This window comes from Gopherus flavomarginatus, chromosome 8, assembly GCF_025201925.1.
Source record: "Gopherus flavomarginatus isolate rGopFla2 chromosome 8, rGopFla2.mat.asm, whole genome shotgun sequence".
Classification (NCBI taxonomy): Eukaryota; Metazoa; Chordata; order Testudines; family Testudinidae; genus Gopherus; species Gopherus flavomarginatus.
Genome location: NC_066624.1, coordinates 103269230 through 103377537, shown reverse-complemented (window position 1 = coordinate 103377537; position 108308 = coordinate 103269230). Strand labels below are relative to the sequence as shown.

The following is a 108308-nucleotide window of genomic DNA, read 5'->3' as shown; positions in this document are numbered from 1 at the left end:
TCGGGTCCTAAAAGACCCCTCTTTACAGGGCAATATGTTGTCTCAGGACAAGAGGAATCATAAGGACAATTAATGTAGCACTTAATGTGGCACTTTAGTAACACACATCTCTCTGTTAAATCATGAATTACGGCCCTCAGGGTTTCAGATTTGTATCATTTAACTGAATTTCTTGCTGTAACTAATCCCCAATTTTATAAACTCTAGAACATTACAGTGGGTTCACTGTAGACAAATAATAAATACACATAAGGGTCGTTATGTTCTAGTAACTACAACTGAGTGGAAGCACTCACATCTGAGCAAAGGGACATATGAATTCTGCTGGCTTCCTCTAAAATGTTCAATAGAAATAAGACTAGCCATATTTCCCCATTCAAATCTTAGTATTTCTTTGTATTTTCATGAAGTGTTTTACTACGATATATTACCCGTGTGTTTAACTAACTGTAGGAATCAAATGATTACAAAATTGTCTTAAGACCAAATAAAAGCCTTGGCTGTACAATTCTCAATTTACTGCTATCCATGCCTTCTATAATATAATTGATTGCACATTTTTAATGTATTACAATTTGCTAAATGAATCCAACCACTCAATACTTTATAAATAAATTGTACTTTGTACAGGCTGTATTTATGAAGTTATACTCTAATATCAACTGACAGCACATTTATATTACATCTGGTATTGCACTTCCTTTGAGTGGCACCTACACACACACGTCTGTCTGCGTGCATGCATGCGAATAAACCCATCCGCCTCAAACTTCCGGACTTTTGGAATTCACTTCAAATGCTGCGAATTTAACAAGTTTAAAACACGGGAGTAAATGTCATCCACAGAATCCTGGGTTTAGCAACTTATTGTCAAAAATATTTAAGAGTTTATAAAAAAAGTGTTTCAGAATCCCAAGTTCTGCCTGCAGCTGTGCATAAGGACAATCTAAAAACCTCTGGTAGTCTTGATACTTGCGAAACTGGTGCCCAACAATTAGATTTTTCTCTCACATTCTCATACAGAGCACATGAAAAAGCCAGAGCGCGTGTGCAAGAGCATGCATGCTATAAAATGTTTGTTTGGCAGCTCTATACGCTGTGAGTTTCCAAAGTATTTGCTGTAAGTAGCTGGTGATCATTTTGAAAATCCAAATTTATTTCTCATGTGTTGGTTATAGGAATTAAGCAGCTACTTTCAAAGGAGCAGGAAAGAACAAAAAGAGAGAAAAGGTGGACCCAGAGGCTGAGAGTTTAACCATACATTCCTTGAACAGCCAGCATATCACTTAGGTCATGTCTACACTTACTGGTAGATCCACAATGCTGCAATTGATGCAGCAGTGCTGATTTAGTGGGTCTGGTGAAGACCCACTAAGTTGATGGCAGAGCGCTCTCCCATTGATTCCTGTATTCCAGCTCCCTGAGAAGAGCAAGGTATGTCGCGGGAGGGCATCTCCCATCAACACAGCGTGGTGTAGACACTGCAATAAGTCGACCTAAGCTATGTCACTTCAGTTACGTTATTCACGTAACTAAAGTAGCGTAACATGGGTCAACTTACCATGGTATTATAGACCAGCCCAAAGTAATGTTAAGAATATTGCCTGAGATTCTTTGAAGAGACTTTGGCCAAGTTCACCTCTGGCACAAGTGGGTATATCTCCCACTGATTTCAGTGGTACTTGTATACTCTTTCACCAGGGTTGAATTTGGTCCTGTGAGTATAGCTGAACATCAGTCACATGATGGACAATGAGAGTCTTGGACAGAGAGAACTAGATTGCAAAATTAAGTGAGTGAATATGGGACAAATCATGTAAATAAAGAATATATATTAATAGTTCCTATTATATAAATAGCCTTTATAAAAATAATCTTTCAATAACTTTAATAACTAACCCTTCGCTAGGCTCTGGAAAACGTGTGAAAAAAATCTATTGTGTTCAAGTTAGATTAAATCAAACCCCAAAGTGAACATTATAATGTTTTGTTGCACTGAACCCTATCTTGTCCATTCAAATTCTAAGCCAGTCATTTGGGATGGTGGGGACCAGAGTTTCTTTGAAGCTACAAATTTCATCTCTACAAATATTGTCCAGGACAATACCATACATAGTAGGCTTATTTCCTACTACTTTCAAAATAGCGCAGATGACAAACCCAGAAGTCAAAGGTTCAATTAAAACCAATATATATTATGCCTCTGACTAAATTTAAAAGAAACTGTTCCCTTACTTTAATCTTTTAAATCTTTGAGCTGAAAATGCCTTCAATTTCAACACTATACCTACTATCTTAATAACCATGAAAACACTGTTTTCTTCCTTTTCAACTCTTTGAAACCCTACATAATCTTTAAAGTGATACTAGACCTATTGTAATATGCGATGGACTATTTCTGATGATAGCATGATTTTCCTTTCCCCAAACTATCCAAATTAAAAGCAAATAAACCCCCTGCCAATCTTCCAAGTTTACCTTTTTGGGTTTAAGGCATAATATGAAATTGCAGATCACACGAAAGCTTAATTTTGAAGTGTACAGTTTTAGTGCTATCCGAACCCACCCCCCCCCCCTTTTATTCCTGAACATCTGGATATTTCATCTCTGCTCCTGCTGTAAATTCTAATGCCGTCTGTGGTTTGTGCAATTCCTATGCAACCAGTCTTTGCTGCTGACAAGTATTAACAGTGCAGTGTAGCACCCATAAGTGGGTTATCAGTTTTTTTTGAATTCTTCACTTTCATTTCAGTTCAAGGCATGCTGCTTTATTGTGTGGAAGATCCAGTCCATTTTCGTTGTCCAGCCACCATGATGAGCGTCATTCATCTGTTTCATGAAATATTCTAGAGCTTCTTGTTCACTTTTGTCCAGTGCAAGTGTCTTTCGAATGTATGCAATATCATCAAAGGACTGTAATTCTGGCATTCCTGAGCCAAGCATCATGGAAAAGAGATTTATGAAGAGATTGGCATGCTGCCGAATTGCTAAGTAAGCCTTATAACACATCTCCTGAAACCTTGAAAAGAGAGACAAGAGTTGGTTGGTTCAAGATAGGTGCTACTGGATCCACAACAACTTTCATTTTTTGGAGGCAACAGAAGGTGAGGCGCAGGTGGGCCATTATAAAAGTTTGAGAGGCCAACTGAGGTGTTTTTTTTTTTTTTTTAATGTAAATGCCACAATAGCACTGGAAATATTTCTTCATTGTATCATCTTCCTAAATGTCCTCCACTTAGGGAAAGTTTACCCTACTGGTTAAGTCGATCTAACTTACATTGCTCAGGGGTGTGAAAAAGCACCTCCGCCCCAGAAACGCAAGTTTTGCGCTGTTCACACCAATGCTATGCCGACAGGAGAGTCGCTGTAGTGGTTCATCTATATCAATGCAGCTGCACCGACATAGTGCTGTAGTGTAGATTTGCCCTTAGATTAGGTTAATTTTCAAGTGATTTTTCAGTGACTAATTGATACCAGGTAAACTGAAGACAGGCCTTCGCTTCTAAATCCCTATTTTAGGTTCATAAGCTTTCTCAAAAGATGAATTATTTAGGGACGTTTAAGGAAATCTACTGAGCCATTTGAGTTACGCAAGTCTAAGAAGAATACTTATTTTAAGCATTAAAATAAAATTGCTCGTCACCAGTAAAATTTACCAAGGACAGTTGTAGTTCTAAACACTTGAGTAAAATTACATTTTTAAATCAAGTAATCTTAAGTGGTTATGTATGTATCTGATCCAGCAAAGTCAGTGGGAATTGTGGATCAGCACCTTGAAGGATCAGGCCCACAGGACTTGAATGCTGAGAACCATAAAAGATCTATCCTTGGGTGGACAATTGGAAAGAGATGTGTGTCCCACAACTGAATTAATGTAAAATTGAATGCCTGCATTATGTTTCTTAGGTACATTAAGCTCTACATGTACCTATACAGGGTCTTATAGCAAATAGCTTGATTCAGGTAATAAGCCAAAGTATTAAAGATCATTTGTTCTTTATTATAGCTAAAAGATATTTTGCTACAAGATATACCCAAATATATACAAAAACTGATTAAATATTTTCATTTATGTGAAATAATTGCTCAATTGAAAAACGGCTTACCTTTCAAATTCCCTTGTTTTGGTACATTCTTGGGCTCCTTTACTAATCACTATTAAGAAATCTTGCGTTAAGACAAATGGCACACGCTCTCGTTTGTAACCAAATTTTTTCTTCTTGTGATCCAGGAAGTGTCCAAAATCAATGTGAAACAGCTTTAAAGAGGGAGAAAATGATTACACATTTTAAAATTTTTCTTATTTAAACAGCTTTCATAGTAACATCAGTTCATCTAGTTTTTGCGTGGATTTTGTGATCCAGAACACCAATATGCCATACAATTAGTGTCTATACATCAGACAAATGGAAGATGACACATTACATAAGTGAATATTTTTAGACAGAGGTTTTTGAAAAATAGTATCTTACTTGTCCGTCATCTTTCACCATGATGTTACTGTTGTGACGATCACCAATTCCCAATATGAAGGTAGCAACACAATAGCCAGCGCAAGAGCGTGTAAACAAATCAATAGCTGCATCATACCTGTTTAAAACAAACACTGGAGGCATTATTCTTCTGAAGTTCTAACACCACAGCAGTGCAGAAATAAGCTAGTATACACTATCTTCATTACATGCATGTTAACAAAGCCATGCAATTCAAGACTACTTGGATTTTATCATTGAACTGAATCAAAAAGCTAGGTAGAGATTCAACATTCTTGGAATACAACACTGCCTGTAGTAAGATAAAAAAAAAAATAAACTTACCATTATAGCAACTTTTTTAAAGACAGAGAAAAGAAATTTTCACTCTAAGCTACCAGTGCAAATTCAGATTTAAACTATATATTTGTGCAAGTGTATATCTTAAATTGCCAAAACTGCTGTATTGTCACAGTATCTCACAACGCCTTAACCTCAAGAGGAGAACTATGGATAGCAAAAATACCAGGTGTAGAGTAGCGCTGTATGACTGAGTTTCCCACTTCAAGAAGGGGGGTATGAAATATTTCTATTTTGGGGCCTCCATCAAAAAAACAAAAAACAAACAGGTAAATTAAAAAGGAGAATAAGTAAATGAAAAGTAAAACCTCACATTTCTCCTTTGTTTTTGTCCTTGAGCCACTGATGTAATGTGTGGCTGTTGAACTGCAATGCGCCCTTTAGACCACCTTTACACTGAATCTGCATAATTGTGTGAGAGCTTCTCACCACCTCAATAAGTCCCACACAATCACCAATAGACAAACAGCCATAAGGCAACATCCTGGAAGGAAAAAAAATATTTTTTATAAAGAGCAAGTTTTCAGACAGTATCTATGTATGTATGTTCCGGTTAGTAACCTTAATCAGATCAATACCATCTATTATTGGATTTACTTCATAGGGTTCTGCTGAAAATACATTTGAAAACCTTACAGCTTTATTATCAGAAGTGTTGAGAAAAAAGTGTGCAAGAATGTTAAGAGTTCAATAATATGCGTGACTCTGCGGCCACTACATCTGGCAATTTATTTCCTAGTTTTATACTGGGAAAAGATTTAAGCTGAAAATTACTAATGGTTTCCCCAATACCTCTGAATATTATCAATAATCATTAATGGAACTTTCAGAATGTAGGTGGATTTATCAAGACAGATTTCTGTACAGATCTTCAGACTTTAATACTAAGGGCAGGACAGTCTTCAGACTTTCAGAAAACGAACATTCAGCACAACCTGAGTGCTACCAGAAACGCATAATACGGAATAATGCGTAAGTAAAGCCTATTTTAAGAAACCCCACACATGCAATTTTAAAAATACATTTCAAGAGCTATTATCTGACATTATAAAATTGTAATGCAAACCCATGAACCGCAGCAATGCTGGTCTTAAGCTAGTCTTACTGATGGCCATTCCCTGGAACTGGACTGAGGCCACCAAAATAAATTTTCACATAAGGCACTGAACAGTTTACAGACCCCAATATTTTGGATATCTTGAAGCTATAAAAGTTACAGCATAACATACAGAAACATGCTCACAAATCATTTTAAGTATTAAAATTGTTTTTCATGAAAAAGGAAGGGAACCATCCATAGTAAATAAGTTAATCAGAAAACATTAAGAATGCCACTTGAGAATACTCTGTTGCTTACCGAAGATCAAGACCCTGATTTTGCCAGATGTTTTCCATAATTCGAATGATCTGAAGTGTCAGCATATCCTGACGTAAATCTGAAATATTCAAGTACATACAGATGTTGTGGATTTTATAAGATCAGAACAAAAGCTTTTTGTAACATGCCATTTTATTTAGTTTTTTCCAATATATTTTAGACTGGGACAGTAGGCTGTGTATTTCACTAAAGTTATGTTCTCTAAAATGTATCATCATTATGCAAAAGTTAAAAGCAACCTTTAACGTTTAAGAATTAATGTAAAAGAGTTGGGGTAGTGTCAAGATCGATTATTAAGATACAACTTTAAAATCTGTCTGGATTAATGAGATAGATATCAAACATGGCTTTACAAATTGGAGCAAATATTCAAAAGCATTTTAAAATTTGAATAGTATTACAGTTAAATAATACTGTGGTAAGCGTACGAAAATATTAGACAAATCAGTTTCAATGCTACAGAAAGCAGAGTGCATACATGAGTGATGTTCTAAGAGGAAAAAACAGTTCAAAATATTGTTATAAGAGAGAATGAGTGTTTGAAAAATAAGAGCCTAGGAGCACAGCTACAAAAATACTGTGCATGTGTTTCTGTTCATTTTTTACATGCCTATTTCTTTAGAAACTCTAATTAGCAAAGCGAAACAAGGTATGTTTATTTCTTGAACATGTATTCTACAAATTTAGAAAAAATTTTAATGTCAACAGGCAAGGTATGAGAAGAGAAGTTAATGTATAAACACACAACTCTGGAATATGTTAATCAGGATACGTATGTATTTTGTGCCCTTACCATCTCCATTTTTAAAGATGATCTCATTGTTTTGAAACAGCAGTTCAGACATAATATCTGGGTTTTCCCAGTTCAACCACAGTGGCCTTTTTGCAGAGGACATAATCCTGCACTCCTCAAGCCTACAAAAAGATAAGATTTCTTCTAAATAAGTGTATTGTTGACATTAGTGAATGGTATTTTTGTAATATTCCTGCTCTCTTCACCTTTCCTTCCCCCAACACTTATGGCTGATATGACACTGATGGGCCAAGATGGACAGTTAACAACCAATTTTCATTCATGAGCCTTAAAACTTAAAGCAAAAAGTGCACTAGCTTGTGCTGCCTGAGAAGGGAACTGGCTGTGTATAATCTTCAGCAGCATCACTTCTGGCCAAATAATAAGGTTCCTCACAAAAATTGAAGCATTATTCTGTGGTCATTTAAAGTTGTTTTATTGATGATACTGGCTTAAGGTTAAAAAAAAAGTATCCACTATACAATTTTCTTAGTACAGTTGCAAATTTTAAAATTTTTCCAAGATGCACTCATTTCAGAAAAATGGTCTACTTAAACATTTTGATAAATTCCAAAATTGAAGAACATACCTGAGATTTCCCAGCTGATGAGCAGGGTTAAGAGGAGAAATAAAGCCTTGTAAAGCATCCATGAAATCTGGCCGCCTCATTTGTTCAACAAGAAACTTCATCTGTACCTGAAGGGTAAAAACATTTAATTTGAGAGCTTTTTGATTATATGAGACAGATGTACATACATGCTGGGTTTTAATTTTGATTTAAGCTGTAATTTTGTGTAATGCAAGTATTAAAAAAAACAAAACAAACAATCCTACATTAGCCACATATCACCAGAACTGAAGCATTATTTTTATATTACCTGAAAATAGTTGTATGACATAACTTCTATTTAAATGACCTACTCAACTGGCCAACAACAATGGGTACAGTAAAAATATCTCCAACACCTGGTAAGGAATTTTATTATTTACTGGAGTAAACAATACCACTCTGTTTTAACTAACAAATAAAGACCCAATTATTATTAAACTACTTTTAAACATTCTTAATTCTTGTATTCTGATAACAGTAATACCTTTTGTGTCTCATCCTTCTTCTCCTGCTTGAGAATATCTGTGAGGTTTATCAGTTTCTCCATAGCCTCCACCTGCCTGCTCAAATGTTTTAGGTACATCCCACATGCTCGACAGTAGGACTCCAAAAGTAAACCAAATCTCTGGCTTACATTTTTATTGTGCATTTCAGACCTATCAAAAGAAGATTTTCAGTTAAAAAGAAAAACATTTATAAGTATTACTGTTTAGGGCTGATGCTGTCCCTGTGCCCTCTCTCTCAGTGGGCACCATTTCCAAGGGACAGGCCTGCAGTTGCACTTCTCAGAATGGAATTCCACAATTCAGCCCACTTTTGACTGAACAGACCAGGCAATAGCGCCTCTTGCTTACTCCCCATATTACCTCAGCAGGTCCAACTGGTTTTGGTTTCTGCTGTAGACCCCACTCTGGGAGCTGTGATCCCCTGGTAAACACAGGGACAGAACAGCTTGTTCTAAACAGTATGATTTATCCATCCAGAGGACCATCACAAGCAAAGAGAAAATGTTTAAAAACAATAAAAGCATACAGCTTTGCCCAAACATAGCATTTACCTCATGCAACTAGGTAGGCCTAATTTAGCCTTGACTCCCTTCCTGTTTTCCCAGGGACTGAGTTACTGCCTGCTTCTCTGCATACCCTCTATCCCTATGACTCAGAAGCTCAGCTTTTCAACTATATTCAATCTCTCTGTTTGAAAGTTCCTGTGTAGAAACTCTAAGGATGTCAAGTGGAGCTCTTACACTCCCCTGCAATGGGGCCTGTCAAGCCAATTCAGCATTAGTGGAGATAAACCTCCAAGGAATTATCCGCTCCACTGTCCATCTGAGAACTGTCTATTGGGATTGTCTACACTCAATCATTAACTTTTGGTTCCTAGAGAAGTTAGTTAACTATGGCTGATTTAACGTAGTTACTCTTTCGCCAGCAGTACAGTAACTCAAAACCCACATGATGTGCATATGTATATAAAAAATATTCATAAAATACATATAATTCCTACATTCTTCAACAGGCAATTTTAAAAGGCTTTGGCATATAAAAGTAATTTGAAATATCTTAAATTTAGAAAGCAAGCAATGGATATGAGCTAATTATCTACAGTGGCTATCTTCATGTGGAATTTGCTGATAATCACCTGGTACATACCCAGTTACTAACTCCTCAGCAATCTTAATTTAAATTTCAACATCACCACCTATTTTTTTAAAACTTTTCATTATACTTTCAGCAGTGATTTAAGTAGAAAGACAAAGTGGAACAATGATCATGACATAGCATCATAGGACTGGAAGGGACCTTGAGAGTCATCTAGTCCAGTCCTCTACACTCATGGCAGGACTAAGTATGATATAATGCAACAAAGATCTTACCATAGGAACAGAATAAGTATACAGTAAAGCCAGAGTGGCTGCTTCAGGAAATATTAACTAGAGGACAGGAAAGATTGAAAGAAATAGAAGAGAGGCTAAAGGAGAAAGACCAGTGAAGAATGGTGCTCTTAAAGGGGAGCATACTTTCTTAGTGATACTAAATGCAATGAGGTCCTGAACAAATAAATAATAATTAAAAGTTATTGATCTTTGAATAACCTTCCACTGAGAACAGTAGGAGATCTATTGTGGATTGAGGGAGTATGGGGCCCTAAATTTATACCCTTAGCCCAGCAGAGAAGGAATTCAGTTCTCTTCAGTGACTGAGGCCATGTCTACATCTAAAATTTTGCAGCGCTGGTTGTTACAGCTGTATTAGTACAGCTGTATAGGGCCAACGCTGCAGAGTGGCCACACTTACAGCAACCAGCGCTGCAAGTGGTGTTAGATGTGGCCACACTGCAGCGCTGTTGGGCGGCTTCAAGGGGTTTTGGGGAAGGCGAGAGCAAACCGGGGAAGGAGACCAGCTTCGCCGCGGTTTGCTCTCGCGTTCCGCGAACCACCCTGCAAACCACAGGGAAGGAGACCTGCTTGCTCGGGGGTTCGGCGAACGCGAGAGCAAACCGGGGAAGGAGACCAGCTTCGCCGCGGTTTGCTCTCGCGTTCCCCGAGCAAGCAGGTCTCCTTCCCTGCGGTTTGCAGGGTGGTTCGCGGAACGCGAGAGCAAACCGCGGCGAAGCTGGTCTCCTTCCCCGGTTTGCTCTCGCGTTCGCCGAACCCCCGAGCAAGCAGGTCTCCTTCCCTGCGGTTTGCAGGGTGGTTCGCGGAACGCGAGAGCAAACCGCGGCGAAGCTGGTCTCCTTCCCCGGTTTGCTCTCGCCTTCCCGGAACCACCCAGCAAACCTCAGGGAAGGAGACCTGCTTGCTCGGGGTTCGGGGAACGAGAGAGCAAACCGCGGCGAAGCTGGTCTCCTTCCCCGGTTTGCTCTCGCCTTCCCGGAACCACCCAGCAAACCTCAGGGAAGGAGACCTGCTTGCTCGGGGTTCGGGGAACGAGAGAGCAAACCGGGAAAGGAGACCAGCTTGATTACCAGAGGCTTCCTCAGGTATGCTGGGATACCTGCTTATTCCACGGAGGTCAAGAAAAGCGCTGGTAAGTGACTATACTTGATTACCAGCGCTGGATCACCAGCGCTGGATCCTCTACACCCGAGACAAAACGGGAGTACGGCCAGCGCTGCAAACAGGGAGTTGCAGCGCTGGTGGTGCCCTGCAGATGTGTACACCTCCTAAGTTGCAGCGCTGTAACTCCCTCACCAGCGCTGCAACTTTCTGATGTAGACAAGCCCTGTGCATGACATTCCTACCTTAGATACAATGCTGGCTGCTGCTACTACTACTACTACTACTACTACTACAACAACAACAAAAAAAAGGTAGTTTATCATCTTCTGTATCTTTCCAAACTTCGACACCTAAACTGACTACAGATTTGAGAACTAATTTTATTTGGGGAATAATGCTGCTTATATTGAGAACAAAACACAAAAAAAACAAAAAAAAAGTTATAGTAGGTAATAGCTTAAGAAAAAAAAAAGGACATTTTAGTCTGACATTTCATACCTCTAACTACTGTGATATAACTTGGTGGAAACTCACCATTACCCAAAAAACTTCCCAAACAAACTTACTTTAAGTGCCAAAAGAAAAAGTGTCCTATCCTTTGATTGGTCAGTGCCTTCTTGAGTAAAAATCTCACCAGCAGATTATCCAAATATTGCTCATATTTCAGAACCTATTTATGGGCAAGAAGAAATGAGAATTTGGAACTGTAGCTTTCATTTTACAAATATTCCCATGGATAATATACATCCAGACACATACTACATAAAAGAAGAGCCACATTCTGGAAAAGGATTTTATAACTCAAGAATGTCTGGCCCTCATATTTTAGAGTTTGTAAACGTTAGCAGGTATTGTTCCAACCCTGACTAACAGTACACACACTGGATAAGGTCCAAACTTACCACCTATATGACATTTCCTTTATTGTTAACTTAACTGACACCTACCAAATTTTAGCCTCATTTTGCTAAGGTTTCTATAATTGCCTCTTCAGGGAACCTGCCCAGTTCATGCTACAGAAAGACAAATGGTCTGGCTGCCAATGTGAATCAGCAGAACAGCTCTGTATCTCCTTACAGGGTCCTAACATCTCATATCCTATTTACAGTAAAATAAACCAGGTTTGATCTTTCAAGGTTGCAACTACTGTATTTATTATCTATTCCCCAGAATCACTAGGGAATTACCGTTTGTCAAGATTTCTTCTCTTTCTTCTTGCTACATCAGATTTAAGAAGCAACAATTAAAAACAATTGTCAAGAAATATACATAACCTCTAATTTAACAGAACAAACTAGGGTACCTGTACTAGCTGGATTAAGTACTGAGACAGTTTATCATCTGTCAAATACTTCTCCAGACAGCGAACTGCGAACGCTCGCACCATTGGGTCAGGGTAATTACAGTCCAAAAGCTCCATTGCCTGTTCTGGCTTGATTGGAGGCCAGTCTTTTACCAAGCAGTACATCTGTGTGGAACAAAAACAACCACCCAACATAATCCAGACATTTTAAGCAGTTGCATGGACAAAACAATAATTGTGAAAGACTCATGTAAGACCAGTGATCCTTTTCCTATTTAAAAATTGAATTTACTCTTTGCTCTCACAAACGACTAATGATGTAAACTACAACCTGCTAAACATTTTATCCATTATTAAAAAAAGCTATAGTAAGAATTACAACCTCAGATCATTCCATGGTCAGTAATGTCAACCCAGTGTAACTCACTAGTCAGAAATATAGCAGGGATTGAACCGGGGACCTCTAGAGGTAAAAGCATAAGTCTCTTGAACTAAACAGTTAGGTTCTGGAGCCATTAGCTGTAACAGACCCATATCATCTGTGGATCAGGCATAGAGGGGGACAGAACACACACCAACCAATGGGTTGCACGAGCAGGACATATTCTAACGATTGCTCACTGTCATGCAAGTTGAAGGAAAATAGTTTTTAAAAATCAAAATATTGTGATTAAAATGATGTCTTTTAGCAAAGTTTCTTGAATGCAGTATATTACCTGGGCTACTTCATCTCTAGAGTTCCATTTAACAGACAAAAGTAGTTTTGGTAGAATTTCTGGGGTATTTACACAATAGTGTCTGTAAAAGAGAAAAAAATTTAACTTGCATATACAAACTAGAAGTAAACAGTAAGTAGATTTACTTTGATCACAGCAGACTATGGCCCTCGATGCCAAAATATTATCTATCTTTATGCCTGCAGAGTCCCCCTGAAGTCAGCAAGGCTCTGCATGGCACAGGTATCTGTCCAGGCATGTAAGTCTGCAGAACTGAGGCACTTAATGATTACTTCTATCACCAGCTTTCCTCCATAGACAAATAAAACTAATATATGCTTTCCTAAAATGCTAACCACAGCAAGGCGGAACACGTGAACAAGTCAGAATTCAAGTCAATTGTGTGTTTTATGAAGTTACAGAATTCCAGAACCCCATCTTTATGATTCTTTATACCTGTGGCTCCAAAGGAAGTCCTTCTCTTGCTCAGTAATTTCAGACAGAGGGTCTCGTGTACAAATTGCACGGAGTTGCTCTTTGTCACTTTCTCTTAATTCATTATCTCTAGCTAGCCTGTTACTCTGTAAAAGAAAATGGTACATTATCCTTCCACACACTTTTTTCTGCTCTCATGCAAGCTACATATGTGATGTATATAAAGTAGCATCATTTCTACTCTATTATTAAAAATCTGTTGGTTGTTTCTTTCAATTCGAGTGAAGCTCTGTATTATATATTTTAAAAAGATGAAATAGTGCTAGCTTTACAGTGTTTTGATTTTTGTAACTGACTACAACCACGGGCAGGGATATCATTCCAAAGAAATTAGTTGGATGGGGGAACAACAGCAGTTGGCACACTACCATCAAATGAGATTCTAGCTAGAGCCCCATAAACAACAAGATGAAAGCAACAACTCCATCCCCATTTATCAAACTATTCAGGAAATCTGCTGCAAGGGGCAGAGAAAAAGCCAAGACTAGAGAAGCAGAATGTGGGGGAAAAAATAGTTGAATATGAGGTCTGAGACGAAGTGTGGAACATGTCCAGGAATCTTTGAAAATCAGCAGGAGAGTTTCAAATTGATTTCCAATGTGACTGTAAAGCCAGCGTTCGTTAATGCTGAACAGATTCCCCAAAGGGGTAGGGACACTCAAAGTAACTCCCAGGGGAGCTGGGTGTATCCAGCGATTGAGTTCATTTAGTGTTATTTCATGTGCTCAGAGCCTGTTACATAGATCCATTTTATAGATACAAAATAAAATAAACCAGCTTGGTCACTCATGACTCCTTGGCCCCTTCTTTCTTTCTCCCATAATTTAGTAAATTTTAGTCTATGATTGGTGTAAAACTTCTTCGTTTTACATCAAAATGCCAGGGTGATGCAGCTTCTGATATTTTGTTTGTGTGGAATGGTTTGCAGTGTAAAAAGACAGAATTCCTAAGGGGTTTCAGTGATGTAGAGCCACAATTCACAGAGCATAGTGAAATTTTTCATCTTAAACTTGTTTCCACCAAAACCCACAGATTTGACTGTGTTAAATTTGCTGAATTGTTTCAGATAAAAAAACCATCCAAAAAATTTAACCTATGTTTTATTACAACATTTTAAAAATGAAAGATTTCGGACTGATTGATTTTTGGATTCAAAACAACTGATTACATAAACCTCAATGAAGTTTAACAGAAAAAGCAAGCCATTTTTTTTTATTTTGAACTTTGTCTAAAAAAGTTTTGGGTCAACTCAAAATTCCTCCCATTTTTTTGGTACAACCAGCAAACGGAAAAATCACTTATTCATCCAGCTCTATTTCTAAGTGCTATCATTTTTGCCATTTATTTGTTGGAAGCTGAAATGCTCCAGAAACATCTAATTTTATTCAGCTGCACACATCTTTAAATCTTTCACATTTTGAGATCTTCAGGATGCATAGTTGTTATAAAATATGTAAAAGGAAAAGCCTCTTTGCCCTGTGAACCATGCATTAAAAACTAAATTTTGTCAAAAGTTCCCATTTTGTTGACAGAAACTCTCTTTCAGAGCTCGATTACTGGGTAACATCATTGTGGAACTACCTAGAACATCTTGGTATGAAGATTTCTGTAAGTGTGGCTGGTTCTCATTTGAGAAACAAGCCAAACTAGAATCATCCAGAGACAGACTGACATATTGTTTTGTCTTTTAAAGAGTATTATGCCTTAAAATGTACATAAAATATTTTAATGTAGAAGGAGCTGACAGATTATAGCCTACTGCTACCTACTGCCTGTTTAAAAAAAGGTACATAATAGATACTTAAGACTGGAAGTACTATGCTTTGCCTTCAGTTTTAGTTATGTCATTTTTTTGTTTACTGTATTATTATAGTTACTCACACAAGGCATGGATCATGGTGTTATATGGGGACATTTAAAAATGGCTTAAATTAAGTCATGAGCATTTCCAAAGGGAATGAACATACCACACTCCCTTGCAGCACATATCTACTGAAAATCCCTCCTTGACTTTTTCCCACCCATCTCCCACCCGATTAGTAATCCAGCCACTGTAGCCTGTGCACTTTAATGCAAGCAGCTTCTGAGGCAAGTGAATTGGAGTCAGATATGGGAAGAGGTAAATTCCTTAGAACTACCACCAGTGGAAATGGTTTTTTTTAAAAAGAACATGTAATAGATAAAGCACAATAATGTCTATTCCAAACGTCTCGGAGACATCAAAAACTGGGATATATATACTTGATGTTATGGCAAGAGACGCTATGAAAAAACAAAAACAAAAAAACCTAAGGCAAGAGAGAATTACGGGAAGTAAGTTAGTGGATAAAGGATTCATGCCATGAGTGGGGAAGCTATATATTCCATCAGATAAAAAAAGTCACACATTCATGTACTATTTATAAAATATGATTAAAAACTTTTTAAAAGCATGCATTTATCTAGCTTCTAGTAGAGGCTCATCGAAAGTAGAACAAAGCCAACTTAAAAATAAGGAAACAGAACTAGCATGCAATGCTACTGTCTAGAGTTAAAGCATCAACTAAAAGACAAACCACACTTCTGAAACTCCTTTTATAGCTGCAGCTGTTATAAACAATGAAGATTACTGTAACAAAGTGATTACAGAAAAATGATTTTTCAGTTTGTTTCTTTAGTTCGCTCTTTTTCCTACACAAGTTATTCAGTTTTCCTTCTTGTTTGTGTGGGTATTTGTTGAAAAGCAATCAGGCAAAGAAAAAAGAAAATTTGTTTGTATACTATACACATTAGTAAGTGGATTTTAGCGGATCAAGGGTAGCACTGGAAACTCATTTTTCAAAACTGACTAGATTTCAGGTTGACAGTTCCCCCTGTAAATTCAATGTAACAAAAAAGTTTCAGAAAGTGACTAGGAATCAGGAAGTTCAGTTCAAATCTAGATTTGCTTTTAATTCACTATAAATTTGGAAAAATCCCTACATTTTCTTGACTTTCACTTAATACCACTGTAAAATAAGATTATATAAAACTACACCTCTACCTCGATGTAACGCCACTCGATATAACACGAATTCGGATATAACACGTCGGGGGGGTGGGGCTGTGCACTCTGGTGGATCAAAGTAAGTTCAATATAACAGTTTCACCTATAACGCGGTAAGATTTTTTGGCTCCCAAGAACAGGTTATATCAAGGTAGAGGTGTATTTGCACATGTTGGATCATAAGACAAAATGTACCTGTATATTAGGTCAGAAAGTTCATGGTTTAGGTCAAGCCCAGTGGGAAAAGGCATTTATCCTGTTGAGGCCAACATCAAAAACTTGAAATTCTATGAAGTGTGGGACAGTAGATAATATATACATTTAATATTTGAGAAAGCTTCTGAAATATTTGACGTAACAATGGATCTATAAATGCTCCATTATAACAGTATCTATGCCTGATCTTAAATATTTCTACTAATTTATTGGTTAAAAGTGCAATGTAGTGCATTTCAAAATTAAACAAAAACACGTCTATTGTTTTGTATGTTAACAGAAGATGTTTTATAGACCACCATTATGGTAACTTGGCCTGGTGATTTCCACAGCATCTGGGACTAAACTTATTTAAAATTTTTGACAAGTATATTGGTGACTGGTAAACTCTAAGCCTGTGTTGGATCTTGAATGTGTAGCATGCATTGTCTTGTCCAAAGTTTTATTTTCACGTTACTTGGTGTTATTACTATTATACAGCCATAAACACACGCGGTACTTTACAGAACACACAGCTCCTGCCTCAAAGAGCTTACAAGATAAAAACAGGTAAGACAATAAAAGGAACAACAGGTATGATGTGGAAATATCAATAGTGATGAAACAAATTTAGGAAGACTTTATGAAATATGTTTTAAAGAGGGATGAGAAGGAGCAGCAAGAGGATACTTGGCAGACACGAAGGAGATTATTAGAGTTTTAGTAGGTAGCAATGTTAAGAAAAACAAAAAGAGAGAGAGTATGAGTAGCACTATGCAATACTGAATTGACATGGAAATGGATGCTAATACACCTTTCTCCACCTCTAACTGCTATGATCTCGCTCCTGAGTATTATAGGGATGAGCAAGCTGGTTCAGTAGGAAGTAAACCCACCTAACCTTGGAAAAACAAACCCTGAATATTTCTGAAGTTCAAAAAATATCACATCTTTGTTGTGCCTTTAAAAACTATTAGAATTTATACCTCTCTGCACTTTCTAGTTTCAGCTAAGGATAGAAGAAACAGTACTGAGGTGGCTATATTTGAGCCTTAAAGAAACCAGAAAGCCTCTAAAAAATTAAAAAGCATCTGTTCTTTCAAGATTTATAGTCAATCAAGAAGATACAAATATGTATCAGATATGCACCTCCAACTTCTAGATTCTCACACGACCATCCTGCAAGTCTGCCTCATTCCTACTTTAAAGCAGCTTCTGCAGTTGAGGTGAATTGGACTAGTAATTAATGAGCAGATTTGTGTCCATCTGTGATAATCAGAGGACCCCGCTACTAATCTGTCCCATAGATGGGAGAAAACTACAGCATTCTGGAATTACAACTCTCACCTATTGCATACTATTACTTTGACGTTGAAGAAAGAGAAATGGGGACAGTTAGGAGAGTGCTTTGTAATTTTTAAAGGTATCACAGTCATGGGCTCAAAGTAAGAACCTAGACAGGTTTCAGCTACTATAGAGATGAATATTTTAGAAACTACTAATTTACAAACCCTCACTATAGTCACTACTGACCTCTCCCTTGCCAATGCTAAGGACCATACACATTCTCTTCATGCTTTGCTACCTTTAATACTGTTGACCACCCAGCTGTCAAAACTATCTTCATCTTATGTGGACTTACAGCCCTTTCTTTCCTGGTTCTTCACCTGCATGTAATCTCCTTCAGTGTTGCCTTTGATTTATCATCACACTTCTTCAACTTTGTTGAGGTTTTTCAGAATCTGCCTCAGTCCCCCTTTTCTTTTCCTGTGCAACTTCTTACATAAGGATGATCTCTTATCACCTCTATGCCAGTGACTCTCAGATCTACCCCTCATCTATCAAGGACTGCATTTCTTCAGTATCTTCTGCTTCCTCAATCCTAGGCTGTCAAACGTGTAAACTCAGTCTTTTCTTCTTCACCCTTCCCCAGTTTCAGACAACTCCACTATCCCTTGGGTACTCACTCAAGCTCATAACTTTGGTATTATCTTAAAGTTGTCCCTCTCCTTCTCCTTTCACATGCAGGCCCTTATCAAACCTTGTCACATCTCTTCCTATGTTACCACCAAAATCGGTCTCTTGTTCCCACTGCTATGCCTTTTTGTTCATAAAGTAACATCAGTCATGTTACCTTAATTTTCTGTCAACTTTGTCCCTCCTTTCCCTTTTGCATTCCTCTTTCTGATCACAATTTAAAGTAGGAGGCTCTTCAAGGAAGGGACTGTGCCTTTATTTCTTTGTATACTTATTTCCTTCACACTTTTGATCATGTAAGTTACAAAAGTGATAATGATAGCCAATATTGTAGTTAGGTAACTAAATTCACATTTAGGCACCTAATAAAATGAACTGACTCAGAGGTACTGAGCACCCACTGCTCCAATCAGATTCAAAACTTCTCAACCTCTCTGAAAATCAGGCCACTTAGGGTCAGATCATGCCTAGCACTAACAAAGGAACTGGAGTGGGGTGGGGAGGAGAAATCGATCTAAGTTACGCAACTTCAGCTACAAGTAGACGTACTTAGATCGACTTACCGTGGTGTCTTCACTACGGTGAGTCGACCGCTGCCGCTCCCCCGTCGACTCTGCCTGCGCCTCTCGCCGAGCTGGAGTACAGGAGTCGACGGGAGAGTGCTCGGGGATCGATTTATCGCGTCTAGACTAGACGCGATAAAAATCGATCCCTGCTGGATCGATCGCTGCCCACCGATCCGGCCGGTAGTGAAGACATACCCTCAGCTTCAGTGACACCTGATCAAGGTGGAATGATTTAAATCAAGGCAATTTAAATAATCAATTTTAAACAGCTTTTCCATTTCTACTTCAACTGTTTTCTAAAGAAAGATGCATTCTCATCGGTTGATATAACCATTAAAATATGCTGATTTACAACTAAATAGAACTAGATTTGGTACAATATAACAGTTACTTAAGCAATTATATATAGCTTAATATTTTCAGATTCTTATTAATTGTACGTTTAGCATGTTAGAAAATGGTGAATGATATATTGCCTATTTACTAGATAATTAATTTTTTGCTCATGATTTGTGTCGAGCTGTATTAAGATAGCAACTAGAATTTAATTAAAACAGCATATGCAATTTTTATTATACAAAACAAGCCCTTAATACTGTACATGACCTACTGTGCCATATTCATAAAGCTTGATCTCAAAAGTTAAAGATTTTTTCCCCCATTTTCATTCTTCATAAAAAAGCAGCCTTTAACTCAGTTTTTGGTAGAGGCTCATGGATTCAGCATATTTATTTCTCATTTAAAATGTTTTAAGAGATAATAAGTTTAGGATTTAACATTTTGTATTACATTCAGATTTCATTTTAAAGAGTTATTTTTAAAAAACAATTTAAATAAAATGTAAAGTATCTACTAAAAATTATGTTTTAGTTTTTCAAAAGAAATCATCGATTTCTGTTCACTCTGCACCTGATGGTCCCACGGGCAGTGTGCCTATATTACCCTTTCCCCTCTTATTCAGGACTGCATCTTAAAGACACAATTTATTCCTTATTTATCTGCAAAATATGACACCCAAGTCTGAATTCTGTGTGCTTCTTTTAAAGAAGTAAAGTGCACATAACTCTAGGCACCTACGTTTGAAGCTTTGGCCAATAATGGTAATAGAAGGAGCCTGCAATATGTAGACAACACAGAGCCCTACTTATCATTCATCATACATGGCCATGCCACTACCACTAGGGCTGCCCAGTGCCTGGATAAGATCAGCTCAAAGACAAAACAGCTGGTTGAAGCTGAACTCAAGCAAGACCGAGGTTGCGCTCGTGGGCAGAGGAAAGCATTTTGAAGAGTTTGCAGACACAGTGCAGTCCATGCTGACCAACATTTTCAAATTAATTTCAGGGAGATTTGTGGAGGCAGCCAGGCCAAATTTGATGGAGTGGCATTGCGACCTGGCTCTTGGGATGGCAGCGCCACTCATGTTTGGCCCAGCCAGAACAAAACAGATGTACAAAATAAAATAGTCTGAATGGTTTGGAAAAGCACTTGGCATCAGTCTTCTAAGGTCATACCATATACTCATGGCCCAACTGGATTCTGAAGTAAACTGGACCTAAACTACCATTTTTAGGTTTCAGTGCCAACAGTCTTTTGACATGACTGAGTTTACATCTAAGAGCTACTGTTGCAGGAAGAAAACACTGAATTGGTTTTCATTCACATTTTTGAGGTTTTCAACTTAATCATCAGGGCTAGAAATATAATTTAATTAAAAAAAACAAGGAAGCTCAGCATTTGAAGCAAGAGATAGATTTGGTGGTAAATTTCAAGGCCACTGAATCACAGAATGCATGGGACTCAGTTCAAGACACTGTATCTCTGACTGCTAATAAAGTTAACTTTTGGCAGTTTGGTAGAACATAAAACTTAGAGATCAACATTGCCAAAGAAGTTACGAGCATATTACAGACTATAAAAAAGATTTTTCAAAGATAAAACCTATATACAACAGGAAAGAAATTGTGGGAGGGCGCAGAGATAGGGAAAAATTAGAAGAAATAGTGCCACTGATGGAGAAGCTAACCCTATTACATTTTTTTCAAAATTAACGTAATGTTCTGACATCCAGACAAATTGTTTATATAAGCTGGAAAAAAGTCCAGAACTGTTTGCACGGTAAGACACAGTTATATCCTTAAAAGATTTTGGTTGATCAGTGAAGCATCAATATGTTTTACTGCATGAGACAGAACCTGTTTGCCATTTTTTGTCTGGTATTTATCAAAAAAAAATTTGGCTTCATGTATTTTGATATAAAACATATTTCCCCCCACAAATAAAGCACTTCAAAATGTGCAAATATTTTGAAGTTTTAGTAACTAATCCTGGAAAGTAAATTCCCCTTACCAGCCCCGCATGGCTGTAGTTAAACCCTAGTTCTCGAGATATAGTCCAATTGGCATGTTCTTCAATCACTGTCATGTCTGGAAACTTTACAGGGCTGCTAAACCAATCAAATTCCAGCTCTAAACATGGAGTTTCCTGAGGAAAAAAGAATTTTCATGATTGTTCTGAAACAAATTATAAATTAGAAATCACTATAATCTGAACAAGTAGACGTGTTACACTAAGGCTGAAATGAGAATATAAGCATCAATTTACCTTATTTGGATTTGACCCAGTAACGCCAATAGGATTTAGCAGATCTTCCAGCCCATGAGGCACAGGCCACAGATTCAAAGCCATTTTCCCAGACACAAGAGTGTCTGTATAATCAAACATGTTTATATTTCCCCAAGCCAATGGGCAGTGTTCCTTAAAAAGATCAAATGATCATTAATAAATGAGAGTGAAGAGTGATCAAGTTATAGTACAATATTGGATTTCAAGGAATAACGAGAGGAGGAAAAATTTTTAAAAAACTGAACTATGGAATCACACAATCATAAAATAGATCAAAACACTATTTGTATTGTAGTGCATTGACACTATGGGAAGTCAGAAATAATATAATTTATCAAAATGAAAGCCAGCATAGTTAACAGCCACTATTTTTCCTACATTTTTGACTTGCTTGTTTGTTATATCTTGATTTCTAAGTTTTCTAACCAAGAAAAACAACAAACACATGCTCATGAAAGTCATATGTATGCATGCTGAATCAGACATTTCTCAATACTTTTTTCAGGTAATCTTGTCTGGATATCAGGTGTCAGCTGGATTCAGGAAAATAGTGTAGTAGAACCTTGCTATTAAGAATAAATAATGTATTACCGTAATTAATTTTTTAAGTTAGCAAAAAGAGCAAAGCAAACAATTAAAAGGCAAGAACTACATTGCAAGTTGTACTCTGTTCATTTTGACAAATCTAGTTTTAATTATTTGTGATAATACTTAATTTACACAATATATTACAGAACATATTACAAGATTTGTTATGGGACATCATTACAACACTATGTCTCTGCTATTAAACCCTTACTGTCAAATGTGGAGAGACAGTGTGTGAGAAAGTATGGATTATCAAATATGTAGGTTAGCAGAGAGCAAATTATGACAGTTGTAGCATATTTCCCTGTGAGACTTCAAACCACTGTTTTGTCAGCTGCTGTGACAATCATTTCAAAGAACACAATCTAAACAGTTAAGCTGCCTACCAGGATTTTTTTCCTCAAGTAAGTCTTTCAAGGATTTTAAACTGCAAAGTCTTATACACTCACAAACTAACATATAAAAATGGATGGTATATCAGAACACACCCACACACATACTTAAGACCAAACTTTTTGAGCCTGGATGCTTAAAGTTAGGATCCAAAACCTACATTTTAGGCACCCTCAGAAAAGTTTGCCTTTTTTTTTTTTTTTGTTTCAAATTGCTTAGCAACCTCAACTCCCATTTAAGTCAAAAGGAGATACAAGCGCTCAGCACCTTCTCTCTCTCTCACACACACACTCCCTCTACCTGTATTTTTTAGGCACCTAAGAATGGCTTGAGGAACCTAACTTTAGGCACCCACGTTTGAAAATTTTGGCCTAACCCCTTCTGTTCAACAATACAGACCACAATTAGTGCTGCATGGATAATACACAACAAATATATCAGGTAACAAAAAAAATTAATTTGCAGTCAATAAAGAGAAGTTTCTATACATCTTAGGTAATATTTTAATCAAATAAAAATTCAAGAAAATAAAAGATTTTGGTAAGACCAACTTCTATTGAAGTGTTGGCCAACTGTTCTTCCCAAACTTGGCTGCCTGGAGTTTTATCTTACAACACTTTAGAGCTATTAAAATTATTAAATATTTTACCTCCTTAGCCCCCTTTCTTCCCTTAACAGAGCAGATGGAAAGGCAAAGCCGAGCAGCCCGTGGGAGATCAGGAATGTACATGTCATATGACAGCCATTCATTCCATCTGTGAGATTTTAAAAGTAAAATAAAAACCAGGGTAAAACAGATAAAACTCAGTACACTTTAGTTAGTAAATAGCCACAACTTGATATGGAAAAATCAGAATTTGGTCCTCCTCCAAGGATATTAAATATATACTTCTACTCTAGAAGAGCATCATCATCAAAATGGCTCTGACTAAACAGATCAGCCTCCTGCATGTATTCAGTCACGTCTACTGCTTTTAGTCACCAAAGTCCTTACTGCTTTTTACTCTGGTTCGCCCTGCAGAACCAATGTCGCTCAGAGAAAGTGAGCTGGATTTTATTCCTTCTTGGGCATCTCATCAGTAGAATTGTTTACCAAATTTAATCAACACTTGTGCAGACTCCCCGACTGTAATTGTCAATGTAGGCCTAGTCTGAAGACATTGGTTTGCATGGTTATTATTGAGGATTTAATTTGGCCTACACAATCTCTAACTATTCATGAAGATGCATACGAAGTAAAGAAGTTGGCCGGACTCTCAGAGTCCAGTTTGAGTCACAAGAGCTAGTTAGAAGAAAATGTGTTTCTACTTGTAAACTCAGTATTGGGATCATTTGGAAACAAAAAATGCCATATTTATAGTTACATTACAATATATAGTCACCACTTTTAAGCACTTTAGTAGGCTTAAGTCGAGCAAAAAAATCTAAGCACCATAGAACATGATATAACTAATATGTAAGGCTGCGGGTTTGTCATGGAGGTCGCGGATTCCGTGACTTTCTGTGACCTCTGTGACTTCTGCAGTGGCCAGCGCACCTGGCTCAGGGGCAGCTCAGGCAGCCCCTGTACTACTGCTAGGTCAGTCTTGGACCCCTGCGCCCCCGCCAGCAGCAGTTTGGGTGTGTGGGGGGGCAGGCGGCTGAGGCATGGGATGGGGTGAGGCGGGCTCTGGGTGGCGCTTGCCTGGGGGGCCCTTTGGAACTAGCGACATCACCCTTGCTCTGCTGCTAGGCAGAGGCGTGGCCAGGCAGCTCTGCATGCTGCTTCTGCCCAGAGCACTGGCTTTACAGCTCCCATTGGCCAAGAACCACAGCCAAGGGGAGCTGTGGGGACAGCGCCTGGCCATGCCTCTGCCAAGCAGCTGAGCAAGGGGGGTGTCACCATTTCTAGGGAGCCCCCCAGATAAACGCCACCCAGAGCCTGCCTCACCCTGTCCTGTACCCCCTCCCACACCTAAACTCTGCTGTTGCTCGGGGGGAGGGGAGGGAGGCATGGAACCAGGTAGGGAGCCTGCTGGGCCTGCCAACCCCCACGCCCCAACACTAGCAGGGGATCCCAGCCTGTGCGCCACCATCTATGTCCCACCAGCACCAGCAGGGGTCCTGCCCCCCTGCAACAGCCAGGCTGCCCTTCCCCAGCACCTGCAGGGCCGCCAGGGACCCCCCCGCCCCGCAAATTTTATTCACTGGTATTTTTAGTGAAAGTATGGACAGGTCACAGGCCATGAATTTTTGTTTACTGCCCATGACTTACTTGTGACTTTTACTGAAAATACCCATGACTAAAACGTAGCCATATTAATATGTAAATAGACGCTCTCTGAAGAAACCCACTCCCCTCCCAAGTTGTAAAGGAAGTATTGTCACAGACAAGTGGAAGAAAAAAAAAATTCAATTCTGAGGATATAAATGCTAAGAGGAAATAAATGAATGAAAAACTGTCATACATCATTTACATTTAGTAAAAACCAGTGTCTCATCACTCTTCTCCCTGCTGTACACTTCCTTTTCCCGGGTATGATAAAATACTGTGTTTTCTTCTCAAGGTTAAGTTTCGCTACAAATTTGGTATTTATAGATTCATAGACTCTAGGACTGGAAGGGACCTCGAGAGGTCATCGAGTCCAGTCCCCTGCCCTCATGGCAGGACCAAATACTGTCTAGACCATCCCTAATAGACATTTATCTAACCTACTCTTAAATATCTCCAGAGATGGAGATTCCACAACCTCCCTAGGCAATTTTATTCCAGTGTTTAACTACCCTGACAGTTAGGAACTTTTTCCTAATGTCCAACCTAAATCTCCCTTGCTGCAGTTTAAGCGCATTGCTTCTTGTTCTGTCATTAGAGGCTAAGGTGAACAAGTTTTCTCCCTCCTCCTGATGACACCGTTTTAGATACCTGAAAACTGCTATCATGTCCCCTCTCAGTCTTCTCTTTTCCAAACTAAATAAACCCAATTGTTTCAGCCTTCCTTCATAGGTCATGTTCTCAAGACCTTTAATCATTCCTGTTGCTCTTCTCTGGACTCTCTCCAATTTTTCCACATCTTATTTGTATTTACTAAATGTCAACAAGCTACAGCAGTGGTTTTCAACCTGTGGTCTGTGGATCCTTGGGAGTCTGTAGACTATGTCTAAGATTTCCAAAGGGGTCAGCCTCTCCATTTGAAATTTTTTAACGGTCCGCAAATGAAAAAAGGTTGAATATCACTGATCTACAGCAATACTTCCTTTACAACAGTGTAATAACAAGAATAATTTCCTAGCGAGCTAATGGATACTTTCCAAATATTTGCATAGCTATATTAATTATGATTCTGCTGAATTGTACACTAGTAAACTGCACAGGAAACAATTAACACTGGAGAAGAATAGCTGAATTTAGTACAGGATGTCTGTTAGCCAATGAAAGTCAGAGAAGCCTGAAGAACAGTGAGTGCAACCTGTTTCAATTACTGCACTGTAACTAATAAAATCAGGCTGTAAAGACTGTTATAATTACAAACGAGAGAAAAGGTTTCTTCAAATACTTCATTTTACAGAGCAGCGGGATTGAAATTTTGCTGTCTTCCATAAGTGACAGTAGGGGTTTCATCTCAATAGCTCCCCAGCATTACACACTCTGTACATGAAGGAAATTTCTGGAGTTCGATCACTTTTTAACCTCCATATAAATAATAAAACGGGAACATACTCTACTCTCTGCTACAAACACTAATTCTGGGGTTACTCCACTAAAGTTAATGGAGTTACTTCAGATTTACACTTGGGTGTCAAAGAGCAGAGTTTGGCTCTACAGAACTACCAAGTATTATCATTATTATTGTTGTTATAGACTTCTTAAAACATGTTGAATATATCAACTGATATGTTTGGCTATTGCCCTACAAAAGCAAAGATGCATAATTATATTTTCTTTGTTGGGTTGCCAAGTTGGATTTCCTCTGTTCGAAACGGGCATCAGCTTTTAAAAATTGACTATGCTCATGGAAGAACTGAAAAGCTAACACAAAATGCTAAAATGCAGCATTTTCAAAGCAAACATTAAGTTCTTAAAAGTTGCAAGTGTACCAGTAGTGCTCCCTTAGTCCTACATAGACCTTACTCTTTGGATTTCTGCTTAAAAGGAGACTGATATTATTTAAGAACATAAGAACGGCCATACTGGATCAGACTAAAGGTCCATCTAGCCCAGTATCCTGTCTTCTGACAGTGGCCAATGCCAGGTGCCCCAGAGAGAATGAATAGAACCAGTAATAATCAAGTGATCCATCTCGTTGCCCATTCCCAGCTTCTGGCAAAGAGAGGCTAGGGATACCATCCTTGCCCATCCTAGCTAATAGCCATTGATAGACCTATCCTCCATGAATTTATTTAGTTCTTTTTTGAACCTTATTATAGTCTTGGCCTTCACAACATCCTCTGGCAAGGAGTTCTGCAGCTTGACTGTGCGTTGGGTGAAAAAATACTTTTGTGTTTGTTTTAAACCTCCTGCCTATTAATTTCATTTGGTGGCCCCTAGTTCTTGTGTTACCTGTATTATTGTAGCACCTTGAAGCCTGAAGTCATGGCTCAGGAACCCACTGTGCTGCTAAGTGGAAGGACAGTTCCTTCCACAAACAGCTTGTAATCTAAGTGTAAAACCAAGAGACAAAACAAATGGATACAGATAGATGGGGGAATATAAGGACACAATGACACAACAATGGTCAGAATGACAGGCTGTGGCCTCTGTGCACCAGTGGCCTAGTTTTTGTCCAGTTTTTTGGAGCCATCACAGAAAAGGAGAGAGTTGGAAGGAGGATATTGATGTAGCTTTGCAGCTATTTACTCAGAACTCCTCTAATGTGTAAGGGTCAGCATGGGAGAAAGCACGAAGGTGTTTGAAAACTTAACAGTTAGAGGATGGATGCTGTCATCATTGACCAGTCAGAGGCAAGAATCAACATCTTGGTAGTGAATGAGAGATGATAGGTAGTGCAGGCTGCAAGGGGCTCTGAAAGGGAAGATGAGTTACAGGTTTGATGCAAGAGAGAAGGGGGAAGTCAGTGGAAAGCCATAAAGAAAGGGGTGACATGGTTAAAGCAACAGGCTTTTGCAGCAGCATTCTGAACGGTAAGACTGAATTTACCAAGGCCAGAGAAAAGGCTATTGCAGTATTTGAGACACGCATTGATGAAAGGCTGGACAAGAGTTTTAGTTGTGTGAATAGATGGGCAAGGTTATATCTTGGGGTTGTCATGTAGAAAGAATCAACAAGACATTGATGTAGGTTGGATGTGAGGATCTAGAGAGAGGTCCGAGTCAAAGATGACACCAGATTATGTGTATGAGCAACACACAGGCAAGTGGGGTTGTCCACAGGAAAAAGAAAAGAGGCAGCTGGGAGGCCTTCAAGGGGAAGATAAAGAGCTCTCTTGTAGCCATGTTGCACCTGAGCTGACTGCAAGACAGCCAAAAGGCTATTTCAGAGAGAAATGCTAAGATATTAGTTTGGACAGAAGGAGACAGGAGTAGAAAGGTAGATCTGTGAGGTGGCCCATAGAGTTGAATTTGTGTTTGTGGAGGAGATTACCCAGAGAAAGAGGTGCAGAGGGAGAAGAGAAGGGGAGCAAAGACAGAGCCTTGCAGAATTCCCCACAAAATTGGGAGACAGCATGATGAAGATCCTCCAAAGGACACGCTGAAGGAGCAATGAGAGAGTTAGGAGGAGAACTAGGAGAGGGAGAAAACAGTTATGGAAGCTAAGGGAGGATAAGATTTCAAGAAGAAGAGAATGGTCAACTATCAGGTCAACGAGGATAAGGATGGAGTACTAGTTCTGAGATATAGCTAAGAAGAGACCATTGGCAAGAGCAGTTTCAGTTGAGAGCAAGAGACAGAAGCTGGACTGCAGAGGGTCTACGATGGAACTAGAAAGGAGGAACTCCAGACAGCAATTGTAAACAATCTGTTCAATAACCTTAGAAATAAAAGGCAAAAGGGAGATAAGGTGGTAGTTGAGATGTAATTAAATTGGAGAAGTAGAGTTGTTCAGCTAGGAAGATGGCAGAACTTAGAGAGGAAAGAACAAATCTGTAGTGAAGGAAGGTCAGCCTCGTCACAGAATTTCTGCTAGAGATGCTCCATGGCATGGGAGCAGGAACAGAGGAAGCAGCTATTGAGAGTGAGCCAGGACTAGGGAGATGGTAGGGCGGACCTTGCAATGGGAAAGAGGAGCAAAAGGGTAAGGATGGAGGAGAGGAGAAACAGAGAATCAACCACCACAACCATAGAAGAGAGGGCTGAAAGCAGACAAGTTGTTAGCATTGGATTGAAAATAAGAATGTCAGAATGTCCATCCCAGGACATACCAAGGGTCCATCTAGGCCAGTATTCTGTTTTACAACAGTAGCTGGTGCCAGATGCTTCAGCGGGAGTGAACAGAACAGGGCAATTGTTGAGTGATCCATCCCCTGCCATCCAGTCCCAGCTCCTGGAAGCCAGAGGCTTAGGGACACTCAGAGCATGGGATTGCATCCCTGATCATCTTGGCCAATGGCCACTGATGGACCTATCCTCCATGAACTTATCTAGTTCTTTTTTGAACTTAGTTTGGCCTTCATAACATCTTCTGGCAACAAGTTCCAAAGGTTGACTGTGCGTTGTGTGAAATGCTTCCTTTTCTTTGTTTTAAACTTGCTGCTTTCAATTTTATCCTGTGACCCCCTGGTTCTTGTGTTACACGAAGGGACAAACAACACCCCCTTACTCATTTCCTCCACACCATTCATGATTTTATAGACTTCTAGTCTATCCCCATTCGGTCGTCTCTTTTTCCAAGCTGAACAGTTCCAGTCCTTTTCTCTCTCCTCATATGGAAGCTGTTTCATACCCCTAATCACTTTTATTGCCCTTCTCTGTACCCTTTTCATTTCTAATATATCTTTTTTTGAGATGGGGCAACCAAAACTGAACGCAGTATTCAAAGTATGGGCATACCATGGCTTTATATAGTGTCATTATGATATTTTCTGTCTTATTATCTAACCCTTTCCTAATGGTTCCTAACATTGTTAGCTTTAACTGCAGCTGCACATTAAGCAGATATTTGCAGAAAACTATCCACAATGACACCAAGATCTCTTTCTTGAGTGATAACTAATTTAGACCCCATCAGTTTGTATATAGAGTTGGGATTATATTTTCCAGCGTGTATTACTTTGCATTTATCAACACTAAATATCATCTGCGATTTTGCTGCCCAGTTACCCAGTTTTGTGAAATCCTTTTCTAATTCTTCAACGTCTGCTTTGGACCTAGCTATCTTGAGTAATTTTGTACTTTTCTACTTCACGGTTTACTCCTTTCTCCAGATCATTTATGAATATGTTGAACATCATTGGTCCCTGTATAAACTCTTGAGGGACACCACTATTTACTCTCTCCATTGTGAAAACTGACCCCTTGTCTTCTTTTTACCAGTTACTGATCCATGAGAGAAACTTTCTTCTTATCCCATGACTGTTTACTGTGCTTAAGACCCTTTCGTGAGGGACCTTGTCAAAGGCTTTCTGAAAGTCCAAGTACACTATATGCACTGGATCACCCTTGCTCAGATGCTTGTTGACCCCCTCAAAATAATTCTAATAGATTCTTTCCATTCAAAACACGGAAAGGTCAAGTGACAGGGGGAGTGTGCCAATAACCGATATTGGAAAAGACCAAGTGATGGTCTGAGAGGGGGAACTCAGCAACAGAGAGATCAGAGCTTGGTGAATTTCCACCTCAATAGCTCTTTTGGTGAATGGGAGAGTTGAACCAAGGCTAACAAGATCATCCATTTTCCTATTAACAATATGCAGGTCACATTAGATTTTTTTTTTTTTTAAAACCATTTGTATTGTTTACTCAGCATGGATAAAGAAACTAGACCAGTCTGTTTATAGTCAATTCACTTTCTGGTCCTCATGAACCCAGTATAGTGCTGCTATGTTTGGTTTCTTGTCTTGGGTGGATGAAGCTCCCCTGCAAGAGGCTAATGCAAAAGGGATACGGATGCAGATTCTGGAATGCAAATGAGCTATATCAAGTGATCTAATCCTCCACCAAGAGAAAAGGGTGGCCCGTCATGAAGCTTATGATGAGTTAAACTTCAGAGGCAGCGGCTGTCAGTATAAGCCACCTTCATTTCCATCCACATGATCTTCTTAGGGATGGAAAAACAAAAGTGTGCCCAGCCTCTCACAGAGTAGGGAGCTAAAGTAGAGCATGGTTGAAAAGATTCCCTTTAAGTGGATTCATCTGCAGTCACTACAGAACTACACAACTCAGAACCCCTGATACAGCCGCAATCCCTGTTGTTGGCTGCTAGGGATATGGAGGGACAACTTTTTCTGAAAGTTCCTTTCCCTGAAATTACAATACAGGGGGAAAATGGCTACCTTGGAGCTTTGGAGAAGCGGCAGTGGCTGAAGACAATGGAAAAACTTTTTTAATGAATATGAATGTTCTGGACTAACACCTTTCATCATTCTTTCCCTAAAGAGACTTCCTTCCCAAACATCGATACACTCACTATATTAACACTGCAGATAAACTGAACAGCAGCAATTGAGAGAGAGAAATTATTTTTCAATAGCCATATATTATATAATTAACAGGCCTAACAGAATATCTATTCATTCTCTTGGAGAGCAGTACTGTTTGCAAACACAATTTAAGTACCAACTAAAACTCTTCTAAAGACATGCAAGGTCAATCAGACAGAAAATGTGAATTTGGAATTATTTTTGAAAACACTCTGGGTCTGATCCAGACAGATACTGAGGCCCCACAAATATCATTAGAGCCAGAGAGCGAGTATTGAAGAAATTGCAAAGTACTTTTTAGAGATTAAGACCTTTTGTTTTAAATTCACTGGCATACATTTGTACCACGCACATTTTGTATTTACATCACCACTATTTGAAATTCCACATTTCGTTTTTAGACACAAATGAAAATAGTTTAATCTATTTAGGTTTTCAAATCAATTAATTTCTATTCTAGTGAATTGCTCTCTGATCTTCTCTTTGCCTAGTAGCTCTTCTTTACATGGGCCACACTGTATGTCAATTCTACCTTTTCCTTATTTTTATTTATACACTTTTCTCTTCTCACTTACAAAACTCTTTTCTCTAACAGTATCTATTCCTATATTTTGTAAAGCTCTTTCTATTCCCTGTCCTGCCATATTTCAGGGGCATCCTAATTCCAGACTTCCAGTTGCCCTGAAGCCCTAACACCATTTCCCCCTCCCTAGTGGCTTGTGTTGGGTTGGTGGCCATCGATTAATCACAATCCAACATGTTGATAGTGAAAAAAGTTTCCACTTAAAGCAGGGATCTCAAACTCAAACCACCACGAGGGCCACATGAGGACTAGTACGTTGGCGCAAGGGCCACAACACTGAAACCTTTTCATACGACGATACAGAAGTATAGTAAAACATGAAATATACCATATATATTATATATATAAAATTACACACACACACACTATATCCTATGCTATTAAAAGTCAATTTATTAACTTTAAAAACTAATGCAAAAAGGGTTTTAATAAAATATAAACACCTGTAACTATTCCTTATGTGGTCAATAACACTGACGATGATCTACACTAACAGTCAATCAACATAGCTGTAATGGCAGAAACTTTTTATATTAACTATTCTTACAAAATACATTGCCACTTTTTACAAACATTCTTCCCAACTACTCACAGCACAGAATCATACATGCTGAACTTCATACCTCAGACTGTTCATCTAGTCCATGAGGCCCGCCCCTGCCCTGCCTCTTCCCACCCGTTCCCCACCCCATTCCAACCCCCTTCCCCAAAGTCCCTGCCCCTATTCCAACCCCTTCCCCAAATCTCTGCCCCGGCCCTGCCTCTTCTCCCCCTCCTCCCGAGCATGCCGCATCCCTGCTCCTAACCCCTCTCCCCTGGAAAGTCCTAAGTACCACCAAACAGCTGTGAAGTAGGCAGAGGAGCGGGGACGCAGCGCACTCAGGAGGGAAGGATGAGGGAGGTGGGGGGTGAGGGGATCTTGGCTGCTGGTGGAGTGGGTGCCTATGGTAGGCCACAGGACATAACTTCGCGGGCCACATTGTGTTTGAGACTCCTGGCAAAAGTGTAGTTTTATTTTGAGAAAAGCGATTCTATTAAACTGCATTGTGAGGTTCCCTGTTTATTATGCCTCACTCACTGAAAAACAATTGCCCAAACAGATTGTTTGTATTATGATATTGCCTAGGAACCCCAGTCATGTACCCAGATTCTAGTTGGAGATCAACAGAACAAAGTGGTAGAAAACAATGTGTTAAGCAGCCAGCTCTGCAAACACACCTTGGGATCTGAAAGTCAAGCTATGTTTGTCTTTTTGTCATAGTGATAGATTCTGCAGGGCAAACACTTGTGTAACCCTCTGAAAAGAACTGCTGCATGTTACAAACAGAATTTGAACTTGCAATTGGAGCTTTGCTAACAAGTCACAAGCCAGAACAGAATCCAGCTCAATTTCCAGTAGCTATGCTGGTTCTGTATTGTAAAACAAAAAGCGGAAATGGTGCAAATTTTTGGGTCACAGACAAAACTGAATACACGTAGAGAACAGACCTGTTGAGTAAAAGGTTGCTGCTTTTACATAACATTTTACAAGACAAAATGAAGATCTGCAAAGCCTAATCCAATTAAACAAATTTGTAAATGGAAATGAGTGATCAATTTAAAAGGAAAACTCCAGTGATTTCTTAGACAGCTATACACATGCTAAATAAGAACGTTTTTCATTTATGATAAATGATTTTCAGTACCTCCTTTTAGAAAATAAGGCTGCTTTCTCCCTCGGTGGGGCCTACTATCTTAATGATACTCCCCAGCCAAGGACCCTGCTTGATGGTAAAAAGTGGTACTGACAGAATCTATTTCTGCTTTAGAAAACTTTGGAAATCAGATTTCCCTGAATTGTTACAGTAACATTATTTACCTGGGATTGGAACAAGGTACCCTTTGAGTATTCACATTGTCACATAATGGTTCTCCTCCATGGTAGATACCAGTTCGGACATAGATCTGAAAATAACGTGTTTAAGCATTAGCACCTGAATTTATTTGAATACTAGACCCTAGTCTGAACAAAGGTTTTACTGTAAATACCAACACTGTTAGATGCTGATTAAAACCATGTGTCACACTTTAATTTCTATCAATTTGAGAAAAAGCTATATGGCATAAATGAGTTCACATACTGTAAAGTACTCCTACTGTGCTTCTGGAAGAAAATTTTAGTTTACTATCTCTGCATCACCATTTCAAAGTTAGTTATGACTACATTTCAAATAATAACTTTAAGTAGTAACATAACTGGAATTTATCCTTGATTACCAGGGCAAGCCATGGGGATGGAAGGATAAACTGGGCAACTTCCAAGCACACAAAAGAGCTAGAGTGGTAACAGTTTATGCTGAATACAATTATCCCCCTTGTTTTTTCTCTTTCAAGTAAGGGTAGTAAACTCGTCCACAGAACTGTTCAAACTTGTCCCAGTTCTTACAGTAATGGCTCTTAAAGCATAGAATTTGTTGTTTTAAGATACACAAGAAACATCCTTACTTAGTTTTTCCTGCTTCTCCCCAGGTTTATTTTAGATAAATCACCAAATTAAGACCTGATACTACAAATTACTAAGCATTCAACTCAGAACCTCAATGCTTTGGGTTTCACAGACTAAGCTACAGTAGTATGTAAAAAGGGAAAATTTTAGAAGTTTTATGATGCTTCTTATTAAATGACTAAGACCAAAATTCTCAGATTTGGGTGTCTAAAACAAGTGGCCTAATTTTCTAATATGTCATGTAATTCCTAGTACCCACTGAAATCAATGTCAGCTGAGGGTGCTAAAAAACTCTGAAAAATCAGGTAATGTATTAGGATACCTAAAGGAAGATTTAGGTATTTCAGGCAGCTAAGTTTGAAAGCATAGGCCTGAATTTAAAGGTGGCATTGAGAGCAGCGTGTGTGCACACCACTTTCAACTTCCGGAAGATACTTTCAGTTTTGTTTTGTTTCTTAAAGAGGCGTTTATGTGGACTTTTCAAATACATTGCAGCTTAACCATGATTTTTTCCTTATTTGATAGTCTACCACAGGGGTGGGTAAACTTTATGGCCCGAGGCCACATCTGGGAATAGAAATTGTATGGCGGACCATGTTGGCTTTGCGAACAGGGGCTGCTAACAGGGAAGTTTCGCAAGGGAGTTCTCCAGGTGAAGGAGGAGCAACTACAGCACCCTTGCGGTAAGTGGCTGTCTGTAGTGTGTGTTTGTGTTTGAGGTTACTTGCTGTGTGCTGTGTGTGTGTTTGTCTGTTTGTTTGGTTGTTTGAAGAACTGTGTGCTGTGGCTGGCAGTTGGAAGCTGTGAGCTTCAAAGTAGGGTTTGAAAGCTAGAAGCCTCTGTTAATTGGCAGAGCCTTAGTCAGTGCGCGGAACTATCAAGAAGGCCAGGGCTTTATAAAGCAGTGTGCAAGCAACCAGGGAGCTTTGTGACCAGGGGCTGCTAACAGGGAGTTTCGCAAGGGAGTTTGGAAGGGGAGTGGGAAGGGGGCAAGGTTCACTTGCTGTTCTTTAAAACCTGTAAACTAAACTACATTCAAAACTTCTTGATTTAAACAAAGCCCTTTCATTAACTAGGTAGCTGCAGGAGACAATGCAGGCAGAAGCCCAGCAGCGGGGGTGGGGGGGGTGGGGGGGGAGGAAGAAGTGTCCAAATTATTGTGCTGAGTGCAGCATGTATGATTACCTGCCCTGTGGGCAGGTGGCATGTGTGTCCATTTGGTGCAAGGAGCTCCTAGCCCTCAGAGACCACGTACGGGCTTTGAAGGCCAGGGTAGCAGAGCTGGAAGAGCTAAGGGAGGCAGAGAGGTATGCTGATGAGGCTTTCCAGGACACTGTAGAATTGTCCCACCTCCGGTCAGACAGCCCCTGCCTGCACTGTTGAGGAGGATGAAAGGCCCAGGGAAGCAGACAGTCAATGAGAGGAGAGGGAAACCTTTCCATAGTTTGGACCCTCCTTCCAGATGGTGTTAGGTTATCCTCTCGCACTGAGGTTACCTCTCCGGGTGAGGGAACTCCAGGCACCAGGAAAAGGCAGGTGTTAGTAATGGGAGATTTGATCATTAGAAACATAGATAGTTGGGTGTGTGATGACTGAGAGAACCGTATGGTGACTTGCCTGCCTGGTGCAAAGGTTGCGGATCTCGTAGCATCTGGATAGACTTATGTGTAGTGCTGGAGAGGAGCTGGTGGTCGTGGTACATGTAGGTACCAATGACAAAAGGAAAGGTAGGATAGACGTCCCGGAGGCCAAATTTAGGCTGCTAGGGAAGAGACTGAAATCCAGGACCTCTATGGTGGCATTCTCAGAAATGCTCCCAGTTCCACAAGCAGGGCCAGATAGGCAGGCAGAGCTTCAGAGTCTCAATGTGTGGATGAGATGATGGTATAGAGAGGAGGGGTTCAGATTCTTTAGGCACTGGGGAAACTTTTGGGATGGGGGGGAGCCTATACAGGAGAGATGGGCTCCACCTAAACCAAAGTGGAGCCAGACTGCTGGCACTTAACATTAAAAAGGTTGCAGAGCAGTTCTTAAACTAGGAGACGGCGGAAAGCCGACTGCCGCAGAGGAGCATGTGAATCAGACAGAGACTTCTCTTACAGGAGAGTCTATTAATAGAGAGTCTCTGGGTTGAAGTCAGGAGCAGAGGATGGAAGAGGATAATGTAAGGGCCAGATCAGATGAAAAACAATCAATAAAGAATCGGACACATCGGAAAAGGGCAGACAAACAAACAGTGACAAGTGTTTTACACAAATGCTAGAAGTCTAAATAATAAGATGAGTGAACTAGAGTGCCTTGTGATAAAGGAGGATATTGATATAATAGACATCACAGGAGCCTGGTGGACTGAGGACAAATCAATGGTACACAATCGTTCCGAGGTACAAATATATCGGAAGGACAGAACAGGTCGTGCAGGGGTGGGAGTGGCACTATATGTGAAAGAAAATGTAGAATCAAACGAAGTAAAAATCTTAAGTGAATCCACATGTTCCACAGAATCTCGATGGATAGTAATTTCATACTCTATTACGAATATAACATTAGGGACCACCTGACCAGGACAGTGACAGTGATAGTGATGATGAAATGCTAAGGGAAAATAGAGAGGCTATCAAAATTAAGAACTCAATAATAGTGGGAGATTTCAATTATCCTCATATTGACTGGGAACATGTCACCTCAGGACGAAATGCAGAGACAAAATTTCTCGATACTTTAAATGACTGCTTCTTGGAGCAGCTGGTACGGGAACCCACAAAGGGAGAGACAACTCTCGATTTAGTCCTGAGTGGAGCGCGGGAGCTGGTCCAAGAGGTAACTATAACAGGACCACTTGCAAAACAGTGACCATAATATAACAACAACAACATTTAACATCCCTGTAGTGGGAAGAACATCTCAACAGCCCAACACTGTGGCATTTAATTTCAAAAAGGGGAACTATGCAAAAATGAGGGGGTTAGTTAAACAGAAACTAAAAAGGTACAGTGACTAAAGTGAAATCCCTGCAAGCTGCATGGACACTTTTTAAAGACACTATAATATAGGCCCAACTTAAATGTATACCCCAAATTAAGAAACACAGTAAAACAGCCACCGTGGCTTAACAACCACGTAAAAGAAGCAGTGAGAGATAAAAAGGCATCTTTAAAAAAGTGGAAGTCAAATCCTAGTGAGGTAAATAGAAAGAAGCATGAACACTGCAAAATTAAGTGTAAAAATGTAATAAGATAAGCCAAAGAGGAGTTTGAAGAATTCAAAAGGTAATAAAATGTTTTTTAAGTACATCAGAAGCAGGAAGCCTGCTAAACAACCAGTGGGACCCCTGGATGATCGAGATACAAAAAGGAGCGCTTAAAGACGATAAAGTCATTGCGGAGAAACTAAATGGATTCTATGTTTCAGTCTTCACAGCTGAGAATGTTAGAGAAATTCCCAAATGTGACCCGGCTTTTCTTTTGTAGGTGACAAATCTGAGGAACTGTCACAGATTGAAGTGTCACTAGAGGTGGTTTTGGAATTAACTGATAAACTCAATATTAACAAGTCACTGGGACTAGATGGCATTCACCCAAGAGTTCTGAAAGAACTCAAATGTGAAGTTGCGGAACTATTAACTATGGTTTGTAACCTGTCCTTTAAATCGGCTTCTGTATCCAATGACTGGAAGATAGCTAATGTTACGCCAATATTAAAAACGGACTCTAGAGGTATCCTGGCAATTACAGACCGATAAGTCTAACGTCAGTACCAGGCAAATTAGTTGAAACAATAGTAAAGAAAAAAATTGTCAGACACATAGAAGAACAAAGTGTTGGGCAAAGGTCAACATGGTTTCTGTAAAGGGAAATCGTGTCTTACTAACCTATTAGAGTTCTTTGAAGGTGGACAAGGGGGATCCAGTGGACATAGTGTACTTAGATTTCCAGAAAGCCTTTGACAAGGTCCCTCACCAAAGGCTCTTATGTAAATTAAATTGTCATGGGATAAAAGGGAAGGTCCTTTCATGGACTGAGAAATAGCTGAAAGATAGGGAATAAAGAGTAGGAATAAATGATAAATTCCCAGAATGGAGAAGGGTAACCAGTGGTGCTCCCCAAGGGTCAGTCCTAGGACCAATCCTATTCAACTTATTCATAAATGATCTGGAGAAAGGGGTAAAAATTGAGGTGGCAAAGTTTGCAGATGATACTAAACTGCTCAAGATAGTTAAGACCAAAGCATACTGTGAAGAACTTCAGAAAGATCTCACAAAACTAAGTGATTGGGCAACAAAATGGCAAATGAAATTTAATGTGGATAAATGTAAAGTAATTCACATTGGAAAAAATAACTCCAACTATACATACAATATGATGGAGGCTAATTTAGCTACAATAAATCAGGAAAAAGATCTTGGAGTCATCATGGATAGTTCTCTGAAGATGTTCACGCAGTGTGCAGAGGCAGTCAAAAAAGCAAACAGGATGTTAGGAATCACTAAAGAGGGGATAGAGAATAAGACGGAGAATATATTATTGCCCTTATATAAAATCGATGATACACCCACATCTTGAATACGGATGTGGTCTCCTCATCTCGAAAAAGATGTACTGGCACTAGAAAAGGTTCAGAGAAGGGCAACTAAAATGATCAGGGGTTTGGAACAGGTCCCATATGAGGAGAGATTAAAGAGGCTAGGACTTTTCAGTTTGGAAAAGAGGAGACTAAGAGAGGATATGATAGAGGTATATAAAATCATGAGTGATGTGGAGAAAGTAGGTAAGGAAAAGTTATTTACTTATTGCCATATTACAAGAACTAGGGGCCACCAAATGAAATTAATGGGCAGCTGGTTTAAAACAAAATAAAAGGAAGTTCTTCTTCACACAGCGCACAGTCAACTTGTGGAACTCCTTGCCTGAGGAGGTTGTGAAGGCTAGGACTATAACAGCGTTTAGAAGAGAACTGGATAAATTCATGGAGGTTAAGTCCATTAATGACTATTAGCCAGGATGGGTAAGGAACGGTGTCCCTAGCCTTTGTTTGTCAGAGTTTGGAGATGGATAGCAGGAGAGAGATCACTTGATCATTACCTGTTAGGTTCACTCCCTCTGGGGCACCTAGCATTAGCCACTGTCAGTAAACAGGATACTGGGCTAGATGGACCTTTGGTCTGACCCAGTATGGCCATTCTTATGTTCTTATGAATGCTCACAAAATTGGGGTTGGGGTACGGGAGTAGATGAGGGCTCTGTTTGGGGGTGTGGGCTCTGGGGTGGGGCCAGAAAAGAGAATTTCAGGGTGCGGGGACTCTGGCTGGGGCTGCAGGCTCCAGGGTGGGGAGTTTTAGGGTTCAAGAGGGTGCTCCAGGCTGGGATTGAGAGGTTCAGAGGGCAGGAGGGGGATTAGGGCTGGGGTAGGGGCATGGGGAAGAGGCTCAGGGGTGCAGGCTCCAGGCGATACTTACCTCAAGTGGCTCCCAGCAGCAGCAGCAGGTCCCTCCTATGGCTCCTATGCTGAGGTGCAGCCAGGTGGCTCTGCATGCTGTCCCATCCGCAGGTACCACCCCTGCAGCTCCCATTGGAGCACTGGAGGGCGCCACTGGACCGTGTAGGAGCCGAAGGGAGTCATGCCTCTGCTTCTGGGAGCAGGAGCTCAAGGGCCGGCTTAGAACAGCCTGTAGTTTGCCCAGCCCTGATCTATCATGTACTTTTAGTTAGAAAATTTGCTTTGAAAATATAAAAACTTTGCTAGTTGTCTGTATGCTCTGTACGCGCCAAGGTCCTCTCCAATACTCACTGGTCAGTGGGAGTCCTTCCACTGACTTAAGTGTGAATTAGGCCCCTAATTAACACTAGTAGCTGGTATCAACATATACTGTTGACGAATTGATTCCCTAATTTGGTTAGAGAGGCCTATTGAACTGAGAGTGGCTCAGTGTTTTTATTCTGATTCTAGGCAATAATTTAACATCCATGCATTCAGAATTTCACTTACCTTGTCAATGTCTCGAATGTTTACATTTACATAGGTGGCACAAAGAATTCTTATCCTGAGAGCACTGTTTATGACCCAGAGAGATTTGGCTGAAGCTTCGCCATTCATGTATGGTGTAGCTGTGGAGATCCGCCTGGAATAAGATGGCATTGTAAAGGTATCCAGTGGCAGCTGGGTATAAAGGCTTTCCTTAGCCATCAGCATCAAGTTGGGCATTCGGCCAAGCATTATACAACTTCTTATGTACTGCAATAGTTGGAAGAAAAAAAAGGGGAGGAAAAAAAGACTGATTTGCTGTATTTTCTTTGTAATCAACACTTAAAAATATTAAAGGAAAGCGCATATAAAATCCAGAAGGCTAAGAAAATTACATTTAATAAGCTCTTGTAGCAGTTATCTTTATAACATCCTTTACATCGGTGTTGTAACTGAAAACAATGTTTTTAACTAGCTTATTGCACATGACCAAGCAGGCAGCATGATATACATATTTTAAGGAAAAAAATAATAATGTCTGCAGCAGTAGGACATCCTATCTGAATTCCATGTTTCCAGCTAGCAGTAAAGAGCTGGAGGTGTCGTGTTACAATAATGGTACAGTCTCTAAAGAGAAAGCAACACAACTCAGGTCAGTCTCAGTCACCAGGTCTATTGAGTAACACTGATGTCTGCTCCAGAGGGAGCAGCTCACCCACTCTTCCATCCAGTGGTTCCCTGTCAAAGTGATAGCTATTACTTAAGACAAAAAACAACAAGGCTGGGAGAAAAAGAGAGAAACCTAGGGACAAAAGAAAAATTAAGAACGACTTACCTATAATTTCTGCAGTGGAGGGATTCTCCATATTGTTATTTCAATAACCACAAAGCAAATAGGAGTTAGAATATCTATTTCTAAATAAAAATGTCATTTACAGTAGTAAAGTCCATTTTGTAATTTAGCATTCTCTCTCAGAAATTTAGGGGTGTGTTTCCAAAAGTGCTCAGCATTGGCCTTTACTTAATCAGAAAAAATTCCCACTGACTTCAATGGGAGCCTGGATTGGCCAAAGCTGAGCACTTCCACTGCATTTTTATTTATATGGCAATTAACTGTACACAGTAAAGTCAATTGCACAAAAATTTGAGTTAGTTGGCTAATATGAATTTTCATTTTCTGACTTCTGAATTAGTTCAAGAAATGAAACTTAAGTCACTCACAGAATCTTAATACATTATTCCCTTACTGCCCTCCCAATTTTAATTCTTCTAGTGTATTTTTAAATAAATCCATTAATTTACAACAAGTAACTCACCTTATACTGGCTCAGAGGATATTTTTCTAGCAAGTATTCATCACAGCCGCACACTTTTAAAATATACTTGCCCTGGTATTCTAAAACGCAGAGTTTTAGTTGTTCAGATGACAGCAACATACTTCGTGTTTTTTTCCTGATTGCTTCAGCAATAACTTGCTCAGGAACACAGTCATGGTTGATTTTTAAGGTATATTTCTGCTTGTCATTGTTCGGGGACACTATTACCCATATCACCACTATTATTTGCCCTGGAATAATGTGAAATAACATCAGATTCTATTATTGCCTATAAATAGTCTTCTAAAGAAACTGGTCAGACTCAGAATTGCTTGTCATAATCCTTACTGAAAGAACATGCAGGCACAATTCACAGCCCAAAGTGCAGAGAACCTTCTGCAAAAGTGCTCAGAGGACTGTACTTACACTGATTTCTGAAAAAGCCATTCTGGTCTTACTGTCCAACCACATGTACATTCAAACGGTCATTTAACTACAGAACTATTTCTAAACAACTAGTATTTATTCAGCCAATCTTATTCCACTGACAATATGACTATTCTGTAATTAAGGACTAAAAAGATAGTTTATGTTTCCAGGATCATTTAATTCTATATGTTCTAAATATTATTAGAGACACTTCTGAACTCAGACAAAAATGCTAATAGCAGCTGGCAAATCAGTCCACCCTAGTCCACCCTGTCACATAATCACTGAAACAGTTGCATTAATCAGTGCAATAACTGGATAACTCAAGCTGTAAAAGTTTTCCTAGTTCAGTGTTCTATATTCTATGTGCTTGATCAAATGTGGCATTTCTTTTGAGTTCAACTCCTACTAAACAGGTTATCCTGACTGAAGACAAAAGTGTGTAACCAAGTTGTAAGATGTTGCTACAGTGTATTAAATATACTACATAAATAATGATTCATCTGTTTGCCATCATAAATTGTACTAACTGAAATTTTTGTTAATAGAAATAAGTACCATTAAGTCATAGCAAACATTTGTTTTACCTTTATCTAGTTTACTGTATATGTGCTTGGGCAGTTCAGGTGAAGATTCAACATTTGGCGGACAGACATACAGTGCTCTACTATGGGGTGCATTCACATCTCGAAGATCCACTGCTTCTTTACATACATTAAGAATATTTCTTCTGAAGTCCTGTACTTCTGGATCCTTAACCATATCAAATTCACAGACAGGCATGCCAATGGCAAAACCTAAGATATTGAAAAAATATTTAAAGTCAGTGACTAATAAATATATCGTAGTACATTTTTCATAGAAATACTATTTTTCTATTGCTGACAGAACAAACATCTTGTATTTAAGCAGCTTATAAAAGCAATTCAAAATATTTGTTCACATTTTATATTAGCCACTAGTCCTCCATTCCTGCAGCTATGCTGTACAATGAAATCATCCTTATACTGTAAGAGTGTACCTGGTAAATCTGGCAGCACTGCACCAGATGAAAGCACATGAAAGGGTTAGAACAGCATATGCTCACTGAAGTAACCTGGGGAGTTTCTGGGTCACCATTGGATACCTCCCCCTGCCCTCATCACAACCAACATCCTCGACAGGAACAGGACTAACGAGACTTGTCTACACCACAAAGTTGCAGCGCTGGTGAGGGGGTTACAGCGCTGCAACTTAGGAGGTGTACACATCTGCAGGGCATTACCAGCGCTGCAACTCCCTGTTTGCAGCGCTGGCCGTACACCCGGTCGAACCTCGGGTGTAGAGGATCCAGCGCTGGTGATCCAGCGCTGGTCATCAGGTGTAGACACTCACCAGCGTTTTTCTTGACCTCCGTGGAATAAGCAGGTATCCCAGCATACCTGAGGAAGCCTCTCTGGTAATCAAGCAGGTCTCCTTCCCCGCGGTTTGCTCTCGCGTTCCCCGAACCCCCCCGCAAGCAGGTCTCCTTCCCCGCGGTGTGCTCTCGCGTTCCCCCAACCCCCCCGCAAGCAGGTCTCCTTCCCCGCGGTGTGCTCTCGCGTTCCCTGAACCCCCCTGCAAGCAGGTCTCCTTCCCCGCGGTTTGCAGGGGGGTTCGGGGAACGCGAGAGCAAACCGCGGGGAAGCAGGTCTCCTTCCCCGCGGTGTGCTCTCGCGTTCCCCGAACGCCCCCCGCAAGCAGGTCTCCTTCCCCGCGGTGTGCTCTCGCGTTCCCCGAACCCCCCTGCAAACCGCGGGGAAGGAGACCTGCTTGCGGGGGGGGTTCGAGGAACGCGAGAGCAAACCGCGGGGAAGGAGACCTGCTTGCGGGGGGGTTCGGGGAACACCGGAGCAAACCGCGGGGAAGGAGACCTGCTTGCCCGCGGTTTGCTCTCGCGTTCCCCAAACCCCCCTGCAAGCAGGTCTCCTTCCCCGCGGTTTGCTCTCGCGTTCCCCGAACCCCCCTGCAAGCTGCCCAACAGCGCTGCAGTGTGGCCACATCTAACACCACTTGCAGCGCTGGTTGCTGTAAGTGTGGCCACTCTGCAGCGCTGGCCCTATACAGCTGTACTGATACAGCTGTAATAACCAGCGCTGCAAAATTGTAGATGTAGACATACCCTTCCTCTGAAATCAGTTAATGAAGCTCCTTAAATTAGGCGGAGGAGTTGCTGTTACAGGACTCTCCCCAAACCTTGACTGGGTTTCACACAAAGTGTTCAGAGCCCTCATCAGCTTCCTTCTATACTTCCAGATCTACTTTACTGCACGTCAACTTTTCAATATTCTAGAATAGCTACAAGATTTAAGCTTTGACTGTCACATTAGGCACTTAACTTAGCTCTGGAAGATTCAGCACGGGACCAATCCTGCACATTCTTACTCAAGCACATAGTCCCATTTACCTCAGCTGGACTATCCACAGAAGTAAATGTTTATAGGATGGAACCCTCCGATTCTGAGCGTCACTTCAGAAACATGCTATGGGGATCGAGGAGGCATGCAAAGTTGTATCAGCATCCCCATTCCCGCCTCCTGCTGAGGCCACAGTTGCTTGTGAGGGGTTATTCGGCCACTCCCATCCGAGAGGCTGGGGGGAGGGAGGAGTAGGGGTGGGGGAGAGGGTGTCTTCACTGACGGCTAGCCGAGGGCAGGTATTGAGCCTGGTTTGCTTCAGACTCAGCTTTGGCCCAGGCTGCCACCCGAGGAGCAGTGCTGACAATGCGGTCAGTAGGAGCTCCAGCCTGACCCAATGCCCCCACAGGCGCAGGGGAGACACCACAGTGCTAGTTGGTGAGGAGCTATGGCAAGTCTGGGCAGAGGGCCAAACCAACTGCCCCCCACCTCATAGCAAATGATGCCTCTGCTCAGATTGTACTGATAAGTGATTAATAGCATCTATTCAGGACTACTACTGTATTTTTCAACTTTCCTGAACTTGGAAAACAGTCTATAGGGGTTCTCAAACTGGAGGTTATTATGTGGAGGTCGTAAGCTGTCAGTTTCTATCCCCAAACCCCACTTTGCCTCCAGCATTTATAATAGTGTTAAATATAAAGAAAGTGTTTTTAATTTATGGGCGGGGGTCACACTCAGGGGCTCACATTGTGAAAGGGGTCACTAATACAAAAATTTGACAACCACTGGTCTATATTAACCACCTAGTTTATCTTAAGTAACATTTTGGAGCACCCTGGGGGAAAAAAATAAGTTCTCTCACTTGAGATGTCCCTATTACAATGAATTTAAGATGCATCTGTTAGAGGCTTTAAGATTGGCTCATAAAACTTATTTTTAGCATGAATATTTACTGTAGTGCCACATTCAAGTGAGCAGTAAAATTGCAAACTCAATGTAAAAAGTGAAGATTTTTATCACTATGTTTTATCTACAAGATTTTATTTTACAAAATATAGTTATCTAGTTTTTCAGACAGATACACTGGAACATCATAAGAAGAAAGCATTTATACAAAACTGGTTTGCTATAGTGATTATTCCAAACAGTTCTTAGTCAATCAAATCGACCAAGTAGTGAGAAAATTCACAGAACATTATAAAAGAAAAGAAGGGGTGAGCCAACTAGTTTGGTTATAATTGTAAAACACATTGGTGATCAGTGCAGGATAGATAAATACAAAAGCATACTACCATAATTTGCATTATTAAATCAAACATTTCCACCCAGGTTTGAAAAAGTTCTGCCCCCTTCTCTCCCCATCTCATTCTCTCTGTGAAGACTTCTTTTCTAAGCATGCTTTAACAAAAAACAAAAAACCAACAACCCAAGACTATTTAAAATAATTATTTAAATATTTTTAAACAACTGACTTAAATCACATTGAGGCTATGTAAAACCAAGTAGACACTCCGTGTTAACACATTATATTACCATTTATAATGAACTAGCTTATTTGAATTTTACAAAATTGCTATATATAGGCAAAAGAAAAAATATCAAAAATTAAGGCTCTGATCTTGTAAACATGTAAGCAGGTACATAACTATGCTCACAGGAATAGTGTCACTAACTTCAACAGGATTACTCATTTGCTAAAAGCTAAGTGCATGCATAAGTGTTTGTGGCACTGGGGGCTAAAATTGTATTTTATTAAAAACAGTCATTTCAAAACAAAAACTGCTTCAGTGTTAAAGAAAATTATTTCAATACATTAAACAAAGTTATTGCAAACTTTATTTAAAACAAACACACACACACACAAAAATCACTCAAGTCAAAATTTTCAGAAGCGGGAACCTAAAAGTTAGGCTCTTAAGACACACAGTATGGATGTTAATGAAATCCTGGACTTGTCTTTTTCATTTTAAGTGTGAAACTTCTTAGCAGAAAAAAAAACCTCTACTAATCTGAAATTCCACTAACATGCAGGAAACTAATTAAAGAAACAAGTAGAAAATATCCACTTTAGCCATATAAGAATATAAAATAGGGAGAGAAAAAATTAGCAACATATAAATAAAAAAAATCTGATTTGAATGAGAAAATATTACTTGATATTTTAAAATCATGATTTTTTATCCACTGTCTTGTTTCCTCCACTTTCCCCTTCCTTCCACACCCACAAACTCACTCTACCTACTCATACTCACCCCTTTATACACCTTTCAAGCCCTAACAGCCAGCAAACTAAACAAACAGCACCAAAGATATGAAGCCAGAGACAATGCTTTGTTGAGAACCCAAGGCCCTCTCACCCACTTTGAACAATCTGCTAGGAAAGAGCAGAGTAGACTTAGACCAGATCACAACTACTTGCCACATTAGTATTTTTCCCCAGTGACTGCATCAGAATTTAAGTGCTTCAGAATTTATTTTTTTTTAAATCTCTAATCAGTCTCTAATCTTTAAGAACTCAAAAGTAGTTACAATGAGTTTAATTTTATAATGCTATTACATGTGGGCAGAACCTGGGAAAATTACCATTTACTCTTTCCCCCAGACTCACTTTAGGATGAAGCGGAAGGTTCTGGATTCCTAACAGGGTGCTGTCCACAGACCCTACACCCAGGGACTCATCTTTTGTAACCATCAGCTATCAAGTGCCTAAACTGTGAATTCCCCAAACACACTGGATGGAAGCATTCTTTCTTGGCACTGCACCCTGATTCTCCTAACTGCTGCAAAAATAGCGATTGTCTGCATTGATCAACCCTTTCCCAGCCTCCATTTGGGGTCCTCCTCCCTAGTGTACACCTCCAGTGCCTACCTCTGTGCTGCCACCTAGAAAAAAGTCATAAGCAACAATGTGAAATCAACCAGATTCTTGGTCAGCTTCACTGTTGCTTACAGGGTTCCCTATTAATCTGCTGCATATTGGGAATGCTTTGAGTAGCCTACAGCAGAGATTCTCAAACTGGGGGTCGGGACCCCTCAGAGGGTCGCGAGGTTATTCCGGGGGGGGGGGTCGTCACAAGCTGTCAGCCTCTACCCAAAACCCCGCTTTGCCTCCAGCATTTATAATGGTGTTAAATATATAGAAGTGTTTTTAATTTATAAAGGTGGGGGGGGGCGCATTCAGAAGCTTGCTATGTGAAAGGGGTCAGCAGTACAGAAGTTGAGAACCACTGGCCTACAGGCTTGTTTACACAGAAAAGCGGTACTGTTTTACCTATTCCGAAATACAAAGTACAACCCTAACATCCGTTAGCTCTTCAATCATTACTGTTTCACTGAAGATCTCAAATTGTTTCTGACTGTAAGGTAATAAATCAAATGCAATCAGTATCCAGTTACAGTGTGCTCTTCCTTGGCATTCAGCACAAGGATGTCACTGCTCACGCTTGGGACCATATGGCAAAATTACCATGGAAAGCAAAAGAAAGGAACCATGATGAAATTTTCCAAAGCAACTAAATCTGTGTCTACACACAAAAGTTGTATTGCTTTCACTTACTGAGCGTGATAAAACAGTACAATCCCACAGGTGCATCAGAGTTATATTGGTATGGCTTATACCCATACAGGAAGGTGAAGAAACCATTCTGATACAAGGGACATTGATAACTGTGTCCACGCTAGGGATTGTACTGATATAACTATTTCACTTAAAAATATTAACATCCCAACAAAGATAATTATACCAGTACAAAAACTGCATATTAACCAGGCAAAAACAAAGACATTGCATCTGACTGACTTATACTTGGTTCATGGCTGGAAATTTATCTTCTAGCCTTAACGGCAACCTACTTTTCCTTTTAAACAAAAGTTTTGAGTCTGCAAAAGTTGATGACTTCTTAGGGACAACTTCACATTCAACATAGTTAGTAGATTTTTCAAGCCCCTTCTCCACCCCACAGTAGGAAATATCTGTTTCATATTTTGACACTTTGGGTACGCCTACACTACCTGCTGGATTGGCGGGTAGCGTTCGATGCATTGGGGATCATCTCGTCTGGACGCGATAAATCAATCCGCGAATCGACGCCCGTACTCCACCTCAGCAGGAGGAGGAAGCGGAGTCGACGGGGGAGCTGCAGCAGTCAACTCGTTGCCATGAGTACGGCCAGGTAAGTCGAACTAAGATATTTCTACTTCAGCTACACGAATAGCATAGCTGAAGTTGCGTATCTTAGTTCAACGCCCCCTGCTACTCGCTCTCCAAAATGAGAATTGCAGCAGTTAAAATCCCAACTTTTTATTTGCACAACACAATAAAGGAGTGCTGGTTATATTGTGATCGCTGTCTTTGCTATATAGCTCATAACACCACCCTTAATCTCTGTTAGACAGCTGCAGTTTTTGCAAGATGGCAGCAAATTGCAATCGATGAGAATCCCATGCTTATTTCAACTCCTCTTTCAGTATTTTGAAGAGGACAAACTGATTAAGTTAGTTAACTAGGTAAATCAGGAAGCTTTAAAACACAGAACATCTTACCAATTTCCCGATTAAGAATCTTTTCTTCTCTGTTGCCTACTGGTTCAATTACTTTTAAAAAAGGCTGAAAGAGCCGCAGGTCGCAAAGTCGTCGTGTTTCATCAAAAAATTCTTCCCTTTCTGCTTCTTGTGTAACACTTACGAAAATGTAAGAAGATTCATCTTGAAGGAGCTGATAAAGAGGGTATTTTCTTGCTTCTTTAAAGAGTTCATGCTTGATAGTCAGTAGTGTGGCCTCACGGAGGCATTCTAGAGTCACTATCATTCCATTAGGTAGAAGACATTCTACAAGGATCCTTGGTGGCATCAAATGGATGCCCCATAGTTCACCAGATGATGGTCTTGGAGGCATCTTCTTAATCTTTTGGTAAACTTACAACAGAAACCAGTTTAAGCATAGATTCGTACAGGAGAGACCTAAATAAATGTAAAACATTAAAACATATTAGAATGAAAAATATAAACCTCACAAATTAGAACTGATAGAGCAGCTTTATATAGACTCTTATATAACCCCAACTGACACAGTATCTGAGCACTTCTGACATGAAATTGGGGCAGGACATACAAATTACTGCATTTTACCAAGGAGGGTGGGGGGGGGTGGCAAACCCAAAGTCTTATGTCAAAGGAAGTTCTGGGGAAAATCCACATTTTTAATATGGATTAAATCCCTCAAATGGTAAAATTACTAGCAACACAGATGTTATTCATACTTGTTGCAAACTTATAACAGTATGCATATAGTGATTTGCAAAAAAAATAAAGTGGATTAATTTTTCCATTAAAAATGATTTGCACACTTATGCTTGAAACACAATTAAACAATTCTCTTCATTCCCTACTACATTACCCCCAATAATTAAAACACTCACCTGTAAGTTATAAATAGCTTAACCTCACAGATGACTATGCTTTACAGTTTCAATTTGTATAAAAATAGTAAACTTGGAAGATATGCAGTTGTGCTAAGTAATCACTTCCAGGTCTACACACTGAATCTGTACAGTAATTTGCTACTGAAACATTTCCCAAATTCTCATCAGTGGTCTTGCCAACCCACATACACATTTATCCATCTCCAATCACTGACGCACAAGGCTTTGAAGTTCTTCTATCTAAAAGGTAAAAGCTAGGTTTTGTCTTCTGCTAGGGAAAGACTAATTTGAAAGATAGGAGCTCCTATGTCCACATGCAACACTCAATTAAGTCAACAGTCCCCATCCCAAATGTTCTGAAGGTAATGAGCTGGGATACCTGTCAGGGTACTGTCCCTCCATTGTGCTTGGTGTCAGTCATTAATTAATGTGTCTGATAACCCCTCCATCTTAAATTCCCCATGGTTACCTTAAGGGAGAATGTACGTTCGTTCTCTTTCTACTCAGACCTCCTCTCTTCCACCTCAAAGCCTCCTGGCTGCTGTGAGAGTTGGTTAGAAAGTTTCTGCTATCCTATATCTCTCTCAGCTTTCCAGCTGCTGCAAGGAGCACATTTCCACTATTCTGCCCCCTTTTTTGTGTGTGTTGAAAACTGCCACTGTTCAGTTTTCTCAAGAAGCAGCAGACTGAAAGTGACAATTCTTTTCAGTTTCACTGCAGTCCACAAAATTCTGAAATAGCAATATGATTGTGATCAGCCTTCTCTGCTGCAGCTTTGGAAATTCTACAAATAGCAACATAGCCATGGAACTCTCCATTGCAGTTTTAGTAAAATGCTACACTGATTTACACTCTATTCATGTTTAGAAGGTTCTTTATCTCTACAAAGGCTAGTTTTTCTTTTGTTTTTTGTATTTTTTTTTAAAAACAACTTAGATTCTGCAGACATTAAAAAAAATTCTCTATTTGACCCATAGGAAGGCAATGTAGATTTGGATATTTTAAGTTCTACGTGGGTACACTCAGACCTATTAACTGCTCAACTAGATCATAAATAAGATTTTAATTTGAGATTTAAATTAAAACCATCTTCTGTATATGGTGTTAATAACAAATGAGCAGGAATGAAACTCTGAAATTATATAACTGTTCAATCTGAGTATTTCAAAGGTCTAAAGTAGGTAAAATGGGGATTCTTACAGATGGGGGAAATAAGGTGCACATAGTTAAACAACTTGCCAAAGATATCAAAACAGGTCTTTGGCGGAGAGAGACCCCATGACTCAGTCAGTCCTTTGCTCTACTGACTATATAGCATCTATATTTTCTTTATTGTTTACATTAGCATCCCTATTCCACCGATTATTAAAACAAAACTAAATGAGGCAAGAAAAGGAAAATAACCCACAATTGTTTCTATTACTATGTTAATAAACCCATGTATTAATATACAATTACTGTAAATCTATTCATTAGCAGAAATAAAATTTTATATATTTCTTCATACACGACACAACTGCATTTATTATATCCATGTCTCCCTCTCTCCCATTCTTCAATGTCAAAAGCCATTTTATAGAATGTATTTCTGTCTCTTACGACAAGAGATGATGCAGCAATTCTGATGTCCCAAAAGGATGGCGGAAAAATATATTATCAGAAAACTGTCAAGAAAAAAAAAAGTTGTACTTATTAACAGAAGGATACAAGCCAATCGTTTCTGGAAGAGTTTGTCATACAACCAATGAAGAAATGACAGGCTGGCAATATTTTCCCCTTCACTGTTTTTGTTCCTAGTCAACCAAGACAAGAACAAGACTCCAGTCTACACTACCAAAATTATGGTTGTCTAACAAATTTATAGTTAAATCATATTACAAAAAGTGTTGTGTTTTTTTTTTTATTTTTATTACCACCAGTATGGTCAGGAGAGAGAGATACAGGGGAATCATGTTACAAACCTAGGTATCTACCAGTGTTAAAATTTAGGTCTCATGTTCAGAACATGTTTTCTGTCCACATATACAAAACAAGTAATAAACATGACTGTGTCCAAATCAGCCTAAGCTCCATGGTTAGGCCTGTTAAGTTTTGTAGTGCAGACTGTGGCCTAGTTCTGTAACATTAGGCTGCTGAAAAGGGTATGCATTTTTTAAAAAACTATTTAATTTTAGATTACAATATTAAACAATTCAGCAAGTCTTAGCAGACCCAAAATAATTTTTCAAAATAAAAAAGCAAATGATGTTTATGAAGTAAAATCTTAAAATAGTCCATGTGCTTGTTTTCTAAAAGAGCGTGTTGGCTGCAAGAAGGCCAATGGGCAAGTCACTATTTTAGAACAATCACACTAAAACAGCGGCGTATGTTTCCTCTTCTGGCAGAACAAGGGCTAGGAGCGTATGCTGGAACTGTGCACACATTAATTCTATATGCACATTCACTCCACATGTGCATGTAAGGATACCATCGTGGTTTGTATTTGGAAAGTAAAAGGATTTCTTTTTACATTTTCAAAGTATAATTAGTGTTTTTGTCTTGTTTTGAGAAAATTGGAAGGCTGCCTGGAATAAAGTGAATCAATATTCTTCATAAACAGCTTAAGGGATATTACTGTAAAATTATTTTGGAATAGATATTACATAGACACAAATAAGGGCAGGGATGAGCACTTCCAAATCATGGTTACAATCACCCCTCCAGGCCACTAGAATTTTGAGACACCACAAGTAGCCAGCCAGACCAAACTCACAGCCCCCTCATTGACCAAACTACCAACTCTGTGGGCTGGTTACAGTGTCTTCCTGAACCACCATGTAATTGCATTCTCCTTTCCCAACCCCACAAACCACCTGTTGCAATTATTGCTAATGCACGACTATATTTTAGATTCTGCCAAAAAGTATTAAAGTACTTTGAGTATGCAGGTAACATATTTAATGTCTATCTTTATTCCTCTGCATATGGAGTAGTTAAAGGAGGAAGAAAAAAAAAAAAAAAAAAAAAAAAAGCTTTGCAGACCACTTTCCTATTTGGTTTGGCACATACATTTTTCCAGTACTAAGAGCTATGCTGTCTGAAGACAGAGTATTTGTCTAAATCAGTCATCTGTATCACCCACTTTCTGGTGAACGAGAAAAGACCATAAAGAAGGCCCAAGATAAAGAGCGAAGCATTCTAGCTTTTGCTGTCATATAGCAGAACCTCAGAATTACAAACTGACTGGTCAACTATACATCTCATTTGGAACTGGAAGTACGTAATCAGGCATCAGTAGAGACCAAAAAAAAGCATATACAATACAGTATTGTATTAAATGCAAACTACTAAAAAGTAAAGAGAAAGTTTAAAAAAAGATTTGATGAGGTAAGGAAGCTTTCTGTGCTTGTTTCATTTACATTAAGATGGTTAAAAGCAGCATTTTTCTTCTGCATAGTAAAATTTCAAAGCTGTATTAAGTTACTGTTCAGCAGTAAACTTTTGAAAGGAAAAATCATAGTGCTTTGTTCAGAGTTCTGAACATTTCAGAGTTTCTGAGGAACTTCCATTTCCAAGGTGTTCACGACTCTGAGGTTCTACTGTATAAAACTAACCCTGTTCTGGATAGATAAGGTAGTCTCATTTTCTCATGGCATTGCAATGAGGACAGAATTAAGGTAGTTTGAATACCTTAACCGAACTTCCATTCAATAAAATGTTTCATTATAAGGAAAGCTGGATGAAATTTTTCAACTGAAACTTTTTTGGAGTGAAAATTGCAGATTTGGCAACACCAAAACATGTTAATTCCTGTCAATTTTGCTGAACTGTTTTTGTTGGGGGAGGGTTTTTTTTTGGGCCAGGGGAGGAAAGACACCTAACCTCCCACCCGCCTAAACATTTCATTCAGATATTTTTGATTTCTATTCTGAACAACCTTTCATTTAGAAATGTACTTCAGTCTTCTTGTAAAAAGTAAGCATTAAAAAATGCTCAACATCTAAATGAAACATTTTATTTGACCAGAAAAAATATTTTTTTGAGTTTTCAGAATTGTCAGCAAATAGAAAAATCAGGTATTTGCCTGGCTTTAGTCATAAACTGCTGTATACAATTAGTCAAGGCTACTGGGCACATTTTTGTCATGAACATTCATCTGAGGCCTTTACAAAGTTTAATGTTATTTCTTCCTCAACCACTTCTTTCCTGAAAGTAAGAATTCCTGTAGCAACCCACTCCAACTGTCATCATCCAGGAGAAGTGATCATCTGATCAGAAGAATCCATACACACACCCCCCCCCCAAGCAATGGGGAACAAGATCAATAATGGAGCTAGAGAAACGTTGTCCAATTAACCATTGAGGTGGGGAGGGATAGCTCAGGGGTTTGAGCATTGGCCTGCTAAACCCAGGGTTGTGAGTTCAATCCTTCAGGCAGCCATTTAGCAATCTGGGGCAAAAATCTGTCTGAGAATTGGTCCTGCTTTGAGCAGGGTGTTGGACTAAATGACCTCTTGAGGTCCCTTCCAACCCTGATATTCTATGATTCTATGATTGTTTCATCAGAAAATCCTGATTTGATGAAGAAAGATGTTTTGGTGAACCTAATACAGATTTGACCTAACTTTTGTCAATGGAAACATGCCAGAGGGCCTGTGTTCCAGGATCCACAGCACCACGGTGCAGAACCTGCTGGGGCTCTTACTGCTAGGCTCTCCACTATGCAGCAGTGCTACCAGCCTCCCTGCCACAGAGCTAGGAGCCTAAAACTCAGAGCCCGGGCTCCTGCTGAGGCTCTGGGGCAGCCCTGCTACGTAAGGGCTTCTAGGCTCCTTGCTTCTAGGTATAAGCTTGAACAACCCAGGTGCCCTGGCTCCAGCTGCAGTTTGGCTCTCAGATCTGTAGCAGGAACCCTGGAAATCCTGAGAATCCCAGCTCAAACCAGGGCTCTCAGACTCTCCGTTATGGAGTTGAGAATCTGAATCCTCGGACCAGTTCCCAGGGTCTGCTGCACCAGAGACCACTATCTATTAATCCGTGTTTTGACTGTGCCACCAAGACAAAATGGTTCTAAAGAATGGATGCAGCCTTAATCCCAGAGATAAACACGCTCTTCCATGAATCTGCCTGAGGGAGCAGCACACTTGTTCTCAATGGCATATTTCCTTTTGCAGACACAGCAGATCCACAGATTCAGCCCACCCTACATCAAGATTACTCGTGAAAATTCTCTTCTCTGCATGATCTGTAGTATAAAGTTGTTAGTGTTGGTAATCAAGGAATATCATTACTGTTAGCAGTTATATTAACTGGAATTTTTTCAACTCTGGATGTTATCAAAGTAGCGGACTCTTTATTGGCAGGAACTAAACTTGCATCTAGAATCAACATATTAGCCTCTCCCCAAAAGCAGGCTGAAGACCCACTGACAAGCTGGGGGGTGGGGGATGAGGGGGGCGGGAAGGGAAGAGAACTGTATCCTCCCTAACAGCCTTCCTTTATCTTGAGGGTTGCTTGTCATCAGCGCGAAAAAAAGCTCCACTCCTGTGCAGGCTTTGCAATGATGAAGTTCTACAATGTTCACTATTATTCACTGATCAGCAAACTACCTTATAGGTACAAAAGTTCAGCTAACATCCTTCCTTTAAGTTTTTCTCTCTTGCAAAAGGAAACAAGCAGTAGGAACTAACCAAGAAAGACAAAAGCAGCTCCATTTATTAACTGTTGATGTACTGAACCACTAAATTAAACAAATGGTATTTCTGTTTGTATGATCATAATGTATACACCTTAATAATTATAAATAAAACTGAATAAATCTGCATCATCACTGAAAAATAAGTTTCCTAATCCTCTGCAATTCAGTGCATAAACTGTAATCACTCATTTCACTTCCATTAGCTTATCCTTACGACTGATTGAGCCATTCAATAAACATGCTACATTTTATTTACAAATATTCAAAGTCAGTTAGCTTCTCTTATTGCAAGAAAAAAATCTCATTAAATTGCTTTGACACACAGGATATATAAGCTTCTTGTAACCATTATTCTGTTTCATATGCATCCCACTAGGACTTTTGTACACATTTGATTAATCTTCTCAGTTAGAAATTCACTTCACAATCCACACAAAAAAACCTCCTAGATTCATAACTGATTGACCCCTCACACTCCACATGAAACAAACTCCAAAAACGTATACACTGTTCTCAGGCTTAAACCACAATATTGACTTTATTTCTCATTATCCCACTCTCAGCACCAACTGATTTTTTCCAACATAAGATTGTTATTGACTTCAATCGATTCCCCAAAAGCAAAATTTTCTGGGAGGCACAGGAGTCGCTTTCCCAGGAGAAAAATATTTCTCTCTCTCTCCAGAATGTAAAGCTTTTATCCACTGATGCCAGTATGTCAGCCTAGAAATTTCAAACTCCATAGACTAGAGAACAAAATAGCAACAGACATATTGGAGCATAAGCTTTTGTGGGTGAATACCCACTTTGTCAGACGCATGTGGACCGAAGTGGGTATTCACCCACGAAAGCTTATGCTCCAATACATCTGTTGGTCTATAACAGTGTTTCCCAACCTTTCTGTAGCCAGTAGCACATTCATGTTTTCAGAAGAATGTGGCAGGCGCCAACAATTTTTCAAGGCTTATTTTGTATTTGTACATTAAATAATATGAAAATTAAATATTACATAATATATGAATCCAGAGAGAAGCCCTGAGGACAGAGAACACTGGAGCCCACAGCACTCTGTCCCTGCCAGGCGCAAGGCCACAGCTTCTCTCCCCTGCTGGGCACTAGGCGAGCACGCCTAAATGCCTCAGCAGGCACCATGGCGCCCGCGGGCACCGCGTTGGGGACCACTGGTCTATAAGGTGCCACAGGACTTTGTTGCTATTTACTGATCCAGACTAACATGGCTACTCCTCTGATACTAGAGAACAAAATGTTGTCTTCCCTCTTAAAGGTACATCAGTCACTCCAAAACCCAGCACACGGAAAGTTGGCAGGGTTAACAGTGTGTTTGCTTTCGCTGCTGTCCAAATCTGCTGCGTGGTGACAGTAAAACTGCCTTCAGTCTAGATATTTTCAGTGACACTTGTTTGTTCTTCTGGCCTGCTTTCAGGCATTTTTCTAGAATACAGCTACAGACCAAGAATCTAATACAAAGACTTGAAATTGTCCTGTGCTATAACATTGCTGATGTTAAAAAAAAAATTGTTGCACTGTATGTAAAGAGCTTCCTTGTGTCTTTGTATTTTTCTATTCTATTTCATCCATTTAACAAATTATGCAAACAGAGTTTTCACATGCATTCTTGTATGGCTGCAAACAGCATAGTAAAAGGAAAGGGTTAGGAGAGAATATAGCCCTTTTTGAAACATTGTATTGCTAAGGTTTTTGTTTAATTTTACAAAATGCCCCCTTATCCGCACTACAAAATGTACCCATTGCTGACAATTGCTCTAGTTGAACCAACTGTGTTTAAATCAGTTTCTGAAACAGTGGTCTCAGCACTTGTTTAGCTGCACCCATTACCGGTGATGGGTAAATTTTGTAATTTAGACAAGGCTTTAGAGAGCTCTCTCTCCAGGATGAGATCATAAGTGAATATTATAACAATTATCACTAAAACCCAAACAGCACTAGGATCAGACCCAGTGTAAGACACTACATAATTAAATAGCTGTATTTAAACCCATTTTGTGAATAGGATATGATAGAACCATGTTCTAAAATTCATATTATAAATTCTAAAGCAGCATTGTTGTAAAGTGTTTTCTTCAGAGAGGCCTGGCCACAAAAATAGCCCTGTAGCAGGTGGTAAAAATGGTTACGTCCATGTAGTCTAGTCCTGCTCTGAGCAGCATCTGAATAAAAACAGAACACAAAACACACAAACCCCAAGCATCCCAATATTGATATCAGTGGTAAAACTGCAACAATGGAGAATTACAAGTCCCTTTTTTGCCAATCTATATGTAGCCTCGCTGTCAAAGCACAAGACAAGTCAGATAAACTGAAGACATGTTTAAACTGAAGACATGTTTAAACAGAGACTAAACGCTGGTCCTCAATTCTGCCTCAAGTCCAGTGTACCTGGAGCCTGAAACTATGAAAAAAGGTACAAAAACACACAGTAAGGTATGGAAGTCTGTAGCTCTAGGGCAGTGCAGTCTGCTCAAGTGTTTTGGGGTTGTTGTTTTTTAACGGCACTTACATTTTTGTCACTATGCACTCACTGTTTCAGGGACAGAAGGAGGAGGATCCTGGGAAAGAGGCACTTGGAATTTTAGATGACCTCACTACCACTTCTGTAACCGTGCTTCTCCTTAAAGGCCCCTAAGGAGTAAGAACATGGAGAAGGTGGGAACTATTGTTCTTTTTCCACGGACATTTTCTTCCAGTTTACAATTTTGCTCTCTTTTCCACCATGCTGTGTGCATGCGTAATACAACGGTGAGAATTCCAGTGATGCAGTGTTTCTCAACTAGTAGCCTCTTCAGATGAGATAGAATGTGTTGGGGTTTTTTTTGGCTTTTAAGCAGGGACATACTTAAACGCTAAAATTGCATTTTGAGGCCTCAGAATGCCAGTGTGCCTTCCTTCCTTGAACTTCCACATATCTGCTAAATCCTACTATTCCAGTCAGGAATTCTGGCCTCTATATGGAAAAAGTTTCCCCATGCACAGTTCAAGAGCCCTGCTCCATAGTGGGTTTACGTTGGCTGAAGGTGCTCTGCTACACCTACAAACATGTTGTGAAGTGGGGTGAGCAAACACTGGAGTTTTTTCAAGCTGTTAAGGCAGGTCTGTGGTGCTGAAGAAACCCAGGGGAAACAATAGCAACCACCTTTGCAGATGTAAAAATAAAACTGTCAGGTTTCCTGCCTGCTTATCGGTCTCAGAGTTTTTACACTAAGTGTATCGTATATTGGTGACATGAACATTTAATAAGAGAGCACAGAAGAGACCTCAGCGATAAAGCAGAGAGCTTTAATTTCATTTTTGTATACAGAAAATAAATCTTCTGCCCTTTTTGAAACAGTAAGGCAAGGTGATGGGAATGAGGGTTTATTTTTGAGTTTCTTTTGTATAAAACTAATTGGACTGGTACCCCAAAATCTAACTAAAATATAATCTCCAGCTATGATTATGTTGTTTGCTCATATTTTTCCTTCTACATTTATTTCCAATTCTCTACTCTTCCTGAGATTTTGGAACCCAGACAGTAAACAGAAACTTTCAAAACAGGAAATGCTGGCGCACATGCACACACACACACACACACACACACAAAAGTCAGAATAGAAAGAAAGTTCAGATATAGGCGTTTCATGGATTTTATTCCATTCTGCACCTTTATGCAGTATCTATAAATAAGAGTACTCTAAATTTAAGTTGGGAAAAACACTAGCCCAGGCATTTTTGTCCCATGGGTATGCACTGGGAGGGTATGCATGAACTGCAGTTAGCTTGGAGGTCAGCACCCAGGTTAACTTAGTCTGGGTGTGAGTAGCCATGCTGCAAAGCCAAATTCTTGTGTCCTCCCTGGTGCTGCACTGGTGTTCTTAGGACATTTGGGGGCACAGTCCTCAATATTTTGTGCTGCAGTGGGAGGGGAGTGCTTGCTGACCTTTCTCCCTCAGCAGAGGGTTAGTAACTACTGCCACTTTTACCTACGCACTGCAGGGTTCAGTGTCATGAGGAGTTCAGAGACAGAAGCTCTCAGCAGGCCCCTGCTCTTGAGAATCATAGAATCGTGGGACTAGAAGAGACTTCAAGAGGTCATCTGGTCCAATCCCCTGCAACCAAGGTGGGACTAAGTATTATATAGACCATCCCTGTCAAGTGTTTGTGTAATCACCATCAGAGTTTTTAAGAGCAGGTTAGACAACCTCCCTAGGCAATTTATTCCAGTGCTTAACTGCCAGTTAGGAAGTTCTTCCTAATGTCCAACCTAAACCACCCTCGCTGCAATTTAAGTCCATTGCTTCTTGTCTTATCCTCAGAGGTTAAAGAGAACAATTTCTCTCCTTCCTCCTTGAAACAACCTTTTATGTAGTTGAAAACTGTCATGTCCCCTCTCAGTCTTCTCTTCTCCAGATTAAACAAACCCAATTTTTTCAATCTTTCCTCACAGGTCATTTTTTTTTTAGACTTTTAATCATTTTTGTTTCTCTTCTCTGAACTTTCTGCAATTTGTCCACATCTTTCCTGAAATTGTGGCACCCAGAACTGGACATACTCCATATCAGGCCTAATCAGCGCAAAGTAGAGTGAAAGAACCACTTCTCCTGCTAATACATCCTAGAATGAGGTTTGCTTTTTTTGCAAGTGTTACACTGTTCACTCATATTTAGCTTGTAATCCACTCTAACCCCCAATCTCTTTCCATAGTACTCCTTCCTAGGCAGTCATTTCCCATTTTGTATGTGTGCAACTGATTGTTCCTTTCTAAGGGGAGTACTTTGCATTTATCATTATTGAATTTCATCCTATTTACTTCAGATCATTTCTCCAGTTTGTCCAGATCATTTTGAATTTTAATCTTATCTTCCAAAACACTTGCATACAATACCAAGCTGGGAGAGGTTGCAAACTTTATAAGTGTACTTTCTATGTCATTATCTAAATCATTGATGAAGATATTGAACAGAAGATTGAGAGCTGCACACCCAGTCTGAAGCCCTCACATGAGCTTGGTGACTTCTCATTAAATGCCTGCCCTAGGCACTGACAGAACTAAGATCCAGTCCCCAACCTTAATTGCAATAGAAGATTTAACATGGATGAAAAGCTGTAAGAAGGGGAAGGGGTAATAAAAAGTAACAAAACTTAACTAGCAGTGTTTTGGTTTTCCCCAAATTGGCATATACTGACCCGCTGCTGGTGCACAAACCTCACAAGCCTGCACTGAGAGGTACTGTAATCACTGAATAAAGAGTAATCTGTATCCAGATTATTTTTATTAATGATAGCATTACTGTAGCATGTCAGAGACCCTGCCATGGAGCAAAACCTCATTGTGCTAGGTGCTGTACAAAAACAGAACAAGAAGGTCCCTGACCCCAAAAGCTCACAATTGAAGTATAAAACAAAAGACAACAGGTGGTTACAGACATGAGAGTAAAAGACAGACAACATTGGTCAACACGACAGGCAGTGCTTTCAGCACAAATGGTGAACAACAGTTGTCAAGCTTTTTTTTGTCGGCATCACAGAAAAGGGGATAATGTTAAGAAGGGATTCAAAAGAGGATAAGGTAGCTCTAAGATTATTTATGAGGAACTCTTCCAAAGTGTGAGGGCAGCATAGGAGAAAAGCATAAAAGTGCTTGTTTGAAAAACTTAGCAAATGGACGATGGAGGCTGTGGCACCTTATAGACTAACAGACGTATTGGAGCATGAGCTTTCATGGGTGAATAACCACTTCGTCAGATGCATGTTGTTTTGTCGTTCAGTTGCCAGTGTAGACAAAGCCTTGGGGGGAGGAGGGGGGCGTAACAGGCATAACTCATAGACTCATAGACTCTAGGACTGGAAGGGACCTCGAGAGGTCATCGAGTCCAGTCCCCTGCCCTCATAACACCTGAATAAGAGCCTACATTAACTCTGCATGGACGATAACCCTTGAGACATCTTCCCTCTTATTACATAACCAAACCAAAGCCAAAAAGCTAACCAATATTTGAGACTTATTGAATTGGACTTTATCTACCTCCCTGCCTTACACTTCATACAATTACGTTTGAGACAGACAATAGGATAAATTTATTTTCCCAAGGGGAAAAGTGCTCCCCAAGGTTCTGGATCCATTATAAAGAGATGATATCTTCTAAATTGACATATGCAAATTGTTTAAAATATTTGGGGGTGGAGAGGGATGTTTATTTAAAACCATGCATAAAAACAAGAACTTTGACAGAACAGTACAGGAAGGTGTAGTTAACATTCTGTTCTTTAGTCCAATTATTGCTAATAACCTTCCACACACCCCTCCAACACTACTATACGGAAGCATCAAATACCATTTGTTAAAGTTGAGGACTAGCTGGCTACCCCTAATAGAATTCAGTGGGTCCAGAAGTTTTGTTTACTGGCATAAGATGGAGGTATGATCCCATGCAACTCCACACAACCTCGTTTGTGCATGTGCATTCCTGGGCAGTGCCTCAGCAATACATGCTGAAGCAATGAATTTTAGAGGCTTTCAACATAGCCAATACTGTGCTGACAAATGTCTAGCGGTCTGGACATCAATCACACTATGCTATTTTCAATGTCAATGCTTCTACGGAGGAGCCATTTACCCTAATTTATACCAACACTTTGAAAGAAGAGCGTTGCTGACAGTGAAGCAGCAGAGATGTTATCATAGATGGCACCTACAGCTACCTGTTTAACCAGCAGGATCTAAATGTTGAGACTCCCCTATATACAAACAAGACCTATGACCAGATGAAGTTCAGAGTTTTGAACCAATTGTACTTTACGTTTGTGAAATGGGACAGTAAATGAACAAGATTACTTTTCTTTGTGAGGAGCTTGGCCCATTATTACAGTAATTGCCCACATGTATGTGGACTGCAATCACTATGGACAAGTGCTATTGCTTTGTGGACACTGGCTAAAAATAGAGCATTACTCATTGGAACATGTGGTTGGTGTGGTTAAGTCAACAGCTGGCACTTAAAAAAATCTGATTAGAAGAGGTCATTGGTATTAGGCTCCCAGAGATAATGGAAGGAGCATGAAGGGGGATTTAACAACTGTGGTGGAGCTATAGACCTAACATGTCCACCTTGTGATGCGGTTATTCTGCAATAAAGACAGTATTGATCACCCAAAAGCCGGCTTCCTGGTGTCAAAGGCTGTTGGCTGGGCAGAAGTCATGACAGAAGTAGTCAGATTTGCATACAAAGGGTAGAATGTCAGGGTCACCCCTATATGCCAAAGAACTGAATTGTACTTCTGCTCTGTCAAAGCAGGTGACTCAGCTGGGGGCCCTGCTTAATAGAACTACTTTTCCTTCACACACAAGCACGGAGAAACAAGCTGTGCTTCAGCTATTACCTCAAAACAAGTCAAAAGATGGTAGAATGTGCCACTGAAAGGGAAAGTTGGAGATGGCACGTGCACAAGAGTGCCGATTAACATGAAGGTCTGTGAAGTCTGTAGCAAGTAGGACTTAAATTCCATTCCTCTGTCACAGACTACCTTAGTGTTCTTCAGCATGGTCGGGTAAGTTTTGTTGTTTTTTTAAAAAACCTAACAAGTCACTGAAAAGTATTGTTATTTTATATGAAGTTCAGTTTAATACTGCCCACGCCCATCAAAATGCAGCTGTGACTGCAGCTGTGCTTGGTGGGGGCCTCCAGGGCGCCCGCCTGTGCTCCAGGAGCTGCCACTGCTGGAGGGGGGAGGCAGCCCCTGGACTGCCGCTGCTCATGGGGTGGGGGACAGCCCGGGACCACTGCTGTTGTGTGTGGAGGTGTGTGAGGGGTGGATGAGGCTGGTCCCGGGGCTGCCTGGGGTCAGTCATACTTGCCAACTGCAGAAGTCATGGAGGTCCCAGAAAGACACAGAACTCATGCCTTCCATGATCTCTGTGACAAACTCGCAGCCTTAGTGATTACCTGTTCTTCTCATTCCATCTGGCATTTGCCACTGTCGGAAGACAGGATACTAGACTAAATGGGCCTTTGCTCTGAGCCAGTGTGGCTATTCTTATGATAATGCGTAACTATAAATGTAGGCGTTTTCAGCAAAAGCTACACATCTGGGCAGCTAGCTAAAGAAGGGTACTGTTTTCTGCCTTTGCAGTTGGGGCTTTTAGCATGTAAGCGGGACAGGTACATCTTTCCATACCTTAAAGAGGGGAAACTTAATATGGGACAAGAGCTTAAAATCATAATGCTCCACTGTATCCAACCAAAAGTTCAAATTAGTATAGATAGCATTCAAATTTCAAGTGGCAGTAGGCTTCCTAGTGAAAAGAAATTGGGAGCCAGGGGAGGGTGATGGTCATTTAGAGCTATACACCAATTTTACACTGGTTTAGGTGAACGTAAGCTTCCATGTCTGGAAGGCATGATTCACAATCAAGGGATAAAATTCTTAGGTTGTGCTACATAATCTAGTAGCATGTTCCCCAGAAGAAGAATAACTAGGGTGCTATCATTAAAGATGCTTCCCCTCATAAATTTGCCTTTTCACAGAAAATACGGGTACTCAAAAAAAAAATGCCTTTCAGTAGGTAACTATTGCTATTAAGGGACTTTTACAAGTCTTCAAGTACAAGGAAGCCTCAATCCATTGCCAGCAGTTTGTTACAAAAATCTTTAAAAAATAAAAACAAAAAATAAAAAATAAAAAAAAAGACTAAAGGTAAAATAAGAAACCACTGAATTCCCAACTGAGTGAAATTTAACACACTCACGGAGTACCTAAGAAAACTATGAAAATCAAATTCTACTAGTTCTGTGGACTTATGGAAGAGTCCCATTGTGACCAAGTCTCACCACAATGTGTTTAAAAAAAAACCCACGTACACATACTAGAATAGCAAGGAAGGGAGGAAAGATTAAGACTGTGTAATGGAGGAGATCCACACTCTAACAACTTTCAATTGTACATTAGTAATACATGAGAATACATGAGATAAGATGGTATGCAGAAGGGCATGCAAAGTAGATGTGATGAAAGATGAGTTGAGTCACAGTTGTGCCAAATCATTTGACAATATATCTAAGCAGATATCTGCTGGTAAGGCATTCACATCTATTGGTAGTTTATTTAGATAGAAGCAGTGAAACACTCCAGGGTTAGGAATAGTTTGCATAGCTCATGCATGAGGAAAACGAGAATGATCTCATTTTCTACTACTTCTCATTTTCATCCTTCCTTGTCTCCTGCTGGAAGTTATGCTGCCTGTCTGTAGGTCAAAGTGCTCCACGGTTGACCTCTGGATTTACCTGGACAAAGGCTTAATGGGAAAGGATAGCTACACGAGTACTTTATCCACCATTTCAATCCATGTTTAAAAAGAAAAACAAAAAAACATTGTTAGAATAATTTTACTACATTAGAACTGATTAACTGTATCACAGAGGAGCATGGATCAGAGTTCACGATGTACTCCCCGTCAATATCTGGCCTGGGGAACTAATGATCCAACCAGCAGACCAAATTCAGTGATGAATCCTGGTCACATACCACCTGAGGCACGTTGCGAATATGCTAAGAAGAAGCTGCATCACAAGACAAACTAAACTTTTATGCAAGCTATGACTTTTCATTTAGAGTTTTTGTTTTGTTTTTTGAAACACAGAAGTGGAATTACTTTAAGAAAGCCAAATCTATTCTCTTAAAAACAAATTCACCTAGCAGCTTAGTTGTAGGCATTTGTTAATGCACGTATCACTGGGTTCTTTGACCGTTACAAATGTGTAACACCTCAATTCTAAGTATTACTGTTTTATACCAATATGTACTAAAAAAAATTACACACTAATCTTTGTAACTATGCCATTGCAAAAGTGGCATCACAGCTCTAGCAGATATTTCACTTGAACATATGCCCTCTCTGAGCTCCAGAATTAGTTTATGAGCAAGCCCAAGGCCTATCCAATAGCTGTAATTATTTGATTGATACTCTCATTCAATGGAAAAGGTTGGTATGTTGCCTTGGTACAAATAGAATGGATGAGCATTTTCCTATTTGGTGGCAAAACTGGAAGAGATTTTATTAAGGTGACAGTAAGTGACTACAGAAAGGATGAAATACAAGAGATCAACCATTTAAAGAATTTGTTTTGCATACCCTATTAATGGGAACTTCCTCAATACACCAATAAGTTTTATTAGTGCCTGGGCCATGCATATGTGTCAGTGAAACCTGTTATACTCAGTTTAAGTATTTTTTTTTTTTTTAATAATGTCTCATTTAAAAGCTTGACAGATTCAGAGAGAAGCTTCCAGGCTCACTAGCAACCATTCACACTTTCATGAGGACTACAGTTGTGGCACCAGGTTTTGAGGTTCCCAACCGAACTGAGAATTTGCTTATAGAACAGTTTGTAGATCAGAAATAGGGTTGTGCGTTTTGCATTATAGCAATTTAATGACCATGCAAAGCAGATTTAAAAATTCATATTTTCATCAGGGAATTTCCACATTCAGCAATAATGGCATAAATAGAAATTGAAATCTGTTACAAAAAAGTTTGTGGTCAAGAGTGGGGTTAGTGCTTTGCAAACTTAACATTGTTTAATGACAATCAAAAATCACGAACACACTAATAACAACAGTATAGGCTCTAAGTTAAATGCTGATTTACCTCACCATAAAAGCCTATGCAATAATTTTCACAAGAACAAACAGTGCTGTTTAATACCTTACAAAGAAGGCTCCTCATCTCCAATCATCTGTCTGATAATCAACATTTATCCACTACTTATTGTTGCTCTCCTTGTGCCTGAAACTTCATGTCCTCAATCTTTAGTTCATTTTCATCTTTGTAGTAGCTGGCCTCATTCTTGTAGCAAGGTGAAGGTGAATGGTTTTCAAAAAGCATCAGAAACTTCAGTGTTTTGACATGCCAACATTACATTAATCATAGAAGTGACAGCCTTTCCACCCATGACCACAGTTAGCCCTCAGACTATCATGCCAAACCTTCATTGCTTCCATCTTCTCTAAACACTGCTAGATGCTTCTTGATGTTGTGCACAGTCTACTGATTCCCTCTTTCAGCAGTAGGCAGTCAAGTTCAGCCTGAATTCACTTTTGTTCCTGATGTGTAAAGAGAATCCTCAGCTGCTTGGACCAAGGCACATATGATCAATTAAGGCATTCACTATAGCTACAAATACTGGCACAGAACTTCCCATTATAAAGAACTAGTTCTTATACTGAGCAGGTACCTGTGTTTTATGGATGCATAATTCTAATTTATGATATACTGCACTGCATGACTACTAGTCGCAGGAAAAATGGAAGTTAGGAAAACAAGCTAAATAGATTGAGCTGATGTAGTTCAGGCTTTCCATCCATTCTAGGGAGAAAAGTATATGACAAACTGATTTTAGCACCAATCTTTATCAATGCCTTGACATTTGTAGTCAAGCTGACTTTGAAAAGCCTCTGCATGGAGAAAGACAATTCTATCTCAAAGGAAGTCTAAATTAGATTAGTGTTTCCTCCCAATGTCTCTTGTGGGGAGGGAGCAGTCCAGAGCTATTACAGGCTAGTTCTGAGCATTAGATTAATTAAGACTTCTAAAGCATCTTAATGCTGTGACTGTTGCAAGTACATTATTTGAGCACTAAGAGATAAAGCAGACTGGCTTGTCTTGCCCAAATGGATGATATAGTACAAAAGACACTATTAGGAACAATTATGAAAAAAAGTCAGTTTTAAGATGTATAAACAAACATATAAAACACTCATTATTTCTCCATTCTGGAGAGTGACAATGGAAGCATCCGTTGGACATTACTTTGTAGAAGAAATCTTTCTTCTCCCTGGAAGAGGAGTCATTCTATTGGCTAAATATTACAACCAATTAACTCAATGTTCCAGGGTGTTTTACGGTGAGGCTGTGTCTAAACTGGAACCTGAACGACAAAACTTTGTCGTTCAGAGGTGTGAATAAAAATCACATGAGCGCTTATCATCAGCAAAACTTTTGTTGGGGCGGGGGGGTGGGAAGAGGGCAGGGGGGCAGCGCTTTGTCAGCAGGAGAGCTCTCCTGTTGACAAAGCTACCGCTGCTCGTTAGGGATGAAAGTTGTCAGCAGCAGAGCTCTTCCCTGCCGACAAACAGTGGATACACTGCATGCCTTTTAGCAGCATGGCTGTAGCAGCACAGCTGTGTCACTAAAAGGTGAGTAGTGTAGACATAGTTCAAGTCTTAGTCAATTAATCAAGCCTTCTGTATTTGAAAGAAGTGTTAACAAGAGTTGTGATTTTACAAAGTCACCAGTGATAATTACAGCCCCTCATTAAAAGAACGCCTTCACGCACAGAAAAGGAAAAATGCCAGAGTATGTTTTCTTCTGCATATAAGTTGTCTTTAGACATCTGTTTTGCACAAGTGTCTGTTTTTCCTGTGTAAGTGCTTGCTTTGACACAGTGTATTCCTGTTGTATCTAAGATTAAGCAGTTCAAAATATGCATCTGTATTTCTGCCTGACTTCACTGAGCTGGCTCCAACTTTGTGGCGGCATAAGGAAGGTAGACATGAAAAAAAAAATAGATGAATCCATAGCTAGTGCTTGACCCAGCTGTTCTTACCTGAATGTCTTTGGTAGAGGTTCTCCTTCTCTCTAGATGCTAAATCATCTCTGTGGCAAATGAGACAGGAGCAAGTTTTGAAGAGATAAGATTATGCCAAATTAATGTATTTTCAAAGAGCTTCCTAGGTAGGGTGACCAGATGTCCCGATTTTACAGAGACAGTCCCAGTATTTGGGGCTTTTTCTTATATAGGCTCCTATTAGCCCCCCACCTCCGTCCTGATTTTTCACACTGTCTGTCTGGTCACACTAGGGACATTCCTGGGGAAGGTTACCTACAAAGATACCCATCATGCCCCATTTTTAATTATATGATTTGAACACACTCAGGTTCTGGATATACTGAGTATTAACATTTCCAACAAATATACTTAATGCAAGTTTACCAATCAAGTGGTTTTGCTCCTTCCTGGACTAGGAAAAATGAGAATGCACATGGAGGGGGAAGGGAAAAAAAATGCAGCAGGGCTGTGGTGGAGCACGTTCTCTCAAAGTGGCAATGTTAAAAACAAGGAAACAGCAAAAATCTTCTAAATCAGTGTTTCCCAAACTTGGGACACTGCTTGTTCAAGGAAAGCCCCTAGCGGGCTGGGCTGTTTACTGGCCTCACCTGCGGGTTCGGCTGATTGTGGCTCCCAATTGCTGCGGTTCGCCGTTCCAGGCAGCCCCCATCGGCCTGGAGTGGCGAACCGCGGGTAGTGGGAGCCGCAATCAGCCGAACCCGCGGATGGTAAACAAACCGGCCTGGCCCACCAGGGGCCTTTCCTGAACAAGCGGCATCCCAAGTTTGGGAAACACTGTTCTAGGTTAACATGTGCTCTGCCCACAAGAAACCACACATCACTACATGTAATGAAAGCTCTTTGTAATCAGCATGACAGAAGGTTGTATTTTTTTTAAATGAGTTTATATGGATTTTACTATATCCTAAAATACCCTGAATCTGTATGTTTTGATTGCTCCTATCTATCTATTAACTCCCATTTTACTGACAATTTTGGTTTTATAGAAGCTGTTCAAAATTTAACACAATGGACTTATAGCAGCTGTTTTAGGCTCTTTGTAAAGCATCATAAAGAGATTAAAAACAGAAATACAAACAAAATTTCAGAAAGCTATATTCGAGTTCATCTAACATTCATAACATCCAGGAGTACTTCACATACTTTAAAACAGAGTGCACACATCACTATCTTCTATACCAGAAAACATACTGGAGGAAGCAGAGGCATTAGCCTGTTTTCCCCCCAATTTTTTAAATAAGACACTGTCTTCTTATGCTTTTTTGTAAAGTTTTTTTTTGCCTTACTTACAACTTGAGGGATAGGGGAGAAGAAAAGTGATCTCCCACCAGTTTTTTTTTCCCCTTCTTCAGAGAAAGTATTTCTATCATCTCTTCTGGTCATTACCAAAACTTCAACCTGCACCACTATCTGGTGCATTTGTATTGTCTGTGGCTACATTAGATTTGACTCCTACAAGCATGGACATTGTTATGTCAAATGCTAACTTTATTTTATTCTGGTCAAGAACTCATATTGCTTACACAAAATACACATTCAGCACATGACTGACCTTATACAACATACTGGCTTTTTTCTACCAACTACTGAACACAGCCATCCCCTCCACCACAATAAAAGTTTGTGAGCTATGCATATCCTTGTATCAAAGGGAAAATAAACCTTCTGAATCTCAAAACACATTAATAGTACTATCAGTCTGAACTTTGACTTTTTATTCCCCAAATGTTCGAAGTTACTATTTAAAACAATACTTTCAAATTAAATAATGATGAGACAAAAGCTGGAACGTTTATGTTTAATGCTGCTGATGTCTAACTTATGCCTTTGAAGTGTTTTTCCTCCCCAATAAGTTCAGGAGCATGTATTAATTATGAAATTTAGTTTTTACCAGCCCTTTTTTCCTAGAACTATGTAGTCGATACTTAGGACACTGATATAAAGCCTATCAGTTGTCCAAAATGAAGGAATGTCTTACAGTTAAGGTACTAAATTAGACAGAGCAAATCTACATTTGATCCCCAGCTCTCCCACAGACTTCTTGTGTGACCTTGGGCTAGTTACTTCATCTTTTTGTGCCTCAGATCTCCATCCACAAAGTTGTGGTAATTTTCCCTTCCTTTCAGTTGTGTTGTGAAGATAAGTTTGAGGTTTATAAAGTGTTTACTATAGGACCTAGGTCCTATAATTAATAAGTACCAGACAGAAAACTGGAAGAAGCTGAACTGATTATTTCTGTGAGAATTGTTTGGGGAAAGAGGTGTCTTGCATGCAAAGTACCAGCTTAATGAAAAAATGAAGCAAGTTGTCTGACAGATGTATAAAACCTCTGAAAATAGGGTTTAAAACAGAAACATTAACAGATAACTACAGTAACAGTATTAGAAGTTGTATTATTATAGCACAGACTTCATTACACTGCACATTTCAGTTTGTGGAGCAGTTAACATCAGGAAAGAAGTCCAATCCCCCCATCCCACCCCAAAAAGGTGATTTTCTTCAGCTAAATAGAACAAAAAGCTGATGAGTTGGATGACCCTGCAAGAGACACATTTGACAGCACCGTTAACATTAAAACATAGCCAGAATGGTTTATATTCCTATGGTAGGCCTTCCAGCAACTTTTCAGCATCATGTTCATCCAGGAAGAGTCTGTTTCTCTTCAACATCCAAAAAATGGCAATGATTCATCTAGGCCTAAACCATGGAGATAACCATAACATTTTAAAACAAGTCTTAAGTTATCATCACCTTCAATATAGCACAACTGAGCAATTTAAGAAGCAGATACAGCTTTCTCCTAGATATGCTGCACAAATTCAAATTCACAGATCCACTATTAGATACAGAAGTGAAGGAAGGAAATATGAAATGAAATAATATCGACACTAATGCACTATCCTGAATTAAACAAGAGAACTGACAATGACTAGAAGCATCTGCAAAAGGACAAATGTATTCTACTTAATGCCACTGATTCTAATCTGAAAAATGCTGCATGTAAGTTAAGAATGCAGAGGTGAGCAGATCTTTGCTAACTGCACAGACAACTAAAAGACTAGAGAACATCTCATGTCCATTCATCCTGAACTTGCCATATAGTGTTTGGCACACTATTTAAGCCTTATTGAGAAAGCAAAGGACTGCTCAGTATTAAGACATATTGCATAATTTCAAAAATTCTTCCATAGCCACCATCAACTTCACAGTTGGTTGTATTAGGGCTTGTTCACATGGAAACACTGACCAGAATATCTATTGCAAAATAAGCTATACCACAACAGCTCCCACTTTTTGGCACTATTCTCAAATAAAAATTACTTTTATTCCAGAATAATTACCCCAGTTTGGAAGCATCCTAATTATTCCACAATAAAGTGACTTATTTTATTCAGGTCAATTTCCTCATGTAGATAAACCCTTAGAACTGATAGCTCATCTTCCCAGAGACAGTCTGCATACTCTCAGGAAGTGTACATCCAACTGATGAAATCTGCACTGAGCCAGAGGACTTTGATCAAATATCACCTTACATGCAAAAATTCTAAAAGGACACACTAAGTTTACAAAAGCAACTGAAGGAGTTTCAGATCAGAGGCTAGTGACACTGACAGTCTCAGTGGAAATTTAGCTTGATCTAATGAACAAACCAGAACCATACAAGGAAACACACACACAAAGAATTTTTCCATTATTTAGCTCCTTCTGCAGCAAGAGGGAGACCCTTGTGCACATCTAAGTGGTGCTAATCAGGCTGCAGCTCTTTTTCTGGCTCTTCCAGGGCCTGGCTGTATTCTCCCCATCCCATCTTCTCATATTTGCACACCCCATCTGTGGCCCCACAAAGTTGCATGACTTCCTCCTGGCATCAGTCATGATTGCTATCTGCCAGACAAGGAGAAGGAAGCCCAACAGAGGTGCTCTCACTGTGGAGCCGGTTTTCGCTCCCATGTTGCTTCATGTCTCCAGGCAGAGTTCCTCTAGACCGCGTTCATTGACTCCTTTAAAGCAGGGCTTTGGAGCGGAGCCCGGAGCTGGAGCACGGAGCAGCTCCGGAGCAGGTTTTGTGTGTTTTTTTTTTGCGCAAGTTTTTGCCTGGAGCTGGAGCAGAGCCGGAGCACAGCTCCAAAGCCCTGCTTTGAAGAGCCAGGACTGTCTACGGTTCTTTGCTCGGTGTCCCATTCTGGAACCCCCCTACAACCCCTACTGGTTGAACCCAGAATAGAAAGTTGAAAAGCAGCTATTCTCTGACTTTACATGCTAAGAAATCCAGATTTGTACCCAAATCTGTTTACGAAGAAGCATGTTGTATCAAAACAGTGGGGAAAAATGTGGAACTAAACCACAGCCAGGGCCATTAATCTAGTGTCTGTTTTTGAGAGATCTGCATTCTCATTTAGACAGTTCAGAATGTTTTTAAGCTCCTTTGGACTGGTTTCATAACAGAGTAGATGCTGAAAAACTAAGTACATTGGTCTCTAAAAGCAGATACTAGAGTGTTATTAACAGTAATACCTAGCTCTTATATAGTGGGTTTTCATCAATAGACTTCAAAGTACATTACAAATGAGGAAAGTATCATTACCCCAATTTTACAAGTGGTGAAACTGAGGCATCATTACTTGCATTGTAGGAGCACCTAGGAGCCGGTTACAGACCAGGAGCCCGTACTAGACATCATGCATAACCGAAAGACATTCCTCGCCCTGATTAGGCTTATCTAGTTAACAGACTAAGAATTCAGTTACATTCTACTACCAAAACTAGAAGCATATCATCATGGATAATGTATCCATTTTTATGTTTGACGAATAAATAAATTTTATAAAGCAAACAACACAGTATGGGCTTGGCTTTTCATTTAAAAAAAATCTGTGTTTTTCCCACTGTTTTTTTTCTTCCCGGTTGGAGAAGAGCCATTGCCACCTTGTTAGCGACCAACCTTTACCATGAGGTACATAAAAACACTACACATTAGTCAATGCATTAACAAAATATCTGAAGAGACTATTAACTCAGCAATTGCACTATTTATTGTTCAGGCTCTGCGTGTATACTCGGAAAGGCATAAGATTTAAACTGAGAAAGCTGATTGAATTTATTTGTGCGTAGCTTAGAAACAACACACAAGACACTTTTCAAAGAGCAATATAACCTGAGCTCACCAGACTCAAGTGACACCCAGTGTAGCATCAGCCGGTGATAATGTTTTATTTCTCAAATTCTCCTATAAAGCAGAAAGCGATATTTTCACACTGGGATTTTTTTTTTTAAATTAGCTTGTAAAAACTCTTCAGAGCAGGGACTGGGTCTATGTTTCTTTCACAACAGAACGCGATGCTGACTGAAAGCTCTGGGCACCATGGCGTTAATACCGGCACCACTGGAGCAGCCATCAGAAAATCAAGAGGCACCGTGTGGTGGCAAGAAAAAACAGGGTTATTAGGATCACTCCAAATTAGCGACCAATTACACTCCCGTTTCTTCATTTCCTAGCGCAGGGGCCGGACCCGTTTCCCAGCCCCTGGGCTAGGAGGCGGATCCACCCCCACCCTGTGGGGTTATCGGGGGGCCGGGGACAGGACAGCAGCCCTGCCTCGTTTCGGGGAAGCTGCGGGGGCTCCCGCGTGGCTCGGGGTCCCTTCTCCCCCGCCCAGCCCGGGTGACTCACCTCTCGCTCCCCGGTGCGTTCGGTTCCAGCGCCGAGGCCCGAGGCGGGGCCAGCTAGGGGACGGGAGAGGCAGCCCCGCACCGGGGGAGGCGGCCAAGACCGGGAGCCGAGGGGGAACGAACAACACGGCCCCCGGCCCTGAAGCTCCCCCCGCCCGGAGCCTCCGCCTCCCCGACGGGCAGCGCCCCCCGACGCCCCTTCAAGCCACCAGAGCCCGTCCGCGGGTCTCCGGAGCCCGGCGCCTCAGGGGAGCAGCGGAAAGCAGCCGCCGGCCCCAGCGCTTCCGCGGGCTCGCCGAGCCCCGCTGCGCCTGGGAGAGCCGCTTCCCCACACAGGGAATAACAGGAAGGGAGCGGGGGTGACCCCGGGCGCGCACGGACTCACCGGAAGTGATTAGAGGGGGGGGAGGAGGGAAGGAGCGAGCGAGGACTGTTCAGTGCGCATGCGCTGAAGGGGGACGGGGGGCTGTTGCTGGTCCTTCCCGCGTGGTGTCTAGTCAAGGGCTGAGCACGCGCCTGGGGGATACACGACACTCCCCTTCCATTGACTTGTGCAGCGTCGTCTTTGTCTGACTCCTGGCGGGAGGGCAGAGACAGTGCATGAAGTAAACCAGGGGTTCCCCATCAGGGGGTCGCCAGGTTATTACGTGGGGGGTTGGGAGCTGTTAGGGTGCCCAGACAGCAAGTGTGAAAAATCAGGACGGGAGTGGGGGGTAATAGGATCCTATATAAAAAAAAGCCCCAAATATCGGGACTGTCGCTTTAAAATCAGGATAGCTGGTCACCCTGGGAGCTGCCAGCCTCTACCCCAAACCCTGCTTCACCTCCAGCATTTGTAATGGTGTTAAATATAAAATGTATTTTTAATTCAGAGGGGGAGTCACACTCATAGACTTGCTGTGTGAAAGGGGTCACCAATACAAGAGTTTGAGAACTACTGAACTAAATACAGTAACACCTCACTGCATCATCAGCCCTCAGAATGATGTCGTAGCCTGATGATATCATTCATGGTCAGCAAAGGAAATGGGCTTGTGCACATGGCTGTGCTGTAGACGGACATCATTGCTGGTAGGGGCTTTGCCCTGCTGACTTTGTCCTAGTGAATTCCACATTGTATGCATTTGCCACATGATAAACAGATTGATCTAATAGGTCTTTTCAGCCTCTGATCTATGTGATAGATTTTATCGGTTTGTCTAATGTTATTTCCATTATACAAAAAGAATCTTCACTATCTTTTGAGATGTATAGTCCTGGCCACTTCAAAGTAGTGGTGACCTCATGAATCACCATTTGCTATGCTGTTCATTTATAAAAGGCTTGTGGTAAAATCACAAGGTCCTCACTGCTTAAAAGTTATTTCTCCCTCTTTAGTAATCTATAACATCTCACTTGTATTTTGCTTTTTGATTTATAACCTAACAAAAACTACATCTACTTTGCTAAGAATGTTGTCAACCCACATATCTTTTCTGCACTTGGAAAGAAATGCTTTGAAATTGCTTTGATATTTTGAAGTTTCTTCTTTTGTGGTTCTGATTGCCTGCTGCCATCTAGTGCAATCATGCTTACATTGTATGATATTTATTTTTGTCATGCTATTACAGGCATTTATATTTTCAGTGTGAACGTTAGAAGAAATGTTACTGGGAGAATGAAAATCAGAAAGAACAAAATAGATTAACGATGATTAAGGATACGTTTTAGAGACAGGTATTTTTAGTAAAAGACACAGGTAGTAAACAAAAATTAACGGCCTGTGACCTGTCCATAACTTTTACTATATACTCCTGACTAAAACTTAGGGGCTGGGGGAGGGCAGCAGCGTGGCCCGGAACCCTGGCTGCCGTTGGGGCAGGGTGTTGGCGGGGCCATCAGGCTCCCTACCTGGCTCCATGCCCTCCCCTGCCCCCCAGCAGCAGCAGAGTTTGGGTGCGTGTGTGTGTGTGGGGGGCAATGAGAGCTGTAAAGCCAGTGCTCTGGGCGGAGGCAGCACACAGAGCTGCCTGGCCATGCCTTTGCCTAGCAGCTGAACGAGGGGGATGTCGCCACTTCAGGAGAGCCCCTCAGGTAAGCGTCGGCCAGAGCCCACCTCCCCGTCCTGTGCCCAACCCCCTTGCCCCGTCCCACATCCAAACTCTGCTGCTGTGGGGGTAGGGGGGAGTGGCCCAAGACTGCCTCAGCAGCGTCCAGTGTGACTGGCACAGGGGCTGCCTGAGCTGCCCCAAGCCAGGCACACTGGCCGCTGCAGAAATCACGGAGCTCACGGAAAGTCACAGAATCTGTGACCTCCATGACCAACTTGCAACCTTAATGATGATTTACATAGAATACTGTTGGTTTGTTTTATATACCATGCTATCCCAGTGAAGTCAAACAATCCTTCAGTTACTGAAGTCGCACTGTATGTTTTAATTCATGACAGACTTTGGCCCATGATACAATTAGGATCACCAGTCCACTGCTGTCAGAGCTTCAATAGTGGAAACAAAAGTGAAGGCTGTAGCATGCACAGAATTCAATTGTTTACACAGTGGTAAAAAATACCCTGAGTCTTGTTGACAGAGTAGTCTCCCTGGTTGCTACCACCAATGGTGGTGAATCATGAAAGAAACACTGCATAGCTAAGGTTGATATCTTATTTGGGGATTTCAAGCTAAGTATATGTTACAGAAAAAAATGGTTTTCAGTGCTATGATTCTGTAGGTAGCCACTGAGCGAGAAGTGCTTCCTGTCCACTTGATGGTGGATGCACTTATGGATTCCCACTGAAGGAGCTTGTACTCCAAGGTTTCCTCCTCTGGACAGGGTCCAATTTTCTTCCTCCCACTGAATCAAGAGGAACTCCACTAAAGTGAGTGGAGTTGATAGATGTATGGCCAGTGTAAATGAGAGTAGAATCAGTCCCCAAATTAAAATGGCCATTCTCTTCAATAGCAAGCAGACTTAGGGTAAGTAAGAAGGGGAAGGATACCTACTAAAATTGATCCAGTAGTTGCTTCTCGGGCCTGCCAATCCTCCTTGCCCATAGGGGACAACATTTTTTTGAGGCACTATTTATAAGAACATTTATGAAGAATTAATAAAGACTTTTGAATTTTCTGCCTCGTGAATGACTGTTGCTATTTCCTGCCTCTGCCCAAGCAGAGTCCTGCTCAAATGAGTCATAGAATCATAGGAAGGTCAATTACTTATTGTTATTATTTATGTATCACTTTTGAGAATCCAGATACTGTACTATTGGATTTCCTCCGAGACCTTTTCCACTTGGCTTCTCCACAATACCTTGTCCAGTTATGGGAGAACACTTCACCCAATTCTCTGGGATCCAAAAAACTCAGTGCGACTCCAGATTTCATCATTTAGCTTCCTTTATTTGGCATATAGCAAAGCTATGCTGAATTGATCGGACTCAAGCACAGGGCATGGGCATAGGATGTACCACAAATCCAAAGTTACACAGAAACCCTCTCCCTTCATATACATTTCTCATTGCATTTACTATACATTACATCACACATTTTTGGATTAACTTGGTCACTTTGCAGGAACCAATCCTTGTGCAGCATGCTCTGTCCATGCTCAACTTTTCTTCCCTAGTACATGGTTTTCTGGGAGTTCTCCTTCTTATCTTAGCTGACTCAAGACACTGTCTTTTTCTACCTCCTGGGCTCATCCAGACTAGGGGAGGAAAATCGATCTTAGATACGCAACTTCAGCTACGCGAATAACGTAGCCGAAGTCGAATATCTAAGATTGAATTACTCACCCATCCAGACGGCGCGGGATCGATGTCCGCGGCTCTCCGTGTCGATTCCGGAACTCCGTTGGGGTTGATGGAGTTCCGGAATCGATATAAGCGCGCTCGGGGATCGATATATCGCGTCTAGATTAGACGCGATATATCGATCCCCAAGCAATCGATTTTAATCCGCCGATACGGCGGGGTAGTCTGGACGTGGGCCTGTAGAAGGTGCACCACCACCCAGAGTGACACTTAGTGGTCAGACAGGGGTCAGCAAGACACTATTCTATTAGAAATTCAGTCCTGCCCTTCAGCATCCCCCACCCAAAGGCTTTCCAGTCCTCTCCAGAACAGGCGTAACAGGGGCTGGGTCTTTGAGTAGTCAAGGCTTATTCCATCAGGCCTCTTGATTTAGGTGAAGGGTCTTGGTGTTGCACTGTTTTCTGGGAGCGGATAGGGGAGCGTAGGCCCACTCTCTCCACTGAGCTCTGGTTCAGGACCTTACAGTGGGTGGCTACACTTCGACTCTTGGGGTGCTAAGTCACCACCCTCCCTGGGCCACTTCCTACCCCCATCTCTTTCAATTGCATAGAATAAGCCACTTCTCTCAAGTCTATAACCTGCAATGCTCAGTCACTTAGAACCACAGAGTGAGAAGGGACTGCAAGGGTCATCTCAGGTAGCTCCCTGCCAAGATGCAGGATTTGTTGTGTCTTTTCTCTCTTTTGTAGGTTCTTCACTAGTCTGTATAGTGAGGCCTCAGGCAAGGAGCTCATGGGCAGACTATGAGTCAAAAGTGTGCCCTTGTTGCCAAGAAGGCTAATGGCATTTTGGGCTGTATAAGTAGGGGCATTGCCAGCAGATCGAGGGACATGATCATTCCCCTCTAGTCAACATTGGTGAGGCCTCATCTGGAGTACTGTGCCCAGTTTTGGGCCCCACACTATAAGAAGGATGTGGAAAAATTGGAAAGAGGCCAGCGGAGGGCAACAAAAATGATCGGGGGCTGGAGCACATGACTTATGAGGAGAGGCTGAGGGAACTGGGATTGTTTAGTCTGCAGAAGAGAAGAATGAGGGGGGATTTGATAGCTGCTTTCAACTACCTGAAAGGAGGTTCCAAAGAGGATGGATCTAGATTGTTCTCAGTGGTACCAAATGACAGAACAAGGAGTAATGGTCTCAAGTTGCAGTGGGGGAGGTTTAGGTTGGATATTAGGAAAACCTTTTTCACTAGGAGGGTGGTGAAGCACTGGAATGGGTTACCTAGGGAGGTGGTGGAATCTCCTTCCTTAGAGGTTTTTAAGGTCAGGCTTGACAAAGCCCTGGCTGGGATGATTTAGTTGGGAATTGGTCCTGCTTTGAGCAGGAGGTTGGACTAGATGACCTCCTGAGGTCCCTTCCAACCCTGATATTTTATGATTCTATGATTCCTCTCAGAGTTCAAAACAGCCATCGGCTCGCTTTCAATACCTGCCTCCCACTGAGCTGCTCTGCTCCCCCTTTTAAAGCCCTGTCTCCAGCTTGTGCAAGCCCTGGAGGTGTGACTGGGTGGGACGCCTCGGCCCACAGCTGCTCTGTACTCCTTGCTCTCCAGTATGGGGTTTGTAAACCCCAACATGCCTCCCTAATTCCATTTTCCAAGAGATGAGACATCCCTCCATGTGTTAATTTCTCATGTCAGGTCAGGCCTATACTAGACACAATTCATCAAGCATCTAAGGAGATGATCCCTGCCCTGACAGGTGTCTAATTCAACATTATTGTCAATTATTATTTTGTCATGAGTCTCACAATATTTGGAGTTTTTCTTACAGCTCTAGCTGCTGGAATCCAGCAATTTCACAAGAATCTCATCTTTAATTTTAAAAATAGTACATTTCTAGGTCTAATGATTGCCAAGAAAACTTGAAAATATGAAGCGAGTGCCCCCTGAATGCCAAGAAACCAGTTAAAAAAAACCCCTCATCTTTTAAAGCCAATCCCATGACTTTTGGCAGGGCCTGACTCATGACTTTTGAATGCCTGGGGTTGGCAATACTGTCAACAAGATACAACAAGTGAGAGACATAAACTGATAAGAGTACAATGAAACTGACAGAAAAATATCACATGATTATGCATAAGGTACATATGTTTACACCTTGATGAGTCACTTCCTTTTGTTGTTGATACCTTTCCTCCTCTTCACAGGCAAGCTAGCAGAAGCAAGGTTTTAAGTGAGGGTTGAATGTAGAGAGGGAGATAACTCCCATCAAAGAATTTTCTCTCTCTCCTTGATAAAGATCCTTCCTCAGCGCTAGTTAGTCAGGTGTTTCATAAACACTGTGATCAGTGTGCTACAAGATGAATTCCATCAAGAAGGCATGCATAATCGCCAAATGAATTCCAGCCACGGTTACATGGATAGCACAAATTCTAACCTCCCTCCTGCCCCCAAATGAGTATCTTCTTTCCCATTGCCTCAAGGACCTCAGAAGTGATAGGAAATCTATTCCACTATTCACACTAAAAATCCATTGGAGCTGTAGGTCCTGTCGTTAGAAGGCTTTGCTTTGTCATCCCCAAAGGCTCTAAGGGAAATTAGGCCATCTTGGATCTGAAGTGGTTTGGGTAAGACAGATAAGTGTATTTCTACAGTGATGAAATATTCATAATTTCTACTGTTGGAAAAAAGGAGGAACAACTGCAAAACAGATGCAATTACCAGTTCAGCATCACAACTGAGGATCTGAATGAACAGGGAAGTAAAAAGAATCAGTGCCAATTTAGAATAAGAGTAAAGAAAGAGAAGCTGAGTGTAATAGTTCAATAATAATTAATAATAATTTTGGCAAGTGCATCCGAAAAGCAGAGTATAAAGTGATGACTACTGGAGTTGGAGAGAAATTTCTCCTTATGGCATAATATTGCACAATTAGGTGTACTATAGATATTTTAAGCATTCCTCTGAAGCAATATAGCATTGGAAACAGCTGAGTGCACTAGATGGACTATTGGCTTGTTTTGGTATGTTCCTACAATTAACAGGAAGAAAAAAACACTGAAAAGTTCAAAGACTGATAATTTAATTTTGTTTTTAGCTATCTGAAGCTCTGATAGAAGAAGATAAGATAAAAAGGAAGACATCTGTTAGGTAGATAAGCCAAGGAAAAACAGAAGACTAATCAAGAGAAACTGAGATTTGAGTTGGAGAACTGCTAGGATCAGGGCAGTAGAAGACACGATAGGAAAAGTTTTTTGTTTTTTTTTTTCACATTTTTACAAAGGTTTTATTCATCCTGATCATCCATTTGTTGCCTTTAAAACTTCTGGAACTGCTTCTTGGTGCCAGCAGCCTTTGTGACCTTGAGGATGTTGAATCGGACTGTCTTGCTGAGGGGACGGCATTCCCCCACAGTCACAATATCCCCAATCTGGACATCCCTGAAGCAGGGGGAGAGATGCACGGACATATTCTTGTGGCGTTTCTCAAAACGGTTGTACTTGCGGATATAGTGTAAGTAATCTGGGAAGTTTTTCTATGTAAGGGAACAAGTTTTTCTATGTATCAAGAAGCTGATAAGTGATAATGGCAAGGGCAATGTACTCTGTGAGCTAAGAATAGATTAGTTTTAACAGTAGTTTTACAAGTTTTAAAAGAAACAATATGGGGACAGATCCTCAACTAGTGTAAATCAAAATAGCTGTGTTAACTTTAGTGGAACTCTCTCAGGTTACACTAGCTGAGGTTCTGGACCTATGGCATCTTATAAATACATGGAAGAGAAGAATAAACTCACTCCCCAGTCCCTAGAGAAAAGAAAAGGTGAATTATCAGCAAGGTAAAGAAGACACCAGGGAAGATGACATTGTGGGTTACTTTACAAAGAATATGGGCAGGAATCAAGAGAACTAGCAGATGGCAAAATAGCCATATTCAATAGATAAAAAGATTCCAGAAAATGGGCATAACACTTCCCCCACATGGATCCCTCATAATCTGATTTTCTACACAGTTTGTAAAAGGTGCAAAAGAGATCTGAGGATTAATCCTCTTTCAGTCTACAAAACTCTCCTTTATGGTACTGAACAATCATCTTCTTGTAAACTCCAGCTTTCATCTACTTCTGGCTGGCTAAGAATTGCACATGCTATAATTGCACCATACCCTGACTCACTTGTTTGTCTCATTCACCTGATATGTCTTGCTTTTTTAGCTTGTTAGCATTTTGGGGCAAGAACGGTCATTTACCATATGTTTATACAGCACCTAGCAAAATGATTAATAATTATTTATTATTATTATCTTATTGTCATAATGCCTAGGAGCCCCAGTCATGGACTAGGACCTCATTGTGCTAGGGGCTGTACAAACACAGAACAAAAAGGCAGTCTCTGCCTTAAAAGGCTGACAACCTAAGAAAAGAGAGAGGAGCCTGACCAGGTCAGCCTATAGGTGCTTCTGCAATAGAATTAGATAAGTTTATGGAGGACAGGTCTATCAGTGACTATTTGCTAAGATGGTCAGGGATGCAACTCCATGCTCTGAGTGTCCCTAAACCTCTGGATGATAGGATAGATTTTGCGATAAATTGCCCTGTTCTGTTCACTCCCTTTGAGGCATCTGACACTGGCCCTTGTTGGAAAACAGGATACTGGGCTAGCTGAACCATAGGCACCGACTCCGGGGGTGCCCCAGGGCTGGAGCACCCGGGGAAAAAATTAGTGTCTGCTCTGCACCCACTGGCAGCCAAGCTCCCCTCACCTATCATCCCACCTCCTTCCTCTCCCCTGAGCTTGCAGCACGTCCCCGCTCCTCTGCCTACCTCCCAACACTTCCTGCTGCCAAACAACTGTTTGGTGGCACTTAGGACTTTCCAGGAGGGAGCGGGGATGTGGCATGCTCAGGGGAGGAGGCAGAGAAGAGGTGGGGCAGAGGTAGGGACTTGGGAAAAGGGGTGAAATGGGGGCAGGAAGGAGGCAGAGACATTGGGGAATGGGTGCAGGACGAGGATGGTGTGGGGTCGGGGTCGGGGGAGTCGAGTACCCACCGGGAACAGTGGAAGTCGATGCCTATGACCTGGACCATTGGTCTGATCCAGTATGGCTGTTCTTATGTTCTTAAATAATAATAACTGCAGCCTGGACAAGAATAAGAATGCTTTGAATCCTCCATTTGCAGAGGAGAAGTGAACAGTTGGAAAATCAACATGTATTTTCCTCTCTTGGTTTTAAAAATTATATTTTACTTGAAAACAAAAGAGTACACAAGAAAATGAATTCTGTAAAATGACACAAAATAAACAAGGCTGTAGGGCACAATCCATTTCGTTTTCCCTAAGTGACTGTGGAAGCTTTCAAATGTCATGAAAACCATTTCTGTGTTTTCTTCTGCAGGCATCCTGAAGCAATAGCTCTCAGAGAGGCAAACTGCCCAGTCCAGCTCAATGGGCTGTGGACGCTGAAACCGGAAACTGGCATTTAAAATAGCAACATTTTGTTGTTGTTGCTCTTAACCCACATCCCAAACCACCTCCCTCCTCTCCATCCCTGCACTAATGACTCCTCCTCACTCTATCCTCTCCCCCACTTTAGTTACTCCCCACTCGTATCCTCCTTTTCATCCCCTCCCCTTGGTAATGGCCTCTCCTCTCACTAGTTACTCGCCTCCTACGAATTCAATTCAAATCCACAGTACTTTATTGACATCCTGGCAAAGCGTAAGGAAGCGATCCCTTAGTGTCTGTCCCAGATCTGTCTTCGCTGAGCTTTCCGGTGAGCCTGGGGGTTTAGCGGCAGCATCACTTGCTATACAGTAGCAGCAGCAATATTTGCTCCTCTCCGGAGCTCCTAGGCTCATGCGCCTTGGCAGAGATACTAGAGGCAGTTTTCCCGAGTCTCCTCCCCTATTCCTCCCCCCTGTTCTGCAGTCACTTCCTGCAGCTGTTTCCCTCTGTGTCCGGTTCTACGGACTTTTCTGACTGATGGCCCCTCAGATCTAGTGGGGAGCAACCCGACTTAAGTTGTCATGAAAAAGGAAGAAAGGAGGAGGTGAAGATCTCAGCTGGGGATGTGCAGGGCTGGCCAGCTCCAGGTACAAGGGATTGCCTGCAGATTGCTTCTCTGAGTCCCTCCTCCCAGAATCAGGAGAGTCTAGTAAGTGTATTATACTTGGGTGTATGCATATATTAGAGTAGTCAGGACACTGGCAATAATAAGGAGGTAAATCGCACCACAAGCAGCCTTATGTACATGTTCCCCTTGTTAGTTTGTGGGATTTTACATGTTTGTTTTGCATGTGGGTAGTTATGTTGCATTGTATGTTTTGAATGTCTACATATTGCATCAGTTTTTGGATGCTATGTTTTGCTTGTATGTTTCCCAAATTGCACCTTGAATTCTCTCTTGAATTGCAACCATTTCAAGATAACAACAGATGCATCCAATTTTAATTAGAATCTAAGTCATGGGGATTGTAAAGCTTCCAATTTTGCATAAATAAATTTGCTAAAATGTCAGTTTTTGCATCACACTGTATAGTTCCATAATGATGTATTAGGTAACAAAATGTTCCCTTGTCCTTTGCGTTACCTGTTTTGTATCTACAGTAGTCTAGAGTCAGTGTCAGTGACCACTGTCATGAAAGTTGTTTCCATTCTAATACCCTGCATTCAGTCACTTTGTACTGTATGAAGCCTTCATCGTTCAGTCTGAAATTTGTCAGGCTTGGTCTCTGACCAAAGGCCAGTGTATCGGGAAAGTTTCAGCAAAAACAAGTACTGTACATTCATTCTGGAGTATGAGGAGCCTGGAGGAAAAAAATACATTTTCTGATTTAAAAAATAAATAAATAGTGACTGTTTGAATAACTCCATCACTGAAACAGCTGGAAACAGTCAGGAAAACTTGGCACAGAAATTAGATTTGACTGAGTTATGACCTTTTTAAAAATTGCACTCTGCCTTTGAAGAGTGCACTTCATAAGGAATTTTCCCACTGTGTTCATAAAATCTGCTGCTAAGGAAGGCTGTACTGTGTGTGCATGCTTGACGAACTTAGCTGTGCAGTGAAAAGCTTTTGGGCCTAGACTGTGCATGGCATTTCTCCCAGGGTTGCATAGGGTAGTGAAAGTATAGAACCTTCCTCCCCTCTAGTATGGCACACACAAAGGCCAAGTACAATTGTGGTCTCTGTGTTCAGGGAAGTGCAGGATTAGCTCCTTCCTTACTCTCCCCGAGGCACACAACGCTCCAAAGGGGTAGGAAGTAGATGGACTTACCTGGCTGAATCCGTCTGCATTGTCCTGTGGAACACACAGGAGGAAGTACGTTGTAGCCCATAACGATGTGAGACCCAGGAGGCATCCTGTCTTCCTGAGGCAGAATGCCTCCTGGAACTCACCCTGGGGAACTGCAGTTCCAGGCTCTTTGCTCCAGGCTGTGTTAAAGGCACAACTGAGCCTTTACTGAAGTTGGGCAGAGAATAATGCAGAGATCATTGGTCATCTCGCAAGGTAAAAATGGCATGGCTTCTTAAGTGCACAGGGAGAGGGAATCTCTCTTGCTAACTTCCTACAGTGTGGAGATGGATGGAGTCCATTGTGGACGTAGTAAGGTAAATGGGATGGGGTGTTCAGTGGGGCCTAGACATATAGTTCTAGATTATGGATCTTCTTTTTCTTACATATTTCTCTAAACCAACCAACTAAAAACATCCTAGCACGGCCTTTAAAGAAAAATCAACATTCCTGTCAAAAGTCAGGAAATGGTAACGTTAAGCTTGCCTATGTAACCTTAATCCTGCCTCTGTACCCTTAATCCACTGCAAAAAGTCTTTAGTTACATACCGTTTCTCAAATAAGGTCATGTCATAATTGTTTTCCCCTACATGTTGTAGTGCTGTATACTGCACTATGTATGATAGCCAGAGTTCATGAAAGTAATAGCAAACACTTCTTAGACAAGATACAGCAGATTGGTCCTGGTTCTCATTTACTCTAACGCTACTTTAGACTGTGCTTGCTTTGTAAAATGGCTTAAAGTGAGAGTAAACTATATTTACATCTAATTTAAGGCCACTTTCCATTGCTGGAATGGTGCTTTTATTACAAATGAAAACCACTCCATTATGTATAATAGAGTAATAATACAAATTTGCTGGCATGTCTAGGTCACGTAAATGTGTAGCTGAATTAATTGTATGGGTCCAAATTATGATAGCCATGATCACAAATGAATAACTCTTTCTTCCACCTGTTATTCCATTGAAATTAATGGGACTACCTGCACAGTACAGTACTACTCAATGGGAGTAAGGGGGGCTGAATCTGTCTCAGCGTTAACAGTTATGCCCTGAGCTGAACCCATGGTAAACTAAACTGGTGGTTAGAAAAAATATTATATAGTACATAATTGTTGACTCAGTGATTAAGATACTTATAGAGAGAAGAGAATTTATTTATAAAAAGTGAAAGAGCATTATCCCATGGACTTTAATAGGACATCTCACATGCTTAAAAGTGAAGCACACGCTTAAGTTCTTTGCTGGATCAGAACCACAGTGTGCAACACTTTGCAGGACTGTACTCTAAAACAATAAAGATTGTTCTAATAATTGAGCTACTGATAAGAGTAAGTATAAACAAATTTTAAAAATGAGAAGAAGCGGCACATGTACATGCGATTACTCATGTGAGTTACAGCTTAATAGTGTGAATAAAGAGGTCACAATCTGCTCCTAAGATTGTACAGAAAAATTGTATGGTAGTATATTGTAGGATTGAGAAGCAGAATGCAAGCACGTCATTAAAGATTGTGCTGTAAAAGGATACAAGCCAAAGGGCAATGTTAAGGCTGCGAAAGCAACCTGAACTATGTCATTTCCTGGCTTTGAGTGCTTACTGTTCTCTTAACATAGTTTTAGGTGCAATTATATTAAAATCCAGACAATGTGCTGAGAAGGGAAGAAATGTTAATGAATCTTCAGCTCTGTGAGCTTTGAGCAATTTTTATTCCTGGATAAAAAGCATTCCTGAGCAGAGGCTTCAAAGCTTGATGCATTTATGGTTTTCACCAACTTACAGTGATATGATTTCCTTTCATTTCCTAAAGTCATTGCTGTTACAGACATTTAATATGATCTGATGTTGTTCTAAGGCATTCATAGACTTGTACTGACATTGTTTTACCAACCACATTGTAACACTATAATCTGATTATTATTGTCTTGCAGTGTCAATATGATAATATAAAAAATGGTCAGTTTCTTAAGATAGTCCATTTTCAAATGCTCTATTGAGCGGAAGTGAAAGGACTCCCTGGGAGAAATGCTGGCCTAATTAAAATCAATAGAAGTTTTGCCTTTAACCTTAATGGGACAAGGATTTCACCTTCTGGGTTTTTACCCTGAAGGTCAAAGAGAACACCCACAGATGGTAGACTACATCTTTATGTTGGGTAGGTCAATCATCACCTTATCTATATCAGTGCAGACACCATACCAGTGCTACAGATTCATAGCCTTGGAAGCTATTGAATTCTGTGGCTTTTCTGAGATCTCCATATTGCTGCTGGGTCATACCTTGACTCCCTTTCCCTCTGCTGTAGCATCACAATTTGCTGAATATGGAGACCATGGTGATTTAATGGTGATCTCCAGGTGCCGAAGCACCTGGAGCATATGTTGGCCATAAGGTCACTGGGATAATTACCTGGTGTCTGGTCTTTTTCTGTTAAAGGATTTTATGCAGGCATATAGAATCACTGACAGTGAGGTTAGGAGATGTTACTTGTCCTCAGGCTTAGACCTTCTGTAATGAACATTCCAGCTGAACTCTTTTGGATAGTGTGCAATCAGATTACTTCAGATGGCCTTATCCAATTAGCAGTTCCTTCAACTGATTATAATGGTGAGCTAGTTACCTTTTTACGCAGATGAGACAATGTGGTTCTAGGCTGGTCTCTGTATCTTTTGACTAGTAAAGCCGTGGGTCACAATAGATTATTTCACCTGATCTCTGATTTCCTTGTCCTCTGGAATTCCCTGTGGCACATGGCCTTCAGTTTTGACTTCTGTCCATCTTGACAATGATGTGACCGTGCCACCATCATTGAGCGATGTCATCAATGCCTCACTTAATAAGAGAAAGATGTTAATTATCCTTAGACATGCAGATGTCCACCCCCCTCCCTAAGAAACCATCTCTTGACACTGAAGTGCTTGCCAGCTGTCAAATCCCCCACTTTCAGGGAACAAGATTGAGAAGCTGTGGCTATTCCAGTCCAGGAGCACTTGGACATTAGTGGCATCCCAGATAGTTCCCATTTTAGGACTAGCATTTTTTGGATTTGAGATCGCATTTGTCAGGCTCACGGATGACCTCTCGCTGGTTTTAAATCAGGATCAGCTTGTCTTTTTGGTCATGGTGGATTTCTTAACGTTTTTTAATATGAGTGACCATGGTTACTGCTTTGACAGCTAAGGAACATAGCTAGTGTGTCTGGAGCTGCTCTGAAGTCTTACCTAGAAGAGAGGAGTCAGTCCATGGTGGTAATATGAGATTTGAAACACTGTGTCCTTCAAAGGTCCTTTTATCAGCCATGCTGGTCAATGTATATACTGAGCTCTTTTAGCCAGATAATTTCTTACTATGGGATGTGGGCACAGCTGTACATCTGTTGCCCTGTGGACAACATAGTTCAAGTCTCTGGCCTGGAGGGATGTTTGAACTGTCTTGTCTGGACACATTAAAACTTCTGTGTTCCCAGGATTGGTTATGAAGTCTTGCTACTGGATAGAGTTAGTTACTACAAGAAGGCTCATTCTAGTTGAGAGGGTATGATTAGAAGCAGTGAGTCAGCCATGCCCTCTCTAGGAAGTCCCACCCCCACCCTCCATGTGTTCCATGTGATAGGAACCTTTTTTGCACGTGCACTTCACAATTTGCACAGGTGATGCACAAGTGATTTATCTCAGGGTAACCTCACAACAGCAATCCCTGCCTTTGTGTGTCATACATTCAGCTGATGAAATTCTCTCTTGTTAGGGCTAACAGCAGAGTTCTTCCACTGTTAGCCACTTGTTCAGAATCCAGCATCCCTTTTCTCACTGATCTAACAGCCACATTCACGTTATACCCACTTTGCATTCTTTGCACTGGCTGCCTGTGCAGTGGAACACTAACTGTTAGCTGGTGCTGTTGGTTTTTAAAGACTGCAACAAGGTAGGCTCCCTGACTATATTTGGAACGTCTTCTTTGGAATTCATCTTGAAGAGGATCTCTGGTATGACATGACCATAGAATATCAGGGTTGGAAGGGACCTCAGATCCCTCTAGGAATCCCACCATCATAGTCAGAAAAAGGAATTAGTGTCTTTGTCATGGTGGGCCCTAGGGTGTGGAATTCACTTAACCATATAATCCAGTAGTCCATCTCTCGGCCCACCATTAAACACTCCTCCTTCCCCGGTGTATTTAGAGCAACCACTTCCCTCTAATTTATGCTTTTCCATCCATTCCCTTCTTTCCTCTTTAGCTTCTGCATTGAACATCTTCAAATTTGTTTCAGTTGTTAATTTTAATGAGGTTCTTTAGGGTTTTTTTAATTGCATTTGAATTAATATTTAGAAATTGATTTTAGTAGGGAGCACAGCACCTTGACAAGGGAGCTGCACTACAGAAATAAAACCCAAAGGCTTTATTGTCCGCCCATTTCCAAAGGCGTGTATTTGTGTGCTTCATTTTTTGTAGGTTCCCTCCTGTTAGTCCCTGGAAATACTCAGAAAACTTTAAAGCAATATTGTTGGCTGGAACTTGAGCTTCTGTTCTGCAGCTGGTCCTGTATAGGCCTAGGGATTTGCTCGCAAGAAGCCAACTGCAGAACTGGGGGTCTGTGTGTGCAAAAACAACAACACAGATTCATTCGGGTAAAATTTTCAGAAGTGTCCAAGTGGCTTAGGCTCCTAAATCTCATTTTCAAAAGTGACTTAGCCTTCCAAGTACCAAAGGCCCATTCACTTAGGTTCTCACAGGCCAGAATTTGAAAGGTATTTAGGCACCTAAAGATGTAGATAAGTGCCTCATGTGATTTTCAGAAGTGCCTAATTAGGTTAGATACCAGCCTCATATTGATTTCAATGGGAGTTAGGTGCCTAATCTGTTTAGGTGCTTTTGGAAATCCCAGGAGGCACCTATGTGCATCTTTGGGTGCCTAAATACCTTTGAAATCTGGCCCTCAGGCCAGGATCCTCAAAGGCATAAACATCTCTGAGGATCTGGGCCTAAGAACCAAAGTCACTTTTGAAAATGGGACTTAGGCACCTAAGATACTTCTGAAAATGCTACCTGCAATCTAAATTAAGGATTCCTATTTAGAAAAGTAAAGGTAGGTCCCTGTATTTAAAACATTTCTGCTTAAAGATAGTACAAATCTGGCACCCCAGAATGCAATTTTAGCTTGACATGATTTGAAATAACCAAGATATCAAATCCTGTTTATTGGTAAGCGGAGCTATGATGAGAAGCTAATATAATCTTGAAGAAAGTGGTTCTGTCTTGATTTACACTAATACTTCCATTTTGCATTAACCTAGCAATGTTCATCCCAGGGTTTCAACAGAACGTGGAAACATAAATCAATTAAGCTTCTCAAAGCTTTTTGTGGGAAATTTAAGGGGGTTCCTAAGAACGTGAACTGATTGAGAAATAAACTGAATAAGTGCTAATATGAGATAATCTTCCAAACCTAAGAAAATATGAAATAGTTTTTAATATTGCATTGTACTTAGTAAAATCTGCCAGAAGTAGAGGCAGATATCCAATTAAATAGCAAATGCCTGAGGAAAATGGTGGGTATTAAATGGAATGAAGTTGTAACAAATGAGGAGATTTGTCAAAGTTCCACAACTTTTTAATTCCAGAGTTATCCAGAGAAGACAATGTAAATATCTAGGATGTATGAAGAATGTAACCAGAGCATCTGCCATGGCAGGTGTACCATTGGGCAACTGGAGGACATGTAAGAGAGGCCAAATGAAATAATCTCTCCATTGAACACTAGAGAGGGAAGACTATTGGACTTAACATAGAGGACGTGCAAAGAGCAGCCCAGGATAGACAGGGATGGCAGAGTCTTATTCAGGCTCTAAGTCATGTTTGATAGTGTGAGAAGGATTCAGCTCCTTAGTAAGTGAAGGCATGGAGAAATTGCCCAAGGTCATGCCACAAGACAATGGCAGGGTGTTGAATGGAACCCAGAAGAAATGACTCCTGATACCTTGTTCTAACCAATAGACAACAGTGTCTCCCTCAGTGCTTTTATTTACTGGAGAAAAGTTAATTTTGACGTATTTTCCTGAAGTTGATATTTATGAAGGCTTTGTATGGGGTTTACGATTCACAACAAACACAGTTACTTCCAAATGATTGACAAGGTACCAAGCAACAACATATATTGCAGTATTAGTTTATTTCTTAGATTGTGAACTCGTTGGCACAGAGCCCATCCCTTCTTTGATTTGGGAAAGGGCGTAAGGCCCCAATACTCCACTTGTTTACCCTTGGGAGCACTGCTTCAATGGGCCTCTGCATGAGCTCAGCAGTGAGTCACTGCACTAACAAATATAGGCTCCGGGCCTCCTAGGGTAACACAAACATGGCAGAATGATATTTTCTTGCATCTGGAAGCTTATGCCTGGTGAGTTCTGATTTTGTTTGTTGTCCAGATATTATAAGTTCTTAGTAGTCCACTTAAATTTCCAGGAGGATGTGGTAGCCTTTATTAATAGCTAAACTCAGATTTTAATCCGTGTCGTCTTGCCTAAAAAAATATCTGGGGCTGGATTAACAGGCTGACTGCAGCAGCGTTGCCCTGCTCCAGTGAAGCAGAAGCTATAAACTCATCTTAACTGGCTGGTTAAACTGGGTTTATGGCTGCTTTGCATTGTTGGAGAGACACAGAGCAGCTGGAGTGAAACTGGCAAAGTTGGCCCCAGTCTTGGACATTCACATTGTGAAATGGATGCCGTTTATTTGAGCCTGTGTCTTTTTTCCGGTTCAGAGCTGAAGAAGAGTCTTCCTCCTTCAATAGTAACATGCCAGCAGTCCTCCCAGCCAATGATTCTTTTGCAGCAGGCAGGACTTCCTCCTCATCCTCGTCCTGAGACGCCTTCATCTCCTCCTATGTCAGTGGCCACAAGGCCAAGAGCCAACTCACCACTGTCCCCACAGAAACCGTTTGGACTGGAGCCTTCCTTGCAGCACTCACAAGAAGAGGAGCTTGCAAAGGATCCTGTGCTGGAGGAACTATGTAAGCCTCTGTGTTGTAAACTTTGCAATGTCACTCTGAATTCAGCACAGCAAGCCCAGGCGCATTACCAGGTAAGGAGAAGCAAAAGAAGAAAGATGTTCAGATTAGTTGTTCCTGTGAGGTGCCTACCACTCTTTCAATATGAGATGTAGGGCATGCCTTATGAATTGTGGGACCCCAACCTGCCATAAGTGAGGGAGTCATGTGCCAGGAGCTTCCTCTCCTTCTCGTCTCACTGCCAGAGGCAGATGGGGTCTGAGAGCAGATGAAGCCCCCCTTTTTGCTCCTACGCCTGAAGGAGGGTTACTGAGGCTACACAGGGCTTAAGAGTGGGGCCCTAATGAGTTGCTTGTCCTCTTTGTGCTTTAGGCTGGAGTTCATCACAATTTTTTCATCAAAACTTTTCTTCTGTCATGAAAAATGTTGCCCTTTCGACCAAAATAATGAAAAATTTATTTAAGTCAAACTTTTTCATTCCTCCCCCGCCACAGGAGAATGAGAAAGCAAAACCCTGTGCGCTTTGGTCCTTAGTTGAACTGGGGAATCTGGTCCTAGATTCCCCCTTTAAAATAAAGGGGGAGAGGCAGTGGGAATTTAACCAGATTCCCCAGTTCAACTAAGGCCAACAGAAAGTTCTGATTTTCCTTCCAGTTCTAATTTAAAAATATATTTAAAAAATGTTGATTACCCATCTTTTCTCCCAGCTTTGCTGCTTTTATCAGTGGATGGCAGTTTAGCAGGTTTGTGTCCCCTGGGGGACGGATTGAGCAGGCTCCGTTGAGACTGAGGAGTATGCTCTTTGTAACTCAGACAGCCGGTGCTATAATAGAGGTGGGCAAACTACGGCCCGTGGGACCGTCCTGCCCAGCCTCTGAACTCCTGGCCCAGGAGGCCAGCCCCCAGCTCCTCCCCCTCAGCCTCAGCTCACTGCGTCGCCGGCACAATGCTCTGGGCGATGGGGCTGCGAGCTCTTGCCGGGCAGCACAGCTGCAGAGCCGCAGCCTGATCCGGTGCTCTGTGCTGTGTGGTGGTGTGGCTGGGTCGCCACCAGCCACCGGTGCTCCAGGTAACATGGAAAGGGGGCAGGTAGCACGGGGGGTTGGATAGAGGGCAGGGGAGTTGGGGGGTGGTGGTCAGGGGGCGGGTGTGTGGATGGGGTTGCTGCGGTGAGAAGGCGGGGAACAGGGGGGTTGAATGGGGGCAGCAATCCCAGGGGGGTCAGTCAGGAAGGGGGGAGGTTGAGTGGGGCAGTGGGGAGCAGTCGGGCGGGGATTCCGGGGGTGGTCAGGGAGAAGATGTGGTTGGATGGGGCAGGGGTCCTGGGGGGGAAGTCAGGAATGAGAGGAGGGGTTGGATGGGGCGGTGGGGGGCAGTCAGGGGACAGGGAACGGGGGGGGGGGGTTGGATGGGGCAGGAGTCCTGGAGGGACCATCAGGGGCCGAGAAGCAGGAGGGGTCGGATAGGGGGGCACAGCCTCCCCTAACCGGCCCTCCATACAACCTGATGTGGCCCTCTGGCCCAAAAGTTTGCCCGCCCTTGTGCTATAAGAATGAAGTTACTACCTTTGCTCTTAGACCAGACACTATTCATATGGGTCACTTGAACTGGTCTTGTCTCTGAGTGGGGCTTCATCACACAAACAGGGGTGTAGTATATGACAGACACCATTGGATTAGCCAGCTTCTCTACCGCAATGTACATTTCTTTTGATATGGTTCACAATATGGATCCCCAGAGATCATCTCTCACTTTGTGCTTCTACCTGGTAAGAACACCATCTTATTGGACCCTCAACTTCTGACAACTTCTAGATCTGATCATCTGGGGTGGGTGGTCTAAGAGTCTTCAATTCACTCCCCCTTCCCAAGTCCATCAGAGTGCCAGTTTGCTGACCTTCTGGATATGTCGCAATAGTTTTCACTTTGGTTTTTCCAGAAGAGTGTACTGAACAGGGAGGGCTTTAGTGAGATGAGGAGACCTGAGTGTCTTTCTATATTATTGGGATGGATTTTCAAAAAAGCTTCTAATTTTTGCAGGCAGAATTTTGTAGGTTCATCCCTTAGGTTTGCTGGCTGGCCTGGAAAGCATGTCCCATGCTGTCTCCCTGGAGCCTCTCTTTTCCCAGGTCTGCTTCAAGAGTCTCCTTCCCAGCTACCCTCTCCCTTCAGGGATAGTCCCAAGGTGCAGGCCCCTCTGAGTTTTCTTTCCCAGAGAGGAAACACGCAATTACCTCCCCTAGGGAGGTCTCCTCTCCCTATTGCCTTGCAGCCTTTCTTTATAGAAGCCACCCAGGTTGGTTCTTCACAACTGAGTCTAATCCTCAATTACCTGTCTTTGAGGTGCTACAGAATGGGGTAATTGGGCTCCCCTTCACCCTTTCACTGCTAGTGTGGGGGGGTACATACCCCATCCCAAGACCCAGCCCTGCCAGGTACTGAGCATCTCATGAGGAATGTCAAACACTCTAATCTCCCATTGCAATCAATGGGAGTTGAGATCGCTCAGCCCCTCTCAGGATCAGAGCTTGTATCTGAGCTGCTGTTGTCATGACTACATTTACATTTCAACCTCTTAGCTGAGTCCTCTGGCTGCTAGATACAGGTGGGACTCTTCCATCTGGACAGTGATTAATTCAAGTTTTGTTTCCAGGGTAAAAACCATAGTAAGAAACTTCGGAATTACTATGCTGCAAATAGTTGCCCAGCTCCTGCCAGAATGAGCAATTCAGTGGAGCCTGCCGTGCCTCAGTTTGTCTCCCATCCAGCTCAGGTAAGGCCTGGGGAGATGACCGAGGCTGTGCTGCTTACATGTGCAGTACCCCCTATGACAAGGGTAACTAGTTCTCATGCTTTGGGGTGGGATTGCTGCAGGGGTCAGAGGAATTTTCCTCACTATGTCCAGCATGGTGCAATTGGCCCGATGTGTGCCTTTACATTCTTCTGAAGCATCAGGTATTGACCACTCCTAGATACAGGGGACTAGACTCACTGAGCCACTGATGTAATCTTGTGTGGCAAATCCTATGATACCTGTGTGAATCAGATGCTCTGCTGATTATGGCTGTTTAAAGCCATGGAAATCACTCGTCGTCATGTCCTTCCTTTGTGTGTGTGTGTGTGGTATATCTTCCCCTTGCCTAGCCATCTCCTGTGCATCCAAGTGAGGCTGAACCTGCGTGCCTATGTAGAAAAGGTATTTAAAGTCTAGCACCAACGGCACTGGGCCATCATTTTCCTCCCTAAATAGCTACTCTTGTGGCACTCATTCTCCAATCACTGCATGAGTGAATGGCCCCTTTGTGATCCAGATTAATGCTGTCCCATGAGCTGCCCAGTGGCAGGCACGCACAGAGCAGAGTGCATGCCCCATTAGCTCAAGGGGTAAATCAAAAGTTCTCCACACCCGACACTCGCATGTCATTGCATGTTGGTCAGCAGGGATCAAAGCTGGGGCCTTCAGCACCAAAAGCTCGGGCCTCTACTACTTGAACTAAAGGAGACCGAACCCCTTAGCTGTGAGTAAGTAGCAGGTTGTTATATGGTTGCTGGGGCCAGCCACTATGGGGGAGACCTGTTGACATACAAAAAGAACCTAATCCAAAGCTTACTGAAGTGAATGGGAGTCTTTCCATTCACATCAGTGGTCATTAGAGCAGGCCCTTGCTTAAGCTATTGTATGTTACAAGTGCACTGTGTTGATTTCCAACAGCTGGGGTGGCTGCTCTGCCTTGTTTGAGGAACTAATTCTCAGAAAAAAGAAAGCCAAGTTTGAGCCCGCTACATAGAAGATGTTCATATTGTACCATGCACGCCAGAATTCTAGGGTGTTTTTTTTTTGGGAGGAGCATATGAAGTATCAAAATGGGGGCCAAAGAAACTGCACCTTAGAAAGTATAGCACTGGCAAGGCCAATGAGTAAATCATTGTTATTCACACTATCTGGGAAATACAGTTCCTTGGTGATGTACAAAACACCAAAAAGACTCAGTCACTGTTCCAATCAGCTTACATTCTAAGTAGACAGACAAGATCATGCCCCATAATTCACTGGGAGATCCCGAGGACTGAGCTTACTTGGGGCTGGATCATTCCTCTAAAATCTGCATATGGAACTCCTGCTGTCCATAGGCAAGGTGTGGGGAGGGGTCAGTTGTTTCTCTGCAACCTGCGGAAGGTTATTTGCTGGGTTGGAGATGGGGGCAGGTAGTCTGGACGCAGACTTCCGTCAGTGCTGTGGAATCTCCTTTCAGGGTGTTCCTAGGGGCAGTGGTAGTCAGAGGAGTCAAGCATGTGAGGAAGCTGGAAGTGGGAGCAGGAGGCACGAGAGCCAGTGCAGAGGCACGAGAGCCAGTGCAGAGGCACAGGGCCTCTGCACAGATAGTTCTGATCTTCATCTGATCCTCAGGGATCTTCCATCTGATCCGCAGAGATCGGTGTGGATCTTAGGGGATGTGTAGGTTCAAGGGGGCAGACTCCCAGCTGGAGCCAAGGAGAGGCAAACGCTCCTCCCACAAGGGAACAAATTTGGGGAACCCAGTGCAGAGAACCCGGAGTTCTAATCCCCACTTTTACCACCAGCTTGCTGAGAGGGGTCAACTTCATTGAGCCTGACTCAGTGATTTCAAAGAATAAACTCCACTATGTTTGTATGTGATTCTTTCCCTCCCTTTTGCTGCTAGGTGAGTGCCTCTAAACCAGGAGGCCGAGTGATCATGGCCACCGAGAATGATTACTGCAAGCTTTGTGATGCCTCATTTAGTTCCCCGGCTGTGGCCCAGGCTCACTACCAGGGAAAGAATCATGCCAAGAGGCTACGCCTGGCAGAAGCACAGAACAACTCATTCTTGTAAGTATTGTTCAGCTTTTACATTAAGGGCTGGCCTGAATGTGTGCAGCCATGCCTCCACGGTCTCGGTTAATGTATCTCAGAGAGCTTTAAAACAGAGCTGTATGTGTTTATTTAACCTTCAGGGATACATCAGAACTGGGCAAACGGAGGGCACGGAAAGAAGGGAACGACTATAAGATGATGCAGAATAGAAGAAATGTGTATGCGGTTCAGAACAGTACAGGTACTTGAATGCTTGTGTCACCACTTACATGCTCTGTGGGTCACACAGTGACTATTGCTTAATGGGTTCTGCTTGACACAGAAGGCTGCATTAGGGAGCTTTTGTTCTGCGGGCTGGTCTGCCCTGGTTCTGACTCCAGCATGAGGGATTGTAACAGGGTGGCTGCCTCCAGGGTGGCATGGAGTAGCTCTGCAGCAGCTCTGCCTCATTTTGCCCCCTTCTCACAGCTCTTCAAAACTCCACGGCCTCCTTTGGCTGCTGCAGTGCCTTGCTGCTATGCCTTGGTCCTCCAGCTAAGCCCTTAACAAAAGTACAACTATCCAGGGAATCAGAGTTCCACATCCAAGTTAAAGCCAAACAAAACAGCGCCTTTGCCCCAGTCTCAAACTAGGCCTAATCCCTTCTACCTAAGGGGTCTCTCTTCTGTCCTCTAATTTTTCTGCTCACCCTCTGGGCTCAGCTTTCAGTCCTTCCCAGGTTCCTTTCCATCACTCCCCTGGGTTCTTTTAGGTTGCTCCCTGGTCTTTCCCAAGCAGGCCTTCCTTGGCCTTCCTACCTGGAGTCATCCACAGGTCTCTGCCAGCCTTGTGCTCTCCTCTGGCTCCTCACAGCCTTCCTGCAGCATCAAGGGCCACCACTTCCCCTTTCTTCCCAAACCTAGGGTTAGATAAGGCAGAGGCCTGACTGGTCACATGAACTTCATTTTCCCCATCTTGGGAGGCAAAGATAGTTGTGTCACTGGAGGGGCTGGGCCCATCTCCCCTTAAAGTGGTTAGCCACACTGCGTCAGGTACCACATGCCAAGGGAGGATGGGTGCTCCACCCAACCCTGATCTTTTGACACTGCCTCGCCCCCAACACACTGCCTCCTACCTTGGAATGCCCTCTGTGATGGAGGCTGCTAGATCAGGAGGTCTCTCTACTGGGGAAGTTCTCAGTTAGCCACTTACAGCCAGCATCTAGCTCCTTTGCACCACCTGAGTGACACTAAGGGGCCTGGTTGGACTGAGGAATCTGGTCCGGAGTCTATAAAGCTCTTTGAAGGTTTAAGGGGCAAGTAGGAGTATTAGCAGGCCATAGGCCCCATCCTGATCCTCTCACTCAACCAAACCTGCCATTGACCTCAACAAGTGGGGGCTGGATTGACAACTGACGGCTGGATTGTCCCACATGGGTCTGCAATGCAGAGGGGACCTTCTACACGTGGACCTGTCCCTGCCCATGCAGAGAGGTTGTTATCACCTCCTGTGCAGCACCTTCCCTAGCATGCCTGGGATTCTCTTGCATGGTTTCTCCTCCTGAAAATGCCTCCACAGGAGCTTGGGAGCAGGTCTGGAAGTATGAGGGGGCAGAGCAGGTCTGGCACTATCCCCTCCTAACCAAATATTGCAGCAGGGGCTAACATTGTTGAAGGAGCTTTAACTCCTTCTGGGTCCTCTTCTTCACTGCTGCTTGTGTGGAGGCCATGCTTCCTGGGGAAGGGGAGTAAAGGAGGCAGCAGCTGCCCTTGCAGCTGGATATCAGACTCCCCTCCCCATGGATCCCCAAACTCCACAGCGTTGGCAAGGGGCCAAGGCTCCCAAGACAGTCCAGCTGAGAGGACTTTTCCAGGCAAGCTATGAGGGGAATCTCTTTAAGTCTTCCTCCCCATCCTCCTTCCATGCATCTTTATTCCTCACTGGAGGGGAGGCATCCTCTGGGGAAACACTCCAGCAGGTCCATGGAGGGGGTGTCAGGTGCTGGGTTCTAGGCCGTCAGCCCTGGTGGTTGGTGCAGTGGTGGGGAGCAGGTACCAAAGGTTGAAGCCAGCTGTAGAGTTATGACCAGGCTGAGGGCAGCGCTGACACCGGGGTCCTAGAAGAGGCTGACCTGGGCCCTGCCCAGGGATTGGCTGCTGCAGCATGCCTAAGGGTTGAATCACTGCAGGCTCCGTTGGAGGGGCGAGTCATAGCACCTATTGAACATCTGCACCCGCCCACATGTAAACGACCCTCCCCCAGCCTAAAGGGAACAGCCATGAGCTGAGGGCTCAAGTAAATTCAGGGGACAATGAATGAAAAGCAGGGATGGGAGTGAGGGGTAAAACCAGGGAGCCAGAGAGGGACACTGAGCAGAGAACCCCAGACAGCGCCCACTGCTCCTCAAAGGCGTCCAGGGAGCCAGTGGATGTGGCCTAGAGGAACTGTGCCCAGATATGTGACCAGAGGGAAGAGTGAAAATAGGCCCAACTGTCACAGAGCACCTCCCATCCAGCATCCTTCTCCTGGCATGATGGATGGCCACCTTAGCCAGCGCCACTAGGCTGACGAGGAGGTCTCGTGACTTCGTGGGGCCACAGATGGGGTGAGTGTAGATCAGGAGGTGTGGAAAAAGTGCAGCCAACCCTGAAGGAGAAGGTTCTCGAGGAGCCGGAAAAGGGGCCACAACCTGGTGCACTCGATGTAAATGTGTGTCAGGGTGTATCTCACACTGCAAAAAGGGCACGTGTCAGGGAGGGGAATGGGCGAACCATGCCAGGAATCGCCAACTAATATCCCTGGTAGGCCAGGGTCCAGGGTAGAATATAGAGTGGCCAACCGGGGCTCCTCATCCTCCACATGTGGTAGAAGATCTTGCCACTTGGCGTCAGGGTGAGACCTGAGGGTGAGGAAGTGAAGGGTATGGAGTATAAGAACGTACAGTTGCTTCCTAGGCTTGATTCAGAAACAAAGTGAGTGTAAGTCATGCAGCTGGCTTGGGTGGTGCGGAGGGGGCCTTGCGAGGCAGGGGCCTGATGGCAAGGTCTGGAGGACCAGGGGTGAAGGGCAGGCAGGGAGCATCCTCCAGCAGGACCTGCTCAAGAAGGGCCTGAGAGGCAGGCAATAAGGCTTCCCTCACCTCCTGGAGTACACACTGGGGGGACACAAGGGGTGGAGAGCCCCATGCACCAACCAAGCGCCAGGGGATCCACCCCGTCCTCCCGGTCATAATCCAGGAGGTCTTCACTGAGCTGGGAGTTGGGGTCTGCACGGGTGCTCCATGCCCAAGTTGGGAGCATTCCATTCCCCACTCCTTTGTCCCCGCACAATCTGTTTACCCAAGATTTGTGCAGGTGCTGAGAGAGCCCCTCAGTAAAGGAAGCTTTGCAAAGAAAGAAGCTATTTGTGGTGCCAAGGCTTTGTCTGGTTCTCGCTGATTCCACCCATCTGTCCATCTTGATCTTCTCCACAGTTAAAGTTACTTCAGTTTGTCAGTCTCTTTGTTTGGTTGGTTTCTCATCTCATAACTTAATTTCCCATCTGCCTTTCTCTATTGCTACTCTAAGTGGTGGCTATTTCCTGGTGTTTCCTTGGCAAGGGGCCTGAGCTTTTTACTCCGACTGTACCACATCAACCCATGCTCGCATTCTTGCTGTCCAGAATGATAAAGCAGGTTTGCCACCCTCCAAAGCCACCTGTTCCCTGAATAGTTTCTCTAGTGTTTCAGACTCTGGCTCTGCCACCCTTTGAACAAATGCAATATGGGAAAGACAGAGTCTGTTCTCTTATTTTGGCAGTGGGGAGGGAGAGAAAAGCACTTTGATCTACTGTAAAATCCTTTAAAAAGAACTTTGATCTAGGAATAAGCAAAGAAAAGTGCATGGGGGAAATTCACCTCTGAGTGACAGTCACTTTGCTCTGGTGCCCAGCCCTGTGTCCAGTCAATTCCTCCAGTTCAGAGTAGCCTCTGGCCAGGCAGGGCAAGCTCTGCCAGTGATGCATTGCCTCTGCAGAAGCTGGGAGCATTCTAGGGCAGGACAGAGTGACGAGGAGGAGCTTTGGAACATGGTGGGGATGGGGGTGGGGAGGTGTTGAAGCTTGACAGACTGGAGGAGGGAAGGGGTGGATCCGGAGCAGGAGGTGAGGCTGGGTGGAGCTCAGCGCTGATGACTCCCATTGGTTATGTCTGCACTGCAGCTAGGAGCTAGCCTCCTAGCCTGGATAGACAGACTCATGCTAGTGGGGCTTGAGCTAGCGTACTCAATGTAGCAGCGTGGATGTTGTGGCTCAGACTGGAGCTGAGCTCAGGCCCACCCAATCCCCTGGGTTTGAGAGCCCGAGCTCCAGCGTGAGCTACAGTGTCCACTCTGCTCTTTTCAGTATGCTAGCTCAGGCACCACTAGCGAGAGTCTGTCTATCCAGCCTTGCTCCTAGCTGCAATATAGACAAACTCAGCAGCCTAGAGCAGCAGAAAAAAGGAGTCCTCTAGCTTGCACCTTGGCTCTGAGCAGCAGCAGAAGAGGAGAGGTGAAGTTAGTATCCTCTCTGTCCCTGTGTTGGCACTAGCGCAGGAATGAATCTGGCCTCATTCTGGTCTCATTTACTGCAATTTTATATCTGTGTAACTCCACAGAGCACACCAGAGGTAGGGTGACCAGATGTCCCGATTTTATAGGGTCCTGATTTTTGGGTCTTTTTCTTATATAGGCTCCTATTATCCCCCATCTCCGTCCCAATTTTTCACACTTGCTGTCTGGTCACCCTAACCAGAGGTATTCTGAGGGGGTATTTTGAGGGGGAGGGATAGCTTAGTGGTTTGAGCATTGGCCTGCTAAACCCAGGGTTGTGAGTTCACTTAGGGATCGGGACAAAATCAGTATTTGGTCCTGTTAGTGAAGGCATGGGGCTGGACTCAATGACCTTTCAGGGTCCCTTCCAGCTCTGTGAGATTGGTCTATCTCCATATATTCGTGATTTGCAGCTTCCTGTCCAAGTGCTTAATTCTATACCATTTAATTTGAAGTATATTTAATAGTGTCTGGATCAGCAGTTTTATTTTTTTCTTTGCAAGTCGTGTAGTGAGTGCTCGTTAGCACAGACAGTCCTCTGATGAGTGTTAGTTTAATTTTATGTTTTCAGCATGGTGTTAGTTAATATAACGGTTCTTCTAACATGATATTAAATATGATCTTATAACTATTTTTAACTAAGCGAGCAGTAAACTTACTCTGATCAGAAAGCGGATTCTAATTCTGAAATAGGGGGAACAGTGATACAAGGTCAGATTTTCAAAAACTCCTAAGTGACTTAGGCTCCAAACTCCGATTTTCAAAAGTGACTTAAGCACTTAGGAGCCTAAGGCCTTGTGTACAATACACCATCAGGCAGCTTACATTGACCTAACTCTGTAGGGGTCTACAGTAAAATGTAGCTCCTGCCGATGTATCTCATCCACTACACCGACTTAATAACTCCTTCTCCACAAGAGGCGTAGCACTTAAGTCGATGTAGTTAGGGCAACACAGTGTCAGCATAGATGCTGCATTGCTTACATGGACCGTTGCTGCCTTTCAGAAACTGTCCCACAATGCCCCGCATTGGCAGTTAAATCAGTGCAAGCACTTCTGGTGAGGACGCGTATCGCCGGCACAAGGAGCATAATGTGGACATGCAAAAGCGATTCAGTTACTACGGTGCCTGTACATTGACGTAACTTAGGGCAAGTCTGCACTACAAAATTAAATTGACCTAAGTCCCATTGACTCCAGGGAGAGTTAAGCATCAAAGCCATTTAGGTGCCTTTGAAAATTCTATTAGGTGCCTATCTTTGTCTGTAGGTGCCTAAATACCTTTGGCCTAAGTGCTTAAGTTACTTTTGAAAGTAGGATTTAGGCTCCCAAGTCACTTAGGTGCTTTTGAACATTTTACTCATAGACCTTAGCAATTGTGAAGTGAGGCTCGAAACACTGCAGGGCTCCTCTTGCTTACAGATAAATGGGCTCCTTTATTTTCTCTGCAGGTCCCTACTTCAATCCACGCTCCCGCCAGCGAATTCCTCGTGATCTCGCCATGTGTGTCACCCCAAGTGGCCAGTACTACTGTTCCATGTGCAATGCCGGGGCTAGCGAAGAGATGGAGTTCCGACAACATTTAGAAAGTAAACAGCACAAAAGCAAGGTGTCTGAACAGCGGTATAGGAATGAGATGGAGAATCTTGGCTATGTACAATGACACGCTATCCCTTGGTAGTAGTTTGCAGATAGAGCAGCTTATCTCGCCTGCTGTTTGCCACATGCCCTGCTTTGTGCTCCATTTGATAGGAGTATGCTCTCTAGCTATACATGTAACACCTGAAAACTTAATGGTATGGTTAGGGTTTTTTTATATCGCTGTTGGCAGGAATATGCTCTGCAGGATGTGAAGTGGTTTTAATGTTTGTTTGCTTGTTATCTAAAGCTCTTCATTGCATTTTGGGGGAGCCCTGTCCTCCCCCATTCCCTGTTGCATGAATGTGCAAGGCCTAAGAAGCACTGGGACCACCACGGTTCTGCCACGCAGGCAGCATATGTGGAGACGTAGCACCCCTTTTGGCGTGTCCTGGAGCTGTGCTCCACAGCGTCACTCCACAGCAGGGGGACTTTATGGGCAGGCTAGAGAAGAGGAGGGAACAGAACCAGCGGACGTGTGAATGGCATTACTGGCTGCACATCCCTGCTAGCAGAAGCATCAGAGGCTATAGCCTCAAATACAACTTACAGCAGGTGCCTCCTGCATTCCTGTTGGTACAGCACAGAGGCTGTGCACATACCCTAAGGAGTATCCTATCTCCCTCACCTTCACATAGGCCACCCCCCAGTGTTTGGACTTCAAGTGGCTGGTGAGGATTTCAACCTAACATCTGCATTAGGAGAGTAGCTGATCTGCCACATCAGCAGATATTCTCTTCTGTCACAGAGGATAGATTCTGGTCCGTTCTTGGCAATGGATTTTTACCACACTGGAGCCAATAGGCATCTTTATGCAGTGTGGGTGAAATTCACCTGTGGGAGCAGGGCCTGTGCAGGGTCCAGAGAGCAACAGAAGCTAATATAATCTGATGGAGGCTCTGTACTGAGCCTTGGCCCTCTATAGGACAGCATGGATGGTGCAATGAGGATGGGCTGGGGAGGAATCGTGGGTCCAAACACCCTATCAAATTGGTGCTGAGGGGGGTCAGGTGCTGTTCTCCAGCCTGTAGTAACTGTAGAGGGGGTGGGTCTGTGATGTAGTAAAATTCCCTGGAAATTGGGGATTATTGGATTTCAACTGCCTCAACCTCCACTCCATTCAGCTGCCCTAAGCCTGACAGGTGTTATATGTGCAAAGCGAAATTCACCCTTGGAGAAGAGCTGCTCGTGTTGGGCATATTTCCTCTCTTCCCTTTACTCTAAGTCTCAGACTGGGCTTTCCTTTATCTTGCTTCCCACTGAACGTCAGCGTTTTAGTCTTTTGTTTTAGGCAAGGGATAATGAGCGTGACTGTCATATTCTCCCATGTATTATCTCCAGGCTAGGCTGCTGTGCTGCCCCTTATTAGGGTGACCAGACAGCAAGTGTGAAAAATCAGGACGGGTGGGGGGTAATAGGATCCTATTTCAGCCCCAAATATCAGGACTGTCCCTATAAAATCGGGACATCTGGTCACCCTATCCATGATGCAATCTTTGGGCTGGGCTGCTGTGTTCTCCCCTATGTGGTATTCAGGCTGAGCTACCATGCTAGTCCCCTGCTGATCTCTGAGTGGGGCTGCTGTGCTCTCCTCTGATCATTCACGCAGTTGTGGTTAATTTAATGATCCTGATCTTTTTTTTTTAAGTAGGATCAGAACCAGGCGGGTGCTGTGGATATCTTCCTTCCAGGCCAGCTTTACCGTTCTGGTTTTATGCTAGTGTAGCTCCTTTGTTTCTCGGGTGGGAGGGTACTAGAGGTGAAAAGGTGCTTTGTAGCTTGTCCCCTCCTCCTGGAGACAGCGAGTCAATGTCTGCCTCGGTGTAATCCCATTGACTTCATTGGGGCCACATTGGGGATGAATTTGGCCCAGTGCATATCATGTTACAGACAGCTCTGTTTTTCCCCATCCTTCACTGGTCCCTGTTCCCTAGTTTCCTGCATTCCACCAGCCCTTTCCAGCCTTAAAAAACAGAGTTTCTGTTCATCTTCTTAGGCCACCACAGAAAGGCTTGCATCACTTGTGTGCTCTGAAGTAAAAGCTGTTCTTCAGACTTTGAGTAATCTGTATCATTGGCCACCTCCAGCGAGCACTGCACAACTGCCCTGTCTTTTATATAGCACTCCTATACTCCATGAGGTTAAACTGTGATGGAGGTCCCAGCAATCATCACATGCTCCGTGCTGATCCATGTTTAAATGCATGGTAACAGACTTCAGTGTCTGTAGCGCCTAATGCAGGTCCTCTGCGCAAAGCCTGAGTATATAGGCTTTGCACAGAGGAAGTCCATTGGGTGGAATGGGTGCGGGGAACAGAATCCTGGGTTGCAGAGCACAAGCACAAGCATCTTCCCCTGTGCTCTCCCTGGCTGGCCCCCTGGCCATGCCAACTGGCCTGCCCCATTCCCAACCTTCCTGTGCTGCCGTAGAGAGTGCAGTCCTTGGGTATGACCTGCTCCCCATTCCAGATAGTGGAACTGTGGCCTTTCCTCTATTTTCCTGGCTGTACACCCCATGTAAGGACAGAGGATGGTGGACGATAGTTGCCCTGTCGTGTCTCCCCACAGCAATAGCTGCATCATGTTTAAATGTCCATTTGCCATAAACCACGGCATGGTGTTTCCATTGTTTCATGCAACACTGAATAAAATGAGAGCTAGTGAAAGCCCTGTTATATGTAGTGTCTAGCTCAGTGTCTAGCCAAGGAGGCATTTTCCCTCATAAAACAGTGTCTAGTTGAAATGCCTCAGCAATGGAGCTCCCACGGTTTTCCTTGGGAGACTGCCCAACAGGCAGGTAGACTTCCCCTGCCATCCAGTCTCAGTTTGAACATCAGGGATGAGGGTTGTCACCTCCCAAATTCCATCTCTCCTCTGCCCTTGTGTGAAGCAGGGAGTGGGACTCCACAGCAACTGTTGACAAGTCTCCCAGGCAGGAGAAAAGGCATCCATGGCTAGAAGGATGTGGGACATGCTGGGATTTGCTCTGTCCAGAAGTTCTGATGTGAGCACAAGCAAACCAAAGACTGCACGTCCTGTAACAGCACCCACAATGGTTTCTCCTTGACCTAGAAAATGGCTAATCATGAAGGTGTGAAAAAAAACCACCTTAGACATCATTAGTGTTCCTGCGATAACAGGGGCCTGGACTCAGTGACCCAGGAGGGCCCTTCCAGTCCTATGTTTTAAGGGTTAAAGCCAACCCAAAGGCCCTTCAGCAAGAGGAGAAGGTCAGAACTTGACTATATGCATATTAAAGTAGTTCTGTACATAAGGATTCAGAATGCTTGGGGAAAACATATCCTGCTATAGTTACATTCAGAAATGAGGGGGTGGGGTGGGAGCACGGCAAGGAGCAGAGAGGCACCATACCCAGTAAGAATACAGGTGTGGCACCTTTTTAGAGGACCCCCCCCCCCCGATTAGTTTATTTCTTGACTGGAAAAATAAAATGGACTTTTGTGAAGCTATCACATTGGCCAGTAGATTAATGACCTATGCTGCTAAAAAAAAAATCATTGCATTCATATTTATTTTATTATGCTGACCACTGACAGTCTTGTGAATATTTATGGCTTTATCCTATGGGTGGTTTTTGTTTAAATAGAAAAATCTTCAGTGCACTTTGATTTTGAGTCAGACTAGATATTTATTATTTGTGAAAATGTGGCTCTTCCCCCTCACCCCACGTATATGTATTTTTTTTCTTCACATAAAATAAAAATTGTTCCTTCATGTTTTCATGGCAAACAAATTCAGAGTTTGCCTCCAGATTTTTACTTAAGTCACAACTGCAACCTTTGTCTAAATGGTGGACTCTGTAAATTGAGCACGTTAATGTTAACGTTAAATACATATGCATTTCATTCCAGCTGTAGCTTTTATTTTAAGACAATGAGACCAATACATGTGATGCATATAATTTATATGGAGTACAAAAGAGGTACTGTTTTGTTTGTATTAATATTAGATGTCATTATGCATTAACAAATAAACGTGTTATATCATTACCTAACCTGGGGCTCAGTTCTGCTTATAGTTATTCTGGTGCAAATCTGAAGAAACCCTTCTGACTTCAGTGATGTTACTCTGGATTTACACCAGCGTCACCAAGAGCAAAATTTAGTCCAGGAGATTTTTTTTTTCCCCTACTACCTGAACATTATAGAGAGAATCTATCTGTAAGCATTGATTCATATTTTGGCTTACTAACATGCTGTTAATAACATGAGCAAAATCCTGTCGTCACATTACTCAGGCAAGACTCTCATTGACTGCAGGGGGATTATTGCCTGAGTACAAAGTGAATGACATGGCTGTGCTGTATACTTACATTGGCCATGCCAAAACAAAGCAGGGTGCTAAATGTTCTCTCAATCGTAGATTTTGTTACAACAATCTAGGCTGGCTTAGGCTTTTTAAAGAATTATTTCTCTTGCTCTGTAAGGGCATGCTCCCACTGAAATTGGCGGTGAAGCTCCCATTGATTTCAGTGGAACAGAGTCAAGCCCTAAACCACTCCAGGAACTCTGTAGTGCTGATGCCTTGTCATGTACATGTTTTTATGTCTGTATCTACAAGGATTCTCTGGATGAGGAAGAAACCTTTTGCCCCTTAAGAAGAACAAGTTTCAAGATGGATCCAAAAGGAATGATTTTTACAACTGGCAAAGTCCATGTGTTCCCAGGAATAAATTAGCATGCGGGATTGAACAACCGTGGACCTGATCCTGATTTCATTTAAGTCATGGTGAACCTCCCATTGACTTCACTGCAGCAGGATCAGTTGCCACCGGCATCAAATTGGAAGTAAAAATAAAATCTGATTTTAAATAAATTGTTAGACAATAATAGCTGGCATCCTTTTCCCAGTGATGAGAAAAGGCCAGTGGAGTTATATAAAAAAGAATAAAGCATCTGCAGTGAAAGGGAGGATTATGGATGTTTCTGAAACAAAACACAAAATAGTGAGTGTGGATACAGAATTGATTCAGTCCACTTTGGAAGGAACTGATTTAATTTGTATCCTGCATCTGTATAGTAGCATCATTTGCAAATGCTTTGAATGTACGTCATCTAGAGCCTTCTTGTCAGGTTCGTTTTGTACACTTGTCCCTCTTTTTATTGCATTGAACTCTAGGGGAATAATTGAGTTGATGAAAATGAACCTTTTCTCCACTCTACAATAAATCGTCTTGCTCTCACCATTCCACAGCTTCAGTGTTTTGGTTTTACTGCTGCTGGTGAGTGCACGGCTCTAAACAGTCGTCCACGTAGCAGAAGAGTTACAGGTGATTGAGACTACCTGCTTAATATGTATTAGAGCACAGGTAAAGGGTCCAATCCTGTGTGGCGCTGACTGCCTCCAACTCCTACTGAAGTCCATTTTAGACTTGAATCTCCCCACAAGACTCCTTGGCTTCACAAGAAGTTGAGGATGCTCAGCACCTTGCAGGATAGGAGCCGAAATCACAGTGAAGGGCTTGGCATCACATTGTATTTTCCTGCAGAAAACTGTGGTGGTGCAGAATGGATGCCACAAGCTGACTTGCATCTCCAGACTGAAGAAAGGTAGAGTGAAAAATCATACGAGCCTTTCACTTTATAAAAGTTTTCTGAAAGGCTCAAGA

General features: G+C 41.9%; 2 protein-coding genes and 1 long non-coding RNA gene across 8 annotated transcripts; 1 reads left to right on the top strand and 2 right to left on the bottom strand.

Moving 5' to 3' along the window:
- Window positions 1–375: 375 nt before the first annotated feature.
- PIK3CA (phosphatidylinositol-4,5-bisphosphate 3-kinase catalytic subunit alpha) lies at window positions 376–74033 on the bottom strand. Of its 5 annotated transcripts, XM_050965822.1 has the most exons (22): window positions 73632–73949; window positions 57859–57980; window positions 48765–49181; window positions 42432–42641; window positions 41416–41666; window positions 40124–40369; window positions 33512–33597; window positions 23147–23252; window positions 21496–21648; window positions 21241–21375; window positions 13090–13214; window positions 12634–12715; window positions 11918–12082; window positions 11181–11284; window positions 8098–8269; window positions 7593–7699; window positions 7004–7125; window positions 6190–6268; window positions 5146–5316; window positions 4473–4590; window positions 4107–4258; window positions 376–3019 (listed from the first exon to the last, which is right to left on the bottom strand). In XM_050965822.1, the coding sequence occupies exons 3-22, from the start codon at window positions 49114–49116 to the stop codon at window positions 2749–2751; spliced, it is 3207 nt and encodes a 1068-aa protein (XP_050821779.1). In that variant the 5' UTR covers window positions 49117–49181; window positions 57859–57980; window positions 73632–73949; the 3' UTR covers window positions 376–2748. The 5 variants fall into 5 exon arrangements, with proteins under 5 accessions (XP_050821779.1, XP_050821782.1, XP_050821778.1 ...); XM_050965825.1 differs by lacking the exons at window positions 57859–57980; window positions 73632–73949 and adding an exon at window positions 74016–74033; XM_050965821.1 differs by lacking the exon at window positions 57859–57980.
- An 8551-nt stretch (window positions 74034–82584) lies between these two features.
- Window positions 82585–83212, bottom strand: LOC127057312 (uncharacterized). The gene is made up of 2 exons (XR_007776061.1): window positions 83058–83212; window positions 82585–82820 (listed from the first exon to the last, which is right to left on the bottom strand). It is a non-coding gene; the product is annotated as an uncharacterized LOC127057312 (long non-coding RNA).
- A 98-nt stretch (window positions 83213–83310) lies between these two features.
- ZMAT3 (zinc finger matrin-type 3) lies at window positions 83311–107885 on the top strand. 2 transcript variants are annotated; one of them, XM_050966148.1, is made up of 7 exons: window positions 83311–83515; window positions 90278–90375; window positions 91417–91736; window positions 94315–94434; window positions 96344–96510; window positions 96636–96736; window positions 102494–107885. In XM_050966148.1, the coding sequence occupies exons 3-7, from the start codon at window positions 91473–91475 to the stop codon at window positions 102703–102705; spliced, it is 864 nt and encodes a 287-aa protein (XP_050822105.1). In that variant the 5' UTR covers window positions 83311–83515; window positions 90278–90375; window positions 91417–91472; the 3' UTR covers window positions 102706–107885. The 2 variants fall into 2 exon arrangements, with proteins under 2 accessions (XP_050822105.1, XP_050822104.1); XM_050966147.1 differs by lacking the exon at window positions 90278–90375.
- The last annotated feature ends 423 nt before the right edge of the window (window positions 107886–108308 follow it).

Excerpts from the sequence above, each read along its gene's own strand:
- PIK3CA (XM_050965825.1), bottom strand. The coding sequence starts at position 49,116 with ATGCCTCCAAGACCATCATCTGGTGAACTATGGGGCATCCATTTGATG. Across the intron at positions 7,126-7,592 it reads CATCAGCTGGGAAATCTCAG|GCTTGAGGAGTGCAGGATTA; the intron begins GTATGTTCTTCA and ends ATCTTTTTGTAG. Across the intron at positions 6,269-7,003 it reads CATCTTTAAAAATGGAGATG|ATTTACGTCAGGATATGCTG; the intron begins GTAAGGGCACAA and ends TGAATATTTCAG.
- ZMAT3 (XM_050966147.1), top strand. The coding sequence starts at position 91,473 with ATGATTCTTTTGCAGCAGGCAGGACTTCCTCCTCATCCTCGTCCTGAG. Across the intron at positions 91,737-94,314 it reads AAGCCCAGGCGCATTACCAG|GGTAAAAACCATAGTAAGAA; the intron begins GTAAGGAGAAGC and ends TTTTGTTTCCAG. Across the intron at positions 96,737-102,493 it reads TGCGGTTCAGAACAGTACAG|GTCCCTACTTCAATCCACGC; the intron begins GTACTTGAATGC and ends TTTTCTCTGCAG.